Source organism: Anguilla anguilla, chromosome 10, assembly GCF_013347855.1.
Source record: "Anguilla anguilla isolate fAngAng1 chromosome 10, fAngAng1.pri, whole genome shotgun sequence".
Classification (NCBI taxonomy): domain Eukaryota; kingdom Metazoa; phylum Chordata; class Actinopteri; order Anguilliformes; family Anguillidae; genus Anguilla; species Anguilla anguilla.
In genome coordinates, this window is record NC_049210.1 from 39208984 (window position 1) to 39315952 (window position 106969).

The 106969-nt window shown below is 41.2% G+C and overlaps 4 protein-coding genes across 6 annotated transcripts; 3 read left to right on the forward strand and 1 right to left on the reverse strand.

The window, feature by feature from the left end:
• Positions 1-39094: 39094 nt before the first annotated feature.
• On the forward strand, positions 39095-48870 carry cdk7 (cyclin-dependent kinase 7). Its single transcript, XM_035436204.1, has 12 exons — positions 39095-39229; positions 39809-39868; positions 40205-40238; positions 40456-40523; positions 40703-40771; positions 42102-42212; positions 43435-43553; positions 44011-44110; positions 44352-44438; positions 44789-44938; positions 47657-47801; positions 48531-48870. The coding sequence occupies exons 1-12, from the start codon at positions 39164-39166 to the stop codon at positions 48557-48559; spliced, it is 1038 nt and encodes a 345-aa protein (XP_035292095.1). The 5' UTR covers positions 39095-39163; the 3' UTR covers positions 48560-48870.
• A 2758-nt stretch (positions 48871-51628) lies between these two features.
• On the forward strand, positions 51629-76158 carry serinc5 (serine incorporator 5). 2 transcript variants are annotated; one of them, XM_035436201.1, is made up of 12 exons: positions 51629-52006; positions 59358-59525; positions 65319-65497; positions 66773-66855; positions 68855-68948; positions 71109-71320; positions 72003-72095; positions 72292-72418; positions 72824-72893; positions 73986-74025; positions 74601-74748; positions 75202-76158. In XM_035436201.1, exons 1-12 carry the CDS (start codon positions 51980-51982, stop codon positions 75344-75346), a joined length of 1386 nt encoding a protein of 461 aa, XP_035292092.1. In that variant the 5' UTR covers positions 51629-51979; the 3' UTR covers positions 75347-76158. The 2 variants fall into 2 exon arrangements, with proteins under 2 accessions (XP_035292092.1, XP_035292093.1); XM_035436202.1 differs by lacking the exon at positions 51629-52006 and adding an exon at positions 52685-52790.
• A 2987-nt stretch (positions 76159-79145) lies between these two features.
• LOC118237472 (thrombospondin-4-B-like) lies at positions 79146-93698 on the reverse strand. Its single transcript, XM_035436200.1, has 22 exons — positions 93373-93698; positions 91677-91874; positions 91254-91501; positions 90835-90934; positions 90005-90087; positions 89865-89916; positions 89110-89279; positions 87681-87818; positions 87163-87240; positions 86585-86740; positions 86022-86126; positions 85646-85753; positions 85396-85555; positions 84107-84225; positions 83772-83824; positions 83497-83690; positions 83182-83360; positions 82123-82171; positions 81544-81740; positions 80747-80919; positions 80209-80348; positions 79146-79757 (listed from the first exon to the last, which is right to left on the reverse strand). Exons 1-22 carry the CDS (start codon positions 93449-93451, stop codon positions 79696-79698), a joined length of 2841 nt encoding a protein of 946 aa, XP_035292091.1. The 5' UTR covers positions 93452-93698; the 3' UTR covers positions 79146-79695.
• A 3760-nt stretch (positions 93699-97458) lies between these two features.
• mtx3 (metaxin 3) lies at positions 97459-106433 on the forward strand. 2 transcript variants are annotated; one of them, XM_035380004.1, is made up of 9 exons: positions 97459-97614; positions 98437-98506; positions 98747-98823; positions 99059-99151; positions 99892-100074; positions 101157-101233; positions 101555-101712; positions 102093-102181; positions 102751-106433. In XM_035380004.1, the coding sequence occupies exons 1-9, from the start codon at positions 97534-97536 to the stop codon at positions 102835-102837; spliced, it is 915 nt and encodes a 304-aa protein (XP_035235895.1). In that variant the 5' UTR covers positions 97459-97533; the 3' UTR covers positions 102838-106433. The 2 variants fall into 2 exon arrangements, with proteins under 2 accessions (XP_035235895.1, XP_035235896.1); XM_035380005.1 differs by lacking the exon at positions 102093-102181.
• The last annotated feature ends 536 nt before the right edge of the window (positions 106434-106969 follow it).

Consider the following 106969-nt stretch of genomic DNA (forward strand, 5'->3'; position numbering starts at 1 on the left):
CATACTCGTTCCTGTAGCTATTAAAACCCCCCTTCACCGACAGCTCTTCTGCACTTTTACTGAACAATAACAAAACCAGTCATTATTATTATTATTATTATTATTATTATTATTATTATTATTATCACTGTCGACTTAGTTTTTGAGTGTGTGAGAGAGAAACTGTGTGGAGGGGGGATATCACAGCACCCTCTGCTGGAAGAGTCATACACTGACATGGTTTTCATGATCAATTACATATGGGTCGGTTCCCTTTGAACGTGGTTTACATCTCTCTCGTCAACGTGGTTTTTAAATGTTAAATGAACATTACTTATTTTAAAACGTACTTGCTAGTCTTACGTTTTTCAGTATTGCAATGGAGATATGGAGCCGGATTTATCAATTTTTGTGCGGTGTCAAGGTGTAATGTACCTACTCGTTTAGAGCTCCTAATACAGGCCTTGCTATTCTACTGCCTGGTCTATCACAATTTCCTTCTCTTTGATATTATTTCTCTCATAAATCACGTGAATGTGCTTATGTTGTCCTCCATTGAAATTCAATCTGGATAAGAGCATTTGCTAAATTAATGTGATGTCATGCAACATAATTTGAGGAAGAAACAAACTCCATACTCCATTTCTATAATACCCTTCATGAAAGTTTTCACCTTTAACAAATCTTGCCATCTCCTGGAAATCAACACATGACAGTTTTCCGGAATACCAAATAATGTATCTTGGACTAATGGTTGATAATGCAGTGTGACATTTACCAAGAACAATGCATTAATGGCCTGGTTCTCTACTGTGTGGGCTACACCTTGCAGGCGAGCCTCATTAAGCTAACTGACTGGCCTCAGGGTTAGCAGCTACTTCAGAATCATCCATAAATTGGCTGCCCAGCTGGTCTTCTCTCTCCTCCTAGCCAATCGCATGCCTAACCTCTCCTAATCCCCTTCGTTTGAACTGTTGCAGCTTTTGTAAACTGCCCGTGCTACAACAGCTAACTTTGCAGTCAGGCAGATAAACATTAATATTGCTTCAGTGGGTGTATTATGATTGAAATGGAGGCTCAAGCAGCTTCACTCTCAGATTTTAATACCTCTGACATTAGACTCCAGTTTTGCTGCTAACAGCTACATCAGTCATTTTTCACTGGTTTACTGAACAACTGACTGACTGACTGCCTGACCAACTGACTTATCACTTTGTTGAGTCATATTGAATACCAGAGGCTATCAAACTGCCATCAGCTATTGGATAGGATTTTTTGGGCTGACTAGTGATGCTATGTCATTTAAACAGTTTTAGGGATCAAAAACTCATTCCCCTAACATATTTCATCCTCAGTGATTCAGGTAGTTAGCCATAGGGCTAACATCTTACCCATCTGTTTTTAATGTGAATTCCCTGGCCATGACTCACAAATGAAACCTTACTGAAAGCATTATTGTTTAGTTGCACAAATGGTTACCGCAAATATGTTTGGTAATGTACCCGAGGGTCCATGCAATATGGGCCAGTGTCAGTTGTGGCCATTGAGATAATATACAATTGGATATTACCCAGAAAGGGAGGGTGTCAGTTTGAGGGTATTCCATTTCTCAATGGTAATTTTATGCTGACGTGCCTTGCTTGCATCTTCTATGCATTCATCCAGCATAGTAACAGACTTGGTTACCTGGCAGATTGTATTTTAGTATAGGACTGGCCAGAGTCAGATTTGGCGACTTTCATAGGTATAGGAAGGCATTTGCATTGGTCTTCACTCACTTATATAGGGTCCAGAGAAGGTGTGTTGTGTGGCATATTTGGCTAGAGCACTTGATAGGATCACTTATACCTTTTGAAGTCAAGATCATCATCAATTATTACTTAATGGTACTGAGCGATCCTTCTGCACACCATGTTAAAGTATTACTTTGGCGCAGAGAGAGGTGTCTTTCAACAAGACTAGGGCTAAACCTGCAGAGCATAACTACTGTGCCAGTGCTTTAACGGGCATGACACTGATGTTATCCATATGTCATGACCTTTTAAGCCATCAGAACAAAACCCAAGCAAGCACTTATTGGATACTTGGAATGATGCCTGAGACAGCATTTTCTATTTCAGTCAACTAAGTATGAGTTGATTGGCTTCCTCGTGAAAGAGTGGTGTCATATTTCACCTTTAGAATTCCAGATGATTGGATATGGCACCAACCATAAGCAGGTAGCTGCTGTCTGTCTATTTGATGTAATGACTGTGCAGCTCAGCATGGAGGCTGTGCAGTAAAACAAAGCGGTGGCTGACTGCATGCATATCAGGACACATGCATGCGATCTCCAAAACAAGCAAGGTGTTTCTGATGTGTGGCGAGCCACCCAAAACTCCTGAAGATTTCAAATTGGCAGAAGAAAAGACAAAATATGGGGTAAGAAAGAGGTAAGAAATGAGTATGCCATTTAGAGAACAAAGTACCAGGTACATAATCAGGACTGAGCCAGCTGCCAATCACATATTACGAATCAAACACACTTCCTACAAAAGTGAACACCACTTCCTGCTGAAAAGTCTGATCAGTATGGCAATCAATATGTGAGGCGGAATCATTTCTGATAGGCAGGGTGGTCAAGTTTTGAAAAGACACATTACAATGAGAGTCATACATTGTCGTGCAGTCTTGGGTCTTTGCATGGTCTTGAATTGCATTCACACTGTATCACATAGCATCTAGATGAATATACATAAACCAAAACTGCCATGTTATTGAAACAATCCCTATCAATGTTTACACTGAATATAAACCTGTGAATTGTAGAAAATAGTTAAAAATGGAAATTCAATAAAGGAATGTTTTATCATATATATATATATATATATATATACTGTATATATAGATAATATTTGACACAATGCTTAATTCTATGTATGAACTGAGCATCGAGCCATAGATTGTTTTTAATATGCAAGGCTGTACAAGTCAAATTAGATGACTTAGTTAACAATAAAATCAAACTTAGCATACATGTCACTGCAGCTGTCAGGCCCCAATACTGCTTCTTTATTTTCCTTGAAGGCAGGAGAGCACTTGAGTATTTGACTGTCAAAAATAGTGTTATAAGCATTTCAAATATGCAAAGTTGCACATTCACAGACATGTCCCGCATGTTGAGATTTTTAGAATGCGCTTTCATGGCTGTCAGATCAGGAAACCCCCCAGATACCGGATACAAATGAATAAATAAATAATGGAGACATTGACAGGGGGTGTTAAATTAAGCCAATTGTGTTTTAATTTCTGAGGAATCAAAGTAATTGCATTCACATTCAAATTTGGAGGCGTGGTGAAAAAAAAATCCTATTTATGTTGTCATGTACAAACATTTCCCTGTATAAGTGAGCTTTTGATATTTAAGAGGATAGCACACATTCAAGAGGATTAAAAATAAACCCCTATAACAATACAAGCTCAGGGACAAAAAAGTAGGTTAACGTTACCAGGATAACGATACTGGTATTATTATTAATTTATTCATGTTTTGGCAGACACCCTTTTCTAGGGCGACTTACTGAGCATGAGGTGATGAAAGTGCAAAGGAAAGCATGAAACAAAATGAGTTTAAAAATGTAAAAATGGACAGCAAACAGTGTCATGAATCTCAATTACTATCATTTCTTTTTTAAACCAATTTGAATAATACCGTTCGTGGCCAAAAGATAATGTTCACGGCATGCAAGACAACATAAGCCGATCGCAGGACATTTCCCAAAAAAATAAAATAAAATAAAATACTGGACATCAAGTTTAATATATCAGCTGATTCAACCTGTAAGACATCCAAGAGTGTAAAACGTTCTCAGTTCCTTTTTTTAAGATTAAAGGCTGCCACCCAATGTTAGGCTCGAATTCAGTGTTAGCTATTATTAATAGATGAGGAAGACCAGGAATAAAAGAAAGGGATTTTGGGGGTAATAAAAAGACAGAGAGAGAGAGAGAAGAAAGAAAGTGTATGTGTGTGATGTTGATAAAAACATCCAGTACAGTTTTCTAACATCTGTCTTCCTTAAATAATTAAATAATAGGAGTGGTGAACATATCAATGAAGATCTACAGCTTGCTAGCTTGCGATAGCAAAGTAGTTTTATTGGGGTCTTCACAGTGAGCACGGTGAGGGCTTTGGGCCAGTATTTCTCTTTAAGCTTGCTGGGAGGTGGGAGGACACGGTCATGATGCGCGCATCGCACAGTCTATCTGGTCCGCTCCTTTCACCATCCCCTCGTACGATGAGTTCTCGCCCGTCCAGGCCTGGATTGCAAGGTGCCTTAGGTCAGTGCGATCGTCTGTGCCCTCAGCTTAACTCACGCTTGCAGTTAGCGCGAATGAAAGGAGATGTCAGGATGAAAGAGCAGCAGTGCCTCCTGCCTCTTTTCAGGTCAACATGCTGTATAGCCACAGAAGAGCACACAGTACTGTGTGAGACTGGTATGGGAGAGCTGCCCAGAAAAACTTTAGATCAGTTTCGCAGAAACGCGATTGATGGGATTTGTTTCCTTTTGCAAAAGTTTACTTTTTATTACCCCATTCACTGTTTCTGGCCGCTCTTTCCCATTGTTTCTCTCTCCTCTTCATAAATATTTCAGCGTGTAACAGCGTCCGTGCGCATGATTGTGTATTTCATCACTGCTAAACAGGGGAGCCCAATATTAGGTTTAGAGCACGCTCGCTATTTGCTTTATGATAAAAGTGGGAACCCAAAGAACAATTGCACCATTCACATGTAAGTTCACCTGGGTATTTGACTAGCTGAGAGGAACAGTTTTCTGTCTGTAAGGAACCTGACATTTCCTAAACGCAAAAGAGCTTACTACCAACTTATATGATGGGTTTCTCTGAATACCAATGAATGTCAAATAATCTAACCATCTGAGAGTCGCCTTGATTTTGAGTGATTCTGATGTAGTATGTTGATTGTATTACAATTATTAGCCTACATTTTGTGTAACTGATTGTCATCCACTTTCCATTTCCTATGCATAATACACTGCCTTTTTGAGAAATGTTTTTGGACATTGACAATGCCCTATCATTGAGTTTTACATTCTCTGCGCATCCACAGTAGTTTGATTAGCTTCCATTTAGCCCGTTGTCCTTTTTGTCAAAGTGAATAGCTGCTTAAACAATTCAGTTTAATTACCTAGCTCAAGGGTGCAACAGCAGTACTTCACCTGGGTTCCCGACCAGATCCATTTTTGCAGTATATCTAACACCTATACAGGTATATGATTTATGGAGAAAATAATAATCATGGAGATACCCCATCTCTTACCTAAGGATGTAAGATTACATTTAATTAACAAGAAAAATCAGTAACAGAGGAAGAGCTTTGTTTCTGCTGAATTCCAGGAGATATTGGCCAGGAGATTGATGGCAGCAGCATGAAATCACAGCAAAGGCACTAGGCTCAAAGTCCATGCTGGCATATTGCTGTTATGCGGCAGATTGAGGTAATTAACTTGAATCACTCCATAAACCCAAACCAGTAAAGCAGTGGTAGATTACACGTATTAGTGGGCATGACAGTATATAGACCGTATGACTATGCATGTGTGTAATGCAAACAGGGAGAGCACAATTAAAGTAGCTGCGCGCTTTCTTTACGACATCTCTGTGACAGCATTTTCATAACAATGCGAGAGCATAACTTTTTATGACTGCTCGTTATTCCTGCATTCGGAGTGGTGGCACATCGCGGCACTAGGGATGGGGGTTGGGGTGGGGGGGGGGGGGTGGAGGGTGGAGGGAAGATAGAGATTTGTGAAATAACCACAGACACAGACAGGCTTTCCAAGCAGGAAGTACGCACAGACTCGGTGCGAGGTGTCATATCAGTTGATGGTACCCAAATGTGAATGATCTAATCAGATCCCATTGCCTGGCTGCCAAGTTCATGCAAAACACCTAGTGTGAGAGAGTAGGGAGATGTCATCGTTTTTCTTGCACAAGTCCTTAAAAAAATGGGAGTTACGGCTTATTGATGCAAACAAAAATTCTTCATATTTAATGCCTGCCTGTCTGCAAAAAAAAAAAGGACATCAACAGCATGAAGGTTATAGTACACATATTTGGCCATGCATTTTTAGCTTCTGTCATAAAGCAGTGGGAGCCATGAAACAAAAAGGATGTGACACGTTCTGTGACAAAAGGTCTTATACCTGTGATAACCTACTGGGATAATTTTCATATATTTGCAGTTTTTAGGGATTATCTTTAGAAAAAATTGAATGAACTATTCACTAATCTTATAGGCTTTATAATATTCCAGAATCTATCATTAAAAATTACCTTTGTTGCTCAGACCAACTCAATTCTATTATCACACCCCACCATTCTTATATAATTCATATAATTATAATTAATTTGTCTATATATGTTTGATGGTATTCACTTCTCACCAGACTATTACTTGGTGTCTCTTAATAATGCTGTCTTCCAAGCAGTCACCACATAGCCAAAACAAAGGAAACCTTGAAAAGACTGCACACCTTCCACTAAAATGGAAACAAAGTATAAGCAAGGCAAGGAAATAAATTCCAATTATAAGGCACAACAAAGATAAAAATAGCTAATGACATTTAAACAAGATGATTAGACAGAGGTTTTATTTATAACCAGGGATACGAGCGTTGAATAATGACAGAATTTGATTTGTTTGTGTGTTCTTCTGTGCCTCATTGCCTCTTGCTGTGTTCGCCCTCAGAACTAGCAGAAATGAAATGTTTACGTCTGAGCCAGCTATCGATCGAGTGTGTTTTGCAATGATACAGCGAGACCTTTGAGAAACAGGGGTCAGCAGCAGGTCCCTTGATAGCCAATCAATGGGTTATGTATTAGTAAACAGTCTTCCAAGATTGAAAGCAGAGGCCACCGCAGAAATCACTGACTCTGCCAATTGCATGCCTGTGAAAAGTCTAGTGATTTTCTTTTTGGATATGTTACCATGGATACCCTATGCAGGCAGTTAAAAGGATGGCAGCTTCCTAGCCTAAGCTCCAAATATTGGATTTTTTCTTTCAGGGGAAGGAGAACAAGTCACTACTATGAACACTTGCAGTATGACATTTGGTGGTACTGTGTACATAACACAAATAATTCACAGATCCAAATTGTTTATTTCTTTCTTGTTTCTGTGATGACAATTTTCACCAAATGTTTCAATTTCACAGAATATAAAATGAGTATGTTATAAATTATACAGAATAAAATAATATTTGTTGGCATACTAAAAGCAGCTAAGACTGGGTCCAAATGTTATCCAATAGGATTAGGGCTATGCACAGAATGTAGAGTACTTATTATCTATTAAACCTTAATCCCTAACACCTGATATAAAGAGTAATATTTGTAATGTACAATTTAAGAATATAAATTTACAAATGATGCTTTCCAATGCAGTTTCCTACCAACATTGCCAAAGGAGTCAAATAAATTAAATAGTCAAATAATGTCAGCTGGTTTTAACCTCATTTAATTGTGTAAATAAAAGCTCTGGGTAAAACTCAGTGTAAAAAGTTCTGACTCAGTGCCCTCTTTACATGGGAGACTTGAAAGAATAAGACAGAAAGAAAATAATTAAACTTGACTGAAACATCTGGAAACAAGATTATACTTATGATACAAAGCATGGCTGGATTGTTCTGAAAGCGATCCAAGAAGAAATGGCTTTGAAAACTGAAACGGACTATTCGGTCCAATTCTGGATCCAATTCACAGTCAAACTTTGGGGTGAAAAGCTGGTGAAAGCAGTTGAAAAGCTAAAGGGATAAGAAATGTTCCCCAGCTCTGTTTCAGCAAAATGTAGTTCTCCTCTATGTCGTATAATAGGAGAGAAGACAGTTAAAGAAGACCTGGTTTACTGCCTTCCATGTAAAGTTGTCAGGTTTTGTGACTTCAGCAATTAAATTGCCCTCCAACTTGTCAAAAGACATAATTATTGAGCACATGCGATAACTGGATTCTTTCCGAGCTAGTGCGTTCCGGAGATAATGTTAATGTAGCTACTGGAGCACTTTGCAGAAGTTTGAAAATTGCTCATATTTAAACTGCACTTAGGGACATTTCAATCCATTTCACTGTATGATAATGACTAATGATCTCACCCCAATCATTATTTGGTAATTTTACCAGAAGGTTTTTGACAAGGTGTCAGACATATGGCATTTATTTACGCATGTAAAATATGGAAATACAAGGATTAACCATGCAAACGTTATTAATTAATACAGTAATGTAACTACTCCAACTAAATTTTTCACTACTGATATCCACCAAAAATACAGTTATGAAACAATTAAAGATGAATCTCACGCAATTATTGGCCTTCCTCCTCAGGACTTGAGGATTTTCCAACTGTGGATATTAATGACTAGAGTAGCATTAAAATTAATGAGAGAATCAAAGGAAAAACCAACCTAACACCTATAAAATTGCACGCTGGTGATAGGCGATTAATAACCGGGATTCAGGGTGGTCAGCGTGTTTAAAATGAATGAGGTGGGCGATTCTCATGCCCGGCATTAAATTATATGAGCCAGCTCAAATTGGAAGCAGGACTCCTCTGCCCAGAGCCTCAATCACATATTCAGTATTCACCCGGCATTCATGCATCTCCGATATGGTTTTAGTTTCACATGCCACATAGCATGAATTGAGCTGTCAATCGCTCACCACTGTGAATTACAAAGGAATATATGAAAGCGCCCCTAGCAACAGGTCTGTAGCTAGCTACCCACAGGGACAGCATCAATTACCAAAATAATAGGCTTAATAAAGATAATACACTCCTTCAGCATCCAGACTAAATGGTCCGGAGATGGATAATTCTTCTGGCTTTCTCAAAGAGAAACGCCACACTGTGGAATCACCGCACTGTGTGGCGTATTTAGCCCAAGGGTATCATGTCAATCATTTCTGAGATCAAACTGTAATGAAACGACCGAACTACAAACTAAATCAGGCACCCACAACACTGTTATCAAATTGTATTTTCAAGAAAGTTCATTAATGAATGGGCATAAAATAGCATACATCTACCAGTTACGAAATATGCCTGTAATGATATATCCATCTTTATGTAATTTTAAAATCCATTCATTGTATTAATAATTTTAAAAAAAACATAGGCCTATGGAATTTGGCAGAGAATAGGATGGAGTTGAGGGAACTCCAATCTGTTAGAGATTCCACCACCAAGCATCTGAACAAAATAAATACATAAACAAATGCTCATGCTATTTATTGCAAGAAACCACATTCTTTAATGGCAGGCATAATAGGCAATGGAAAAAAAGTAATGAGAGGCAACAGGAAGCTACTAATAAATATTGTTTTGTTGAATAGAAAAATCATTCACATGCTGGCATCACTTTTACAGCAAGCTGGCTGCTGATCCAGACCAGTCACATGATTGCTCTGACTGACTTAGGCTGCCAGTGCGTGTCAGAACAGGGTTCAATAGTATGTCTAAGCACAGGTGTCATAGGCCTTGTAACCACGACGACAACAGGTTCTTGCCACTTTTTTATAGTAATTAAAAACTGATATTACTGGAACCGGATTGGTGGTGGGTTGACCTGTGAATGGAATCTCCAAATAGAATCTCCAAAAAAGCATTAAACAACACACTGATGTTGTTAGGGGTAACTGTTATAAATGTTAGTAAAGGCACAGTATTCTTATGGAGGTGGACAGGGCTGCTACTGTTACTGTGTTGTGAAAATTCCCTGTACAGTGTGTTGACCAGCACTAGCATTTGTTAATGTTAGACGAAGCATCATGAATCAATGTTTGTATTATTTGTTTGTGTAACACATATTTTGAAATTAATTAGGCTTTATGAATCAATTGTAATAATATACATGGTATTCTTAAGTGTTACCCTTTTGAGTCATGTAATACTTACAAAAGCAATCTATGGTTTCTTTATATTTTACAGTCTCATACAATGGCCATTATGCACCACAGCAACAATCCATCCACTCTATAAAACACAACTGCAACTATATGTTGCCCTTAAGGTTTGTTAAATGTTTCATTTTCTGGATTCTCAGTTTATTGCTGCAGCTAGGCAAAAGTTTCTTTACATAGTATGCATAGGTCTTTGCAATAAAACCATAACAATATTCCAGTCCAATAGTTCTTAGGTGACAACAGTGACAAATAAAGTATTACAGTTAGGTGCTACAGAAAAACATTAGGCATTTTCATCACATTGGATACATGCCTTATAAAATACCTGCAGTGAAAAGCTTATATTTTGTGAATGGTGCTGTTGTAGTATGGCTGATACCACAGGTACTTGGTTTTCCTACTGGTTAGATAATGGAATTTTATCAACAAAGCATTGACCTGACCCCTTCTTTTCAAAGACAAAGAAGGATACTGAAGAAATGCTTCACAGCAAGGGCCTAATCACCATGGATCTTGTACATAGCCTCACTCATTTTCATGTTTTGAGAGGTTTGTAGTTCTGTGAGGTAAAGAATCCCTCCACAGTCAGTCTTGATTATTTAGCATCTGAACAAAATGGGAGCAACTGTGAATGTGTCTGGGTTTTTAAAAAGATTTGCTGAGAAGTCTTTAGTCTCATTTTTAGCACAAAATATAGACTGAACCAAATATCTAATGGGCATCTTTAAGGTTCTCAGGCACTGGGGTGAATTTGAGAAGAAAGAATCAATAGGATTTATTTAATACCCATGGAACAATGGACCATAAATCAGCTTTGACAACTGCATTCCAGAGGCAGTACAACTGGTAAAGATCATCTGATTTGCTATTGATAGCTTTTTAAATAGTGTTCCTATAGAGACTGAATGGCCTCTTTGCCTTATTGACCTGTGGAAAGGCTGCAGATCAGTACAGGGTCATAGTCTATGAACAGATCGGCGTCTTCCCTAAGGATCCGTACAGGCAACACTGTTTTGATTCTTAATCCACTTTCCCACTTAATCTCTTTCATATCTTTTATGGTTGTGTCTCACATAACAATTTTTTTTTCCTTTTTTATATTGTATTGTGGCTAACTATGAAAATGTTACACTGTAACACTGTGAAATTAATCTATTGTTCATTTAAAAGCATGCTAAAGGTGAGCTGGCCAATGATTACCTATTCTAATAAAGCAAATGACTACACAGTAAAAACTTCACTGATAGAGGTCGTTTTACTTCGGCTGAGTACAGTACATTTTGTCATGGACTCATTTAAACTCTATTAGAATTAGCATTCTAACACTGAACACTTAGCTGGGTACATTTTTCACTCCCATCATCATAGTGTGACATGTTTTAATCACATTGGAAGCCAACATGCAAACGTGGATGAGTTTTTTAAAGGAAGTGATGTGATCTCTAAACAAAAGGGGGATTAGCTACTATACTATGAAGAGGCTGAGACGCCACAAACCCGCAAGGCCTTTAACTTCGATTCCCAGTGTTATGAAGGGCTGACAAACTGAACAGTGAGTCAATTTGGCTGACAGTCTCATCCTCCATGGCAGCTCAGTAACCACGGTTTCCTGCTGGTCAACCGCAAATGGAATCTTCAGCATCATGTGATTCAAAAGTCACAGTGTAAGAATTTTCTGGCAATTTTATTCAAAATGACCCGAGGTGACACTCAACCACAGTGACACAGGCCTGGGCTCAATCAAATTTTATCTTTTACTTTGACTTGGGAACAAAGCGAGTGTTTTATAAACATATTTTCACCCCATAATAATGCATTCATACAGGGATGAGCACAGTGTGTGTGTGAATATGGGGGAAAGGGGCACATTACATTTTTTCAATGTACCCTTGCATATGCAATTTGCCTTAGTCTTAAATACTATAGTATTACCACAGGTTAATCAGATTCATGTAGTCTATTCTTCAGTCAAATCTTGTGTGGACTTTGCCTGGCAAATTTGACTCACCATTAGAAGTGGCATTGATGTAATTGGTTGGAGTGGAGACAAACAGAAGACGTATACTGCCACACCAAGGGGGCCTATGCATTTCGGTGATGTACATGGACATGAGTTGTGGCAGAGACCTCTCCTTTATTTTTACCACAATTTCAACCCCCATGTTGTGGTGTCATATTGCATTTTTTCACAGCTAACCACTGTGCCATGCTGCCATTCAAAAGCAGGGTCAGGTTGAACATGGCAGGAGTGCCCTCTGGCTGACCAAGCCAAAATGTAGCATACTGACCCACCGTCAGTGTTTTAGTCATCATAATTTAGTACTGTCTGGTTGAGGTAAAGAAATTCCATCTGTGGTACGGACAGTCTGTCAGCCCTCCACTGCTACACTGTAGTGAGCTCTGTTGTTAAGAATCTTTTTTTCCCCAAGGCTACAGAAATGGCCAATAACTGCTCTGCACATAATGATTGCTATGGTGTCTGTTTGTTTACTGCAAACAAAACAAAACATTAGCATGACAATGTGAAAAACTTTTTTTTATATATTCCAGTCCCTTGCCTAATAGTCCATACTGGGACCTACTGTTGTTTGACTAATTTACAATTCTAACCCACATGGAACAAAATGTACTCGAAGCCTTTCTCAGACTTACTTGTTGTCAAATAACCTGCAGCTACACCTACTCACTATTGCATCTAACAGTTCCAAGTGAATCATGCTGCACACCAAGGAACACCAAGTGAACACAGCCCAAGGTCAATACAGGACATAAAGAGAAACGAAATGTCACTTTACTCTTCCCATCAATCAAAGACTACCACTGTACCATGTATGAAATGAAACAGCAGAGAGCTTTGCAGTGTGGGTTATTGAGATAGAGCTGGCACCCTTCAAATTTTACTTGGATCTTCCAGATAAACGTGTTCTTGTGCTGATGTCCATTGATGTGCAGCTGGTTCTGGTAGCTGATGTTGGTACAGAAGGCCTTTCAGTGTGATACTGAGCCATCCCAAATGATGAAATCGAGAGCAATCTGTAAACAACACAATGCATGGGCTGAAAGGTTGAGTCCTCCAGGTCTCTCAGGATGGAGGGATGAAGATTGCCAAGCAGCAGAAAGTCAGCATTCAAAAAAAGCTGTAGCCAGAATTTAAGAAAGCAAGTTGATCAAGACTCGCACATTGGTACTGCAGAATTGGACTGATTTACAATTCAGTTTTGACTTCAGTCATACCATTCTGGCAGCAACCTAAAGCAAGATTCACATATGATAGAGTTCCAACTGCACAGCACACACAAGTCCAGGGCCTTTGAGCTTGCTGTTCTTTTACAGTCAATCAAATTTTATTTATGTAGTACATTTTACAAAGGATTTGTCACAACACGATTCAGAGTTTTTTTTTTGTTGTTGTTTTTGTTTGTTTTTTTTTACAGTATTTCACAACCTTGTGGTACTGTGATACTTAGCCAAAGTTATTTGCAAATTGTTCTGCAATTGCATGTATATACTGTACGTATGTAGAATGCATGAATGTATGTGTTGCAACTCAACACTTTGGCAGCCACCCAGGAGGGTGTGAGCTGTGCAATAATTTGATACAACCTCACAGCAGGGACCACCAGGACTTTTATTTTGAAATAAGGTACTCAGAGTCCTTATTTCAAAATAAAACAGGTACTAAGCTGGTTGCTGGTCATAAACTGCAGCTAAAGCAAAAAATAAAGACAGGATATTCAAGAAAAAACAGTTGTCTTACTTGGATGCTCAGAACCAACATAAAATACAACCTACAGGTTCTTCAGAACAGCCCTTTCTCAGACAAACTGCACCCAATACATAGAGTTTTCGAAGCTCCCCCCAACTCTTCCACACCCTCCCTTTTGTACTTTGTTGATGAGTTCTGATGTTTATCAGGTGCTCAAAACGAGGGGAGGTGTTGGCCATCAGAATGACTGAGGCAAGTTGCCGGGAGGTATCTGCCTCTGCCCCTTGCTGCGTCATTGCATGTATGTACGTACGTATGTACGTATGAACGTATGTTCATATGTATGTATGCATGCATATTTGTGTGTATTCATGTATGTATGCATTTGAAAGGTACATATAAATGCTTGTTTTAATAAAATACGATTCATTAATCTAATTTCCTTTGTGAAAGAGTGAAGTGATCTGTAGATGACTGCTCTCTTGTCAGTGCCCCCCCCCCCGCTGGTCTTCCACCTTTGTTCTTGAGTACAAAGAATTGTTTTTGCATCTCCACAACATTCAATGGCCTTTCAGCGTAATCGGGCGAGCACTCTAATATTTAGCGCCGCGGTGAGACAAGGGTCTTGAAAGGACCACATTCAAAATCAAAAGGCCAATCACCGAGAGCAAGGTGGTGTCAAAGGCACACGGAAGACATCCGCCGGGCCTGGGCCAATGGCTGCGCGGCAGCGCCGGTTCATTAATGGCTTCTTTTAAGCTTGACCAGCATGGAAGCGTGTAATTGGAGGCCGTTTCATTTATTATCCCGACGGGAGGCAACAGTCATTTTAGGGTATTACGAAAGAAGGAGGCCCCCGGTAATCCACCGAAATAAGAATGAATTCTGTTATTATACATTTCTGGCGATTTTGTACAATTAATCTTTGGATAAAAAGGGACTTTGATGCTTTCACAGGTAAACCAGGGGGTGTGTGACACCATTGAAATGTAATTGTTACGCGCCGCCATCAAAGCAGCCCTGTTTTTCTGTGGTTTGGAGGAATAAGTGCAATTCAATGCATTTTCCGCAGCCTGAAGCATTTAAGGATTTTCCATGATTGCAGTCATAGCCAACTAGATGAATATGGACACACCAAAATCTGTTTTCTCATACACACATAGAGACACACATGCAGAATGAGAGACCGAGAAAGAGAGAGAGAGCAAATAATTAGTAAAATGAGGCCAATCAGTCGGCAAAGCTCCACAAAGTCCTCTTCTGCTCACAGCAAGATTACCTTAAGTGAATCTGAGTCATGTTTTAATGTGTTTACAACATAGAATGCAAGTGCACATTTGCTTATTTATACTTTTTTTTCTGCGTGAAGTGCATGCTTCTTTGTGCAACCAAAGAAAGGGACTTTGAGGGAACACGACCGTTGTGATAGACGTGCGTTACCACGAGGTGCGTATGACCAGTAAAATATGAAACCACAGGTGCTGCTTCTGCATGCCCCCTCCCCCCCTTTAGAGTAACTCCATGGTTCCTGTCTGAGACAGATATGTAAGGCCGTATATAAAACATGCAGCCTTGCTTACAAACATGGCAGGCTTTTCATTAGCCAGTGTGAAAAGAGGAACGGGTGTGTCTTCCTAACTTGCCAGCTTACATGATTGAAGGAGAGAGATATTTGCAGTCAAGTCAACCAGGGCTTCAGCTGCCTTCATAAAGAATAAGAACAATCTTCACTTGCTGTAAAACTGCCATTTTACAGGTTTAATGGTCAGCCACATTATATCAGGGAAAATGATAAGTTTCACTCAAGGCAAATTCGTTACAAAAAAAACCTGAAAGTGTATGGAAGTGAAATGTGATGTGAAATTTGACGTTAAAGGCAAATCATTCTCATGATATGCTAATTCTATAAGTTGTCCCTCTAAAAGAGATTTTAATCTCACTGAATACTGACTTGGTTATGTACAGGCCAAAGTAAGAAAGATCGGAGTGAAGAGGCACGGGGTCTTAAAGCATAAAGCCGTAGGGTTGGTCTAATCCAGGGATGGTTGAGAGGCGGAGATACTCCACTGCTAGCTGAAGATGTGGCTCATTGAAGCTATGCAGAGTGAAAGCTGGTGGAGACTCACAGGAGCGAGGGAAAATGGGAAACGTGCACAGAGTTCCGAAAGGGAGGGACCGGGACACGTTCCGTCATGTCTGTACAAAAATTCCCAATCCGGGAATTCCCCATGTCTCTCTCTTCACTTGTGCTGATCTGTGGCGAAGCATTCCGGGGCAAAATATGTCTGCCAATATCACAGAATGGCCTGCAAAGTTCTGGTAACAACCATTTCTGTTGAACCTTTGAACCAAATGGCCCCATAGAGGCACATTGGAGATATTTCTTTTTTCACCCTTAATAGCAGAGTTCTCCATTTTTGCTGTGTAGGCTACTCACAAAGGTAATTTTGATCATCTGAGGTTACATCACCTTCTCAAGGCTGCAACGGCAATGGGAGACAAAGCACAAGCCCATAGGTTTGAAGTTTCTGTTTCTCACCTCCTACCAATTATCTCTCACTCGGTAACCTTGAAGTCAGAACAGGCCTTTTCTCTAGTGACATCTGCACAGTGGTGGTCCATCTCTTGCCACCTGCATACCCCACTGGGTCTTGCCCTGAAGGTTATTTGTGGAAGTAAAAAAATAAAAAAGCATTTTTCATCTCCATCGTCTTCCATTTAAAATTATAATCACCCAAGCCACTTTGGGAACGTGTCCCAAAATAGGTGTACTGCTCTTAGTAGGGGTGATTATTATAATCACATGCAATTTTAGTGTAGCACATAATTGCCATCTTGGGTCCCCTGAGGTTCGGCCCAGTATTTTTTTTCACTCGCTAATTCTTTCTTTGCTAAATAATTAAATTACTTTTCCCTCTGGTGCACAATCTAGGCCTTTGTTTAATTCATTGTAAATAAAGTTAAGGCAGACTCAAACATAAAAAGTTCTGAGAAATGGGTGTGCAAATGAACACGAACATATTTTGTATAGCATTAGAACTGTGATATAAAGATGTAAAGAGAAGCCATTGTTTCTACGACCGACATCTTCCTTTGGAAGAAGAAAGTAATTTTGATGAAACAGATAATATGTGGAAACCAACAAAAAAATGCATTTTACAAAAGAGTAGACTACTGGATTGAATGGACAGAATTTCACATATATGTCCAGGACTACTAGGATGAAAGAACGACAGGATAAATGTTTCTAGGGCAGTTTCTATTTAGCTACCAATGACTCACTTGCAAATGCTACAGGGACCACAGAATGTGTCAATGGGCTTTACCTTGAGTATTAAATATGCTGTGAGTCATCCCTGAACTGCAGCCTGTGTTCTAAAAATGTTATAATGCAGCAAAAATGACATCTACTTCATTTCTTGTTGCTATACACCAGTTAATGAGGCCAGCATTATGTTGTATCAGACCAAGATGGATGCTTTTTTGTGTCATGGTCACTTCCTAAGCTTTGTCCTGTAACACAAGTGGCACTTTGAAGAGCTCAGTTAATGTACAGCAGCAGTTAGGAAGGTTTATCTTAGGGGTTAGAGAGCAAAGCCACAAAAGCATTTATCAAAACGACAGGAAGTGGGTGTTCTCATAAGAAAAGAACTTTAACCAACCACTTCCTGTTGAAGTGGGAAACATTTGATGGTGTGACACGGTGTACAGTAAACAAGAGAATGAAAAAAAGGTATCAAAAAGGAAGTGTGGACTGAGAGACTTCTTGCTTAGTAATAATGTGGCAAAAGCAGCAAACTGTTTATCAAACAAGTCATTACATAAGGCATAAAATGCCTTGCTGAAATGAGCATTTTTGGTGCAAATGCGATGGATTTCAAGATTAATATTGCACACAACAGCTGGAGGCTTTACAAGGTACTCGTAATAGTAATAAATAATAATAATGCTATGGCGGTTCAATGCTAGCCTTCATCTCCCACATTAAACAGCCCACGTTTCTTTCAAACAGGGCAGTGCTCAGTAAACCTAGCCCAAAGAGGCTTAACAAATGGAAATACAGAATGCTGTTGAAGAATACGTCTGCCGAGCCAACACTTATTTCGATTCCCTTAACCCCGTGACTAAAACCATTCTTCAAGTTCACAAATCAGACAGTGTGATTTATTTCAGGAGCAGTCCCACACATTTGTATCGTCTCCTTCTGACTCAGAACTCATTGGTTTCGCTGAAGGGTGTTATTTTCTCTTTGTTATTTTCACACAGAAATGGCCAAGCTTCTGCCCTGCATGTCTGAGATGCACGCAGCTACTGTGTGAGTAGTTGGCCTGTCTCTATCTTGTGGCTATAGTTTGGGTAGTAACTGGACCACATGAGATATCCCCTTGGTTACCACAGAGGTCAAACTCAACTGTCCCCTGAACAGTTTTCAATTCTCATCTTGTTATAGATGTATTTATTTTGGTCCTTTGGTATTAAAACACTGTTACTCTGGATAACTGAAAGCTGGATTTGTATTTTTGAAAAACATACAATGAGCTCCATAATGTTTGGGACAAAGACTTTTTTTTTCTTGATTTGGCTCTGTACTCCACAATTTTAGATTGTGGGCTAAGGAAGACCTCTACAGTTGAGAGAATTCTTATTATAATGAAGAAAAGCCCCAAAACACATGTCTGGCAGATCAGAAACATTCTTCAAGAGGCAGGTGGTTAAAGTACAGATTCACAGTCTTTGTTAAGGCATGAAGTATTTATTCTGCATTTTAGTAGAAATTACAGCACTTCTTATACATACACCCCCCATTTCAGGGCATCATAATGTTTGGGATAAATGGCTTCACAGGTGTTTCTGATTAGTCAGGTGTGTTCAATTGTTTCCTTTGTGCAGGTATAAGAGCACTTTCAATATTGTGCCTTGATTATAGGCTTTTGATTGCATTTGGAGTCTGCTATTGGCATTTGTCAACAGGAGGACCAGAGTTGTGCCAATGAAAGTCAATGAAGTCATTATGGGGCTAAGAAATAAGGAAACACAGTCAAAAAATTGGTTATATATATTGGTTAAAAAAATACTCTTAAATAAAAGCTGAGAATGGGCACTTTAACCACATGTGAATTGTGGAGTATAGAGCCAAATTGTGGAGTAGAGAGCCAAATCAAGAAAAATAAATATGTCTTTGTCCCAAACATTATGGAGCTCACTGTATTATACATTTTTGGATAAGTAGACATAAGCACTACCATAACAAGAAGGATAGCTTAAAAGGGTATGCATACTCTGCCAAAATCTTGTTAGTTAACTTCACAACTGCAAACTGTCATGGCAATGGCAAACGGTCTTTTCGGGAAGGGGGGGGGGGACTAACATGTCCGGCCTTAGCATGTAAATGGAGTGTGCAATGTGTATAGCTTCCGTTCATACTGAGCCAGTGTCCATAACTCATGGCCTTACTGTGAGGGTTAATAAAAAAGGAAGCCCTAAAGTGTATGTCGAAACTTTCTCCTTTGTTTATCCTACTCTGTCTCTTGAAGTAGATTTATGGGGTTCTGTTATAACTCAACAGAGTCCACACCTATGAGGCTGCCAGTCCTTCAAAACATTTTCATCTCTGTACAAAAACAGGAAGTCGGCAAAGGGTCATTTGAGGTTAGAGCATTCGTAAGCAGAAAAACAAAAATAATATGCAAATGGATGATTCTTGGAACAAATGACACACATTTTGTCGTTTCTTAACTGAAATTTCTCATTCATGTTTATCCAATACTATAATCATCTTATATAATATTTCTTTTTTTATTCTTATCTTCAAGGAATCATTCTTTGGAAAGAGAATATTAAGCAGCCCAATATAATTTTCCAATGTTTGACTGCAAATAATCTTTAATCAATTTTTGTTTTTTTATCATTTATGAATTTATTTTTTAAAAATGGTCTTTCAGTGGTCCAATGCAACCCATTAGACTCAAACCTAGTTATTAAAAAAATGTTATCTCATCAGTAATCACTGCAAGAAAGCTATCTGAGGACACACAGTTGCTGGAGAGGAAAGGGCACGACTTGGCATGGAAGGAAGAATTGCAAATCGGCGCACTGGATTGACAAAATTAATTTGAAACTCCCATCTGCGGACCTACGTCTGCGCGTCTTTCGGGGGAGCTAATATGATCATGGAGGGGCGGGCGAGGGGGGACCTGCAGGACAAAGAGCCGAATTTATTTTCCCGCATGCGATTCCAAAGGGATCAGAGGTGACGCTAATGCCGCGCGGTGGCTAACGGAAGGCACCTTAAATGGAACGGAGCAGATGAAATTTGAGAGTGAGGTTATGCAGGCTGTCAGGTCACATTCTGTCTGAGGAGCTGAATACCCCGGGCTCACCGGGAGGCCATCAAAACAAAAATTGCTCCTGGAAAAATGCCTTTTTGGCATGAATTGCTTATGTCTGAAAGATTTAGCAATCAGAAATGGTGGGGGTGGGGGTGGGGAGGGGGGGATGGGGGTTGGGGGTGAGTTTGAAAAAAAAAAAGATGAGAGGTAGTCCATTTTCTCATTATCTTTGGATGAGGTTTACTGGCATTGTTATTCCCCGTACAGGGCTGAATTAGATGTTCTTTCCAGATTTGGGTCTGAGCAACAACACTTGGGCCTCTGGCCTTATGAAGAATAAGCCACTGGAACAGTCAGTCCCTGTGTGTGGGGACTCACTGTGTGCACTGTGTTGGTTTTTATTTGAAGTATTATTATTTTTTTATTTGAATAAACCGACCTCTGACAATAAAAAAGGACAGGAGAAACGTCTAATCCTGATCAGTACTGAGTTAACAGGTCAGTCAGGTCTCATTAATGAAGTCTTCCCTTGACACACAGCAAGCTAAGAGACTTAGCATTAGAAAATATTTACATTCTTTTGATGTATTTTTAGCTGGTAGTTTATCCCTACCAGTTGATAATACTAAATATGATTGTATCTTTACATTTATTTATCTGCATGATCTAATTACCAAGAAGAGGAAATGACTATCATTCAGATTGTATATGTATCTTATTCACAGCAATTTACAAGTACATAACAGTAATTACATGTAATAGGTCCAGTTCCTTCCTTCAGTGTGTAGGGACAACATCTAAAAGTACCATACTAAATGTATTAGAACAGTTCATTTATTGATGGCTTGGTTGGTTATATGTTTTACATTGCTGTTTTATAGTACAGTATATTGCTGATCCTGCTATCATACAGTACACACATGCACACACACACGCACTTACACATGCAAGCACACACACACACACACACACACACACACACACACACACACGCACAGGTTTAATCACACTTCTCTGTGTGGCTGGTCCACAGTCTGACATAGGACCTGCTGCAGAGAGCTGTGAGTAGCCCTGTGCGTGTGTGTGTGTGTGTGTGTGCATGCATGCATGTGTGCACGTGTGTGTGTGCGTGCGTGTGTGTGTGTGTGTGTGTGTGCGTGTGTGTGTGTGTGTGTGCATGCATGCATGTGTGCACGTGTGTGTGTGCGTGCGTGTGTGTGTGCGTGCGTGCGTGTGTGTGTGTGTGTGTGTGTGTGTGTGTGTGTGCATGCGTGCCGTGAGTATACTGAATGATAGCAGGAAAATCAAAGAACGGCTGTATTACCTGGGCTGCCGTCTATTCTGAGATTCTTGGTATGCCGGAGCTGTAAATCTGGCGTAAACTTTCTTAATCTCGCCCAGGGTATGCTGTATGTGCCTCAAACCTCAGAAAATATGAAACATGTGTGGCTTCTCATATTTAAGAATCTGTAAGATGCTCTCTAGTATAACCTGTCTTGTCAGCGCTTTGAGGTCTGTTTTATAAAAATTCGCAATATGCCAGTTCAAAGAGGAGTAAAAAAAAATGTTAGCTAGAAGGCTTTCATATGCTTTCGAGAGTGGAAGCATATTGAAAATGGATTTCATTTCAGGGAGGGGATCTTTCATGGCTTGTGAGAACTTCTAAAAAACCACACACCAAGTCAAAAGTTTTAAAAAAAATATATTAAAAAACAAGGCAGGTACTGCTACCAGAAAATTTGTGTGAGGGAGCAAATGTGGAAAATTAGCACGGCACTGAATTTGACAACTGTACGGTGGCCCTGAGGGACAGTCCTCGTTTTCAGAGGATTTTTGCCATATTTATTGGCCAACCTCTGGCAATAAGAGATATCAGCTGACGAGCCTTAAAGGCTTGTCTTAAGATTTTTTTTTTTTTTTGGGGAAAAAAGGAAAATGAAAAACATAGTCAATGCCATTGATATGCACATAAATTATACAAAGCAACAATCCTTTGAAATTCACTACACTCTAGAGATCAGTTTGTAATAATTAAGGCAATAGTAAATGAATGTGTGTCTACTGTTTTAACTGTTCATATAACGTTTAATTCAGGAAGGAAAACTAACACAATTGGTGTAGCTCGAAACACAGGACACAAATTTGGAAGCATGTGTTCATACAAGAAGTTAATACAGCACTCTAAAATTGGCACACAGAGAAAAAAGGGGAAGAATGTCATCATTTTCCTTTCTCTGTATAAAAACAGAAATGATCATCGTCACATAATGTCATAGATGACTCAAGAACTAAAAATAAACAGGTTACTGAGAAACTCTGTAACACCATTCAATCTTAGAGCAGATGGTTGCTGATACAAACTTAAAAACACATATAGTGAGTGTTGTGGCTATTTACACAAAGGTTAAATTTCACTGGGGCTCAACTGAATGTTGCTCAGATTGAGGTCTGTACAAAGATTGCATATCACCAACATGAATTCTATTTTACATATGAGTTGAGGATGGCACCCAAATTGCTATTGCTGAGCCTCTGCAAATGGCAATTAAAGGCAAAACAGTGTTTATTTGCGTTTGTTGCACTTTGTAGACCCCGATAACAGCAGTCATTAACACAATTAGCTGGAGTGGAGACACGGCGGAAACATCTCCACCGACAGGCGCTGATGTTTTAGTCACACCATTGCCACCAGCGTGTCAGTGTGTTAAATCAACACTCGGCAGGGAACATAACACCCACGGAAAGTCACAGAGTCGAGGTGGGAGCGGGATTCTGAGAACGCTGTGTGCATCTAACAAGACACTTTAGCTACCGTGCACCCTCGCTCACAGCTCGGAGATGCACTGTTTACCAGCCCGGCTGGTTAAGTTGGAGCCAGGCGAAGCGAAGCTTCAGACATCGCTTTGCCTACCCGTCACGAACGGACCTAGATATGGGCGTATATCGAAACAAATATCTATCTGCGATCTCTGGTTTCGCATAGAGGGGAACCCCAAGAGAAGGAAGTGTCCTTAAAGCACCTGACTTGTGAGAATCCAGCTGCGATCACCCAGTCAGTCTTTCGGTTCTTTCGAAATGAGCTGGGGGATGTTGAATACGCTCAGCCTCTCCCCGATGGATAGCTCCCACTTCTCAAGACAGTGAAGTGACAATATTTGCTCGTCTGGTGCTCGTCATACACGCACCTACCGCATATGTGAGCGCATCAGTAATATTTATTTGAAAAGGCAATTTTATCTTGTAAGCTAATCATGACTCATTGATCTTGTTATGTGTCACATAAATTGAGAACCACAAGAATGATCAATGAATCATTTTCCTTCTGTAAATAAAGCTACTTCTGCACACCATTTAATAACTGTGTAAAATTAATAATTCCCCGCCACACAAGAGAGCTTACACCATTTATTTTGATAAGAGTAAATAATTGTGTAATCATAAAAAAGTTTTCATAACTGAGATTAGTTATTACTCACATTATTTTACTAATCCGTATGAGGTAGGCCTGTTGTCTTTTTTTGATTAGGCCAAAATATGTCCATGTGCTGTATGTGAAACATGTTCTCTGAGCTGATTTCACTGATGTCTGTATGCCTTTGACAAGGCTGATGGCTGCTCTAAAGCTCCCCTCAGACTGTGAAGGGAATGTCACCACAGGCAGCCAGCTGTACAGCAGTGTATGTTCACACATCTGCCGGGCTCTGACAGCTGTTATGATCCCGCGAGCAGGTCAGTGGCGGAAGCGTGCAGCAGCGGTGGCTCCTGTTTCGCCGCTCCGCTTCTGGCACCTGGCTCTGGGGGACGTGCTGGCACCCGAGTTCAGCCCGAGAACTGGTGTGAGAGAGACCAGTCTGGACCTGTTACTCCAGTGCCATTCCTTTTATTCTATTACTGCAAGGTGTGTGGGTGTGGGTGTGTGTGTGTGTGTGTGCGTATGTTTAGGTGTGTGTGTATGTGTGTGTGCATGTACGTGTGTGTGTGTGTGTGTGCGTGTGTGTGTGTGCATGTACATGTCTGTGTGTGTGTGTGTGTGTGTGTGTATTGTGTGTGTATGTGTGTGTGCATGTACATGTCTGTGTGTATGTGTGTGTGCGTATATTTAGGTGTGTGTGCGTGTGTGTGTGTATGTATGTGTGCATGCACATGTCTGTGTGTGTGTGTGCGCGTGTTTTCACGTGTGTGTCTTGTAGCATTGCATGCCTGCATTAAATTTTAATCCGCAGAGGCTTGTTCAAAGAAATTGGACAGAGAAGTTCCGTCTGAAGACATAATACCACACTGCACTGCTGCTGCTGCTCTGTATTAGCTGTAATAGCTATTACAGCATTTGTAACAGCAGTGAGGATCCAGAGACCAATGCCTGGTGAAGCAGATAGGGTGCATCTTCATTTCGGGCCATTACCCCTCCACCCCCACCCCCTCCCCCCCCCCGCCGCCACGATTCAGCATATGGACGTCAGTGTGCTTGAGTGACACCTTCTCGTTCGGGTTCTCCTGGAAACGCCAGTCTGCCTAATGAGCCCTGCACCGCTGCCCAATTGCATCATGCGCCACGCTCACGACCGCGGGTGCATCCGACGCTTCATCGAGATCTGTCACGATGATCTGTGACGCTAATTTCCGCTAATGCCCATGGAGAACTGCGCTTGGAAGTGTTTTGACAGCGTTCTAGAGGAAGGGCTGCCGTGCCATTAAAAATAGATTTTGCCTACGCCAGACCATAAAACAAATATTACAAGCAGATGAAAATGATATGAAAGGACTCTATTTCCCCCCTTTTACTCCGCTTGTGAAATTTTATGGTTTGGTAATACATTACTAATCAGATGCTAATGTTGGATAAGCGCGTGTGGGCATTCGCAAATTTATTCCCTGTGCCGTCCTCTTTTTATACTTTAAGATGTAATGTCCACAGGGGATTGCTGGAGAAACTGAACACATCTGACACTGTCACAGAGATTGCAGCTTGTCTGTGTATAATTTAGCATGCTTGACAAGTAAAATGTTGAGCTATCATAGTCTTTCTGCTCAATTTTTTTTCTTTTGTTCCCCTCAAGGCTTAAGAATTAATTATATAAAGACTGAATGCTATCATCAAACACATAATGAATTGTGTTATATATTTATGATACAATTTTGTTAAATGTGTGGCATGCGGTTACACTGGTGGTAAACCACTTTTTAAAAAAGCAAATAAACTTCAAGATATTGTATTAAAATCATTTCAGGAGTGCATTGGAATAGTGGCAATGTAACCAGGATCTCGTACAAAAAAGACATTTACCTTTGAGCATCCTTGGATGTGTCCTTATTTAGGCATGGGTTCACTTGCCAGATGCCATTTGCACTTCCTTATCTCTTCATTTGAATACACTTTTCTATTCTGTCTCCCTCTTAAAAGCCATTTTAATGTCTGCACTCTAATGGGGTCTTTAAGTTACATGTATTTATTGCTGCTCTTATCAGTCTACTTAGGCATATATGTCCACACCTAAGAAAGCCATTGACAGTCAGAAGCCAGCCAGGAAATCTGCAAAAACAAAAAACAAAAAAAAAGACTCTGTTTAATCTTTTCATAAGCCCACAACACACACACACACATACACACAGCCTATAATTGTCTCTGCTAGCCATCTGTACCGCCAAATTTCTTCAGCTCCAGAATACAACTGCCCATGCAAACAGAAGTCGCTTCTCCTCAATTTAGAGACTCATTATAGCCCTTTTCTTAAACAGGGGATTGCTCTTCTATTCTGTTCAATTACGATACCTGAAGTGATTTATCGGTTCAAAGAGGAAGAAGGGGGCCGAGGTAGGCTGGAAAATCTGAACGTGATTCTTTTGTTAAACCCCCCCCAATAGCTTTCTAGCAAGAAACACAAAGAGACAGGCTGCCTGCAAGCATCCTGTCAGACTGGCAGAAGCCTGCTGATTCACAACAAGCTGTTTGTTTACATGGGAGGACAAACTGCTCCTACTGCTCACTGTCATCAAAAATTGATCTGTTTTCAGTCTTTCTGGAGCAACATGTTTTCTTTCTTATCCATCTTCTATTGTTGAGCATTGTTTACAACAAAACCATAACGTAAGAGGGTATTGCTTCTGGGAACAAATGGCTGCAAATACAAACAAAGTAGCGCATCGGCTGAAATCTCTGAACTCTCCTCACAGTTTGCATCAATACGTGCGCTAGATCTTTAAAGCAATCTGCTGCAAGTTTTAAGCATAGAAACACATTCAAATTTCAAAAACAAATGCCTACTGTGTGCTGCTAAACTAAGCTAAGCTAATATTAGCTTTGTGGCTAGCAAATTAACAGATATATGACAAAATTTGATTAGTTATTCATTTTAATATAGAATTTCATTTTTGTAAAAAGATCCAATTAAATACATAAATATTTTTTATTTTATTTTTAAAAACTGTTTAAGAACTGTGTTTCGACAGAAAACGGGCTACATTTTGGGTTTGACTTTGGCTACCCCTTCAAAATGAAGGACAAAAATGTAGTGCAGCTAGAACAAAGCTAAAGGCCTCAACTGTACAAGCAGCACATGGTGATCCAAATTTAAAAAGGAAGAAAAATAATAATAGCAGCAAGGGAAAGAACCGCTCTCTCTTCCAGTCTGCCTATTAACTGTTGCTCTGAGGGTTCAGGGTGGATGGCTGGGGCCACTACGCTTCTCATCTTCTGTTTATCCTGGACCTTGTGGCGAGTCAATTAAAGGAGAGGACGGTCCACCCGGTCAAGCAGGGCTGAGAAAATGTTAACATCTTGGCTCTCTGGCGCGAGTTCACAAGTAAACAGCTTATTAAGATTCACAGATCGGTTGTGGTGTGTGACAGACAGCAAGGGGTCAGGATTTACTTACATCCGATTTAATTACACAAATCAATGCTGTTCCACCCGGCCTCTGCATACACTGGAGGAGAAATGACCTACTTTTTCCAGTTGTAAATGGGTAGAGGGAAAAATATATTCATGCATGCCATATTTTCTCTCTTTTTTTCTCCTGTATTATGATGTCTGTGGCTGCTTGTTTCCCTTTGCCTTGAGTAAAATGGCTGTAGAACCATTTTATTTTTAGCTTGGATTGATGAATGACGATATGAAGTAAAGATTAATTCAAGTCAGAAATTCTGAAATGAGATGTCTGTGTCTGCCATTTGACACTTTGATAGCACAAGGAAACATGCCATAGGTTATTTTTGCAAAGAGCTGTGCAGTATCTAAAGAAAACTTTACACATGCTGGTGTATACTGGTAAAATTGTTGAGCACTGTAAACCTGCCAGTGGCAAGCTTAACCTAATTCACATGATTATTTCTAATTGCTGTCTTAGGCGTGGGTGTTTACACAGTAAAATGGTCAGTGTTAATTCAACTTTTACAGAGTTTATATGAGTGTACTCTGGTCATTGTGGACATTTTACTATGTACACTCCCCTGCAGTTAAATGGTACAAAGACGGTACAAAGACCTTACACTCCTCTTGCACACTTTATAACAAGCTCACATGTCATTACCTCATAGTTAAATATAGTTAAATTATGCAATTGCAAGTGTGTAACTCATAAGCAGTATTTAATTTCTATGTAGTATAAAGGAGTTTTGAAGGACAATTCATGGAAAGCCACAGTGCCTGATGCTGTGGCTCTGGTATGAGTCAATGTATATAAGGTGCACTCCTGACCAGTCTGTCTGGTGTCCGACACTTCTGATGGTGTAGCCTGACATTCTGCATGCTGTTTTCAACTAGCTTTCACCCTTAATACCAAAAGTGTCCTTTCCCCATCCAGACATATTGCGTGGCTGCTAACAGAATCCTCAGCAGCATAAATAGTGATATCTCTGACAGATGACTGCCTTCTCTTGAAGAAAATGTTTATTTAAAAGATAGCTGTGAGATGCAGGCTGACGGATGATCCTGTCCTGATTGATGTATGGAAGTGCTCTGTATTAAACCTCTCTCCCCGCTCCTCAGCTTTACCACGGCAGGCTCGGTTAGCAATACGGCTGTGTGGCTTACCTAATTTGTGATGTTCTCCAGGGCGGTTAGCCTGAATGTGCGTTCACCGTTGAGCATTTATGCAAAGCTTTTGGTTCATGATCACTGAGTGTGTGGGCAGCCCTAGTCATTAAAAATGCCTTTAATTATGTATACGATGTGGAGGCACTATCTTACAGACTGGGATCTTAGGTCAAGATCTGCGCTGAGTGCACATTCAAAGATAGACACTTCAGCACAAGGTGGTCTTCTGGAACATTTCCAGGTCAAAGTTTATCCAACCGCCCGCCTAAAATGCTTGATGACAATAAATACTTGTTACACTCTGAATCAAAATTTTACAAAACAGATCAGAACAGATTGCCTGGCCAAGTCTGGGTTTCATTGCAGTCAAATTCAACAGCATTAATTCTATTCTATTCACTTCTATTAACATTCTTAACATTATATTAATTCATTCCAGTGCTGTCACTGAGTGCTAGACCGTGAGAAATTGTGATTGCGTTTCTACTTAAAACCTAGGTTCAAAGGGACATTATTGATTATGCATTCATTTCAGAGGCTCCCACCTCTGTGTTTTCCTGTTCTTTAGAGATTTCCGTCTGCAGTATTTCAGTTTGCTCCTGGCTGACTGTGTTCTGGGATGAAAATGGGGTCCATTGGTTCACAGTTGCATGGGGTGTCTACAGGATTCCCAAAGTGACTTGTGTGACTTACATAAGAAATAGAATGCATGACTTGACTGGGCTAAAGATAACACCATGCAAGAAAATGCTTTGTTATTACCCGATTAACGAATACCACTAAAATGTAATAGGCTGGATGTCCTGCATGATGTCTTATGGTATCTGAAGACCTGATGAAAAGGCGGTATAGCTTCAAAATGCTCCTTAACAAAATTAATTGAACAAATAACAGAAGCGTCCATCTAAATTTATCCGCACAGCGGCATCTAAATCACTCTCATCGCCCCTCTCAACAGTTTCATCCGCACCTTGAGAACAAGTCGTATGTGTTGCTCCGGCGAGCCGCGTACCACGTGGCCAGAGAAGAGAAGACAGTCAATTAGAGTGGCCGATTATAAAAGCTAATCCGCGATGTTTACGGCGCCTGTCATAAAGAATACATTAAGAAAAGGGCCACATCCATCCGCTATTTGTTCCCGCAGCAACAGCAGCCAGCAAAAACGCAATATTTCCAAAGCTTGTTATACCTGCCTGGGCAGTTAGGAATAAATCAGCAACGTTTGTAAAGATCATCGAGACACCGGCATCTTTTAACTCTTTAGGACCATCAATCAACCTTTGATTTAATGCCCGGTGGAAAAGAGGGATCCTGGACACATGGTAATATATATATAAAAAACATAGTCATAATAATGGGAAACACGGCTCTAGTCATAATAATCGGTGCGCAGCTGCCACAGTGGATGGTAATTATTGTCTCCCCGCTGATATATCATCTCCAAGAGTTATTGTCCAAACCCCGAGGACTGAGCGACAAACACTTTTTCATCTCATTCCGCATGACAAATATGTTCAATAAAAGCATGTTGCTGTTTTGTTGCCCCGTGATCGTTCGCACCAGCTGCCGTTATGAAAATGCAAAAAAAATGCAGTGAGTGCGAAATTAAGACAAATGACACAGGCAAGTATCCATGTTCCATACCTGCAAAACTTCATGAATAAAATAAATAAATAAATAAAATAAAATAAAAAAGAAAACCTCCCATAGATAACCTAAAAGGTTTTTTATAGACATTTTATATGTATTGTAAAAAAAATGTGGCTTCCTTATTGGGCTCCAAAGTCGATCATAAGCTCTTATTTGTCTGACATTGACTATCCCTTCTGACAGCTGATGTTGATAGTTCCAGATACAAATCACAGATGTTTGACAGTAACCCCAAACTAAGGTATATTAATGAATTATTCGTATATTTGAGTCTGAGACCTATGCGCATTGCTGTAAAGATGAGGACCCAGGGTAACCAGATTGATTTTATGCTCATGCTAGAGCTGCGATATACATGCTTGGTGGGGGCCTTCGGATTGAGACCTTTTCCTTTGTTCCTCTGCGCCAGATCATTCGTCACCTGCTGCTTTTTATGAGATTTAATGGCAGTACTCCGCACGAGATATTGCTCATTACGGGGCGAGTATATGAGCGTATGAGTAGTGGGCTACACATACAGCTCAAATGGCTTCTTTTTTTTTGTCCATCTTCCAGGAGAGGCGAAGTCGCAGCGTAAATCACAAACCAATGAGCCGAGGGTAGGGGTTGAGCCACGGGTCACCCTCGCCGGGCGCGGAATCCCGAACGGAGCCGAGCCGTCCAATAGAGCGGCAGGGCGACTCCGCGCTTGTGAATTTCACAGCACTCACGGCCCACGGGGACGGCGTGACTTATAATAATTAAAGCATAAATAATTTTTTTTTACGATGCGTGCATGTGCAATGTGCAGGACGTGCGAACGCATTACCAAGTGGATGTGGAACAACTGTCCAACAGCGCACCGCGGCTGTTTCAGTGGAAGATTATTATTTGAGCCCCTTCGTAATGTTTTCCATCGTAATGACTTATCATTCCACGCTCAGCATGTCTTATAGTATCTTTCGGTGTGACTCATCTTCTTTCTGAAGGCTGCAATGAGCTAAAACAGAATTCTTAGTGGTGGTCGTGACTACGTGATTTTACTGGTTTCCAAGTCTTATGTAATTCAAATGTGGGGTAATAGTAATTATGACACAGTCTATACACAGTCTTGTGAAGTCTTCATTGTTTCTCTAATGCTGATTGAAATGCAAGTTAAAACACAAGAATTATAGTAAGTCAACCTGAAATGCATAGGTGAAAATTTTACTATAGTAACTCAACTCTGCTGAGATCAAAGTCTTTATCACTGAAACCACTTGGTTGTAACCTGATTAATTTATTCATTCAGGTAATTGACAATTATTTTCCCAATCTCAATTATTACTTTTCAAGTCCTGTATCATACAATGGCATTACGTTTGCAGGCCAAATATAGTATATTTGGTCAGTGAGCTCTCAACACATACATTTCTGAATGTATAAAGTGTCCCACTAAAACCCCCTCCCCCAAATGCCTCGATGTGTGATATAATATTGCCTCACAAAGGCGGTTTAACAGAGGACCAGGCCCAAAGGTGAAGCTGCCATAGAAAATCAATTGATTTGTAATGGGAGGGCCTGTTGTTATCATCATCGAACAGATAAACTGAACTCAAAAGGGCAATGCGGGCTCCTGTCCTTTCAATAATCGGGATGACATGCTTCAACATGAAGTCAATAAAGATCAGTTCGGGTTACTCGCTGAAGGCTGAGGATCTGTCTGTGCCACCCTCAAACGACTATCCGTGTCTAATGTTTTCTGTGCGCACCTTCAAACTCCGTCTTTTATTCTATCATTATATTTCCCCAGTGTGGCTGCACCTGAGCAATATGGGCAGAGGTATCAAACGTACAACATCTAGGTGCGGTCTATAGAACGTTTGAGTCACCAATTTGTTTGAAATCCTTGAAAAGGCTGGGAAGAATTCAAAACGTGCATGGCGTGCAACCAGTCTGCTTAGGGGGCACCCTGACATTATTCATGTTCGACGTCCTTCAAGCTACGAAATGACCCAACGCGGGATGTCAAGCTGGGAAGGCTGTGGCAGTAATGAAATGGAGGTGGGCTTTGCTCGGGATTGATGCTGGATTTAAGCTTGAAAGGAAAAGGGATAATGGTAGCATATCTGCTAAATCCTCCATCTGTCATTATATTCACCCACCTCTCCATGAGTTAACTATTCAGCCTCCCATACAGTAACTCACCTGCTTATCCACCCTTCCCATCGCTAAAGAATGGCGACGCTTCACAGATCTTGGAAACTGTTTTCCTTATTCCGGAATAATCCTACGGGTCGGCAGTGATGTCCTGTCATGTTGTCCAAAGGAGGGGCACCTGTTTTCATTTTTGCCGTCTTCTGTTGGAATGTCTGTGAATGTCTCTACAAAGTAACTGTCTTTCACTGGATCTGCACATATATAAACAGCCCAAGGTGAACAAAGATGTCAAAGCAAAATCGCAGTAATGCTATTAGAATTCATATCTGAAAATCCCTAGAATCAATCCATCAATCAAGTTACTTTGTTGAGATTGAAAGTCAATATTATCTAAACACTACAGTGCCTAAACACTGAGAATGAATGTAACATGATTATAAATATCAGTGATAAAGAAAATATACTTGTCACAGCACCTTATTGGTTGTTTTGTTTTCAATCCAGTGAATCAAGTAATTATTTTTCAAGCCCGTTGTAAGACAGTGATACCCTTCAGATATCCTTTAAAAATACGCTTTTGATCAAACCTGTTTACTCTTTGTATGAACAATGCATCCAGCCAAATATTATACAGCTAATACATATCAATGAGCAACTAAGGTGACCTTAAAACGAACGTGTCCGTTAGAGACTGTCTGCCATGCCAGGCTTTCATTATCTTTGTGCTATGTTCCCGTTATTTCTCCTTCTCAACTGACTGCAAATGATCTTTTATTCTTTCTGCTTTAAAAAAACAAAAACATGTGGGCACACACATCACTGAATGTGCAGCTTTATTTTAATGTGCACAAACACTATCATTCTACCAGTTGTACCGATGCTGTATTTATGTTAATGACAAATTTCATGTGCTATATTCATTTCACACAGAATAATTTAAAGCCTTGTTAATATTTGTAGAGCTAAGCCTGATAAATATACTGCATAGCTGTACTATTGTTGCAATAGACCACAGCTGTGGTTATATTATAGGGAAACAATCCCAAGAGAAGGGTTATTCATATAAACATGTTTTGTCCCTGGGAGTACTGAATCAATTCCTTCTGCCTGTATATACATGTAACCGGAGAAAACTGCGATGGGTGCAAAGATAAAATTGTATATCCCCTTCATTCGCAGTAAGTACAGGTTAAACTATAGACACTGGCAATGTGGACCATTATTTACTACTGCATTCTGTTTAGAGTATAATGGAATACTCCTCATGACCTCATCGCCTCCATTTTGTCTACAATACCAACATTGTTTCAACTGAAACCCAGTAACCTGCATTACTATAGTATGTGTGAAGCTGATGCTGGCAAATGCATTTCAGTAATAAAAGGGAGTCCATTTTGTAATTTAATTGAGTGATAATTTAATTCCTCTTTCTAATTCATGGCAGGGGACAGGCTAGTCCTGCCTTATAATTGCTTGTCAGCTCCAGTAAATCTTCTTTACTTAAGGAAAAATGGGAAGGGTAGAGAGGGAAGGAGAGAGAGAGTGAGAGAGTGAGAGCAAATGAGATAGAAACAGAGGGTGTATGTGGGATGGGAGACATAGAGAGAGAGAGAGAGAGAGAGAGCACTAACAGTAGAGTATGTTTCCAATTCCTTTGATTTGAAATAATATAGTTTCCTATTCGGGGAGTAAATAATGGTGAATGGGGATTGATCAAAGATGAAGTAAAGAGCTCAGCTCGGACTCTTGATGCAGAATTAGAAAACCGATTATCTTCTGCCAATGGACATCGACAGTTAGCAGTGTTATGTACTCTGGAACATTTGATTGCAAAACACACATAATTGAATTTCCTTCCAGTGGGTTACAGGAGAGGAGGAACAAGTGCACAAGTAGACAAGAAGTGACGAGGCTTTTCAAACGCCGAGTGATGGTGATTGTTCCCTTTACAGAGTCAGTAAGTTATGAGAGGACTAACCTTGAAGTAAATACGTTTAAATCCTGCACAGCGCAGGGGAGAAGATTGATAGCATGTGTGCTTAGAGGATTAGGAAACCCTCCAGTGAATGCGTTTTTCTGGGGGGGGGGGGGGGGGGGGGGGAGGGCTGAACGGCTACGCCAGTGTGCTGGGTCAGAGTGACACCTGCTGGACGGAGGCTCATCACCGAGGTGCCGTTTATTTACCATCTCCATATATCGGAAGTTGGTTCCCTTTCCTAATTGTGGAGTTTGTCAAAGCTAGTGAACCATTGTTGCATTGCTGTCTAGCTTGAATATCATGACATCCCTTAGCACAATAGTTTTTTTGTTTTTTTTTCTGACCTCAACGCAATAAGACACTATGTACTAATCAAACTAAGATGGAGATGGATGGATGAAGTAAAGTAGGGTGGGAAATGTACTTGTTACACACAATTTTTACATATAGACTTTATGATGACTTTTGTTTCAATGGCATACAGAAAACATGGAACTGGAATTCTCACTCAACTGGAATACTTTCTGCAAAAAGCTATATGGCTTCCACATCTCCTCTTAGGGGTGCCATGACATCACCTATGTGTGGATTAGACCAATTTTACAGGACTTTACAGTGAAATGATCTACTTTAAAATCAGTGCATTGATCAATTGATGAATCAGATTTGCTGCAGTTTTAGCTTTGCTCATGAATTTGTCATTCTTAATCACATTTAAAAGCATGCCTCCCACCCAGGAATCAGCTTTGGCTGAGAAGCTTGTCTTCATTGAACCTGAAAGACAAAGCTTATAAAAAGTAGACAGTAGCCATAACTGCTACACAATTGTTAAATGGGGGTATATCCTGCGGTACAAACAAGAAACGGAAAGACATATTGGTGGACCAGTTGCTGTTCAGATGGAGGAACTTTTACTTAAGTCTAGATTATTATTCTCTGAGGTAAGCAAAAACCAAAGGAATAATTAAAGCATCAATCAATCCATTCTGGCATAGTGGCGTACTGTAATACAATACAGTGCTCTTAACAAATTACTTGTCATAGCGCACTTAACAAAGTGCACTGCAAAAAATCAATGCAAAATTATAATAATTGCAACATGATAAAGAGTGGAAGAAGAATGTCAGTTAAAACACCAATACACAATAGATTTCAGTCTTCGGTTTTTTACCAGGGAATGTCAATGTGAGACGCTTGCACAGAATTAATTCTGAAAACATCCAAAGCAGTATATTGAAATGGACGCCTTTAAGACAATGCTTCATTTTCTCTTCATTGGTCTCGTTTTATTTTTTGTTGCTCTCTTCAACTGGTCACCACAAACTAAGAAGAGGTGAATTTTCTTTAGAAACCTTGGCAGTCATTCCACACATCGTAATAAGACTGTAGGGCATTCTCCTGTGATATGCTGCATGTTGAGTTGACTTTCCAGCTTAACTGCTTACAAAATTGCGACAGCTGTTAAACAGCTATGCAAGCTTTTCTTCGTGGCTAAGGTGTGGAGTCCTTCAGAGATAATGAGAAAATTCAAGATAAAAATGTAGCTTTGACGACCAATTAATTAAAGTTCTTTTCACTAAAAAATTGAAAGTGTGGAACAGGTTTAATTATATGTACTGTGGGTTCGAAATAAAGGGACAGGAAGGTTTCAGTAATGAGGCCCTCTAACATATATAAAGACTCCAGTCCCAAGTGGTATCACTTCTGACAGAATGACATGCAGGAATAAAAAGGGCTATTTTTAATCATTAAATTAGGCCACCTCCATTGAGATGAGCCTCTTATCGAGTGTCTTTTATTTAGCAGTTTAAAAAAAAAACGATCTTAAGACTTGCCGGTGTGTCTGAAATGAGCTTAGGACAGAAATTCACAGCACAGAGTGGTGTCATCAGACTATTTAAAAATTATTTATTTTTTATTTTTGTTTTGCATTTGGCCACAAAAATGTGTCAAAAACATTTAAATCCATAAAAGAAAATGCTCTCGAAATGTTGAATAAAAAGTATATGACTTTCTTTTTTTGATTATACACTTGAATTTTTTAAGATGGAGATGGAGATTTACAATCAACGATATTGAATATTTCTCTGAGGCTTACTGGAGATATTGAAGACTCAAAGAAAGCAGAGGCCAATCACAGAGCATAAAGTAGCAGGAGAGATAATCACACCCTGCTGCTCAGGGGGGAGCTGTGTATGGGTTGTTCCACATTGCATCACCTTTTTTGGTGATGCATGATAAATCATAGTCTGTTATATTTTACATTTGATCCATTTGGTTCTTACTGCATTTACACCCAAGGACACTTGGGGTGTGGCGAGATTCGCAGGTGTTTTCATCAATAAAGAGATACAACGGTATGGTTTTGTTTCGTTTCCCTGGCTCCATCATAACATTGCTACACATTTAAATCAATATTGAGTATTCCAATATTGTATTCCAAATGGACTAAAATGGAATTTGAACAAACAGGAATCATTACATTCAGTTGGTTAGCTTTTCTAGTATTGTGACAAAGGTCTGTGCTGTAGGTGGAGGGTGTGCGGAATGACCTGAACAGTCATACACTGCTACTACGCACTTTTAAGTCTTTTTTTTTTTTCTTTTCAAGATGCACTGAATACCAACATGCATCAGCCATCCACACTTGCGCATTAATAATTTACAACTCACTGCTATGGGGCATTAAATTAAATAAAATATGTTGTCTTTGTCAATTCACTATGTGGAAAATTGAAAACAATCTACTGCAGTGCAAATGCCCGTTGGACACAGAGTAGCTGCAGTTACACTCCTCACATCAGGGGATTATGCCTTTCCTCTTTTAACTTCAGAGCTAAGATTCTCACTTTGAAACAGCATCATTAAATTTGAATTACATGTACGGCTTCATAATAGAAAGCACACGCCACCCTGCATTAGACTGGAAAAGAATAATGCTGGACACTGCAGTTTCAGCAGCGCAAGAGGGATATAAAGAGAAATGAAAATGCAACCCTTCTGGTCTTGAACGACAAGGACAGTCTTTGATATGGAAATTGCGAATATTTGATCAAGCAAGTTCATTTTATGCGGAAGTGAAGCATGCAGCCAAGTAATGAATCTATACATATTGGCACATGTTTAGCTCCTACACTATTTATGGTATTCAACATACATAAAGCACAATTGATTACATAAGCCACCACACAGCTTGGAAAGTCATGTTGGTGCAAATGGGAAAATTGATGAATGCCTTAATCAGCTTGTGGACAAGCTAGCCATTTTAGGATTGCTGTCAAGTAAAACTGGGGTAACATCCTTTCTCTTCTAAGATTTTCAGTCAGCTGAAAAGGTAATAAAAATCTACATGGCACTGGGTCTCGGTGTTAGACCTGCCATTTAAAAACAAAATGTGAATATCAACACTATATTCATCTTCTTCCTTTTCCTACCCTCCTCCTCCTTCTCTTCCTCCAACTCTCCTTATCACATTATGATATTCTAACAAACAGTATTCTACAATTACAAAATTTCTTCAAAGTTCTTCAAAACTTCAACATGAGCTATTGTTATGATTTTCAGATTTATATCCATTTTTTTCTCTCTTTCATTTTCTTTTGGTTTATTCTTTTCTATTGTGTTTTAGACATTTTTCGCAGTATAACTTGAAGCAGGTCTGCCCAACCCTGTTCCTGGAGACCCAAACCTATAACATCCTGTAGGATTTCATTTCAGCTCTAATTTGGCTCATCTGATTCTACTAATAAACAGCTCAATGAGATTTCACGCTGTTGAATGAGGTGTGCTTCATTAGGGTTGGATTGAAAACATACAGGGTCTCCAGGAACAGATTTGTGCAATTCTGACGTAAAGGGCTAGATAGTATGCAGAAATACATTTGAAATATGTACTTGTACGTATGTATTTCTTATAATGTTGGTTATTTGCCTCTATTTAAATGATTATAACTCTGTACCACCTGAACCCATATCACCACCATTTTGATTGTAGTTCATAGATACTCATTGGAGGCATTTTTATTTTGTTACAATAACCATTGGTGTATTTTCCCTTGCATAATAACCCAGACAGAACCCGGATCCTTTCTAGACCCAGTAATTGGAATTAGTGCCCCTTTATCCTGTCTGTCTCACTCATCCCACAATGATCTCATTTGTATGTTTCTTGTATGAATTTTGTGATGTTTTGTGGTTTGAATGGTTTATATTTGTCTTACATGCTGCAAACGAATTGCCCCTGGGGGATAGTCAAGATTAGATTTTTTAAAATGAATGAATTAAAGTAATTATAAACGCAAGTAATATTCAGATGCGTTACTATCTACAACACACATGTTTCTTCAGTGTCATACCGTGGACTAGAATTTCTGATTTTGGATACTTCAAAGAGGTACAAAGCCTCATGCCTTGCATGTAGGCTCCTGCACATAAGCATCTATATCCATTAAATGTATTCCCTCCGCCTACTCTTTGCTTGTTAGAATATACATTGTCTGCATGTTTACGAGGCATGAATGTTTTTCTTTTCACCTGACAGCATTAAATTCACAAACTTGACAGGCCTTTTTCACTTCACATCAAAGGCAAATGTTGCCTCGCTCACATGTCAAGCCAGTGCTGCAGACATTTTCAATTAGATTCATCTCCATCTGACTTCACCGCTGGCATGGACACATATGCTCCTTGTCATTTGATTCTTTGATGTCCTGTCAGTGCAAGGGTATGGATGCATGCAGAGCTTGGGAGGTGGGGGTAGAGAGAGAGAGGGGGGGGGGGGGGGGGGGGGCTGGGGCGGGCGGGGGGGGGGGGGGGAGTGGACTGGGGGCGGGGGGGGGGTGGTTTTGTGGGCACTGGGAATTTGAGGCCCATTCCTCCACATTCCACTTGCTAAGTTTATTCTGCTGTGAAATCCCAGATCTGCGAGTGGTATGGCAGGTCTTCTGATATCACACGAAGGACTGCCAGAGAAAAAAGAAGAAGCTTTCATTACCATCTGAAGCTGTAGGGGTTGATATAAAAGCTGTTTGGCAAGGGAGATGTGCTCTACACTGTGTCTATCAAGGAACAGCAAGAAGCCCATTGTCAATGCTGAGGCTGTTATAGAACTGCTGTTTGCTCTTGGATGTATTCCGAGGCTGGTAATTGTGGGCTGATAGGGCAATTATTAACTACATAAATTATGATTTAATCAATTGTGACTGCGTGTGTGTGAGGCGTGGGTGGGGGGGAGATACCGAGATCTGTACTATCTGAGGCACAACGTCAGAGTGTAATAGTTTGTCGCCAGATGGCAGTGTTGGACAATAATCCTCTTGCACCATGTTCTTCTTTAACCCGGAAGTGCTTGGGGATCTTTAACATATTGTAATCGGAAATTGGTACATGCTGACAGTTTGAAGTTAACTAGCTGTGATGGCGGTGGACGTTAAATCCAGAACAAAACGATATGAAAAACTTGATTTTCTCGGAGAGGGTCAGGTACTTGCGAAAATTTTAAGATGAAATAATGTGATATCTAGTACAGTTGGAGAGTTTTCAGTACCGTTCACAGTTCAAATAAACAAGTTAGGTAACTGTTACCTGCACGGTAGACAACTGGCAAGTTAAACCAAGCCAATCACAGCATCTATCGATAATAGTTCGCATTATTTATGGAGATATCCACCTACCTTGTTTGTTGATAACACCGTTGAAACAGCTGGACAGCTATTATGCGGCTAACATTATCTGATATGAAAATGTTTCCTATTGTGAAGAACAATAGCCGACTATAATACCTTCCTATTGCTTTTTGATTTAGTATTGTTTTATTGGCTGTAGTGCGTTTTATTATAAATTTAGTAATTTACTAAATTAATTTACATGTTGCTAGCTCCTGGACGCAATGAGAATATTCTTGTTTCCCCCCTCTCTGCATTCTCTTTTTTGGGTGGTTAGATGCATAGCTAGTCTATCACTATTGTACCTTATGGTGCAGTGAATGTTTCGTAGCTTTCTGTGTCATGATTTATAGTTATATGTTAGTTTATACATTTGCTTTGTCTTTTTTCTTCGCAGTTTGCCACTGTTTACAAAGCCAGGGATAAAACTACAAATACGATAGTTGCTATAAAAAAGGTAATTGTGTTTTTCCTTGATATTATCATATTATTGTTACAATTTCATTTTTGTTTGATAACTGCCTTATTTGTTGGTTATTATTTGTTGCATTTTCTGGCAGAATATTTTTCATGTTTGCTGTTGCGCACATAATCCACATTTCCTGCTTTTAGCTGCATCAGTAATCGTATATCTATGGCAACGGTTGGCAACACGCCGATACAAACGCAAAATACCATAACCAGCAGGATACAAATATGTTTCTCACTCGACAGTTTTTGTGCCATATTTATTCCTTTTGTTTCCTTTTGCCTCACATGACGATATTTATTTATGTGTGCGTTCGCATTGCAGATAAAAGTAGGCCACCGGACAGAGGCCAAGGATGGTGAGTGAATGTTGCTTTATGGGTTAATGCATCATAAATTCATGTGGTAGTCCATTGGACTGCCAAGCCCCCTGTTCAGTAGCCGAATACATGTTCTTAGCCTTGCAAAAGTTTTGTATCTTTCTTTATGTGGCTTCTTCCATTCAAGCTTCAAGAAACTTTTCAGTGGTGTTATTAGATGACGCTGAAATTTTACTGTCAATTTTTTTTCCCTCAGGCATCAACAGGACAGCCCTCCGTGAAATCAAACTGCTTCAAGAACTGAGTCACCCCAACATAATTGGGGTAAGCTTTCCTTTTCTCAGTCAAATCAACTTGTGTTGTTTATTTTGCATATTTAGCACCGGAGAGCCATTTGCACAACAGGAATTTAAGAAGCCCTTGGGATTGTTCTTTGTGAAATCAAAACCAAAGTTGTACGCATCAAACAAAACCTAAACCTGTTTGTTTATGTCTTTTTGTAGCTTCTTGATGCTTTTGGACACAAATCCAACATCAGTCTGGTGTTTGACTACATGGAGACCGATCTTGAGGTACCTTGTGTATAAACTCAAATTATCCAGCCCTTGTGCTTCGCCACAGTCTGTGAACTAGAGTAACAGTGAAAAAAGTCAATAAAATTGCTGTATTCTGATACAAGTGGCATGCAGGCAGTGCGGTAAATGGCAGCTAAATGCTGAAGTGGCCTCTACACCTGCACAGAGAGATTTGTGAAGTTCTTGAGGCCCAGCAGCAGTGGTGACTGTGTACAGTCTTATTGTTCAGTTTTCAGGGGCAGGCTTTATTAACACTACCATTTGGATGTGTGAGGACTTGGAAGTTATACTTGAAGCATGCTGTTCTGTTGAGAGGCTGCCCTCTGTTGGTGGCTTCCGCTCACTGCACTGATCTTTTGTCTCGTAAGACCTGAAGTGACTCAAAACTGAGGGCACTCTTTCCATATGAGGTGTCAAGTCTTTTCACAGCATCAATGTGAAGTACCGTAGTAGAAAATGTTACTGCTTCTCACACCCGAGCAAAGTAACAAGGAATTTTGTGTATTGAATGGGCTTGCTGCCAGTAGTATTATTATGGCTGTGAAATTTAGTTTATCTCCATGGTAATTTGAAGTTGAATATTATGCTCTGCAGATTAGGAGATACCCACATTTCAGTAGCAAGAAACCTGCTTCACAATGTATAAATCTCCATCTTTGAGGGGGATCACACATTTTGTAACTTTTCAAATAATTGCTCTCCAGAGATGTGAAATTCATGCATCTCTTTGAGGCTGGCACTGTAATTTTATGTTTCAGTGCTTTTGGCTGTACGCAGCTGTCTCCGTGTGTAACACAAACTTTCCCCACATCGTTAATCCTTTTATCATCACCTCGATTCGTACGGGAGCCTCCGCTCCCTTTATCATGCAGACAGTTAAACTCGTCACAGTTGATATCAGAAACGTACAGTACGGGTGCTGGAAGTGTTAAGTGGGTAAAGAGAGAAGCTAATAAATTACTTAACACTTGCCTTTGAAGGTTATTCTTGTGGGAATCGGAGAGATTGATGTGAAATTTTTTGTAGCTGCAGTTTTGCAGTTTATGGTCTTTCCTCCATGCAGATAAATGTACGTTGGGCTGAATTTGCTGGAATTTATTTTTGGCTTTTTGATTATGCAGAAACTGTAATCAGCCCTCATAGGAAATTGTAGAAAAAAGTAGCATAGGTTAATGAACCTATAAGCTGGATGTGTGTAATTCTTCTGAGGGATTTTAGCCTACCTGTGTCATAGTTCAAAGAAAAGATTGTTGTTTCCCGATGCAAGTAAAACCGTTTCGTAATGTGAACGATGCAGTGTCTTTAGCAAAACTGTCTTCTGTTGCAGGTTATTATAAAGGACACCAGCCTGGTACTGACCCCAGCCAACATTAAGGCCTACATTCTGATGACACTACAAGGCCTAGAGTACATGCACCATCACTGGATTTTACACAGGGTGAGATGGGGGGGGGGGAGGGATACAAGACTGAGGGGGCTTTCCAACACCTACATGAGATGTTCATTCCCATGACCAGAACGGATAAAAAGCTTTATAGAAGTGTTTTATGTAATCAAATGCTTTCACGCTAGTGTGCAAGTATTCGTATGCTGTCACTGGCTTAAAAAAAAACATCCCGAGTGTACTTTTGACCCGGTGTTGTCCATGTGATCCAGAATAGTTCCCTTTCTTTTTAAGGCCTTCCACATGAAGCGCTGGCCCTTTTCGCAGAGCCCGTTTGTTTTATTAGCTAACGACCCCCGTGGTTCGCACTCGGCCACAATTGTTCTTCCTCTCTGAGAAAACGGAGTCGTCATTTGAAGTCAGAAGGAAAGCGGGTCCCTTGCTGTGCGTTTCATGCATGGTCCCAGGAATCGCATAGTGAATGTGTTAAAGCTGTGGCTCTCTAGAGAGCGTTAGGCTCCCTGCAAAAACAGCTCCCTCCCGCTCCCCTTCTCGACACGGTATTCAGCATCTACACAGAGCCTTCTAGAGTGTCTTTAACTGTGTCTACACAGAGCCTGCCAGAGTGTCTTTAACTGTGTCTACACAGAGCCTGCCAGGGTGTCTTTAGCTGTGTCTACACAGAGCCTGCCACAGTGTCTTTAACTGTGTCTACACAGAGCCTGCCAGAGTGTCTTTAACTGTGTCTACACAGAGCCTGCCAGGGTGTCTTTAACTGTGTCTGCACAGAGCCTGCCACAGTGTCTTTACCTGTGGAAGGGCTGAAGCCTGCAGTAGTTTAGCATTGTCAGAAGGGAGTAGGATGAATGCCGTTCACTATAATAAGGGTGCTGCTTGAAAGGATGGCATACAAAGGGTTGAATTTGCAGCCATTTTGGAATGTGGTCTAAAAGGTCCAGACCTTGCACCTCTTTTCAAATATGGAGGCAACCCTCTGAAAGGCTCAGGTACACCCCGCGCTCAAAGAGCGCGCCCCTTGTATGGAGGGGACAAGGTTTTCGAGGAGACGTTAAGCAACGGCCAATCAGGCAAGAGACCAGAGCTCGTTTTCATTTGGCATGAAAGCCGCTGCCGGTTAGCGGTCGTTTGATCAAAGGCCTTTTCGACACAGGGTTTTCATTTGCGGTGAACGTGTCTGTGAGCCATTAAAACAAACGCCCGTTTGATTTGGGCTCTGAGGGGGAGGGGTTTCATTAACGCCAGAATGTTCCCCCAGGACCTGAAGCCCAATAACCTGCTGCTGGATGAGAACGGGGTGCTGAAGCTCGCCGATTTCGGGTTGGCAAAAGCGTTCGGGAGCCCCAACAGAGTCTACACGCATCAAGTGGTAACAAGGTCGGGAGTCTATATTTAGCCGTAATTGCAATTATTTTGACTGTTTTCATGCGAAAGGAGGGCTTGCAGCAGCTGGTGGTGTCGCGTCTGTCGGAAATGAGGTTCTCGACTCCTCCCCAGTGAGGTTATTAAACGTGACTCAACAAGGACGTGTCCTCTATCCTTGGCCCTCCATTCAACCCTTCATTCAACAGTCACTTTGCCTGAATTGACCATGCAGGCAACTGGCAATTGCAATCATATTGTTCTAGATCATTCTGATGATAGATCCTAGCAAGCAAATGTGACCAAATGGGAGAAATTTAATTACATTTGCTGATCACTGGTCATACAGGGTGAATGATTTCAAATATATTCAGTCAGTAACCTTACTGTCTGTGATAATGCAGAGATGCAAAGATGGCTGCAGGGAAGGTCCCTCACAAAGTGCTCTTCCCCCCCCCTCCTCCCCCCTCAGGTGGTACCGCTCCCCTGAGCTCCTTTTCGGCGCCAGGATGTATGGGGTGGGCGTGGACATGTGGGCTGTGGGCTGCATTCTAGCAGAACTTCTCCTCAGGGTAAGGTCACCCTCACAGCTAGTACCACATTTTCACTATTAAAAGTAGGCAATTCATCTCACACGGTTAAGAGCTGCTTATCACACGCTCGTTTTTGTTTCTTACACTATGGGTGTAATGCTAATAAGTCTGACTTTAATACAGAATCATATTTGCAGACTAAAGGCTGCTCTTTAAGTGCCTGATCTCTGTAGCATTCGTTGCACTGTGCTAATTACGTCTGTATTGTTTCTGGAACCAGGTACCGTTTTTACCAGGGGACTCCGATCTGGACCAGTTAACGAAAATATTTGAAGCCTTGGGCACACCGACAGAAGACACGTGGCCTGTGAGTGTTCAGAATTGGGTTGTCTGTGAAGTATTAATGAGAAGTCTAGCTGAAGCTTTAACCTACTAAAAAAAAAAAAGCCACCGGCTATGATTTTATGCTGGTAGCTTAGCATCTTGAGCCGCGTATTGTCATCTTTGCTTGAGGTAATTTCTCGTGAGGTCATGGCTCATTGGTTTCATTGTTAATTCATGTGAGCCCAGATCACAGTGAGAATGTGAAATGGGTTTAATAGATTTCAGTGGTCAGTTAGAGGGGAGGCTGAACTGGGCTTGTGTGCGCAGAGATCTTGTGAGATGGTGCTGCTATTCTGAGAGCGCTGTAATTGAGAGATTTGTGTGTGCTTTCAGGGCATGACCAATCTCCCCGACTTTGTGTCCTTCAAACTGTTCCCGGGAACCCCACTGGAGCACATATTCAGTGCGGCGGGAGACGACCTGCTGGAGCTACTGCAAGGCCTGTTCACCTTTAACCCCTGCACACGCATCACCGCCACACAGGTAACAGCCAATCACAGCCTGGTCACCTTTAACCCCTGCACACGCATCACCGCCACACAGGTAACAGCCAATCACAGCCTGGTCACCTTTAACCCCTGCACACGCATCACCGCCACGCAGGTAACAGCCAATCACAACCTGTTCACCTTTAACCCCTGCACACGCATCACCGCCACACAGGTAACGGCCAATCAGAGCCTGTTCACCTTTAACCTCTGCACACGCATCACCGCCACACAGGTAACAGCCAATCACAGCCTGGTCACCTTTAACCCCTGCACACGCATCACCGCCACGCAGGTAACAGCCAATCAGAGCCTGTTCACCTTTAACCCCTGCACACGTTAACATTGTAAGAACATTTTCCGTTGGCTGGGTTTATAAAGCCTGTAGGGCTGATGGCTTTAGAATAAGCTCCATTTACACTATAAGAATAAACATGGCTGCCATTTAAGGACCCCCACCCTCCTTCTATTCACAGTGTAGACTAAAGATGTCCGCGTGCTGCTATCACTGTTTTTCCACTCGTGACCTGGCTTTTCCGGTGGATAGCAGCAGTTGCTTCCTCTCAGCGACGTTAGTTTTCCTGTTCCCCTCTATCTTTCCTCTGCACTTTGCAGGAGTACATTCCCTGTACTTCAGCACGGAGCGTCTCAACCAGACCTGGGTCAAATACATATTTGTTTTGGATTCAAATACTTTTCTATGCTTTATTGATCTAATCTGGTGTATTGGAACCAATTAAATACTCTCAACAAGTGCAAACCCTGCCTTCTGGTCATATTTGCAGGCTTAATTACACCAGGCAAGATCAATAGAGCAAAGAAAAGTATTTGAGTCCAAAACAAATACGTATTTGACCCAGGTCTCCACTGAGCTAACCGTTCCACAGCGATTATGTCATCCCCAGTACACAATATCAGACACACCAGTCATCCTGGAATTGATTTATTACCGGTTTCTGTGGAGGAGAAGGTCCTAACTGAGCTTTAACCATTTACAAAGACCCATTTTTTTTAACCTCTTCAGAATTAGCACATAAATTATCATTCTTGTACCATATGTTTATATCATTTAAGAAGTCAGTAAACACCACTGGGGTATATAATCTCAGCTTTGCAAAGTGGATGAGAGCTATTGAACTACTCCATTAGTGGCCTTCTCTTACATGTGAAGGTACAAGGTGCACAGATTTTATGACGGCTAATCAAATTGTTAAACGTGTGCATGTAGTAGGGTTTTTTTTTTTTTTTTTTTACTCTCTTTATTTTTTTTGACAGATAGTAGGTAGGTTTGTGGAGAGCTGGATCAGAGTAGCTCTGTGAAAAGGAACATTTAGGCAGCTCATGGCTGTCTGATGTTTGTGGTGCACGTAGTGCTTCTCCTGACATACCCTTTTCTTCATTGCTTTGTTTGTGTAATTTGGCATATGCACGAATACCTGGACATTAATGTGTTTCATTTAGTTTGGATTTAATTGATTTCTTATCCAAGGATTGTCGGGGAAAACCTTGGCAGTCCAATGGAACAACTTATTTATGGGAAATATGTATCTTTATTGAATTGACTTGAATACAGTAACGTTTCATTTGCATTGGTAACTACTGAAAATGTTTTAATACACATTATGCCCTTTGCTGGCAGAGATACCCAGTGGTAAAAATGAATGTAGCAGCTCTTTCAGTTTCTAAAAACAACTTGTGTGTCTGTCTTGTTCCTCTGAACAGTCATGTTCGGAAAAAGCTCACCATTTAGCAAAAATCCTGAAGTGAAACCCTGAGGTTTTTTTTTTCCCTAAATGTCTAGGTCCATAGCTCTCGTGGAGGGTAATTCCACTGAAATAGTCAAATGGGTGACATTGACACAATTTGTTTGGCTGTTTATTGACTTTGGATATAAATGTCCTGAATATGTTCTTGTTTAGTGTGGATGGAAATGTGGAGACAGTTTTTTGAGACAACTGTGAATATGCTGGGTGTGTGAAAATGTACAAGGCCACACCCTCTCACCCACAAATGAATTACAAGGTCTTAAAATATATTTAACAAATTCTTCTCTTTTTCACAGACTCCTAATTCCAGACTCCTGTAATTTCATTACTTTTTCTCTCTCACACACACACACAAACACACACAGACTGCTGACTGTATCATTTACAGGTTATTAGTAAAATGTTACAGACTATTAAACTGAGTATTTTTGGTATTATTCCCACATAGTGACATTCTCAGTGTTGCGCCAGGATTCATACTGTGTGGGTATATTCAATTACAGGAATGTCTACAACAAATCTGGTCATAAGAATTCTCAAGAAATGTTCAAAAATTAGATATTAACTACAGCTTTACCAAGAGCAGTATGTATCATACTTCTGAATTACCTTTTTTTTTTAATGTGATGTGATCAGTAATCAGTGGAAAGTGGCAGAATTATGATGATTCCACGTCATCTGCATTTCTTCGGTGTGAAAGGGACTTTTAGGCTGTAAGAACTTCTCCAGAGTCATTGTGGTTCGTTTTTTGTAAAAACACTTCTAAAATTCCATCTTGATTGAGTTGATAGTTTTCCTTTCCATTTGAACGAAATTCAAAACATACCAGGAAACCTGATCAAGCTTTTTTGCCCTGCCAGTTAATGTTCAAGTAACTAAAGTACTGTTGGTAAAAGCATGTGAATCGCATAAAAGGAATGCATTTGCACTGTTTTTTTTTTTAACAGGCCTTGAAGAAGCGGTACTTCAGTAACAGACCTGGGCCTACACCAGGACCCCAGCTTCCCCGCCCCAACTCCTCCGTAGAAGCTCTGAAAGAGAAGGAGAATCTCACCATCGGCATCAAGAGGAAACGCGACACTGTAGAACAAGGTAAAGCTCTCGTCCCCTCCAGAGATTAATAATAAGATGTATTGTACGACCGTAACGGCAAAATTCCTGAGCCTGTAATTGCAGCTTGTAATGAATCGGCAGGCTAAATAATGGGAATTATTGTTATTGCCTTTTCAGATAGGATTTTAATTAGCTCGCAGACTATTAATGTCTAGTTATCCGACAATAACTTCTAGCTTCAATGGCAGAACTGTAAATGACGCGAAAGCAGTTCTCTAAACAAACCAGAGCTACAGTGAATCGAAAATACACTGAACCACAGAGATTGCGTTGTCTTTCAGATTACGTATTGAAACTGTTTAAATAGGCGCTCTATTTAAAAGCCATGCTAATTGTAGCGTGCAAAGCTAATGTTTATGCTGCAGCTTCCTTATTTTTGGGCCTCGGTGGTAGTTTGAAGACGCACGTGGCCCATCTCTGCAGAAGACAGCAGAAGAACCCCACTGTTAGTGGGTTGGGGTGGCTTCTATTTAAGCTGGGTGTGTAGCAGTGTGCTATTTATGTCCGCTACAGCAGTACATTAGCACAATTTAAAGAGCTGCACCACAGGGTATTACTCAGACCAGCTCCTCCAAATGTGGAGAATATTTTTGCAGAGGGTAGAACTGCAAAATTGTTGGGAACTGGGCTCACCGGGATGGTTCATGAACCGAAATTCTTGGTGCCACTGAGTTTAATGTGCCCACCATCACCATCTCTCATTTTCAGGAACCCTGAAGAAGAAGTTGATTTTCTGAGCTGGGTGACATGGTGTGGGGCCCCTGCTTCGGGGGGGGCCCAGCTCTGCTGATGCTGCTGAAGAAAAGGCCTCCTGGGGGGGCCCCAGCATTCTATGGGCCCAACCCTCGTGGAGGCCCCACACGGGGCCTGCCTGGGAATCCTGGGTTCCATGTTGTAACGGGTCACAATGCTCTATCTGAGCCCCCTTTAGCACGACTATTTATATGAGTTACAGGTGTGAGGATTCATTTCATTTAGATATTATCCTTTTTATAAGGTGATTTTTGTACATATTGTAAGTGAATAAACGTTGAGGTCTGAAATCTCATTTGGTTTCATGTCTGTTTATTTGTTAGGATAATGGTATTAAGGATCACCGACCTGAAGCAAAGACTGAGATTCAGTAAAGCACTGATGTGCATGTCTTTGGTCTACAAATGTTTGGTACTTTTAAGGCCCAACCAAGACAAACTGTACTGAACGTAGGAAACCTGATTAATATTTCTCAGCCCTAAGTGTTAAGTATTTAATTACACTGCAGTTCTTAATGGTCTCAGTTTACCTCATTTATATCCTTTTCTGTGATTTTGCTTCCTCATTATTCTATACATCTTGTGGCTGGTAATTAAAGGTGTATGAAGCAAAGTATGTCCAGACATGGAGTGGATATTAAGCAGTGCTCTTTCATCTTTGAAAATATCTGTTTTCATCTGAAAAAACATCTGAATTTGAGGATCATTCTGCAATTTTTTTTAAGTGTAATGTTAAACCTCTTTCATCAACTGCACATTTCCAAGCCATGTTTAAAGGTTGGGTACAAGAGGTCTGTGACAATTTTGCACCTCTGTGGGTGGTCTCTGATCATAGGGTAAAGGGAAATCTGTTGAAATTGGAGGTCATAGTGTAGGTATGTTGGTGGGTGTTTCCAACAAATGTCATTGCTAACTTTTTTTTCTTTTTTTTGTGATGGTAATTTATTTCATGGTAACATTGTTTTTCTTTACTTTGCAATGCACAGCATATCCACTTGTGGACAAATATAGACTATTCAGTCTCTGTGGCAGAATTTTAGGTGTATTGACGGTGTAAAATACAATCGCCTGAGGTGTATTCAAGTTGCTACATTTAATCTAAATGGTTTCTTACATTTTTTGAGAACCATTTGTGGTGGATATGTTAGGTGGGTGTGCCAGGGGCTACACTGTAACAGGTGCATTCAGATGCAGTGACCAGAAAGAGCTTCCCCTGCTAGGATTCAACAGCCAACCAGTAAGAGCTTCCCTTGCTAGGAAGTCTGAATTGGTGAACCATAAAAATAGGACCTTATACATGTTCGTTCAATTTCACTTCACAAAGTTTTAACAACATATGCCACAAGGTCTACTAGCACAGGAATAAATGGGTTTTCGTGTACTTTTTCGCCATCTAAATATGCCACATTAAAACAGCATTTGAGGCATTGAATTCTCTTGTTGGCTTTGAGGTATAGTCATGACAGTGACAATGTATGAACCCCTATTGATAGAAATGAATAAGTATCACAGAGCACAGGTCATAGTGATATATCATGCATCCTGGTAGATGCCATGTGAGAACTGGAACATTTACTCTAGCAAAGTGCCAGGATTTCTACCGCAGTGTCTTTTGAACAATCAAACCCTGAATTACTTGTGTTGCTATGACAACTTTAATTATCTTACCAACACATCCGTGACAGAATAGTATTACTATCCAAATGTGAACCTCTAAAGCGAATACAACATATGTCTGCTTAAATCAAGAGTCAAACAGTCAATCTGTCAAGGGATTACTACACATTTAATTTTACACTGGAATTTGGAGATTTGGAATGATAAATAAAATACTTGCTTCTTCAATATGCTACTCTCCCTGCTGTTTGCTTGACTCTGTTAGTCAAACACAGGAGCAAAGGGCAGGGAGTCCCTTCTCATCTCTCTGGGTTTCCAGAAATCCTGTGTTAAGCATGGTGTGTGTTGTGTGAATGCTGTAACCTTTTTTTTGCCTTAACCTTTTCTTGTAACAGAGGGTACAAATAAAAAGCACTTTCCTCTTCAACATCCCTGGGTAGTTAGAGTCTCATGCTGTCATCCTTTCACTGTGCAATGTGCTCCGAAGCTCATTGGTGAGACTTCACAACTTTTCTTATCTTTGAGCACAGTCCGTTCACAGCTTTTCCTCCTCTTTATCGGTCATTCATCCACCGACAAAAGATATAACGGGAGACAAGTCTGGAATTCTACAGGAAACATTTTGGAGCCAGATAAAACAGTGCATGTTTTAGTGTCAGTTACAGTGCACTGAAACTCTTACTACAATCCACAAGATGAGAAACTAAATATTACTGGGATAGTCTGAGCAGTGACAGGCCACAGACAACAAAAAAGTCTATTCTTGAGAGTATTCCATTTTAATCATTTTATGGGCACGGGCGAACACTAATCATCATTATTTCAATTTGCCAACATATTCACTAGTCAAACAAATATCCACACTTGTAAACCTCAGTAAACTACTCAGACATTGCTGATTATTGTCATGAGTCTCCGAGTTTTTAGAAGTAGGCCTACAAAATAGCAAAAGGTCTAGGAGCATGGTTTAAAAATGTCTTTGTGTGTGTGATTTGAAATGGACTCATGGACCAATACAAGTTAAAATGTTTAGAGGAGTGGAAGAAACTTAATTTGATCAATGACAAATTGTTTCTTTTTTTTTTTTTTTAAAGATGCGTTTCATCATTATTTTATTTTTTTACACGTCAACACTAGGGTATTAGTAGTCAATATTTTATTGGATCTACATCAATATTTAAAACGAATTATTCAAAAGAGGTCGTAAAACTATTCCATACCTTTTCTCAATCGTTTGGCGACATTAAGTGATTAGCAGAGTACTTCATACGCAAGAGAATTGCTAGGTTTTACATTGCAGTGGCTTCAAATAAAACTGGTCTGACCGGAAAGTAGTGTTAGACCGAGAACAATGTGACGACAACGGAAGTGATTTTAAATAAAGAAGAGATAAATTCAGTGAGAAGTGTAAATTGTTACATATAAAAGAGAACAATAACCTGGATGATATAAATCAATCTGAATTTGAATCCGCGCAGACCGATCTCGAAATCACTCAAGTCACTCAAGTAGCATCTCGGTCAGCCCAAAAATCTACCCTTACCACTCGCAGCGGTCTAAGGACGCTTCAGTGGCTTTTGTCTGCACTCCATCCTGAAGCAGCTGCCTATAGCGCCATCGCTTCCTTCCAACAGAGAAATAGCCTGGTCTCCGTCCAGATTGGTACAAGTAAGCTACAATAGCGACTGCGCTCCGGGTTCCATGTGGAAGGATAGGAGTCACTGTCCTGAGTCGGCGCAAATTAAAAAATAAAACAGTGAAATCTAATCTTTCAACCACCTTTTCAAAATGTGTACGCCTTGCTGCATTTCCCAGGTAAGTGGCAAGCACAAGCTTACTAAACTTGTTGTTGTCGATGATTTTGACATTTGTCGGTAACCTACATTTTAAGCGTTAACATGCCGCAATCATTTGCGTCTCCGCATAGATTTTGTTGCTGAATTGTATCAACATCATATGACGGTGCTAATTGTAATTCTTTATTTAAAAAAAAAAAAAAACAGCTTTTTATTAATCGTTGTCGGTTCTGTTTTGATACGTCCTTCACAGTGATGATGTGCCTTGCTATTTGGAAGCTAACATTATGCCGGTTAGAAGCTACCAAGTCGATGGGTAGCAAGACAATTATGGAATTGATCAGAAACGATGAAACAATATTGCAGACCTTACGAAGCGCATCGTTCCTGGTAGCAACTAATTACTTTGATCTATATGCGGCTCTTTGTTTATACGGGCGCGACTGATCGGCGACATCTGGAAAAGTAGGTTAGGCTACATGGTCGTGGATGGTTTGCGTGGTGTAGTTCTGTCGACACAGGAAGAATGTAGCCTAACAATTGATTTCTTCGGAATACTGCAGCTTGCGGGTTAATGACTGTATTCAAATCATAGCAATGTGGTTATTGTCCTCCCTGGGACATGAAGTTCTGATATAGTATTGTTCTGATATAGGATATGTCCAGCCCTCCGTTTCTCATTACGTAATAGTTCCTGGTTCAGTTGAATAAAGCAGATTTCAGTTGCATTTGATTATTCTTACACCGTCCTCTCACAAAATGGGATTGTGTCTGCTTTGAAACGTGGCTCAAAACTAAACATGGTAGGTGTAACTTCTAAAGTATTTTAATAATCGTCTTGCTGTTAAAGGCATATACCAAAGGCAATACCAATAATTATCTAGGTCTATTGTCTCCCTTGTTAGAAAAAGCACTGGCATATCTTCCCGGTTTTTATTTATTTATTTATTTACTTACTTACCATTTTCAGTACTCATGGGAGGCTATATTAACTTTCTTATTAATTTCCTAAGTTAAGTTTCAAGTAATGCTTGAACCTTTGGATGGAACAACATACCAAGTCTGTAAAAAAATTATCCAAAAAAAAGAGAGAAAAAAACAGTTGCACTCCAAGACAAGGATTCACATTTTAATTTTATGAAAACATTTTTTTTTTTTTTGACATTTTCATTTTGCTCAGGAAAGTTGATTTTTGGTATTTGACTAAAAAAGAAATAGTTGAAAACATGGAATGCCTATCTTATGGTTTGCTCTTTTTAAAGTAATAAGTTGTGGTAAATTAAAAGGAAAGTCGTTGTATTGTAACAATAATTAAATTTGATAATGTCTTTCTCTTGTTAAATTCATAATAGCCTAATTATTCCATAAAGGGTGACCTGCAGACCTTGTGCGCAGTGGCATTGTGTTTGCAGGTGGTCTTAATTTCCTGGTTGGGCCCACTATAATGGCTGGTTGTTTAGATTAGTTTAGGTCTGGGAGCACAACACAAGCAGGCCAGCTGTTTCAGGGTCTTGGACTGTGGTCTCAATAGGAAAAGTTTGCTCAGAGTCAGTGGACCCCAGTCACAGGAAATGGAGTGGTAAGTGACAGGATGTTCACTGTGGTGAGATGGCTGAGGTTTCGCGGATAACTTTTTGTGAAGAGGTGTTTCCTTCTGTTATTATTAGATATCCTGCAGTGAATCCTGCAGTGTAGGAGTTCTGCAGAATCCTTTCATAGGCCTGCAGTACTTGTGTTTGGCCTGACTGACTAAGGATGCAAAGTTTTGTCTTTTAGTTTGCTGGTTAAACTGATTTTATTTATTTATTTATTTATTTTTTATTCTACCGGTAAATGTCATGTTTTACTTGTTATATATGTATGTGTTCATAGTGTGTTTAGGATCTGTCGATTTGAGTTTAACATCGACCTTCTATTTTATTTTGGTTTTTCGTCTTTGTAGTAGATTGGCCAGATGTTTTTTTTATTTTTTTATTCTTGGATTCAATTAATCTTATAATCCATTTCTCTGTCAAGCTTTGATAGCTTTGAGAAATTTCAAAACCCATAATGACAGTAGTGATTGACAAAATTTAGGTGTGATTATTCAGTGATGGAACCTATTTGAGGCAGTTGCACATTCCAGTGAAATGTGTGGCCAGAGTAGGTTTTTATGTTGAGATGAGATCATATTTCAGCCCCATTGTGTCGTGAAGAAAAGGGGCTAAAGTTCGTGGGTAAACTCACATTTTCATTCCTTTTCAGTCGGTAGTCACTTCTGAGTGTTTAAAAAGTGGAGGTACTTTGTGGTGAGAAGTAGCCTGTTTAGCGCTGCCAAATCCATATCAGCTAATGTACATGTTAATAGATAACAAAATGGAGCCTCCCATTATCTGTTTTTAAATGCAAATGACTTGTTGAAATGGTGTTTTCTTAGTCCCATATGAAGCCAATACAGGAAGAAACTGTTTGGTTTCACTTCTGTATCTTGATGTAAATAGATAAGTACTCCACCATGCCACACTGCTTGCCACCTTTTGTCCTGTGAAAAATCACACGTTACACATTAACATCAAACTGAGACATTTCAGTGCTTTTCCTGCTAGTAGACAGGAAATGTCTTCTGGACAATGTCCAGACTTGTGTTGTAATATGTTTGAGGAACTGCTTTTGTTAACGTAAACAAGAATCTTAACAGTTTTTCTGCTTTGAAATAGGCTTGTGAATGTAGCCTATAATATTGAAACGCTCCTTGTAACTTCATGAACTGAACATGAAGTCTGCGTATCAGGCAGGCTTGTTCCTGCACTAGCTTGTGTTCTCTTGAACATGCTATTGAACTGTGCAGCTGGGCTGTCACATGAATGTCTGGATCTGAAGGGATGATTCAACATACTGTGAGATAGTTCAAGTAGGCTCATGCCCTTATTAATATCATACTTTTCTGAATTGATTTCTTAATGGTGTGATCTGCATCAAAGCACTAAAGAAACTGAACATGGACATTTAAGTATTTATCTGGATACACCAATTGAGATGTGAGATTTATTCATGTGCTTCCATCTTGTGTATGGTTGCATGATGTATGGGGTTAACCTGAACGTTTGATTACCCTGCCTCTAAAAGTGAACCGTCTCGTACTAATATTTCAAAAATGGCATTTCTAATTAGTGTAAGTGCCTTAAGTGCACTTGTAGACACAATCTCTGACTGTGTGGCTGATGACACAATCCTCTTCTCATATCAGCCAATAGGCTATGTTGTGAGGAAACCATAATGCATTGGCCTCTTCTTGTGCATTTGGACACTCACTGAACTCTGCTACAGAGTGGAGAGTTATGCCCAGGCTCCAGCTCTGTCTCCGAGAGTGTGATGCTGAATAGGACAGCTTTAGTGTCCTGTATTCATTCACCACAACTGATATGTTAGGAATACACAAATTGGGAGAAGTACGTAGACACACACTCTAATACAGAACACATCACAAGTTAGATGAGCGGGAACTGCCTTTGACTCAAACCTGTCATTTCTAGCTGCTTGTTTTATCAACCATTCCCACTGTGTGAGAAAACTGACAGTGTATAGTAATACTTTTTTTTCAAAACTTGATCTAAGTGAATGCTTTCTTTTGCATTAATAAAAATATTCTATGTGAAATGACAGCAACAGCGAGCGTGAAAGCATCTTGCTGTTACTGAGGCCAGAAGTGTTACTTTAACTGCCTAGTGTGTTTTCACACTTAAAACAGGGGATGCTACTTTATTTTGGCAGCTCGAAGAAGCCATAAAAAGCATTTGATCCAATGTATTTTAAAACATCTGCAGCATTACTCTCGTTCATGACTCCTTTATTTTGGTTATGGGATTTGCATCGATTGGTGCCTCTTTTAGATAACAACGATGCGTCTCCAATAAATTCAGATGTTTTGTCTGTCTGAAGGTGCATGACATCATAGATGCGTTCTGTTGGTTTGAGATTAAAGTGTGTGTTTATGTCTGTTCTAGGTCTGTAACCATGATTAAAATCGCTTATTTTTTAAAGGGGAGAGAATTTCTTCCATGTGCAGGACAAAGCTGTCTTCTTTCATCTCTGTGAGAGTTTGGATGGCTTTAGAGGAAAAAGTCACAGTGTGTCATTTTCTGCAGAGTCAAATATTGGTTTACGCTACAAAATAGCTGTTTTGTGTTCTTTAGCTCTGTATTTACACAACACAGAAAGTTGTCACTCTTTGTGTTGTAAATAAACATTGGCCTTTTTGTGTTTTGGTTGGGGACTGTTCGTTGAAGAGTCGAAAGAAAATGGTGTGAATAAAGACGAGGTTTTAATTTAAGATTGCGGGGTAGCCTTCTGTCTAAGCTTCACTGCTTTTTAAAATCTGTCACGGTCACGGCTGTGCTCAAGCTGGTGTTTCTCTTTGTAACTGTTTTTAGTTGAGTGACGTCATTCCGGCTAGCTTTCAAGTGATAAGTCATAAGGGTGTGTTGCTGATAAATCTCCCTCCCTTTTCAGTCTCTTTCAGTTGGACGTACAGTACATTGCACATTTCCAAATGGCACTTGAATCGACCTTGAATGAGGTTCTATTTGCTGAGCTTTCAGAAGCTAGCCCAGATAAGCGTTAGCTCATTATCTCACTTTCTGTCCTTTCAACAGTTTTCCTCTCTCTTTCCTGTTTTGTTTTTCTTCTGTTTTTATCCGGCAGCGTTCTTATTTCTTTCCTGGGCGAACATCGTACAAATAGGCCTTTGTGTTTCTTCTTTGCTAAAGGTGTCCGGAATTTCAGTTTGGTAAAGGCAGTTCTGCTAGTTCCCGCCTCCCACTTATTGCTCCTGGTGCCGGCTCCCGTTGTTGCCTTCCAACACAAATTGAGTTTGTACTGCAGTTCCACCTCGGCCGGCCGAACACTCTTCCCAACAGTAACCGAAGCACAAAGGCGCCAAATAAATCCAGTCGAAAGCCGGGGAAATAAAACATTTTCAAGGCCTGCTGGGTCCTTCAGCTGTCCTGCACGTCAGGACCAAGTAGATATATGACTTCACTTTATCCACCTTTCTTTAGAAATAACTGTACCATGGTACTTGAATGTCCAACCCTAAGTGGATTGTTTTATGTTTGGGGACTGACATAATTCCAGCACTATCCAGGTTGCTGCTTAGTGATTTTTTTGAGTGATCTGTTGGTGTTGAAGCTGCAGAAAGCCTTTCCTTCTGTTTGTTCCTCGAGTCACAGGCTTCTGCGCAGGCATTCGACGTGACCTATTTTACAGCCCATGTCCTGCAGCCATTTGTTGTTGTCTTTTTCTTTTTTTCTTTTTAATAATGCATGACTCGCGGCCGCATGAAGTCACACGGATTCTCAATGAGCCTAATTGCAACAGCCATGAAAAAAAAAAAAGATTTCTTCGACAAAACGAGTTCAGCAGGAAGCCAGAAACACCACACAGGGGCAGATCGCTGTTTGGTGACTTAACTCGAGTAGCCACGGAACAGATGGCCCGAATCGGAGGATGTGCATGATCGCACTGCGGGCCAAATATGTGGGCATCACCACAAAGAGGCCAAAATCAAAGGGGAAAGGGTCTTCCCACACCCCGCTCGCCCTCCTACACGAAGCAGAAGAATGTAGAAAGAAAAGGGCGAGCGACTCCTCTCCTACACGAGGAGAGCCAGAGAGCCTCTCCAGTGGCTTTGTGTTGGATGGCGGCCAGGCCATTGTGCTCTGAGCTGGAGGTGTCATTGTGCTGAGCGGGGGGGTTAGGGTTAGGGGGGAGCGCCTCTCCACAGAGGGAAGCACAAAGGGAGGTAGATGGGGGTCAAAGGGCACCTTTTGTGGGGACCCGCTACCGCGTCACAGCCAGGGTATGGGGGGAGGGGGGGGCCGGGGTGTCCATGCAAACAGCAGGGGGGTGGCAGCCCGGTCATGCGTTGCTAACGGCGTGGCTAGCGTATGGCCTAGCCTAGCGCCTGTGGCGGAATGAGGTCGCCTGGGGTCGAATGCGAGACGTAGCCAGGCAGGCCGACCACCTGTCTGCGGAGGAGGAGGGAGGGGCTGTTACTCTTTCAGGGACGGTTGTTAGGGTATCAGGGACAGTTGTCAGGGGAGACTGGTATTGTTCTTGTCTGCAGTGCTGGGAAGTCTGTTGGTAGTCAGTTGGTATGTGGAGACAGGCTGACTGGCTTTGTGTACTTGCATGTCAGCAAGTGTGAATAGGCATTTAAAAAGCAAAAAGCTGTAAGAAATCAACACTTTAGATTATAGTTTGGCCTTTATAATATGGCTGGCCGTAATTCATTTTATTTTTTGTATTAATTCATTAATTTATTTTGGCCTTCATGTCGATAGCAGCATTTGGATGTATGCAAGGCTAGAACTGCAGAAATCCGTTAATGTCCAGTATTCAGAATCCATTTTCTACAGATCACATGATTTGGTTTTAAGAAGTACACGATGCAGAACTTTCTAGTTCATTTTTTATTTTTGAAAATATGGAGGTTCTGGTAGGTTCTGCTCTGATAAGGCGAGGGCAGTGACTACATGCTTAGTCATATCTCTCTGCTCTGATTTCAGGAGGAACTGCATATATTTAGGCAGAGTTTTCCATTCCCAGTTCAGGAAAACGTTCATGTACACACAATAGGAAGAATCACATTATTTTGCTCTGTCTAGTGAGGGAAAACATGTTTGATGTTGAAGTAATTATAGACCATGTAGACTAAATGTGGCCACACCTTAGTTGTGGGGTTTCACCATGTTTACAAAGAACATCAGTGTACGTTTAGAACTGTTAACACCCATCTGCAGCCACAGATGCTTAGTATGGATTTTCACAAAGCTAATAATTTTGTCTGACTGAGCAGGAAAAAATTCATAAAAGAGATAATTGTCCGAGCCGGATAATTGTTTTGTTCAATTGCCATTTTCTGTCAGCTAGGTCGTTTCCAGACAGGCTTCCTGAAGATAACGAAACTCCCACGTCATTTTTCAATCCCACATCGGCTCCGTGCTGCTCGAGTAATACGGTCATAACGTCTGTAATCTGCTAGGTTGCAGATTCTCGTTCGGAGGGGACGACCGCTGTCGGCAGCAAGTTCCCCCCCTTCCCCCTCCCTCCCTCCTCCTCCCCTCTGCGCTGGCCTGTTTGTTTAACCAGAAAGCGAGCTTGTCGGGTGTATCGTTTTCCGCCTGTGTCATTGACAGCCTGGAACGGACAGCGAATGTCTTTGCAAACGTCGATACAGGCAGCCCGTGCCAAAGCCTCGGGCTAAGATCGTGGTTCTTCGCGATAACAGAGTCCCTTTTGTGTTTGCGCCCCGAGTGGCAGGATGTGTGAATTATTAATATTTGTTTGTTAATGAGCTCACTCTCTCTCCCCCCCTCCCCCCCCCCCCCCAGCTGGCCTGCTGCTGCGGTTCGGCCGCCTGCTCCCTCTGCTGCGGCTGCTGCCCCAAGATCAAGCAGTCGACGGGCACGCGCTTCATGTACGCGCTCTACTTCCTGCTGGTCACCGTCATCTGCGTCATCATGATGTCGCCCACTGTGGAGAAGGAGATCCGGGATAATGTGAGTACGCTCGCGCTACGCCTCCCGGCATTGGCCTTGCCAAACCGTTCACCGCTACACCTCCCTTACGGATAATACCAGGACCTTTCACTTATGTGTGTCTTACGAATGTACTTGAACCAGTTACAACTCCATAGTAATTGATGTTCTGGAACGTTAGATGGCAATGTAATCTCGTGTTACCAACTGGCACGTCTTGTTGTCGAGATGTAGAGAGCACAGAAGGAGCTGACAATCTGGTTCGTCTGTAGAATCTGCGCTGTGAACTGCCACATCCTGTGCTCTGCGAAAAGACGGAGTTGGTCCAAAGCCGAATCTTGGCGACCTCCCCGGTGTGCCCTTTTGGTGATCTGAGGGTCTGGGGACTTTAATTTCCTAACTCTGTGTGAGCCAATCAAGGAAAAGAGCCTGGTAGACCTCGGGCCGTAGCTGGCTGCTTTCAAGTCGAAAATTACATTTGCGTTTTTTAGGCCAAAGGCAGTAACAAGCTCTCCCATGAAAACAAAGTTTGGATGGGCGGAATGAGCATAGCAAAGGGAAAAAGAGCAAGAATGGAATGATATATTTGCTGGGTGTGTTCTGCTTGGAGAGAGATGGTGCTGGAGGGAGAAGCCTTAAGACAAACAGCAGTCCTGTGCTTGTTCTGTGGTTTCCTGCCTTCTCCCTGCCTGCAGAACCGCTTCGTCTTAAATGGAGAACTACAGTGAACTCACCAACTGTCTCTTTTGCGTGCCATTAAAATGATGGAAGGCCAAGAAACCTGGAACCATTTGCTTTCCATTCACTTTCCCCCATGGTTCTCTGTTATTAACCATTTCCCATCCGCACACGCACATAGACACACACACGCACACATAAGCACAGACACACACACATGCTCAGTAAAGGCCTCTCTCTGTGGATAGTCCTCCTGAGGGTTTCCTGTTAGTGATGTTCTCACCACTTGTTCTTCGCCTGTGATTCTGTTTAATGAGTAGGGATTGGGATTTCCAGAGCTTTAGCATAGACAAATCAAGAATACTGCAAGATGGTACCAGGATAACATAGGATGATTTAGAACAGTGAGGAATGTATTAAACGCATTGTCATCTGTCATGATATCATGATGGCTTCTGCTTTAGGTATGTTTTTTTTGCATGTCCATAATCGGAAAACAAAAGAAAAGTAAAACTATATTTTTTAAAAATCCTGTAATGTGTTGATAATAAGTGGGAAACTCAAACTGTAATTTACGAAGTCTGTTTATACATGATTAAATATGTGATTAGAGCTTTTTTGGATATGTTTTAAAAAATGAGGTTCCAAACTGTGGGTGAATTTAACAGATTTTTCTCTTGTGGAAAATTACCTAGATGATGTATTTCAAGTGTATTATCTTAATGCTTAGTGCCTTATCGTAGTTTCCGGGCTGCTTGACATATAGTCCGGGCATGTTGCCAAATATATAACCTCCCGTGTTCAATTAGTTTCCTTAGAGAAAGAACCATTATTGTTCCTTATCTCTTTGCAAAAACTAAGTTTCTCTGTCGAGGTGGTAGAAAACTTGCTGAATAAACTTCAGATTTTCAGAGAACTGCACAGAACTGCAGATGTTGTGTCTCACTCTATGATATCATGTATTAAAGCTTCTCAAGCTTGAAGTCTCCGTGTAGAACTGAATTATTCTTTGACAAAAATGTCTCAGTTCTCCATTAACACACTTTCTCATTTCATTGTAGACAGTTTATTTTTGAAACATTAATGTTTCTACTCAGTTATGAAGTTCACACATCACATTATGTATATGGGTGTAATTGCAGATTGTTAATTACTGTATTAATTTTGTTTTCATAAAGCTAATCAGAGTGTAACAGAATATTGGCATAACTCTAGTCTGTGAGCACGAAGCCACCTTGTTAGGTTAAAAGTGAATTAAATAATTTCAGTCACCGTAGCAACCCTCGACAGAAAAAAAAAAAAATCTTATTTGTTTCGCTTAACAAATAGGATCACGGCGGGGATGCGCAATCCCGAGTTGGTGGTGTGCCATCAGACAGTGTAAACAGTGAATAGGAACAGCTGGGAAGGAGCTCAGCTGGAAACGCGGCTCGACGTCTTCGTTTGCTTCACCTGTCAATCAAGCTGAAGATTCCGTAGCGCGTAGCTTTGCTGTCTGTGGCAGTTCCCAAGCCGCTTTGTCTTTGTTTCGTCCTGTGCCTCTTTTTAGTCAAAATGATAGCAAGGATCGATTATGCTGAATTGCATTGCCGGTTAATTTAGAAAGGAATGTTGCCTGTTCACTATTTTCACCTCATACCTTGGCACAGTTGACCGCACAAGTCATCACTGTCAGTTCGTTTCAGATGCTTTTTTAATGACTTTCACATTAAAGCTAGTCTGAAAATGGGTTTCTTGCTCATTCTTAGTTTTGTAATAAAAAAGTGAAGTCCTTTGGAAAGCATTTCTTTAATGTTTGCTTGGGTTGTCCCGGTGATTTGTTTACTGTGTGATATAATTGAACTATTCAAGATAGCTGCTTCACGTGGCTGTTTTAATGGGGAAAATTATCATTGTGTATGTGCCTCATTTGCTCAACACAATCACATGCTTGTCATTATGTTTTCATTCGTATTGCAATGCTGGGCCTCAGAATTCATCAACTGAGTTCTAAATAGTCGTTAGCTTCCATGGTTCAAATCACTGTCTAGAATTCCATATCTCAGTTGCATTTCATTTCATCCAATCTGAAAACAGCATAACAGGTTTTGAACATTCCCTAAGGAAAATTTCTTGTGGAAGTGTTCTGGTGTTCTAAACTGAATAATATGTATAGCTTATTTGTGTCTCTGCTAGGAACGGGATGTCTTATTTTAATGAGTTGATATACTAGACTACTAGAATATGCCCTACGCACAAGATTTCTATTGCAGCCGTGTTGCATCAGCCGGTACTTAAAAGAGAAAATCCGTACTGGATTTGATTCCCTTCCTTATGTATTCAGTGTGAGAACAAGAACCAGACAGAATGGGTCGGGTCATGAAACGAGTCGCATGCAAACGTGTCTGAAATTGCAACTCAGGAATGAGTTGTAAACGGTCAGCATCTCTGCAAGCTTGGTTGAAGACAATGAAACTGCAAGATTCTGAATGGTTTTCTGAGCCAGTGGGAAATGTATGTAGCCACTTTATTTTTACATGTTTTGGCTTTTCAGAATCGTTAATATGTACAGGAAGTAGCATTTTTTATTCTATTCATCTGGTTCGGTCAATGGGTTCCTTTGTTGTACTGATTAACAGGATACAGCCCTATTTAAAACATTTGTTTTTGAAATAATTTCTTTCTAATTGTATAAAAATGCAATACACCGTACTACATTATGCCCTCCAGCGCAAAAATCTTGATTGCAGATCTGGATTGCGGAAGTATTGCAGACGCACGTTCACAGGTTCAGCGTAAGGACAGAGAACCAGGCAGAACGGGTCGCAGAACATTTGTGTTCCAAAGCGCTAGCTTCCCAGAACCGGTCTCGGTGTCTCAGCGTTCGGCTTCTGCTTAGCCACAGCTACCTGTGACTGGAAGTCCCTGGTGGTAGACCGCTGTTGACGGACAATCAACTATGTCCCCGGGTTCTCCAGTTTACTGTTGCAGTGGTTCCCGCCAACAAACCCTTGGTGCTCAAAGGCTACCGGTATCTCTAGTAAGAGATACGGCATGATCTCCTGTTGCTGTGTGGCCTGTAGCATGAAAAATAATCACAGGCTTGTGGGAGGCCCGTTGCTCCTTCTGCGGATGTGGGTGGCAAATCCGCAGCTCAAGAGGCAATTAGCGACTCCAAATTTAGGAGAATAAAAGGGGCAGTTTTGTTAAACAAAGTGACATTCCGGCGTAGTCGGAAAAGCAAAGACCCTCCCCCTATGCTTCCATGCCAAGCTCACGCTTACCCCCAGCGCACCACCCCCGAGCTTGGTGAGGTTCCTGCATTGTTCCTAGCTGGCTTCTGCCCCACGCATTTGCAAACCTTCTACAGTCAAAAACCCAGCCCATTGACCCATTCTGAAATTGCTTGAGTTTGGCTGTTCTGGTGTAGACAAGCAATGAGACCTCTGCAAGCGGTCCGTAAAGGAATTGTCACTGGCAAGCTGGTTTTGTAGCCCTGTGGGGGGAAATTCTTCACAGTTAGTTTACTTGGGTTTTGTCTAATGCCTAAAATCAGGAAGAGCTCTGATAGACTTACTTCCCCTTCTTATTTGTGGTCAAATGAATCGCAATAAAAATGCTAATGATCCCCTGTTGTTACACTCGAATCTGGTATTTGAATCAAAAGAAAGCCGTTCCATTTGCCAACAACCGAATGAACCTCTGCGACTATACTTCAAGCACATGAATGTGTCCACTGTTGCTCAAGGTTAGATCCTGTAATCTCATGTGCCAGTTCTCATACGTTTGGTGACCCTGGCGCATTTAAATGCAGATGTGTTTGTTTCTTTTTTGTGCTCCACGAGTGAAATCAGTCGTACAGTGCCATGATATAGTTAGCTTGGGTGAACGACACAATATTGCGAAAGGACGTCGTCCTATTTGTCATTGTCGTTTCAATAGATTTTTTGGCGAATGGCCACCTCTCTGCTATCTGCAGCTGCAAGAAGATTCGTTGATGGATCGGCTTTAACTCAGTGGAACTTGCATGTATGCATGTCTGAGATAGGCATGTGTTTAGAGATGTTGAGTTTAGAGGCTCTCTTTGACGCCTGAATGGGGCTCGAATGAGGAACCGCTCGCCGGTTTCCACAGGCCTCGAGCTCACGGCCGTCGCCTTTTGTCTCTCGCCCTTTTGACTCCGCCCGTCCCTCTCGAGACGGAGCGGCGTCGCCAAATGAGCTTATGATTTATTCATTCGCCCCGCCTTTGTTTCGCCCCTTCCCGAAAAGCGAATCGGGGACCTCTGCTAGCCGCCTCTGTGAAAGGGCCGCGGCTATTGCTAGCTGTTCCTTTTTTTCAGCTTGTTTTGGACCGTGAAAGTTTTTGTGGATACAATTAGCTGTGTTTCCCCCCCATCTAATAGCTTGTTAGCATTGGGAGAAGAAAACACTGATCAAAGAAGGCTTGCTTTCTCCTTTTTTTTTTACCTAAGCATGTAGTTGTAAGTTTTAAAGGTTCAGTGACCCGGCATAGTGGCGATGCTGTATCAATAGTCCCTCCATTTGCACAGCAAATTGAAACTACACAGCCCGGTGACTGCGAACACAGAGCAAATGAATGAGGAGTGAAAACACTCTTGAGCTTAATCTGGCAAATGAATAGGGGATAATTCCCGAGGAATGCATGGAATCATGCACTGGAGAATGCTCTGCGGCCAAGCGCTCGGTCGCTACACAAGCCCCATACATTTGAATTCATTTACGTTTTTTTTTTTTATAAAGCTAGCCTGTTGCCTTTTAAATTGCCGGTCATTTTGTGCACGTCAACACGAGGATTACTTACAACCAAAAGTATACCAGGTATGCAAATCTTCCGGCATGTAGACGATATTACGTCTAAAAATAATGGGGGCGCAACTCCAAACGTCAGTCATTTAACTGATTCTAAACATTCATTTCATTATATAAGTATGTATGTGTGGTGCGCAGCCAGTGTATTTAATAGTGGTGAGTGAGTCATTGGTGACCTACATTATAAACCCATGTTATTTCCCACTAGGTGTAAACATACAGTATAGCCCAATGCCCACACGTCTTCACCAATTCTCATTTAATGCTGTGTATTTATGGCCAGTTTTATAAATAATTGAACCCGCCATTTCTTTCTCGCCGGCAGATTCCGTTCTACGAGGACATGTGCGATAAGCTGAACGCTGGGGATAAGTGCAGCTCCCTGGTGGGCTACGCGGCAGTGTACAAGGTGTGCTTCGGCATGGCCTGCTTCTTCTTCCTCTTCGCCGTCTTCACCTTCCGGGTGCGAACCAGCGCGGGCTGCCGGGCGGGCGTCCACAACGGGTACGTCAGCTCGGACCGCCCCCCCACACACACCCCCACACCCACACACACACTTTCCTTCTCCACCCCATGTGGGGTGTAGGCCCAGGAACCCCGTTCCGGAACGTCAGGATTTGGAAAGCGATCTGTCTCCGGGCTTCCCAGACCCCCCAGCAGAGCCCCAGTGGGACGCGGCCACTGTCCCACACCCCCCCCACCCCCCCCCCCCCCCCCCCACCCCCCGCTCTCCGCAGGCCCTTATTATCCTCCCACGCCACTCGCTGCCGCTGAGCGCTGAATGGATGTATTAATTAAGCGCTCCGTCAGACGGAGGCCCCGCCCGGCCCGAGCGGCGCTTCTCACGAAGGCACGCACCCGCTCGCAGCTGAAAGGGCGCTCTTCAGACCGCCATAATTGGATCTTTGTGGCACGCGCGGGTGAAGGGCTTGGAAAATGGGAGGCGTATGACCGGAACCGGGACGCCCGGTCAAAGGGCGTGGAGTGAGCCGAGCCTAATAGAAACCCTGCTGCTCTCTGGAAAACGAGAAGATTGTTCATCCGTAGCCTTCTGTTGCAACTTTATGTTAAAAATATGGGAAATATAGCCGGTCAGTTCAGACATGCTAAGCCAATTTACACTCCTGTAATACTTACTGAAAGTATTGGAACCAGTGAAGTGGCTTAGTTGCTGCATGTATACAACATAAAATGAAAATCACAGATTTTTTGCATAGTGTTACGCTATGTCAACCCAACTAATCATTGCCAGAAGGCGTAATTATAAAGTTAATGCACGCAGACATGATGTTTATGCAAATAAACACATCTGTTTGCCAAGAAAAGAAAATTTACATTTATTTTTGAATGAAGAAAAAATATGTTTGCACTTCAACGTATCTGTACATTCAATCCCATTCTTGTCGAATAGTTCTGTGTGTTTCTTCTATAAAAGGGTTTCTTGGTTAAACAAGTGTACGTGATTACTTTCTGGGCTATACTTGGTGTTTTTATTTATCTACATGATTTAGGGTAAGGTTACCGAATGGACCTTGTCCTAACCTTCTGGGGATATTTTTGGTCTTGTAAGCCTGGTGTCCTCCTTAATGCCATATTTTCTGTAAAATGTTCTATTAGCTTAGAGCAGACAATTTATTTAATGATTTATAATGTGTTCATTAATGAATTATTATGCATTTGTAATCAGTACGTATTCTGGAATAGTACTTTTATCATGATTATGTATGGTGTAGCCCATTGCACATGTCCTAACTTACCTGTGCCTTTGTCACATGCTAGGTTCTGGTTCTTCAAATTCATTGTGCTACTTGGCTGCTGCGCAGGAGGGTTCTTCCTCCCCAACCAAGACACATTCCTTGAAGGTATGGCTTGCTTTTGGTCCTCCTCCTTATAGGCCTTTCACAAACATAAATGTTGAAGATGTTTAGATACGGCCTCCCGAGTGGCTCAGCCATTAAAGGCAATTTCCTCCTGTGCAACCCCAGCCTTCTAGGATGCAGTCTTCAGCAGATTAAGTCTGGGGTGTGTCATATGATAACAGTGACCAGAGGCCCTTGTGGTGTGATGCAATTGACTTTGACCCACTGGGATAAATTGTGTTTAAGTGGACAATGGTTCCTTGATTTACTAATGTATGCTTGTAGTGTAGAAAACAGTTGCTGGATCCTAGGCAAGTGTACTCGCCGTTTCAGAGTGCTCTGGGTATTGGTAATGGGTATGGGCGGCCTTGCGGTGGCCTGGAACTGCATAGGGTAATTGCGGATTCTAAAATGGGAGAAAAGTACCCACCCTGTCGAAGCACCAGCACGAGAGAAGCAGCTCTGACCCCTGCGGGATTGATTTTGAGTTCAGCTTTCATTTCAGATTAAGGTCGATCTGGTATTTTGTTCTGCCCGGAGCCGTGGGATTACGGAGCGCGCTACTGTAACTTCAGTCAGCTTTCCTCCCCGTTCCTTTAAAGTGGAGACTTCCCCTACGCTTTCATCTTCAGCGAGTTTAGCGAGGGTGGTCGTAACTCCTTAACTGTTTTTAAAGAACTGCCTTTGATGAGATGCAGGGTCTGCCTTTGCTCAAAATCCAATTTCCTGTCACTTGGAATCCAGGCTGAAGGCTGCAGTGTGACTTTCATTCATATTTAAGTTCATGTTCTCTGAACTTTTGCTGCACAGTATAGAGGGACTTAGTTCATACGTTTGTTTTTATTTTAATTGCGGGATTAGGTGCTCTATAGGCAGAGAGAAGAAATTAGCTGCTCCAGAGGGGGAGAGAAATACAATTTAATTGAGTATTGATTTTTATCTGTTTAAAACATATATAGGCACAGTGGTGTAGTGGATACCACTGTTGCCTCACAACATGAAGGTCCTGGGTTCATATCCCAGCCAGGGCCTTTCTGTGTGAAGTTTGCATGACTCACCCCCACACCCCCCTTGTGTCCGTGTGGGTTTCCTCGAGGGAAACAGTATTACAGTATTACGGGAATGTGTTCTACTCATTTTGTTATACTAGGTAGTGAGGACCGTGTGACTGGGATGCATGTCATCTGGAGTCTGTGGGCAGGAGAGGCAATGTGAGGCCTGTGTGTGTGTGTGTGTGTGTGTGTGTGTGTGTGCGCGTGTGCGTGTGTGTGTGTACGTGCGTGAGTGTGTGAATCCTCCCTGTCAGGGATGAGCTGCTCATCTCTTACTCAGGAGTGGGACGGGCCTCTGCGGTAACCTGGGTCAGCTGTGTCCTCTTTCGTTTTGTCTATGCAAACACAGCTGAGTCAGAGCAAAAGGCAGTTCTCTCCTCTCATTCACTTGAGAAATAAACAACTTTTGGTCCTATGAAATGTATCCAAGTATAACATATTGGGCAAAGGACACTATACATTAGAGCCCTCTGTTCACTTTACGATGTCAGTTGACGTACGTGCTGGTGTATGTTTTATCCACTCTGATATTGTATAAAATTGCATTTATATGACTTGGTAAGCCAATACACAGGGATAGAAATGGGTCCTATTTTATTATTATTATTTTTTAGTTACATTATGATGTCACAGTCTGCATTAGCCTATAGTTATCAAGTTCAAATTGATCGTAGCTAACTAAATATCTTGGTTCGAAGCTGTTTCGGGCACATTCTGACCAAATACACCTGGCTTTGTGTCTACAAGACCAATGAGTGGACACATTTACTCAAACGTGTTCTTCAAAGGAAACCAAGCTCACATACACAGTCCTTATCCTTATTCCTGTAATATAGCGTCAGTGCATGCACTGTTGGAATAGTCCTGCCGTTACCCTTATTCCTGTAATGTAGTCTTAGCACACGTGCTGTCAGAATGGTGCTGTAACAGCACGCTCCTTGTGTTCGCAGTATGGCGATACATGGGCGCGGCAGGCGGGTTCCTGTTCCTGCTCATCCAGCTCATGCTCCTGGTGGAGTTCGCGCACAGATGGAACAAAAACTGGTAAGATCACATTTCCTCCCGCCAAGAGAAAGTTGTCAGTTTCCCTGATTTCTTTTTTTATTTTTGGTTTTAGAAGTAAAAGATGACCGCTGGGCTAGTTTGTACAGTACAAACCCTGGGAAAATTACAGGCTTTGGAAGAATTGGTTTCGACCCCGCCCTTGTGTGTTTGGTGGAAAAGCATATCCTTTTTTCCATTCTCTCAAGTCGTCTTAGCCTGAGGAGAGGAAAAGCAGTCTGAGACTTCTCCATTGCAGTCCAGACAACTGGAATTCATTAAGCGAGCAGTGGGAGACTATAGAATTAACCGGCCAATATTTCTCCTTAGTTACGCCTCTGCTACACAGGGTGGTCTACCTCGTGAACACCAATAACTTGCTGGAAAAACAGTCAATGTAATTGTTTGGGGGGAGGGGGAGTTGGTGTTAGGTTTTTTTTTTTACAATGACTGTTGTGCTGCAATTTCCAGTCTTGTAAAAACCTACCTGGGCATAGATTAGTTCTCTTTTAGGGCATAAATCTGTACAGACCTTGTCAGTGTTTCAAGCATTTGAAGTCAGTTGAAGACCAGTCTCTGTGTAGCATTTTCCAAGGCTGAATTTGAAGGGGGTGAAGAAAATGAATTAAAAATATGTGCTTGAACAGTCATAACACATCCAAGGTCTGGAGAGGAGTTTTGGCGTACCGCCAGTGTCTGCACTCAGCGTTTCCAACACAAAGTAAAACCCCATCGAATCCAAGCCCAGACTCTGTCTACGTCGCTCGCGAGCGGAATCATTAGCACGTTAGCACGTTTGCGCCCACAGAAATGAAGCGGTCCCAGCCTTGGCGCCGTCTGTGTCGCTCGCAAGCGTAATCGTTAGCACGTTTGAGCTCGCAGGAATGAAGCGGTCGTATGCAGTTCTCTCTCTCTCTCTCTCTCTCTCTCTCTCTCTCCCTCCCTCCGTGTGTCAGCCTACGCACGTGGGAGTTCGCGGCCCCACTACATCATCGTTCTGACAGCTCGGTCCGCACGCGGCGATGATCTCCCATCTGTGCCGAAGTGCCGGGGGAGTGCAGGCGGGACCTTCACACGCCGACATTAGGGGGATGAGTTCTGGAGCGGGCCTCCAGTCCGATTATTTATCCGGGGGGGTGGAAACCCTGAACCCCTCCAGCAAAGAGACAGGGCGCACCCAGGCGACGGTCCACAGACACACTGTTTCCTTCGCTCAGTCATGAACGGGGGAAGGCAAACTTATAGACCGCGAAAACGAGTCCATATAACATGTCGAGGTTAAACTAAATCCATAAATAACACAGTTTATTTGTTTGTTTTTTTTCCCCAATTCCTTTGCAATTTGGAGAGAGGCAGGATGGAAAGAGCGATGGAGAGATCAGACAGAGGGTAATAGGGACCCGTAGCCCCTGCCCAACGGAAGCCATAGAGGCGCTAGCCGTAAGCCAAGCTCTGTGGTGTCACAGCCCTCAGTGATGGCTGAGCGAGCAAGATCATCCTCCGCACTCCTCCAACGAGAATATCCCAGCATGCACCTCAGCAGCCTCATTTGAATGAGTTTTTCCACACCATCTCATTTGAATATAACCTTGATTACCGTCAAGGAAGAAACTTCAACGGATTAGAACATCAGTGTCAAAATTCTATCAAAAAGTGTCAAAAAGTATCGCTTTCAACATTCAACTTTCAGGGAGTAATTTGGTTTTGAAGCCTGGGATAAAATTACAATTGACAAAGAACTTGAGATTCTGTACTGTAAGGGCCTTCCTCATTTGTTTGGTTTAGCAATGAGGTTTGACTCAGTGGTCAGAGGTGTCGAAATGGATTTGCATGCTGTAATCAAACACAAGATGACCACAAATGGTAAGAAAAATAAATGGTGAGAAACAATGCCGAACTGTGTCTCAGTTATGAGAGCTTTAGCTAATGTTCTCCATATTTGTATGTATTGCAGGGAAATACGAAATATTTCCCTGCAAAAAAACTGTCGAAAACTGTCTGGGCCAATCAATGTTATGTTAAAAAAGAAACTCAAGAAAATTCACTCTCCCTTTGATACCACAGGCTATTGACTGTGCCATCTACAGCGCATGTATTTGCATCGTTTCTGAAAGTCTGATTGGCTGACCGTCTCCCTGGCGACCATCCTCGTCCCCCCCGCAGGTCATCGGGCATTAAGTACAACAGGATGTGGCATGCGGGGCTGGCCCTGGTGACCCTTGTGCTGTTCTCCGTTGCCGTTGGAGCGCTGGTCTTCATGAGCCTGTACTACACCCACCCAGAGGCCTGCACCCTCAACAAGGTCTTCCTGGGGGTGAACGCCAGCCTCTGCCTGATCGTGTCCCTGCTGGCCATCTCGCCCTTCATCCAGAGACGTGAGTCATGTCACAGAGGCCTGTCGGCCAGCTTCTCTTCCAGGTTTTCTGTGATGATGTCACGTATAGGTGTGTAGGTAAAACAAAAACGGTGTGTTCTGAAAATATGTTTTGAACCCAGGGCCTCCTCAGATGTTGTTACTTAGGGTGTGTGGGAGCAGCTGAATGCCTTCAGTCACTGTGGAGTACTGTTACTACTCCCTGCAGTGAAAACTGTGAGTTCCACGCAACCACAGCAGGGTGGGGTACAAGTTCTCTGGAAATGGATTCCTGTACATTCCAGTGTCTTTCCACAGTGATGGTTGCTAACCTTCTGCTGTTTTTTTTTTCCTCCCCCTCTCTCTCTTTCTCTCTCTCTGTCTCTTGCTCTCTCTCTCTCTGTCTCTGTCACTTACTCTCTCGCCTGCATTTGCTTACCCTCTGTCCCTTGCTTTCTTCCCTCCACATGTATCTATCTCTCTCTGTACCTCTCCACCTCTTTCCCCCTTGTGCTCCACCTCTTTCCCCCCTTTTCCTCCCCATTTGCCTCTGTTTCTATCTTTCTGTCCTCTCTCATTGTCTCTCCACCTCTCTGTTGCTCACTCTTGTTCCACACCTCCCTGCCTCCCCGACTGTGCCTTCTCTCCCTGACTCTGCCTCTTTCCCTGGCTCCTTCCTCCCTCCCTGGCTCCTCCCACTGCAGTCCAGCCCAACTCCGGCCTGCTGCAGCCGGCGGTCATCAGCGTGTACGTCATGTACCTCACCTTCTCCGCGCTCTCCAGCAAGCCCAACGAAAGTAAGCAAAGAGGCCCTGTGACAGTCAAAAAGGTCACTACTGTAAAGGGGTGACAGAGCGGCAGGTCAACTTTACCACACACCTTCTTCAGAATCATTTGGGCCTTCTGTTGAATGGGGCCAGTCTACATCTGTGATAATCATGTCCATATGGAGGTTGTTCTCCACTCAACCTGTCATTAAATGTCTCCCCTCAGCGTTGGAGCGGGACGGAGCCAACGTCACGGTCTGCGTGTTTCCCTTCAACTCCGGCTCGGAAAGCGACAACAGGATCGTGACGGGCGTGGGCACGGTCATCCTGTTCGGCTGTCTGCTGTACTCCTGGTAGGGGCAGCGTTCGCGCATCGCGCTTTGTAATCATCTCCAACGTGTTATTTTCCGCGTAAAAGTTTCTACGAGTCTGACCCTGCAGTAAAGTTACGAGGCTTAGCCTTTAAACTCGAACGAGTAATTCAGAGCAAGTTTAAATGACGGGTCTCGTTTGCCAAAATGGAATGTAAACATGTAATTTGGTGGTTGTCGCTGTCTTCATTTGGACATGAAAGATGGGTGGAAGTGCTCTGAGATGAAGCAGAGATTAGAGAGTTCTTCGTCTGGAACACACAGGAAGGGTGTAGTCACGTGCCATTTGTCAAGCAGCACGGCTAGTTTCACTTATTTAATGTCGTCTTTTGTTTTAAGTACATTTGACTGAAAAAAGTGTGTGTGTCTTTTTCTTTTTCTCTGCAGTTTGACCTCTACCACTAGAAGGAGCTCAGCAGCACTGCGAGTGTGCAGGACAAGTATGCCAGAAAATGAGGTAACCTACCTGTCAATCACCTGGGAATACCTGTGTGCTGGCAAGGGAACACTGCACAGTACCGTGCTCTCTCACACAAACATGCTATGGGACTTCTCAGGACTGTACTCTCACACAAACTGCTTTGACTGCTCAGTACTGTGCTCTCTCACACAAACATGCCTGAGATATCCTAACTGTACAAACAAGAGGCTCCGAGTCACTAGGCTCCTCTTATAGAGTGCCACAGTTTGTAGTCCCAAAACTCGGAAGTGAGTTAGCACTTTTGAGCCTTGGGTTCCCTCTGCAAATTTAATGCTTTTAAAAAAAAGATTTTAGGGATTTTGATGGCTGCAGAAAAAAGGTCTACATAAGCTTAAGTGAGTTTCACATTTTGTTCTAGGACATACATTACACTCATTAATATCTCAGCTGTGAATTTTTAAGGTGTTATATGCTTTGAAAAAGTTGCTAACTAGTCGCGATACTGAAACTACAACAATGGCAGCATTCTGCCAACCACCACTCAAGTTTTCCATATTAGCCCACCTACACGCAAGTGTTTTTCAATATAGCAACTTGTTAACAACTTGCTTTTTTAAAGCACATCACGGCTTTAAAATTCACTGTGTAATTTATGTTGTAGAACAAAACGTGAAAATCTCATAAGCGTATGTTAACCACAGACCTTATTTTCTGCAGAAATTTAAATCTCTGTGGGGGGAAAAAAAGTATTGAAATCTGCCAAGGGAACCTATGGTGGAAGAAACGTAGTAGTTGGCCTACAAAAACACGTCATCACTTTGGCGCTCTATAGTCAGGCGCCCATAGAGGCTGTCAAAGAAAACAGACTGTGGTATTTAATACATTTTTCCTTACCTTGATATATTGTTTTTCTGTATAACCAGCTCTATTACGCCAGAGTAACAAAATACATCATCTTATGTGTACAGTAAAATTCATCAACACAACTATAGCAGCCGTGTTCTGCCAAATGTCGGTTAATTTGTAGCCCCAGGGGTGAGATCTTCAGGTCTCATGTAATGCAGTCGTGAATATGTTCAGGAACATGTCCTCCTCCTTCATAAAAATTCCTCCTGTTTTTCCTTGCAGAGAGCCCGATGCTGTTTCTGCTGCCCTCAAGACGATGGAGGTAAATACATATTCCCTCACTTTCTCATTTAGTTCCTGTGCTTATAAATCCATTTCTGTACATGACCAGTTTGATTTGGATGGAGTTTATGTTGTGGATGTTTAATACCATACAATCGCTACATAAAAAGGATTGTCTTCTATGATATATTCATTTCCTCCGGTACAAGTTTCTCATTTTGAAATGTATGCATTGGTCCTCCTTCACATATTTAACTTGGAATTTTTTCTGTGTCTGTAGTTTACAGCAGTTTACTATTTGTCCGCAGGCTTTTGTATTTTGTTTGTTTTTGCCAGGGATATAAATTGCATTTGTAGTGTAACTCATGATTTAAGTATTAAACAATAGGACCATGTGGTGAATGGAATACTGCAGAGAAAGTGAGAAAAGCAGAGTATTTTTTTTCCTTGGTGTTTCTGTGTGCGAAATGTCTGGGGAACTTCTTAGTGAAATGCCTCGTCTGGCAAAAATCTCCCAGACTCCCAAATGTTGAGAATGATAACTGAGCCCTCTGGTGGTCAGAAGTGAGCACTGCATGCTGCTGCCCGCGCGTTAACAGACGTGTCCTTTTGCAGACGACTTCGACGAAGATGAGAGGAGAGGCGGGGGCCAGAACGTGATGTATGACGAGCAGGACGGCACCGTCTACAGCTACTCCTACTTCCACTTCATCTTCTTCCTCGGGTCGCTCTACGTCATGATGACGGTCACCAACTGGTTCCAGTGAGTGTGCAAAATGTGCACCGGGCCGTCAATAGCCTCCAGGGTTCATAAAGAAGCTAATGCCCCCTTATTTCAGCGCTATGCCTGCGAAGCGTGCCATTTTCCATTTGAGGCACCATTTGTTCTGCATCAGCTGAAGCTCATAGAGTTGGCAAGGAGGGTCCTGTCTGTTTCAGGATTTCATACCAACTAATTCTTTCGGGTTTTCTGACCAAGTCCTTCACATGATGTGACATTTTAGTAAGATGATAAATGGCTGCTTTCGCATCTCTAGATGAAAGTTTTACTGTGGTCAGATCTAAGAGTGACCTCATGTAGGTGTTTAGGGCTAATTGGCTAATAGAGTCCCAAAGTACAATTTTGTTTAAACAGTTAACTAGACGTTAGCTAGGCTGAAATAGTATGTGCTATGATGTGCATCTAATAGCAATGGGATGTTCGGTCTCTTTGCAGTTACGACAACGCCAAGATCGAGAAGCTTCTGGACGGGAGCTGGTCGGTGTTCTGGATCAAGATGGTGTCCTGCTGGGTGTGTCTCCTGCTCTATATGTGGACCTTGGTGGCCCCCATGGTCTGTCCAAAGAGGTTCGAGGCCTGAGGCCTCTTAATCTGCAGCACTACCGTCTTCTCCTGAAAAAACATTTTTGTTTCTTTTCTTCTTTCTTTTTTTTATATATATATAATTCTGAATTTAACCTAGTGCGTTTTTTGTTATTTTATATTTTTTATCTGTTTATCTGTTACGCATACTGGATAAGCTATTGTTGCCTTAGAGGTCCGTTTCTTCTTTTAATTTTTTAAGGGGTGCTGTTACATTTTTCCACTGTCTGTCGTCAACGATTTGCAATCTTCTGAGCCGTTTAGATTCCCGGGACGTTCGAGACTCGGGAACAAGAAGGTGAGAGAACACTGCTCAGGTTCACAGATCAGCTCTAAGTGTCTTTCCAGCTACACTGCATCCTTTTAGTAGAAGAAGTTTTCTATGCAACAAAACAAGTTGTATTATTATTATAACTTTTTTTATCACAGCTTTTAGGTTCATGTTCGTCTTCCATGGAATTCGTTACACTGTTTTTTTTGGCTTTTTGTTTGGTCATTTTTGTAGTATTTTTACATTTTGTATTTTTCCAGATGACGTGGCTGACTGTGTAAATGTAAAATGTGTGGTCAGTTTGTATATTTTGTCAGTGGAGCTACAATCATTGTCGTCTGAATCATGACAAAGCGTTGGCAGAGATGATGTAGTTTTGAGGAAAAGGAGTTCAGTGCCCTAATATCTCAGGATTTGTGCTTCAAAACGACCAAGAACTAGACTGTGCTTTATTTCCTGGATGGAAAAAAAAGAACATTTTTCATATGTGTGTGTTTAAAATAAAGTGTATTTATTACACAAATTACATGTGCACAAGACATACTTGTTTTTATGTTCTGTTTGTTCCCCCTATCAATATGGTTTTCCATGCATTTGTGAGTCTTTACTTTCAGTTGAAGTGGTGAGCTTTAGGTGCTCATGCACACAAGTTCTCATACCCAGGACCCAGCACTTGGAGTCATGGTGTTACAGAACAACAGGTTTGACTATTTCTTTCTGACTGATATACACAATTCTAAGTAACATTTTAAATGCACAAACAATTAGTATTTCCATCTGAACCATTATCCAACGTATATTTCTTATGGGTTTGTTATCGAGGATTTTCCCTCCAAGCTGTGAGCTAATTCATATTTTTTGGGTATTTATATGGATGGTCACTTTGCTTATTTGATGAAGGAGGTCTAATACTTTTCCTCCTCATTTTATATTCAAAGTGTTTAAGACCGGTGAGAGTCAAATCTAGGGATTAATAGGTGATAGGACTTTGGTTTTGAAATACAAAGGCAAAAGTGTATATGTAGCACACCAGTTGTGTAGTGAAAGTTGCACTTTGCAGTTATAGTCAAAGCGTTTTAAAATTGCCTTGTGCACTGACTAGTTGTAAGTTCAGCTGTTCTTTGTGTGCCAACTGTGATATAAAGATTAATTCTGAACCCTGGTGCTCAGCTGGAATACCCCAAGGCATGGTTAGGGGATGCTTGCTTTTATCTGTGTTCTCAGTTTCAGGTTTAAACTTAAAATCAAACTGCTTTGTCGTTTATTACAATAGCCGCTAGAACTTTTTGTCTGTTCTCTGTCTGGTGGTTACATTAATGCTTTGACAGATTTTGCAAATACGCAAGGTGGTTCAATGAAGTGTAAATACTTTGCACTTTAATCTTGCATGTACTGTACAATTCCTCATTCCTTTTATTCACAGACATCTGCAGGACTGTAAGACTTCTTCAGGTTTCATTTATTTTTCTACCAGCACTTGACAGATATGAACATGGTATCAATCTCTCAAACCTCAAAAACACAACATTCCATTCAGGTTTTACAGTAGTGTGAAAATAAGTAATTTTATTTGTGTTGTTTTGTAATGATTGTGCTCTGTAGGAGCAATGTTAACTGCCAGTGTTTCCAACAATTCTGAATCAAGTAACATTTGCTAAAACAACTTTTTCACTCTTAATATTAGACAACTATAATCTTTCAGAAACAATTGCATGCATGTTGTGTTCTATTTAAAGTACATTTTGGTTCAATGTGTATATTTTATATGTTGTGAACTGATTTAGGATATTATATGAAATTGTATAATTAGCAATATCAGATGTTCCTCGCAAATATTTGCGAATTTTTCTTTTTTTCTTGTAGTTTAAATTGAAAGAGTATCTGAACAGAATTACTGATTTTACTGATTACTGATCCTTTGTAGTAAATAAGCCTTTTCAGTTTTGCTTATTCATACATAATATAGCTGTAAGCCCAAAATATTTGACCTTTTGAGCATCATTATGTAACGACTGGAATTATTGTTAAGTAACAAAAGGTGAGAAAGATCCTGTATTTTGCACTAAATATCGAGATGGAAATAGATTCACAATGCACGTAATGGCATTCAACTTTGATTCGCCTGAAACAGTAGACCCACTAACTAGGCTCGATATTTAGTCTGCCTTCACATGGGGCGGGGGTTTCCTGTAGGGAATATGATATTAATTATATTGCTTGCCTTGTATTGTTAATGAGTACAGAACATATAGTGAGAATGTTCATTTTAGGAATCCATTTGAAAATGTTACTAAAATTTTTTATTCGGAAAGATCTGTCACTCGTGTTTGGATTGAAAGTCTACACCTTGAATAGAAGAACGTATATTTCATATAATTTAAATATCAAGATGAACATCTTCCTTCCCAGTTTACATACTTAGGTTTACCAGCCATAAAATATGAATTATTCAGAATATCTGTCTACTTCAATGCGATGAGACACTGAAAATACGTAATTTCCCTCAGTCACTGTTTGTCTGTGTACCAAAACACCACATTGCCTTTAATGCTCATATATGTCACTCAAACACACAAAGCTGCTCTAGCTACTAACCTATGCTGTCGCTAGTTTAAAAAAGAAAAACATATCGAACATAAAAATCTGTCCAGTTAAATGTACAATCCAGAAAATGGATATTATCGGTTGTGTGCTTTGGTTTTCCCAATTTGTATTGGATTTTTAAAGATCTGAATCAGTCGGTTATGCTTGAATTCAGTAGACAAATATGAATGAGCAATACTTGTGAATTTGTTTTTCGTATGAACTACTTGAGGTGCTGTTCAAGAGCATATTGCAATTGTGTGAAAGTCTAAGTCTAAAGTATAATGATTGTGTAAATAACAAAAAAACAATTACTGGTCAATGTTGTGCCATTTTCAGCCTGTAAAATTATTTTAAACATTTACCCATATTTTTTTTTTACCAATATCATTTTTCAGTATTTTTCATCTTAACCACTGGGCATGCACGTAAACAGTATGTGTGGGTATGAGTACGAGTATATACTCTTGGTTTTTGTTATGTTCCTACTTTGGTAGACCAAAACCGTCTTGTGTAAAGAATAACCCCTCAAAAAATGCTGAAAAACATGCTTTTTGACTGATTTTGTGAAATTAATTAATCTTACCACTTTTTTTTTACATGAGTAATAAATTCTCTCTACAAATGCCCCTCAATTCCATATTCTGAAAAAGTATGAAAGAAGCCCTAGAAGGTGCACACTGCAGAAACAAGAACAAAAACTCTACCCTGTTGGTTTGCTTTATTTAATATCTTTATTTCAATAAAGCATTTTTAAAGTTAAAGATGAGAATGTTGTCTTTTTTTCCCCGACAACTGATGTGAAGTAGCTTTCACTGAGTTATAAACCGTAACCGAACGGATTTTACCCATTTTTTGAGATTTGTTCCAGAACTGCAATGACTAAATCTATTTTAACTGATCCATAATGATGATATAAGAAAATAGGAAATTAAACATAGAGTCTTATGAATTGTGTTTATTATCACATTAGTAAAAATTATAAAATGGAAGTGATGATATTGTATATGAAGACAGTTTCCTCAAGCACATTAAAAAGCTGTTGTTACTAACTCTAAATTTTCAATAAAGTAATAATTTTGAGATTCCTTTCAGTCTGAAGAAGTTCTTAACCAGACATTGCATTATATGATTGAAAGAAAAAATTGTCAACAAATCTCTTGTAGACTGCTTTCTGAAACATCACAATACATCATATTTTTAGCTTATATATCACATCTAACCATGTTCTATAATAAATTCCAAATAAGATTTATATAAGCATACCTCTGTACATGCTTATTCTCAACAAACAAAACAAAAAAAAACCTAGCAGCAAGTATAAGCAACTGTTGTTCTTTAAACTGTCCAAGTTTGTGCTGTCATTGCATGTGCTGTCACCTTACACCCAGGATCCTTTGCGAGGGGTGTGGCAGTTATCCCCATTGAAAGTTCACTGATGTGATTTTCTGTTTCTCCTCTCTCTCTAGCCATTCTGCTCTTCATCCCACTGATCAGTATGGAGGGGTGGTCGTGTTCTGTGCGGTATATTCTTCAAAGTCTGCCGGGATTGTATCTGCAAAGAGCAAAGACAAACATTGAGACAGGTATCGCTTAGGCTGGAACTCCGAGTTGCTGTAATGTCTGGGTATTTTTCTTCATTCAGTCTGGATGTAGCTTAGATAGTTCATTTACTTAACCGGACCACGAAGTTCAACAGTTTTCCATTTCATTTTAAGAGTAGTGTTCTTCATTCAACAAACTATGGCAAGAATTTTCCATGGGATCAAGTTCTGTCAGTTTTGAGAATTATACTATTTAAAGGGCTGCTTCATCTCAGTTCAAGTACTAAGACATCCTGGTTGCACATTTGCACCAGAATCACACAGTTCACTCTGTCTCTGATTGGTCAGGCTGCACCATTTGATATGTGGAAAGCAGCGAATGGCGTGTGAGGACAAAGCCCCCACTCCGTATCTCCACCACAGTGTCCCCGCCCTCTCGGCTGAGGCCTGGACGGTGCTCACCGTTGCAGCGGTACTTCAGGTTGGACCAGATGATGTTCTCCTGGGAGAAGCAGAACACGCCCAGCCGCCCGCCTCTCATGGTGGTGTCTACGACCACCCCGGAGTCGGCCACAAGGGAGGGGCCTTCATAGAACCTGGCCCTGTTCAAATCAGACCGACTCAGAAGCCTTTTAAACACATCTGTGTACTAGACTGAACCAACAGGTGTGCAATGTAATAGGACTCTGTGCTCAGCACAAACAATCTAGAGGACAAAGGGAAGAACTAAGGCATAACAATATTGAACAATCAATCAAGTTAACAGTCCAGTCTGTCTAACACAATATATGTGCATTGTCCTATTAAGAGTCTTAAACCCCACCTCTTCTACAGTAAGCCCTAGTAACTGAAATCATATCCCCACATTGTTTAACTGTAACTGTAAAATGACCTCGGCCTTGTTACCTAAAACCTTTGTTAACCTCAGTAGTGCAAAGGCTTTGGGGAAAAAGAGGTCCAGGAAGTGAAATCCTCGGAGGAGTGCTCCTGATTGGCTCACCGAATGTACCCAACCTGGGGGCGGTGCTGCAGGTACCAGCGGTACGAGACCTTGTCCTTCCAGCCCACGTTGCGCGGGTCCTTCCACAGCAGCCGAACCTGGTCGCTGGTGTCCCCTGTGTGCCAGAGGGAATTCCTCAGGTGTTCTCCGGGTCCAGTGCTGGATTTCACCACCTGAACAGGAAACGGGAGCCAAGCCAATTCAATGGGCTTTTAATAGTCACTGAGGAAAAATTTTAAAAGCTTGCACACTCTGCCACATGTTTATTGGTGCAAGCAATGACCTGAAAATGTCTCTGCCAGTATAGCCTTATAAGCCTTTTTCTATTTAAAACAAAGTTTGCACCATTTAGCAGAATAATTTAGCACAGTGTTTGAGGATTTTTATTTTTTCTTATTGATATTTTTGATAGAAATGCTACTTCATTCCTTGGCACCTGTGCAATTGATTAAATCGGATGCATCAATATCTTGTAAATTACCGGGCAAGATAAGTAATTAAACTATATTTGTACGATTAATCTATAGTTGTCTTTTATGTAATGCATTCTAGGTTGGATCCCAGGAATAGCTCAATGTGTGTGAGAGAGAGAGAGTATTTGTAATACTAATGGGCCTTTTAGCAAGGTTGCCAATTAGATTAGCTTTGTGAGATTCAATTAGTTCACAGATAACCGCAGTCTTTTGGAACTTGTAAACAAGATGAAGGAATACGAGGCAATCTCCCCTGCCAGCTGCCTGAAGTCACATGACCCGTTTGGGAAGACCCCCCCCCCCCTCCCCCGGCTCCTCCCTTACTTTGAGCTGGATGCCGGGCTCAGCCACGGCTCTGAAGGGCGTGGCCTGCCAGTAGGTCTGCTCGGTCTGCTTCCACATCACCACGTAGAAGCTGGACGAGTCCTGGTAGCCGAAGATGAAGCCGGCGTAGTCGTCATCCGTTGCCGTGTTCACGTGGAAGGTGCCTTCGAAATCCACCCCGCTGAAGGCCGTGTAACCTGGGAAACGCCAGAGACGAGGCGGGAACTTAACCTGGGACACGCCACAGAGACGGCCAGAAGCTCATCTCAACTTACCTGGCAACAGAGTGGTGCTGTGCACCAGGAAATAAGCCTCATCAGAGAACTGAGAGGTTCCTGAATACAGAATCTGACCTAAATTACATTATGATAAATATCCAACCTTAACAGAGGATACTACACAACATGTAAGGCATGTAACTGGGCTTAGCGAAGGGTGTCTCCAAAGCAAATGTAATGCTTGTGCAAAAGGAATGGATGCTTTTAAAAAGGTTCTCCTGTAAATTTCTACTTAAAATACCGGTCATTGAAACTGTGAGCCTGGACTCCGGACATGGAAAGGGGTTGTGCTGTCACTTACCAACCGCAAGGCCGGGATCACTGTTCATTGTCTGTACAATCTCCATACCCTGATGAGGAATTCAGATGCAGTGTAACAAATGTATGTCATGCTAAACATTCATGAATTAAAGTATACAAGTGACGTAACGACAAACCAGGCAATACAATATGAGGAATGACAGATAATTTTGCTAGTTATTGTAGCATACTACATACCTGGCTGGCATTTAACATTTGATACATAACATCATGTGCAATAATGTACATGTACTGTATCAGGTATACGCAATTCACTGGAGTGAAGTGGCCTATTAATATGGCCATTAAAAATTAAACCGTTAAATCTAATTTAATTAATTATTCATAAATTCATTAAATTAAATTAGATTCCTAAAGTCATTATATCATTAAAGATCCCCCCTCTGTTTTAAACTGTCTCTCACAGATCAGGAATTCAGATCGATCATTCTGTCCAGATTCACACATCACTGAGCTCGCTGCCTCTCTTGATTTCAGCTTACTGTCAAACTGTCACTGGAGGGCTGATCGCATCAGATCCAGCACACATTCATGTTCAGGCATTTTATGTCTTTTTCTCAGCAAATTTTCATTCCCTTTTTATCTTTTCTCACCCAATCAGGAGCAGTCGATCTAACTGTATCTTATCCATGCAACGTTTTCCATCGGTTTGAGAGGGCACAAATCCTCTAAAATGCGTTCAGAAAACAAGTGCTCCTTATGGCTCTGAAACACACCAGCTGGGCTGTGTGACTGCAAAACTGGTGCAGGCAGCAGACCCCCAACGGGGTGGGGGGGGGGGGGGGGGGCTGTTATTGAGTAATAAGGTAGGAGACACCCTGCCAATTTAAACCCCCCATCAGTGGGAGGTGCTATGGCCAACAGTGTGCCTCCCTGTGGCATCCACAGCTGTGTACATAAATGGTCATACACTGACTGGTATAATCTGCACAATGAAAAGACCAGATACACATTTTGTCCTACAGTGAGATCCAGAGAAAAAGCATGATCAATGTGTTCATTGTTTCTCCCTCATTAGTTGAGAAAGAGGGCGGAGCACCTGGTTGAGGACCACCCAGTTGGGATCGATCTGAGCATCGCCCTCGGGGTCCAGCACCACGGTCTGGTAGGCCCTGAAGTCCGTCAGGGTGACCTCTGCGTTCTCGGGGCAGTTGTCCATGATGTCAATCACCCGGTCATCGTCAAAGTCTTTATCGCAGATATCTCCCACTCCATCGTCTGTTCGAAGGAAGCTCTAGTTAGCGCAGCCTAGCTCAAACAGTGAAATTCCGCCAAAATGACACCATCTCTTACAATGCGATTGCCGCAAGGGTCAGAGCATAAATTATGCTGAAAGAAAAAGCAGCTTCCGTACTGTTGGCATCAATCTGGTCGGGGTTGGACACCAGCCTGCAGTTGTCTGGTCCCGGCGGCAGGAGGTCGGGGATGCCGTCGTTGTCGTCATCATCGTCACACTCGTCCCCGAGGCCGTCTTTGTCCGTGTCCAGCTGCGAGCTGTTAATGACGTTGGGACAGTTGTCCTTGGAGTCCTGGTGGCCATCGCCATCGCTGTAATCAACAGAGACGGGCAAATCTGTACGGGTGGACAGTTCATTTGACTGAGGAATGACCGGCCTTCACCAGGAGTACCTGTCTTGGTTGGTGTCGCAAGAGTCTCCGACCAGATCGTCGTCAACATCTGACTGAAATCAAAAATGAAAAAAAAACAATGACATCATACTATTAAAACGACTGAGGCTTCCCCAACGGTGATGTTCTTTTTTTTTTTTTAAACATTATTCAATCCAAATGAACACAGAAATAACAGAAAACCATAATAATATGCTATAATATGGAAATTTAAATTCAAAAGCTTGAAATCTCACAGCCATACGATCTGCAGATAGAACCCTACAATTCTAAGCTCTTGGATCTTCCATGCTTAAAGATGTGATAAATACTGCTTATTTCAGTGCTCCTCTAACCTGGTTGGGGTTGGCAATGCCGGGACAGCTGTCACAAGCGTCTCCAACTCCGTCATTGTCTTTGTCCAGCTGGTTGTAGTTCGGGACTCTCTGGCAGTTGTCCAGGATGTTTTTTATACCTGAAGACCGCCATTAATCAAGTCACTTATGGCTTTTGCCTTTAACAGTGAACAACAAGCCATTAAGCGCACCATGCTTGCTCACAGAACATTGTGAATTCAGCAACAAGTGAAATCAAGAACAAATAATTAAGCAATACAAAAATGTTATTATTCAAAAGGATGGTCTAAGTACATTGTAGTTTGATTGGCCTGAGCTACTGGTTCAGAAAGAGATGAAATGCTGCTTCTTTATTCTGTCACAAGATGGCACTAGTACATGGAAAGGTTTATTTTTTATTTTTTGACTGTGATTAATGACAAACACGTGGCTTTTTGCTGTAAGACTGGACCAACCCTCAAAGATCTGGCCGAGAGTATGGAAAACTGCCTCTACTAACAGACCGTAAATGTCTGACAAAAATGAGGAGTGCAACAGAAATATTTGACAGAGAATAAAAAAATGAAGGTGTACTGTCTATTTTGTACATAGACAACCCATATACTTGAGCGATGCCAGCATGTATTCAGAATTGCATAATAATATTACAACATTTGAATGGAAGGAACACTTAATTGGTACTCGTAAAATGGGAAATGCATGTTTATTTTTCTATGAATATATGAAACAAAATACTTTATGTAAGAAAAATGAGCTAATTCAATTCCATGTCTCTCTGGGGTCTAATATTTTTTTATGAGATTGTATGTGACAAATGACCTTACTGGAAAAAAGAATATATTTTCAGATATCACATGATTACCCAGCAGTAGTGAAAACAGATTAACACTGCTGGGTGCGTAATGTGTAATATTATGAACTGGGATAGGTTAAATAAAAGGCTGCAAATAACTCAGACACACATTTTGGCTAGACTTTTGAACTCAAGTCTTTTTAGCTCAAGAGTTAATTTACCTAGCCCGAGCAAGTTTTTTGGAAGATTTTTGTTCAAATGATCTGGGCAAGAAGGCTTATCAAAAGAACTGCAGAGCCAAGCATATGTTCATACGATCTCTCGCTACCAAGTACAGTAGCAGATACATTCTGATGAATTTGAATCTTTTTCCGATTATATCAAATCAGTTGCTGTGGTCCAATACTTTTTTGACTTTACACACAAATTCTCAATGGGAAACTAAAGCAGGACTTTGAGGACAGTTTTTTTTCTTCTTCAGATTTAATAATTTTACCGTCCCCATCGATGTCGTCGTCACAGGCATCCCCCTTGCCGTCGCCGTCCGTGTCCCGCTGGTCAGGGTTGTCCGTGGTGCGGCAGTTGTCACAGGCGTCGCCGTGGTTATCCTTGTCGCTGTTCCTCTGATCGGTATTGGGCTTCAGCCAGCAGTTGTCCTGGTTTGGGAGGAAAACATGTCAAGTTTAACTCTGTGCACCATCACTATGGAGATAATTACTGGGGGTAATTAAGAACAGCGGGCTTACGTCCTCATTCAAAATGCCATCCCCATCCGCGTCTCTATCGCACGAATCACCTTGGCCGTCCTGGTCCGCGTCCTCTTGGCCAGAGTTGGGGATGTAGACACAATTGTCCTGAAATGCGCATAGACTATTATAAAAATGGTGCAAGATTTCTTAATTAAAGTCTGAATTACAGACTTTACCCCGGTAGCTAAATATCAACTGTAAATATGGATACTGTGTAATATCGTTAAACATTGTGTAAGTGGCTTTGGATAAGAGCATGTGCCAAATGCCAGTAATGCAATATCATAATAGATTTCCCAGGAAGTCCACATATTTACAGTATGCTGCAGTATATTCCACTTCTATGACGGTTTCCAGAACAGGTAAGTGATACCTTTTTGCATTTATCATCCTTGCACGAGAGCTTTGCGTCAGGATATCCGTCAATATCAGTGTCCTTTCCACACAGGTAGCCATTGCCAGCCCAGCCGATGCCACACTAAAACACACCGAAATATCAGGAGAGATATGTCCCACTGAAACACATTCAAGACAGATCTAAACTCACAGCATAACTCTCTTGTTGCTATGTAATTATCTCCTTTAATTGTTTTGTGGTCACTTTTCCACCAATGTTATACAAAAATGTAATGATTCCAGACTGTGTCCTTAAAACAGTTTTAAAGTAAATAAGACACACCAGCTCTTGACAATGATAACACAATTTTGATACAGTTACAGCTATATTGAGATAGTCCAATATAGTAGAGATCTACAGCTGTATACAGAAGTGTATACACAGCTGTTTAGAAAATTGAACCAGCATAATTGGTTGGGATAAATACCAACATTTACACCGGCCCTATAGGAATGGCAGGAATTGGATTGTGCTCCCATTATTGAACTTATCTGTGCCTCAGCTTCATGTTGCTGCAGCATGCGATTAAGGGTGCTCACCACACAGCTGATGGAGCCGTCCCTCTCCACCACGCAGTTAGCGTTGTCCCCGCAGGGGTTCACCTGGTCGTCCCCCCCGCAGGTTCCCTCAGGGCGGCAGCCACTCCCCTGGTCTCCCGTGAATCCGGTCTTACAGGTCCCACAGTAGAACGAGCCCTGTGGGGAACCGGCGCTTTGTGAGGTCTAAACCCAAGGATTTGTGAGGTCCAGACAAGGGCTTCATTGGTGCGTTCAACGTGACCTCACAGGCAACATGACCTTTTTATACAGTACTACAGGACCTGATTAATCGGAAGAGTGGCTTATCTATCAGTGACAGCAGCTGGAAGTGTGTGGACTCTGGGTGCACCAGAGGAACCAGCACAGAGGAGACCCTGGCTGAACTACATCCGGCCGAATAAAGCTACTCCTGGCCTGTCACTCCAAACTCCTGGCTACAGTCAGCAAATGATACAGCCCAGAACTGGACCTGCAATGTCTAGAGTACATTTACAATAGCAAACTCAATGCTACTTTTGCTATTTCAATTCACTTTTTTTGGTTTGATTATGTTATGAAAGAAGCATAAACAGCCTTACCACAGTGTTATGGCAGTGAGAATTAGCAGTGCAGCCTCCATTGCTGGGTCCTGCGCATTCATCTACATCCTTACATGTCTGCAAACAGTACAGATAACCAGTGAATGCATGCTGTGCACATTTATCCATCTGTGTTGGTACATGAGCCACAGACAAGGGAAGCAGACTCTTCCTTTAATTTTATAATCCTCCTGAGTTTTTGTTTGTTTTGCATCAATAAAAAGCAAGCCAGACTAAATATTCATTTTTAGCAGCTAGTCCCCTTTTTGTATCTTAATTTAACTGATATACAGATTATCAACATAAGGCAGTCAGAAAATCTCAGTACATATGATTGATTCCGACAAAAACTAGATAAAATAAAGAGGGCATAATCTACAGCAAAATGTAGGTATTTTCAGAATCCATAATGTTAATTTTCATCAACATGCATTCTGAACAGAAATAATTTTTTTTCATGTCGCTACAATGCTTGCTAAGATAAAAATGTGAGTGTTTGGTCACAGTGGAAGCCTTACCTGCTTGTGTGTTAGTGCGTATGCCCTGCCCACTCCCTCGACAGGTGATCCGGTCAAGCCAATTGGACAGACCTCACACCTGAAGCCTGGGGCCGTGTTGACGCACTTCACTCCGGGATAGCAAGGGTTAAACTGGCACTGCAAGTTCAAGTCATGCAGTTACAACAGGAGGAACATACATGAGCACAAAATGGCATTCAAACCACAGCTAACACCTCAGACTCCTCACGCTTGTGACAGGTGCACCATGTCCAAAGGATATGAAATCTGCCGAATTCACATAGCTGCACATACAATAGCACCTTAGAGATATTAACCTCTGTGTAAAAGGACAAGATTAGGTAACATTCTTTTACAACAACTACAAATGAGTCATTAATAGGCTATACAACATTAAAAAAGTTGTAATGAGATACTTATAGCTGGTTGAATTACTATTAACTTCTTAAAGTATTTATAGGTAGAAAAATGAGAGTCTGCAATAAGGCTACAGCAATGTAAGCAACCAATGCTTTCAACTTCACTTTTAAAGTTACAGCATTTCAGAGTTCCAAAAGATCCCCAGTTCCTGAAGGGTTCAAATCTCTGTGGTTCTACTCCATTTCCTTAAAGCAGAATACAGAATGCTGAAGGAAAACATGTGTACAGTTTATGGCTAGTTCCACAGCTTCCCAATAAAAACACAGCAGTACTCTACTGCTCTGGATCACAGTGCTGAGGGATCCAGGTTTACTAAAGGGTAAAACACGAACACAACGCTCATTCCATTTGGTGCAATTGCCATAGCAGGATCATAAAATAATGCAATAAACCTCGGGCAAACTGAAAGCAACTTCCACCAAACTCATTCCCAGATGTCTTCCGTCGGTTAATATTTTTCCAGAGAAGTTCTCCGAGTTGCCTTTTCCTGTGCACTTTCAATAAAGCAGCAACAGCTCTTCAAAATCCTTTTCCCATTTTTCAGCTGACTTGCATCATGGAAATAAACACAATGAAACATTTCCTCTCAGAGGATGATTTGAACTTCAAGAGGAATGATCCATTACTCTGTCATTGCTGTCAATGGTATAGGAAACAGAAGGCAAAAGGCTTCCGGAATTGTGTCAGGAGAGTCTTTCGCCCAGGGTTCCATTACTGCGTTAAAATCTTCTGTCATTAATTCGTTTATTTTATTTCATTTCAGAGAGTAATAGAAATAATAAGCATAACTGAGAAGGGCTGATTGTACCAAGTGTTCTTCAAAGAGATCATTGGCTGTTTAAAGAGCTTAGCAGTCCTTCCTGTGCTGACAGTTTGGACAGGGCCTAAGAAAAGAGGAATTCGCACAGAGCCCACCAGGTAATTACTGTAATGATGCCATTCGTTTATCTCTGTAGAAATCGCTTCAGGTTTTGTTCATATGAACTCAGTGTCCGCTGGAGTGCATTACCTCATCGACATCATCACAGCTCACTCCGTCGCCGGTGTACCCTTCAGGACACGGTCCGCACTGCACCCCGTCCTTCGTCCTAACGCACGTGCTGCCCTGGAAACATGACCCCGGGGTGCACTGCGCGCCGTCGGACGGTTCTGGATCTTTGTCATTGCTGTCAGTCAGCTCTTTAACAACAGTCAGATGTCATAACTTTAGCAAATCACACATATCCACCATAAAGACAGGTAAATGATCATGTGAAACAATAAGAGTGAAGCTGCAATATTTTAAATGGCTACTGAGTACCTCATCAATCTCTTCTAATGGAAATCTAAGCTAATGGCAAAAACTGCGTACTCTAAGCAGCAGATATCTGTCTGAAGTTAATGTAGACGATATCTATATCCCTGTTTAACAGGATCAGTGATTTATACCTGCACCAATTCAGCATTATGTCCTTATGTTCAGCTGTGTTCTGTTTTAAATATAATCATACAATGGAATTTACTCAACAAAATACAAAATTAGTGAAGTATCATTTTTATATTGGTTTCAGAGGGACCTGGGTGCATCAATAAGAAATGAAAAGTCATGGAATTTATTTGGTTAGATAAACCAGGTTTTCAGCTACATCAACCTTGTTAAGAGTAGTGACTTATTTGATACAGACAATAAAAGTAATTGGAAGTTTAATTTTTTTAATTTCCTTTGACTGGCAGAAACTGAAATTATTGAGTGCATTGTGAAATTATGCTCAAATAATATCTTACTGCAGGCTTGGCACTCAGAAATAGTATTTCTCAGGAAGGCAGTTTCCTTGACCTGCAATCAGATGCAAAGCAAATATAAAGGTTTTGACGTCTTGAAATCTTGAATCAATTGCAGCTGAATGTATATGATAAGACACTACCTGCTGTAGGAGGATGTCTTTCAGCTCTGAGATCACCCTGGTGAGCTCGATCATCTGATTGGACAGCTGTTTCGTATTGGCACCTGTATGAGACAGGAAGGAAACACCTCATTCAAAAACCATTAGAAGGGAAAGGGAGGTGCTCTGGGCATTAATGCAAAGCAGTCCGGCATTTGGAAGATGACCTGGGTCTAATTCATCACCATAGCTTAAATGATCATGACAGCTGGAATGCTTGCTAATGAGCATTCCTAAAGCTTTCCGAATGGCCTTTCAACTGTACCACGCTTTTCCAGAACATTTCCACGGAAGATCGGCCAGAACAGAAACACCAGAAGATTGTCAACAAGGAAGTGCAGAACTACATAAAGGAAGCAATTAGCTTACTTCAAAGTGATTAAACGGTGCGCGTGTGTGTGAGTGCGTGCGTGCGCAGTTGCACTTTAAACTGATGCACTTGTTGTACGTCGCTCTGGATAACAGCGTCTGCTAAATGCCTGTAATGTAATGTAATGAGTGTGTTTGTGTGTGTGTGCGAGAGTTTGTGTCATTGGCATTGACGTACTGCCTTCAGTGTTTTAGAGGCCATTTTCCAGCTACTTTGTATCAATCATGGCATTTCTTTACCAGTTACTTTCTGTGCTCTGTTTCATTTAATTTCCCTGCTCTGTTTCAGTTGCTTTCCCTGTTCTGTTTCAATTACTTTCCATTCTCTGTTTCAGTTACATTCCGTGCTCTGTTTCATTTACTTTCCCTGTTTTGTTTCAGTTACTTTTCATGCTTTGTTTCAGTTGATTTCCCTGTTCTGTTCTTACTTTCCGTGCTCTTACCCAACATTTGCGAGTCGCTTTGATGCAAGTTACAATCTTGCAAAGAAGCAACATTGTCCACTGAGTCACCAAAAACGAGCTTCAGGTCCTCCAGGGTGTCCTGCCAACACAGGAAACAAACATTTACGATTGCTGCTAATAAACAGAATCAAAATACCATGTCGCCCACACGGAGAGACAAATCAAAAGCAGTTCTGTACCATATGCCTGTACCCTACTCAAATAAAGTTGGCCAACTGTAACATATCTTGTGCGGTTGGAGAGAGTGACATTACGCATAAAAGTGACATAACCATGTCATATGGGGGTCCTATTAGGAGATACATTTTGTATTTTTCATAAGGTAAGATGGTTTGTGGTCTGAGAGTCAACCTGCAGGATTAACTGTAGACTGGGCGTACCCATGATGCCACACTTACACGGGCTCTGTTCGGCATGGTCCTCAGCCCCACCGTGTTTTCTCCCGGGGGCAGACCCTTGAAGGCGGCGGGCACGTCCGCCACCGTCTCCGTGAGCTTGCAGTCAACGTAGACGTCCATGCTGCCGACGCCCTTCCGCAGTCCGCTCAAGTGGAACATGATGGCGTGGCTTCGCCCGTCCGTCAGCGGCATGTTGTTGAAGGTGACAGAGGCCAGCTTTCCATCTCCCTTCAGGTACCGCACAATCGCTGTCCACAGAGAGGGATTTTTTAAGCAACATCACTGACTGGAGAGCGGCCATCTTACACCACATGGGACTGTCTTAAGAGATGACCCACTATGTTCCTTCAAGTTCATTTCAAAAAGATTTAGGAACAAGCCTACTGATTTCATAGTAAAAGCCAGCACACCGGGCATGCATACCTTTGTTAGGCTTTCCATACACAGAAAACTCAAAATACTTGTTGTTATTTTTGGGGTTATAAAGGTTGAATATCTGGGTCAGGGTCTTGGTTTGGAGCTGAAATGTTGAGAGCATGAAAACTTCATCGACTGACTGGTCCTGCAGGCCCCGCTGTAGAAGATCTGGCAAGCAGTCCGGTGACACAAGCAGGTCATAGACTGCAAGGGAGACCAAAAATAATGAAAATAAAAAACTTTTTCCAGGGGAACATGGCAACCAACTCACATCACAAAGAGGATTTTCTGGTTTCATGTTGATCCAAACCATAAATTACTCTTTGTCATTTAAATGAAAAGTCTTTTTGTTTCTTCGTGATATATGGTAATTATGCATTATAATGCATTTTCTCTGTGTATAGTAGAGCTTTCAGACCATCAAGTTTTTCGAAAGTGTGTGATTCTGCTGAAATCATACATATACACTAAACAAAATATGAGGATTTACTGAAATATTTGAAAATATCTGTGCAGATGTGTCATCACTTGTACCAATTGCAGCTACCAGTGAATGCAGTTATTAAGCATAGAAAATTCCTGATGTGTACAGGACTTTGACTTCATAGATGCACAGATCTTAGACATGGGATCCAATCTACATTTGTTGATTTAATCAACTTTGACTAACAATTAAAATAAATATTTTTTTCTCCACACACACACAGCTAACTGAGTTCAGCAATCTCTGTACCTGTGAAGAAAATGTTCAGCAATCAGAGTTTGTGATGAAAATGTGTAATGCTGGCATCAGTCAAAGTCAAAGTTATGGACAAATGTTGATTATATCCCAGAAATGGTATCTACGGGGGTGTTCTTTTTTCTGTGTACTCATTACCATGTGAATGGTTGGAGCAATTACAGGCAAAGTTTAGCAGTTCAGTTCTTGTCAAACTTTCAAAAACATTTTGTAATTTTTGGGGTCCATGACAAGACAGTGTACACTGAAATATTGGAGTACTCAGTTCATCACCTCTTAAAAATTTCACATTACAGCTCCACCTGTAAAAATATGCCATGCTGTTTGAGTCATTAAGAACAAAAACAGGCCCTTTATGTCAACTTGGCTTATGCTATATTATGGCAAATATATTACTATTTTTATTGTTATTCTGTTTCTGCTGCTCTTGAAGGAGTCCCTTCTGAATTAAGTGTTAATTCATTCATTGAATGCATATGTGCAATCCACATACATTCTCGTGTTAAATAGCTCTTGTGTTCATATAGCAATATATGTCCATAGAGTCTAACACTATTTTAAGGGACATTTTAATGGACTGTGTCTGGTAAAGCCACTGTGCAGCCTCCTTTAGTGTAAAATTTTATTGGGTGGGAAATGAACCAAAAGACCAGTGGAAAAGAAGTTTCTTTGGAACAAATTTATTGCAGCATTAAGCCAAATACTAAAATTGCAAAGGCAAATGGAAAAAAAAAGTTTTTCTTTTTTAATATTTTACAGTCATTTTACAATCAAATCAAATTTTACTTAAAAAATACTTTAGTGTAGTGCCTTTTGCCTGTTTATTGAATTTGAAATAGATACTATGTATAAAAATGGCTACATGGAAAAAATAAAATCCATTCAAACTGATGCTGCTCAATGTACTCCATAGAAATCTAACATTGAATCAGTCATTGAAAAATACAAGATCTAGCATCTTACCTGTGCCTTGAGCTTGCACATTGGAGCCCAGCTGCAACAGCACCTGTGAGATGAACAGAAGGTCTACCCACAGATTCATCCTCCCACTTTGCAAGCAGACGTACTCTTCTCTAGCAGGGTAGCAGTGGAGACAGCTCAGGGTACAGGAGCCAGGGATTAAAATACGGGGAGAGAGAGGCTAGACTGTCACAGTTGCAGAGCGAGGTGCGTTCCTACGCAGTTGGCTGAAGGGCTTTGACAGTCCCATGACTAGGTGAGCACGTGGCTGTTTGGTGCACGCCCTTTTCCGGATGCCCTCCAACAGAGGTGTGATCAGCCCTATCCAGCCCAGCCTAGCGGTTCCCATGGACCTCCTGAGGGACCCCTCTCTGTCACTTTTCTCTCTCACTCAGCTACCTTCCCAGTTCTGCATTCTGCACTCTGGATTATTATTATTATTATTATTATTATTATTATTATTATTATTATTATTTATAGACTCTCTCTGTGATTTATCCTCAATTCACCATAAAATGTGTCAGACAAATACATTTATGAATGGAACACAGAGGATGAAGTAAATGCAATTTCAGAGTTACAATTCAAAATAGACCAATATAATATTAGAATAATCGCAGTAATTATTGACATGCCCTTTTAAAGCTTGCAGCTACAAGCTTTAACAATGCAGTTACATACATTTAGTTCACTAATTCTGCTATTAACCACAAAAGGCTATCTAGCTCCAGAAGAATTGCACTTACAAAACCAAAGTCCAGAAAACAATTTCTCTTTACATTTTCAATAAAACAAGCCATTGCTGGACACTGGAGTGAAATTGGACATTGGAGTGAGAGCATAATTCACTGGAACCAGAGGTCAGGATCACACACTTCCTGTTCCCTGTAAAATGGTTGGCTTCTGATAGAATTTTGGAATAATGCTACCTTGTTTTATTAAAATGGACCCTAATAATATTAATATTGGTATTACATTATAAAGTGCTTCTTTCACAGCAAGGTGCAGGCTTATATCCTATATTATCCGTAGGAAAGAAAGAAAAAAGCACTTCAGAATGTAGCTAATCCTTATAATAGGAAATAGTTTTACTCTGTCAGTGTTCCAAGTTAAATGTCTGCTCTCTATCAATACAATTATAGTGGTTACTGTTTGGATAAATGAGAGAAGGCTGGATTTTCTACATTTTTTGGCAGTGGAGCTGCAATTACCTTCCCAAGGCCATTTCTACAGTCTGTCTGGTAAAATCTAGTGTTTACCGAAATCTGGAACTCCAAATCTACTTTTTCCCCCAAGGGCTTGGAACAATGCCGGATTGGATCTTTTGTCATTGGCACAAAGGGGGAAAAAAAACATGCATGGCCAAGTTTTGTGATCATATCCAGCTAAATTTAAAAGCCTTTACCAGAACAGCAATTTGCTGGAACGGATGCAATGCTATTAAAGATGACAACACCTTGCCGCCTGTAAACGTTTTTACTAGCCTTCCCTGAATAATGTTATTACTCCTAAATCTTCCCATTGTTTATTCTTTCTCCCTCAACATTTACAACTACTGTGTGGTAACAGTTTGTTCCCTATAAATATAAGAGACATGCATGGGATGATTTTACATCATAGATCAAACACATGCACTCGTATCACACATTCCTCTCGCATCAGACAAATTCTTGTTCATATATTTGCTGACAAAAACATAGCCCATGTATTTTCCATGCTATTAACTATTAAACTATTTATGAAAATACAAAAAGTTGTTGGAACTGATACAGTGCATTCAGAGAGAACACCTCCTTCCTTGTAAAATAAATTTCACAACTCTTTCCTGAAGAACATCATTCTTCGAAAATCTCCCCCATTGTTTATAGCTAATCTCTCAGTTTTAACAGGCACTGTGAAATATCTGTTTGTTTCCAATGAATCTATAAACCATGCTTTTGTGTAATATTACATCATAGGTATTAAGCACATGTTCTCCATCCTATCACTATTAACATACCATTTCTATCCTATTCGACTTAGCCATGCCATCCATGGCTCCTATCACATCATATACACTACCTTTCCAGACCCTTTCTAATGAGTGGTTTTGGCTATTTCAGCCACACCCATTAATAATAGGAGCATAAAATCAAGCATACAGCCATGCGATCTCCATTGACAAACATTGGAAGTAGAATAGGTCGTACTGAAGAGCTCAGTGACATTCAATGTGGCACTGTCATTGCATGCGACCGTTCCAACAAGGCAGTTTGTCAAATTCATGCCCTGCTAGAGTTTCCCAAGTCAACTGCATAATGTGATTGTGAAGTGAAAACGTACAGGAGCAACAACAGGTCAGCTGTGAAGCGATAGGCCACTCAAGCTCACAGAACAGGACCACTGAGTGCTGAAGCATGTAGCGCATGAAAATCATCTGTCCTTGGTCGCAACACTCACTACAGAGTTCCAAACTACCTCTGGAAACAACGTTAGCACAATAACTGTTCGTCAAGAGCTTCATGAAATGGGTTTCCACGAACTAGCAGCCATACACAAGCCTATGCTCACCATGCGCAATGCCAAGCGTGGGCTGGAGTAGTTTAAAGCACAGCACCATTGGACTGTGGAGCAGTGGAAACGCGTTCTCTGGAGTGATTAATCACGCTTCACTATCTGGCGGAAGAATCTGGATTTGGCGGAAAGTATACTGCCGACTGCACTGACCTGAATAGTGCCAACTGTGAAGCTTGGTGGAGGAGGAATAATGGTCTGTGGCTTGGGCTAGGCTCCTCAGTTCCAGTGAAGGGAAATCTAAATGCTACAGCATACAATGCCATTCTAGAGAACTGTGCACTTCCAACTTTGTAGCAACAGTTTGGGATAGGCCCTTTCTTGTTTCAGCAGGACAAATCATTTGCTGAGGGAAAGAACCTGACTGGCCTGCACGGAGGTGTTTTCACATGCAAACAATATTGCTCCTGAAATGTTAATATTCCAGCCATAAAATACAATGAGATGATAAATTGAATGCTGGTGGTTTATGGGCCTGTTAAGGACCACATAAACCTGAACTGACCTGACATTCACTTCTCAGTTAAGTTCTAAACCATTTACTTCATGTTAGTTGCCTTGTAGGAGGGTTGCTTTTTTACTGAGACTTTGCTTTTTAAATGTCAAATAGTATGTTATTTTTATGCAATTAATTTCAGACTTGTCTACCTGTGGATTCACTGAGTTGTTGTTAAGGGTACCACATCTGCACCATTCAACAGGTGTTTCTTATATTACAGATATTTCCGGAGGACACAAGCATGACATTCCAATAAATGAGTCAGAAAGACTGGAAAGTTTACTGCTAACAGTAAACACTGCATTTTCTAAAAAGCTTTCCACTGCTAACAATTAAAGCCCAATTAAACACATACTTTCATGAACTTTTCAAATACGCAACTTTTCCTTTCGTTCATCAAAATAAAAACATTTGGCATACTGTTTTAACTTTAATGTAATTTACAGCAAATACACAAATTTTTGCCTCCAGGGACAATGGGAAATCTCTCTCAGCTCCTTCCCAGAGGATGGAACCTTTGTGGTCATCTGGATTCTTGGCCCTTCTCCACTCTATTGACTTCAGGTTGGCACTGTCACTGCTCACACACAAGGCATGCAATCAGCTGGACCTGGTGGACCAATACATCTGATGGATGATTCAGTAATGCTGTCATGTATAACCAGAATACCATAAGACGTATTGTTCATTTCAATTTGCCTGTGCTGAGTGTTTATGACACATATGATGCGAAATGGAATGGAATGTGGGAGGGTTTTGAGTTTATGTAAAAATGTATTTCTGAATAACACTCTCGGCTTACATTAGAATTAAAATTTTGATTTAGGAGAAAAAGCCATTACCTCCAGCACTGCAGCAGGGTATTGCAATTATAAGCACGGGACAGTGGATGCAATCTGGAAACTTTATAAACACAAACATGTCAGCCATGCTGGCTGGTACAGTATCTTTTATATTTATTTAAATACCCTGTCATACCTGTTTACATCAACATGCAGTGAAGTCGAACAGGCAAATTAACTTGCTAGATGATGGTATGCATGCCTCCTGAAACATGAACCACAGGGTCGAAAACACTGTAAATTCCTGACTTCCTGTTCAGTGACATAAACATGGCGGCTCCCATGGAACTCAGTTGTTGGGGAGGCGATTGGGGCTTACCATCTGTGCACACAGATTCCCTCGTTGTGCTGGTAACTGTTTTTAAAGAAATATAAACCTACTTCGGTGTTGAAAAATTGACAGCCTTCTTTCACTGGCTTAGCTGGCTAGCTAGCTAGCTACAGTACGAACTGTCGATGCTAAGCTAGCTACGCTAGCTAACGTTGGATGCTCTGCAAAAATGTGTATAGTTAGTGCTTTCCATGGTGAAATGAATTCACTTGTTATGCATATAGTACCTGGGAGCTAACATGCAGGTTGATCGTTGAATGTAGCCAACGAATATAATTCGTACTTTTATGAGTTATTATGGCAGGCATGATGAATGGCTGGCTTGCTAATATTGGGTATTCTGGATAACATTATCCTATCAAGCTAACGGGCTAGCTTTTATTGATTCAAGGTCACTGTGATTTTTACTACTTCATCATCAGTGCTGTTTCCATATGTGTTACGCCAAGCACAAGTATTATACGTGTAAAATACTTCTACCTTGATACCCAGTCACTAACTTTTCTGTTCAATCGGGTGGTTATCACAAGGTGACACCTCCACTCGACTTGCAGTCACTCGCCAGTGTAACGTTAGCAACATTAGCTAGCTGGCGATGTTGAGCATTGCTATCATGGATTTAACAAACACATATTGACCAGTTTGCCTGTCTGAATGTCGCCATTTGGCAAGTTTTCAATTACCTTTGCATAATCTGCAGTGTATGGTGCAAATATTTATAAGGTGGCTTGCAAGCTATCTATCCCGCACTTTCAATACGGAATCTAGCTAGTGTTTATTCTGTTTTAGAAGTGATTATGTATTCTTCTTTGCTGACTATTCACACAGTCTTCTTTTTTCAGGCTTACGCAAAATTTGCAGGGGCAAAGCTAACAATTGAGCCAGTTGACTGGACATGGAAGACATTGACAGGTAGCTGACTGAAATGAATGTTTGTGTGTGGAATTGCAGTTCTTTTAACATTCGACGGCATCAGATTTAATATCTCCAGGGTAAACGCTGGTCTCACATTTTGCATTAAGTGTAAATTCTTATGTTCTGGTGTAAAGGAGATACAACATTAACAGATGCTGACAATTGGATTTAGTGTCCTGTTTAACAGGCTGTTGGCATCCAAAGCATCACTACACACTGTTACCTTCTACACCACAGGGACGGTGCCATCCCTGCACTGTGAAGGAATCATGGTGACAGAACCAGTGCAAATTCTCAACTTCTTAAGAAAAGGGGTAATTCATTATGTTTTGGATGCATGTATCTGAGCATGTTTATATTTATGTTTTCAGTTTTAACTTGATGACTGTCGGGTTAATACACTAAACCAAGATCTTGACTCATTGCGGTAATTAAATATACCATGACACATTTTGAAAGAGTTGGATGTTAATGTCAGTGTCCTGGTCAAATTCCCTGGCTCCTGACCTGGCCCCTAATTAAAAATAGTATTTTTCCCCCTCTTAACAGAGACACAATGCTGACTACGAGCTCACAGCCAAACAGGGGGCAGACACAATGGCATATATTGCGTTGCTTCAGGAGAAACTACAGCCGGCGTTGGTACGTACCTGCTACCTGAAACCCAGGGTCAATTACCATGGCAATCCCTTTCAAGATTTTAGTCGATGTAACCACACAGCAAATTATTTGTGGAAAACTTGCTGTGGAAGGCCTAGGCAATGGGCACTAATCAACATTTTGTGACTGGAAATTGCATCACTGACGGGGGGCCAGGGATTTTAAAATATCTACAGTGAAGATGGATTTTGGAATCAGAACTTAATGAAGGAGCAAACTTTAGCCTTGTAAGGTTGAGTACATTTACAGTGTAGAAAGAATTGTTCACGTTGGGCTCAACAGTGACACCCAATGGCAGGAGAGTCAACTACTGTAGAACTGTTTGTAATAGATGCAGGTTTAAAATGAGATTACATAAGACTCACAAAATGTGGTCACATCTGACATCCTGTTACAGCAGCAACAAAATGAGAATAGCTGTTGGAAATTACAATAAATGGATTCTTCTAAGGCTAGGATGTCAAGTCCTCCATTATACTAGAAGACTGAGAAGACTGTCAATGTTTGTCTCTTGCTGAACAAGAGCATTTTAGGCTCTTAAAATGGAAATATCTACAGAAATATTTTTTTTTTAAATGTTTGAGTGTATTGTCATCTGTAAGACAATATGCGTAGCCTGCGCGATAGTTTATCAGCATCATGACAAAGATTTCGGTCACCAGCAGAGGTCAGTCTCGGTCCCCACGTTGCGCTGAAGGATGTTGTTTGTGACTGTACCATAGCTGCACACGTTCTGGGTGGACGCGGAGAACTACGCCAACCTGACCCGGCCGTGGTTCGCCTCCCGCTCCCCGTTCCCGCTCAATTTCTTCCTCCCGAGCCGGCTGGCCAGCGCGGCCCTGTCCCGCATCCTCCTGACCAAAGGGGAGTCCCCGCTGCATAGCATCACGGACGTGGAGGCCAAGGTGAGCTTCTCATTGGCTCTACCCATGCGCAGGCGACCGCTCATAGGCCCAGACGTTTCCCTCCTGTGATTTCTGCTGTGACTGTCCTAGTCAAAGGCCTTTAATGCAATGCTTTGTACTGGAGAGTGGTTTGAGGCTTCAGAAGAAAACATCCTTCTGTTCAGTGCCACTGTGGTGTCGTGTGGTTTGATACATTTCAGATGAGTGAGCTCTGTGTTACTTGGCCAAATAGAACCTAAAATTTCTAGAGAGGTCCGTTTAGGTTCGGTTTGTTCATAATTTCATACTTTCCGTTATCTTCAGAGTATACATTTTTTCTTGCTTTTCACTGCATGTTTTGTTAATTAAATTTTTCACGAGTAAAGTGTATATTGCATGTTTTACTAGACTGTAAACAGTTTTTTATAGTTTCAATTTTGTACTTGTACTCTCTTAGCTAAAAGGTTACATGAAAGGGAATATTTGTTTCAGTATTCCGTTTTATGTAATATTTTGACGGGGACTCGATTTGACTGGTTTCCGGTACCTTTGGCTCTTTGGCTGTTGGCTGTAGTCTGTGCACCTGGTAAAGCGTTCCCCTCTAAGGAACGGAGAGAGAGTTTCTGTTTGAAATGGAAGACACAGGTTTCCCATCCACCACTGCTCTGAGCTCCAGGGTAAATCACAGTGCAGAGTCTCTGATGCTGGGCGGATCTGTCCGCTGTGACGTCATCCCGTGGTCAGTGAGGTCATCCTAAAGCCAGCTTCAATCGGCTGTGTTTTTTTCATCAAGTTCCAAAGCTTTAATATTACAGTATGGAAAATGACCAGGGGTTCACTGGCCAAAATGGCATAATGTCTGTTCTGTGAAAGCTGCTTTGGAGTTCTTTGAAGGGTATTTTCTTGTGTTGGCTCACAAGCTCCTCAATGCCCCTACAGCAGCCATTCCAAAGCCAGTAGGCCTTCAGAAATATGAGCAAATATCTAAAGGATTGCTTATTGCACACGAAATCTATCCTGTGAGTTCCATGGTGTGACATAAAGTTACCCTAAATCCTACGTATAAGTGAAGAGGAATAATTCCAGTTCCCCTCTTTCATTAGATTTACAGCGAAGCTAAAGAGTGCCTGAATCTGCTGTCATACAGACTAGGATCATCTCAGTATTTCTTCGGAAGCACGTGAGTGTTGCACTTCCATAAGGAAGATGTTGTGGGTATGCGGAGTATATGTATTAATGTGAGATACAGTGAGATTAGCTTATCTCCATTTAGTGGATACAAATGCAGGTGTATGTGACATTAGCAATTCTTGGAGAATAACACAAAGATTCTTAAGAGGGTGATAACATTTATAAAGGACTCTCTTTATTAAAAATTGAGAACTCATTTTATTCTAACAAGCTTAGAATGTAGCTGTGAATAAACTTACCGAATAAAAAACAAGGTCACATTTCTTTGCAAAGCAGTCATCAAAAATGACGACCAGATCTCCTCCCTCAGGCCGGCTAGCCTGGATGCCTTCGTGTTTGGCTACATCGCCCCCCTCCATAAGGCCAGCCTCCCCAGCAGTCAGCTCCAGCAGCACCTGAAGCAGCTGTCCAACCTGTGCCAGTTCTGTGACGCCGTCCTCAACAACTATTTTGGTGATGGCGCCCCCGGTAAGCCAATCACCGCGGGTGGCTACAATATAACTAAACCCAGGAAGAGCTCGCTTGCTTGGTTTTCCCGCCAAGTTCTACAAGTTTGAAGACAAACTGCGGTGAAAATATGCTAAATAAACGTCTCTGGTGAAAGCATAAACTGGAGGTCACCAAAGTGGAGAGACTGTTAAATCCGCTCTTGGAAGTGCTGCTTTACTGCATTTCTAAAATCTAGAGGATATGATTTGCGATGTCCTGAAATCTCAGTTTACTAATTCAAGCCACATTAACATCCTTCGCCATCTGTGCTGCGCAGTTGAAAGAGTGATCTTTTCCTCTGCTTCTTTTTGGGAAGGTTTCTATTCCTGTCTTCTCTCCGTTCTCCCGCCTCTTTTCAGGTTCACCCACAGCCAGCCAGGACTCGGTAGACGCAAACCTCCAGAAACTGACACAGCTTGTTAACAAAGAGTCCAACCTTATCGAAAAGGTCCTTTCTCGCTTTGTGTTCGCATTTCTTCCTGCTCTCTCCGCATGCTGAATCGGCATTTTCCCGCTTAATTAATTTACGCAAAGTTGGGTTTCCTGCTGCAAGCACATTACAGGATCTCATTCTCCTGGCCTCTGTATTCAGCCTGTGTCACCAGTTCAAAAAAGCCTAAATATATTCAGAAAACATTGCAATTACATATCAGCATAATCATAAGTATTAAATTAATTAGTATTAAATATTAAATAACTTAATTTTTGGAGTATATTTAAACTAAGGTGTTCTGAAGTGAGCATTGCATGAAAATATTACAGGGCAAAGTAAAAATCCCTTATTCTGTGGTGACATTAATGTGGTCAGTCGTGATGTTCCAGTAATGGAGGTTTGATAGGAAGAGTGGGCTGTATTTCATTTCTGTGCTGGCATGATTGAGGAGTTCTGATCAGTAGTAGGTGTTTCTGTTGTACCTGCATGGATTTCAGTGGGTATTGTGAACTCAGACTATGTGCAGGTCAGACTATGGGCCTCAGGTAGTGAGTGCTGTCTGTTTGTCTGTCTGTGTGTGACAGATGGATGACAATCTGCGCAGCAGCCCCCGCAGGGCGGACCCCAAGCCCTGCCCCCCTTCCAGAGAGAGGAACTCCACACCAGCGTGACCCCACCCCCCAGCAAATCCTCCTCACAAGGGTCTTTCAGGAAGTAAACATCTGCACTATGTCATAATCTGCTGCCCCGCCCATTCTCCCTGTTGCCCCGCCCATTATACCTGCTTCCCCTCCCATTCTACCTCCCCTATGAGGGTTGCATGGTTGCGGGTTCAGCTCTCAGTTGGGACACTGCTGCACAAGCCTTGAGTGAGGTGCTTTACCTGACTCAGGTAAATATGTTCTGAACAAGACCATGACACTTACGTAGGTGTCTGTCCAACGAATGATGTGTGTTCAGCTCGCTAGAGAGCGGTTTGCAGTGCAGTCTGGGACGCATGAAAGGACACACCTATGTACAGGGAGAAGGGCTTATATTATGACCATTTCACATAAAACCCCCAATGTCTGTCCTATTATTTTCCGTAGACTTTCCTCTTGGGATTTTGAGATTTCTATTATGATGAGAACATGGCCTTATTGTAATGTTCTTGTTGAGTGTTGATCCTGAACAGCCAAGTTCAGCTGCCAGATCATGTAAGTTTCGTGAAAAACTCAAAAAATGAAATATTATTACCTTCTCAGTATGTTTCAAGCACGGCAAAAGGGAGTGTTTTAAGCAGGGATGTATTTTATTATTGTCTTCTATCTTTTGGAATAGAAGAAGGTGTTCTTTAAGATGCTTGGTCTGACGGTTGCATGCTGTGGCTTGGAGCAGAATGTGAAAGGATTGCGTCAAAATGAGGAATGTTACTGACGTTGAGCGGCAAGTTGCTAGCTGAACTTCAGAATGACCATTGACCAGACATTCATTTCAACAATAATACAAGACAAGATCTTATACTAAGAACTGAAATAGCATGCACTAGGGACTGTGATTCTTGAGAAATAATCAGGAACACCGGTGCCATCTGGATTTAATTACAGGAAAAATGCTTTGCTTTTCTACACGCTCGTAAATGGGTATCGTAAAAAGCAGTTGAAATCGCAAAATGGCCGCCCAGGTTCATTGGTGGTTGGAGGTGAAAATGTTTTAACTGGAAATGTTATATTTATAATTGGATGACGTATGACTGCAAGCACTTTAAAAGATTTTTTTTTTGTTGCATGTGACAGTAATACTGATTGTGCAGAACCGATCTGTGCATGTTACTGAGCACTGTATGAAGACACCAGGAACCATAACCCTTTCTCTTGAACCAAGACTTAAAAATCAAAGAGCTGCTATTATTTCAGGTATATGCAGCAATACACTTGTGGAGCGACTGTTAGTTCTGGGTTACTGTTTAGTAGTTGGGCTAAAATCATCAGAAGTGTCCTGCATTGCATTCACATCAGCCACGCATCACCAGGTTTGATAGCGGTGACAGGAAAATTATGTTTAACAACTCGAAAGGATAATATTGTCAGTCAAGCTACAGAGCACATATATGTATATGAACATGTAAACTGTACAGTTCTGCTGGTCTACTGAAGCAGTGGTCTGTGAAGAAGGTTTGTGGTTGAGCTGTGGGTGAAAGATACAGGATTTTTTACTGACAGGTTCTATGGGGAATATTTTGAAAGTCTTGAATGATGGAGAGAGGTTCTACAATGAAAAATGTAAGTTTTGTTTTATCGGGATAGACAAACACACACTTTTATATATAGAGCCTGCTTATATATAGTTATTTGTAGAATCTTCTGTGTTAGTGCTTTTTATGTTTTCACTTTCTTGGGATTGCTTTGCAGGAAGTGTTCGTTTGACTTTATATAATATACATTATATTTTGCATAGGCCAGCACAAAAGTGGGCTTGATAATATATATGCCTCTATTCTTTGCACGGCCTTTGAATAGTCATAAATTTGTTTGATAGGACAGAATCTGTACCCTATTCATTTATGCTTTTTGTGTCAGTGATGATGTTTTTGCAGTAATTGAGAATGGATTTAATGAATGAAGGCATATCGTAATCTTATTGGTTGCCACTCTTCCTGGTACAGGAGGTGAGATTTCCTTCATCCTGTCCAGAATCTGTAGTAATACAGGAAGCTGCTTGTTTGTTAGAACCAAAACGGCTTGCCTAGGGAAAATGTACATTGCAGCATAAAAGAATCATGAATGTTGCGATATATTAATTTGGAAGCCATACTTTTAAAATTATGTTACCAAATTATGTATTCCTTTGAGACAGACTTTCCAGACTTTCCACTGACTTTCCAGAATTGTATAACTTGGTGTGGGGTGAAATAGCTATTCAGTTCGGCTATAGTTACATACCTTTTGATTATTCACTGTGTGTTTGTATATTACAGTACAGGATTGAATCACGGTTGAGGGAAACCAGGCTGTGCTATCAGCTTGTTAGTAGATATTTGTGTGGAGAAAATAGGGATTCTTAGCTTCCTTCTTATATTTGCTTGGCAAAATGTTACTGTTGTGCATTCTGACATGACTTCTAGAACTCACTGATCACTGCTTTCCTATACCTGATTTTGTTTGCCAAATTAAATCATAAGACCTTGATTACATTATACAGCTGAGAAATCAGCATTATGATATAGAGTTACTGAAAACAAATCTCACGATCACCTCCCCTAAACAGGTGTATTATCATTATCAATGTACTTCAACCAAATGTTACTTAGGCCTCTACAAAATAGTCATCATTTCCACACAGTAACATGTCCAGTTTTAATGCAACACTAACAGTTTAGTACAACTTTTAATAGATAACATTTGGTCTCACTCTGGAATGTGGGACCAAATGTGATCTGTATCTTAAGAGTTAAATGAACACTGTTAGAGTTGAATTAACACCGGACATTTTACTGTGCATAAGTGGCGCAGTGAGCAGTAGATGAAAGTGTCTTTTTAAGACTGGAGTTCATTCGGGGTGTTTATTAATGGTTATGACAGATTAATTAGGTGTCATCCATTTCGTTCCATGCCAGCCACACCTGCTACCGACTGCTCTGCATCCCTTGAATGTAAACTGACAGTGATGCTCTTAATTTCTCCCATAATGCATTTGGATCGCATAGCTCTCAAGCACTACTGGAGGAACAAAGCCAATTCACACATTAAGATCTGCGCTGAGAGAACTGGATGTTACACTGTTTGGATTGAATACGTTTTGTGTCCAGAATTACCAGCAGGACTGACTCTGACATGGAATACATGGATTTTGATTCTGAGGATTTCTTTCCTTGCGAAGTACGAACTTGTTTTGTGTAAAAAAACCTAGTTCTTGAAATGTAACATTATTGGAGTGACAGTATACCTTATTGGTTATGTTTTGATTATTCCTAAAAGTTCCTGGCACTCATTTCTATTAAGTTCCATTCCGAATAATCTGGCTTGAAATTTGTTTTCAAACTGCGCACAATCCTTTTGGGCTACGAATGTCAGATTTTGTTTTTCAACTTATAAAAATAGCTCTGTTCATGTGATAAAATGAGTTGTTCTGTTGGTGTTGGAATTCAAAACTGTGTCTTTGAATCCCCACCCTACACTGGAAGCACCACCAGTACTTTATTTTTTGGAAGAATGGTGACTTCATCCACAGACAGAAATGTACACAAAAACACCTCATTAATGCATTCCACTTAAGCAGTGAGACGATTAAACCCTGTGTGTGTGTGTGCGTGTGTGTGTGTGCTTCAGTTTTCATTCTTTAAATAACAATTGTTGGTAAATGCAAGTTTCCATAGAACAGGTGCTCTATTGTCATGAATACATTTCTCAGTATCTCAATAAATGTAAATACTCTGTAGAAATGTAGAAAATGTGAGATGCAAGAAAATGTAAAATATAAATTTGCCTCATTTACAGAAGGGATCATTGACACACATGCAGAGATAAATTCCATGACCTGAGTTTGCATGTGAATATTCCAAATGATGTTAATAAAGCTTGTAAAAGCCACACACAGGCCGTACAGTTCTCAGAAGTGGTACTGTGTGCCTTGTCCGTGTACAGTTGTAGAGATACGATTCCTTTAACTCTCATACCCTCTGCAAAAAAAGGTGTTATTTTGCTAAATGATATTACAGCAGGGTATTGTGTACTGCTAGCAGTTTTATAAATGAGAAGCTATGAAAGCAGCTATTATTATTATTATTATTAATATTGTTATTATTATTATAAAGGCTATCGGATG

What these genes read in the sequence shown, in the direction of transcription:
- LOC118237472 (XM_035436200.1), bottom strand. Translation starts at nt 93,451, where the DNA reads ATGAATCTGTGGGTAGACCTTCTGTTCATCTCACAGGTGCTGTTGCAG. An exon ending in ACGCACTAACACACAAGCAG is followed by an intron (nt 87,241 to 87,680) that starts GTAAGGCTTCCA and finishes TACTGTTTGCAG; the next exon opens with ACATGTAAGGATGTAGATGA. An exon ending in ATGGCATTTTGAATGAGGAC is followed by an intron (nt 85,556 to 85,645) that starts GTAAGCCCGCTG and finishes CTCCCAAACCAG; the next exon opens with GACAACTGCTGGCTGAAGCC.
- mtx3 (XM_035380004.1), top strand. Translation starts at nt 97,534, where the DNA reads ATGGCGGCTCCCATGGAACTCAGTTGTTGGGGAGGCGATTGGGGCTTA. An exon ending in GACATGGAAGACATTGACAG is followed by an intron (nt 98,507 to 98,746) that starts GTAGCTGACTGA and finishes TCTACACCACAG; the next exon opens with GGACGGTGCCATCCCTGCAC. An exon ending in CAGTATTTCTTCGGAAGCAC is followed by an intron (nt 101,234 to 101,554) that starts GTGAGTGTTGCA and finishes CTCCTCCCTCAG; the next exon opens with GCCGGCTAGCCTGGATGCCT.
- serinc5 (XM_035436201.1), top strand. Translation starts at nt 51,980, where the DNA reads ATGTGTACGCCTTGCTGCATTTCCCAG. An exon ending in CCAAGACACATTCCTTGAAG is followed by an intron (nt 66,856 to 68,854) that starts GTATGGCTTGCT and finishes TTGTGTTCGCAG; the next exon opens with TATGGCGATACATGGGCGCG. An exon ending in CTCCAGCAAGCCCAACGAAA is followed by an intron (nt 72,096 to 72,291) that starts GTAAGCAAAGAG and finishes GTCTCCCCTCAG; the next exon opens with CGTTGGAGCGGGACGGAGCC.
- cdk7 (XM_035436204.1), top strand. Translation starts at nt 39,164, where the DNA reads ATGGCGGTGGACGTTAAATCCAGAACAAAACGATATGAAAAACTTGAT. An exon ending in CCGGACAGAGGCCAAGGATG is followed by an intron (nt 40,239 to 40,455) that starts GTGAGTGAATGT and finishes TTTTTCCCTCAG; the next exon opens with GCATCAACAGGACAGCCCTC. An exon ending in CACGCATCACCGCCACACAG is followed by an intron (nt 44,939 to 47,656) that starts GTAACAGCCAAT and finishes TTTTTTTAACAG; the next exon opens with GCCTTGAAGAAGCGGTACTT.